This window comes from Tauraco erythrolophus, chromosome 19, assembly GCF_009769465.1.
Source record: "Tauraco erythrolophus isolate bTauEry1 chromosome 19, bTauEry1.pri, whole genome shotgun sequence".
NCBI lineage: Eukaryota > Metazoa > Chordata > Aves > Musophagiformes > Musophagidae > Tauraco > Tauraco erythrolophus.
In genome coordinates, this window is record NC_141483.1 from 104481 (window position 1) to 234681 (window position 130201).

General features: G+C 56.6%; 4 protein-coding genes across 4 annotated transcripts; 2 read left to right on the forward strand and 2 right to left on the reverse strand.

Moving 5' to 3' along the window:
• The first annotated feature begins 71607 nt into the window (after window positions 1-71607).
• Window positions 71608-74088, forward strand: PLA2G3 (phospholipase A2 group III). The gene is made up of 7 exons (XM_086623701.1): window positions 71608-72043; window positions 72122-72254; window positions 72324-72458; window positions 72633-73144; window positions 73252-73381; window positions 73525-73659; window positions 73887-74088. Exons 1-7 carry the CDS (start codon window positions 71608-71610, stop codon window positions 74086-74088), a joined length of 1683 nt encoding a protein of 560 aa, XP_086479827.1.
• Window positions 74089-75137: 1049 nt separating this feature from the next.
• Window positions 75138-83640, reverse strand: INPP5J (inositol polyphosphate-5-phosphatase J). The gene is made up of 12 exons (XM_086623768.1): window positions 82841-83640; window positions 81809-81919; window positions 80235-80343; window positions 79530-79646; window positions 79284-79459; window positions 78571-78682; window positions 77680-77789; window positions 77137-77326; window positions 76745-76882; window positions 76236-76328; window positions 75883-75987; window positions 75138-75758 (listed from the first exon to the last, which is right to left on the reverse strand). The coding sequence occupies exons 1-12, from the start codon at window positions 83638-83640 to the stop codon at window positions 75138-75140; spliced, it is 2682 nt and encodes an 893-aa protein (XP_086479894.1).
• Window positions 83641-90985: 7345 nt separating this feature from the next.
• SELENOM (selenoprotein M) lies at window positions 90986-92698 on the forward strand. Its single transcript, XM_086623769.1, has 5 exons — window positions 90986-91105; window positions 91176-91211; window positions 91308-91342; window positions 92315-92393; window positions 92486-92698. Exons 1-5 carry the CDS (start codon window positions 90986-90988, stop codon window positions 92696-92698), a joined length of 483 nt encoding a protein of 160 aa, XP_086479895.1.
• Window positions 92699-94593: 1895 nt separating this feature from the next.
• On the reverse strand, window positions 94594-117450 carry SMTN (smoothelin). The gene is made up of 20 exons (XM_086623767.1): window positions 117400-117450; window positions 111884-112044; window positions 111555-111648; window positions 111401-111479; window positions 110981-111318; window positions 108899-109001; window positions 108410-108672; window positions 108198-108261; window positions 106768-106860; window positions 105860-106189; window positions 104620-104714; window positions 101096-101254; window positions 100929-101004; window positions 100502-100666; window positions 99852-99914; window positions 99637-99700; window positions 99132-99302; window positions 98935-99058; window positions 98711-98862; window positions 94594-94764 (listed from the first exon to the last, which is right to left on the reverse strand). Exons 1-20 carry the CDS (start codon window positions 117448-117450, stop codon window positions 94614-94616), a joined length of 2796 nt encoding a protein of 931 aa, XP_086479893.1. The 3' UTR covers window positions 94594-94613.
• Window positions 117451-130201: the final 12751 nt, after the last annotated feature.

A 130201-nucleotide genomic window follows, 5' to 3' on the forward strand; every position in this document is an offset into this window, starting at 1 on the left:
ATCTGTGTTCCACTTACTCCGATCACAGCTGCCAGGGCTTGGTATCAGAGGCCGAGAGGGTGGCCAGTCAGGATTTTTCACTATAGATACATCAGCCCCTGTGTCAACTAGGCCAGAAAAGCCTTCCCATTAATGATTACTGTTAAAGGAGGCTGTGCAGCTGTGACTGTCTGTGTCCAAAATTCTTTTGTGATAGCAGAGTGACCTTTATTGTTGTTATACACGCAGCTTTTATAGATTATTACTCAGGCCACGATGTGTCCATGCGGCTCTCACCCAACTGTGATTGATTACAAACAATAGTGCACGCACCTATTTTAATTTTACTATTGGCTATGCCTAAAAAGGAGCTATTTTTTACTTGCTAAACTAAACATCATTTTCTCACACACTCTATATCAACTTCCCAAACTCCTCATGTCAACTTCTCACACTCCCTGCACCAGCTGTTCACACTCCCTTTTCTTCTCATCCTCTTTATCGGTGTTTCCCAACTTCAGAAAAGAGCACAGGCTTAAATCATCAAGGTCAAACCTCAACTGTAGCTGTGTGTATGATGCCACAACAACTCCCCCCTTTTTTGTTTTTCTGTGATCATTACTTGATTAACCGTACTCTGTACCGTCTGCTGGGAGCGTGACAATAGGCAGGGGTGATTATTACTATGCATAAAAGAACTACTAGCAATATAATGTTTGCTTTACTAAAGATTTTAACCATCCTGTCAATTAAGAGCATTGATAAAGCAGAAGCTGTAGCATTAGTTTGTTTTGCAAGCCAACAACCCAACTTATTCAGTGTAGTTAACACCTGTGCCACTCCAACTCCTGGTGCAAATATTGAAGCTGCAATGATTTTAGCTGGTTCCCAAAATTTGCTTTATAGTGTTCCGAGCCTACATTGTGACACGCCTTTACTAAATCTGCAATCGTTTTTGCCCGATTTCTGATAAGATCAAGAGCTTGTTGACAGTCTGTGTTAGCATTTTGAATGGCTAACTGGAATACCAACACATCTGCAGTAGCCGGATTTTCTGTTATCTCTGAACTGCCATTTGTAGCTGATCAAAGAAATGCTCATAAGGTTCCTGTGCTCCCTGCCGAATGGAAGCAGAGGAAGCCTCCCCTGTCCCCAAAATCAGGGACACGTCTTAATGCTCTCTTAGCCAATTCAGTCAGTTGTTGGAAAGCCACTTGCTGTAACCCTGCCTGTGCCTAATTTTGACATGAGTGACATTTTATTCATCCCAAAATGTTTAGCTCTCGATTTAAGAGATTTAACACCTATAACACTTTAGCTATTGTTTCATTGGGAGATTTCCCCATCATTCCCCTTTCTTGTTTCAAAAGCATATTCTCCAAAGTACCATGTGCGTGTTCTATGATCGGTTGCCCAGTAGGATTGTAAGAAATACCAGCAACATGCTCAATACTTTATGATGACAAAAATACATATGTCTGATAAGAAGTGTATGCCAAAGTTCCTGCGAGCGTAAACCACGAGGATTAACACCATTCACTGGTGGCATGATCATATTTTAACAGCTAGTACACAATTGTACGATTGAGCGGGCTTGTTGTTGTGTTAAACCAAATTGTCACTTAATAGCGTCAGTATCCTGATGGTAGAAGTCCTGCAAGATTTTGCCTGTATTAACGAGTTTGGTACCAGAGCTGCACTCGTGAGGGGCTCAGCTCGCCTGTTCCCTTCTGCTATAGGCCCTGGAAGCGTGGTGTGCGCTCGCAGATGTACAATGGAATGTGCATGTTTACGGTTTTGCAACACTGATATTAACTGTTGAAATTGCTGGAACAAAAGAGGATTAGTTATTTCCCGCAATGCCTATCGAGACGATCCAAGTTACGATGTGCTGTCTCTCGGTACAACCTGGGCCACGGGCCTCAGCCGGGCGGGGGGGCGGGGCCAAGCGGCCGCTCGCCAGGCGCGGCCGGCAGGTGGGGGGGCAGCAGCGACGGGGGGGGGGGGGGGGTGTCAGCCCTCCCTCGCCTCAGCCGGGCGGGGGGGCGGGGTGGCGATGACGACCCAGCAGCCCTGTGCCGCCCCCCCCTTGTTGTTGTTGCTCTTGTTGTTGTTGCCGCAGCTCCGGCCGCTCGCGCTCCGTAACCGCCGCCGCCCCCTCCCGCCGAGGGACCATCAGTCGCGAACGAAACCGGCGCAGCGGGGCCCGCAGCGCGTCTCCGTCCTTTCCAGCTGCGGTTCGTTCCTGCACACGAGCGGCAGCGCCGAGGCAAACGCCGCCCGCGGCCCCGGCCGGCAGCAGCAGCGGTGTTCCCGGGGCGCCGCCGGGCGCGGTGGGCGGCGCGGCGGGGGGGTGCCGGTGTACCGACTTCGTTGGAAGAGGGGGAATGAAATAAGTCTGTCTTTCGTTCGGGGTCCTGGATCAAAGCATTCGATGATGACTTTTCCAGGCCAGCAGCATCCCCACAGGTGGCTGCACGCCAAAGTTTAACGTCTATAGTGTCCCAAGTCCTTGTCAGGTATATATTTGAAGAGCCTGCCTCCGGTACGTGGGCCGATACTCAAACCAAGAGCACCGGGAGTCCCATCAAGTCAGAACTGTTAGTAGTGCCGGTCTCTCTAGCACTTTGTCCCAGTCGCTTACCTCCTCCTGTTGAGGCAGTTGTTGCTTTTTTGTGTTTTTTTTGTTTTTTTTTTTTTTTTTGGTTTTTTTTTTTTGTTTGTTTGTTTTGTTTTGTTTTTGTTTTTCAGTCGCTTACTTCTTTTGCATACCCCCCTGCAATCAGGGGCCAATATCTTTTTCCAAGTTTTAGTCCACGCTCCTCTAAGAAGCTTTTCAACAACGACAATGCAACGTCCCGTTCCATCATCTCATTCCCAGGCTGTCATTGAAGCATTCCCCATCCCGAACCAGACCTCGGTCTGCCTGACTCACCGGTCAGTCCGTAGCGCTACGATTCCGCCTCTCTCGGGTCGTCCGCCTCTCGGGCTATTCCGCCTCTCTCGGGCTATCCGCCTCTCTCGGGCTATCCGCCTCTCTCGGGCGCCGGGATGGCCGTCCTCTCTCTCGTCCGCGTTGTGGTCGTTGAAAACCCTCTTGATCACGTCGGGGTCACCAGATGTTGCGGCCGAAGACGGGGAAGCAAGACGCATCAATATGATGAGTAAAAAGGCTTCAGCTTTATTCCGTGATACTGCTCTTTTTATAGCATAGCTCGGTTCTGTGCACGCTTTCATGCGCTGTACTTAGCAAGCTAATTGGTCTAGCACTACTGTTCACGCGACAAGCACGAGTATGATACACACTGTGATTGGATACAGATTTCTATATTTGTTACAATATTTTAATATTTTTTGCAGTTAGTATGTTTTGCTCAGAATCTTGTTTTTCATAGTTTCATCCTTCTTGTTTTTCCCAGGGACAGTGTGTTTTTCATAGTTTCAACCTACCTTCTTATCTCAAGGACAGTGCTCTTTTTATATTCGCTGATACACATTCCTTACTGTTAACACTTGGGCTGCAACAGGTCTGGTTGAAGCGCTGAAGGTCGAGGATAGCCTTGGTTGTAGTGACCATGAAATGGTGGAGTTCAGGATCTCACGTGGCAGGAAGAGAATACCTAGCAGAACTAGATCCCTGGACTTCAGTAGGGCCAACTTTGATCTTTTCAAACAATTGCTAGGAGAAATCCCATGGGACAGAGTACTAGAAGGTAAAGGGGCCCAAGATAGTTTGTTAGCCTTCAAGGACCTCTTCTTCCAAGCTCAAGACCAGTGCACCCCAACAGGTAGGAAGTTAAGAAAGGGTACCAAGAGACTTGCATGGTTAAATGGGGAACTGTTGGGCAAACTCAAGTGGAAAAAGAGAGTGTACAGATCATGGAAGGAGGGGCAGGCCACTTGGGAGGAATATAGGTCTGCTGTCAGAGGATGTAGGGAGGCAACTAGGAAAGCTAAGACCTCCTTGGAATTAAACCTTGCAAGAAAGGTCAAGGACAACAGAAAGGGCTTCTTCAAATACATTGCAGATCAAACTAACACTAGAGGCAATGCAGGCCCACTGGTGAATGAGGAGAGTGCCCTGGTGACAGAGGATAAGAAGAAGGCAGAGTTACTGAATGCCTTCTTTGCCTCAGTCTATACTGCTGGAGGCTATCCTGATGAGCCCCAGAACCCTGAGGCTCCTGAGGAAGTCAGGATAGAGGAGGAGTCTACACTGCTCGTTGAGGACTTGGTTAGGGACCAGTTAAGCAACCTGGCCATCCATAAATCCATGGGTCCTGATGGGATGCACCCGCGGGTGCTGAGGGGAGCTGGCAGATGTCATTGCCAGGCCACTCGCCATCATCTGTGCTAAATCGTGGGGAACGGTGAGAGGTGCCTGAGGACTGGAGGAAAGCAAATGTCACTTCGGTCTTCAAAAAGGGCAAGAAGGAAGACCCAGGTAACTATAGACCGGTCAGCCTCACCTCCATCCCTGGAAAGATAATGGAACAACTTAACCTTGGTGCTGTCTCTAGGCATATCAAGGATAAGAGGGTCATTAGGGGCAGTCAACATGGCTTCACTAAGGGGAAGTCGTGCTTGACAAACCTGATAGCCTTTGATGAGGACATCACCCAGTGGGTGGATGATGGTAGAGCAGTGGATGTGGTCTACCTTGACTTCAGTAAAGCATTTGACACAGTCTCCCACGGCATCCTCACAGCTAAACTGAGGAGGTGTGGTCTGGATGATCAGATAGTGAGGTGGATTGTGAACTGGCTGAAGGATAGAAGCCAGAGAGCAGTGGTCAATGGGACAGAGTCCAGTTGGAGGCCTGTATCCAGTGGAGTCCCTCAAGGGTCGGTACTGGGACGAGTATCGTTGAACTTATTCATCAATGACTTGGATGAGGGAATAGAGTGCATGGTCAGCAAGTTTGCTGACGACACTAAACTGGGAGGAGTGGCTGACACACCAGAAGGCTGTGCTGCCATTCAGAGAGACCTGCGCAGGCTGGAGAGTTGGGCGGGGAGAAATTTAATGAAATACAACAAGGGCAAGTGTAGAGTCTTGCATCTGGGTAAGAACAACCCCAGGTACCAGTACAAGTTGGGGACTGAACTGTTGGGGAGCAGCACAGGGGAAAGGGACCTGGGGGTCCTGGTGCACAGCAGGATGACCATGAGCCAGCAATGTGCCCTTGTAGCCAAGAAGGCCAATGGCATCCTGGGGTGTATTAGAAGGGGTGTGGTTAGTAGGTCGAGAGAGGTTCTCCTCCCCCTCTACTCTGCCCTGGTGAGGCCGCATCTGGAATATTGTGTCCTGTTCTGGGCCCCTCAGTTCAAGAAGGACAAGGAACTGCTGGAGAGAGTCCAGCGCAGGGCCACAAAGATGATGAAGGAAGTGGAGCATCTCCCTTATGAGGAAAGGCTGAGGGAGCTGGGTTTCTGTAGCTTGGAGAAGAGGAGACTGAGGGGGGACCTCATTAATGTTTATAAATATGGAAAGGGTGACTGCCATGAGGATGGAGCCAGGCTCTTCTCACTGGCATCCAATGATGGGACAAGGGGAAATGGATATAAGCTGGAACATAGGAGGTTCCGCTTAAACATGAGGAAGAACTTCTTCCCAGTAAGGATAACAGAACACTGGAACAGGCTGCCCAGAGAGGTTGTGGAGTCTCCTTCTGTGGAGATGTTCCAAACCCGCCTGGACGCGTTCTTGTGTGATCTGATCTAGGTGGTCCTGCTCCGGCAGGGGGATGGGACTAGATGATCCTTTGCGGTCCCTTCCAATCCCTGACATTCTGTGATTCCGTGATTCTGATTCTGTGAATCCCTGATGTTCCCTCCCTCAGCTGGGAAGAGACACTTACTTCCAGCAGCATCATTTCCCTTACCAGAGACAGAGTTAGGTCCAAGAATCACCTTTTCTCAACCCATCCTTAGGCAGGACATCCAGACAGTGACAGGAAGGTATCTCCTCTATGCCTGCTGAGGGAAGGCATTCATGCACAATTCTGGGTTTTTAGTCCTGGGCCTAGAAGGGGACTCAGCTCCCTCCCGTGCCTGCAACAAACCCACAGGATGTGGGATTCCTCTTGCCACAGTTCAGCTGTGCAGAAAATTGGCACCCGCATGTGACCTCCTTGTCTCAGCTTCCACGTAATTAATGGTGATGGCGGCCGGGACTGACACGTTCACATGCAAAGATCTGGTAACATTTGAAGTGCCAGAGGTGGTCCAAGACATGTGCAGGTAACTGCAAGGTCTAATGAAGCAATACTGAGAGAGAGAACTGCACCTGGGGACATCACCTTGAACACTGGTGGCCAACCCATGCCCTTGAGAAGTGGAAGCGTTTGTGACACCCATGGAAGTGCAGGGAGAGACCGGTGAGTGCACAGCAGTCAGTGTGTTAACAGAAGGAACAAGACCTGAAATAACAGGGGGAGGAAGGGTTCTGCTGAAGTGAAATAGATTGGGTTTTATTTTGAGACAGAAGAAGGAGGATTTGCATTTCGGCGCTGTGATACAGAGAGATGTAGAGGATTCAGCAAGTCTGGCCTGTAACATCTTGAGTGCTGGAGGAGCATTAGAACGGTGTTGGAAGGAGCCAGACAGGTTGTAGGGAACTCACAGGTGTTGGCAAATGTACAGAAAATCAAAGCTCTGTGTTTGAAGCAACAACAAGTGAAGACAGAGAGACATCAGTGCAGCTCAGGAGATCTCAGGGTCAGAGTGAGGTGGGGAAGCAGGAGAGTGGCTAAAATCCACAGGGGAAAAGGCACAGGCATAGGACAGGTGTGGTGGTTTTAACCCAGCAGGCAACCAGACACCACGCGGCCGCTCGCTCGCCTTCCCCCGCCCCCCGTGTACGATGGAAGAGAAGGTTGCAGGAGGTAAAGCCGCGTGGAATCCCTGCGCTCCCCGAGGCAGGCACTGCAGGGCCACGCACCACTGAGCTCTGCCCACATTCCCTGACGGAGACCGCAGCTTCACAGCTTCCTTTTCCTATCCAGAGGCATGTCCACATGAACGTGTCAACACACCCCCGGGCTGGCATGGTGCAAACCAGCTCTGCTTTGGGAGCCATTGACCCGTGCCCGCCAAGGCATGCTGGCACGGTTCAATGGAGCAGAGGAGCCTCCCGAGAGGGGCTGCTGCTGCTCAGCCTCTCCAACACCAGCGCTGCCAGGCACTCGCTCCCCGGGGGTGTGGAGAGGGAGGACGAGCCTTCTCGTTGCCTCTGAGGCCACGTGCTGGGCCCTGGAACTCCTGTTCCCTTGCGGTACAGGAACCACGAGTCGTGGGAGCTGTCAAGTCCGGATTCTTACCCCTTTCTGTGTAAAGGACAGACTTTTGGTGCCCAGTGAGTAACTCCGAGGTGATTCTGTGGTTAGACCAACCGTACCTTTCCTATCAATTTCCGTAAGCTTTAAAAGGGTAATGCTGTTGCCTTTGCTTGACAGAAGCACTAACTGAAGCTTCTTTCTTCTGCTATGCTGCTCCCTCTGCACTCCCAACTTGTGAGAAATTTCTTATCTCCAGGACCGGTACTGCAGCATTGTGTGCGTTGTCCTCAGACAGACACGGGTACGGGTGGTGGGAGGCAGACTTCTGTCTCTCTGTCTTTTCCTTGGGTATGGTTCTGGGTGTGCTGCGGACGTGACAGTGGGACAAAGGAGAGATTCCTCTGAAGTCCCTAGAGCATCCCTGACGGTTGCCCCTCATGTCCATACCTGTCCCAAGTTGGGGTTCTGCTGCAGCACGTTTCTCTCCTTTGTCCTTTGTGTTGTGATTTGGTGTCTGCCCGCCCTTTGCACTGAGAGGAGGATTCTTCCCTTCCTCCAGCAGGACCTGCTCTTCCCAGTACGCCCGCTCTCCCTCGCTGTCTGGTGTGGGCACGAAGCCCCCGGGAGAGCAGGCTGGTGAAGCCGTTGTGCTCTTGTCTTCCAGCTTGACGACAGAGTGCCACTGGCGCTCTTCTCTGAGATACGACCAGTCACCATCCTCTTCGTCCGAGTGCAGCCTGCTGCAGATACGAGTGCAGTGTGTCTCTGCCTGGTCCTCCAGAATGGCAGCCAGATCATTCAAGAAATCACCTGTCCTCACAAGGGCGAATTGAACAAAGTGAGTGTGAGGGAGGAACCGCCTCCCCCCACGCCGAGAGGTTGGGCAGTGAGCAAGAGGGAGAGCCTCCCTCTTAGGCATCATAGCAGGATGTGCTGCATCTGTCCTTGGCAGGGCTGCACGTTCCTCTGTGTGTTCGGACTCGCTGGAGAAAAGCTGCCCTACGAGAGCCTCAACACCTCGCAGAGTGCTGTTCAGATCTTCAACTCGTTCTCCAAGATGCTCAGGAGAAAAGAGTGAGTGTGTGGTGGGGTTGGGGGTGGTTCACGCTGCCTGGGACAACGCAAGGGGACTTGGCAGAAAGAGATGTGCCCTCTAGCTTGCCTTGCCTTGTCCCTGGCAGGAAGGAAGCAGTGCCCTGGGAGGTGGCAGGCAACCCCTGGGCTTGGCCCCCTTTAGCCAGAAGGAGTTCCTCCAAGCACACCCTGCTAGCCACCACGCTGGAACAAGCCCTGGCAAGGGAGAGAGAGTCCTTGGTGCCAGCGGCAGGCCCTCTGTGCGAGTGGCCCGAACTGTGATGGGTCCCAGCCCCCTAAGCTCCAGTGGCTGTCATTGCAGGTGGTGACATCCTGGGCACCTTCCCTCCCTCTTTGCTCATGGGAAAGCTGTGGCGTTCTGCAGGTGGCAGCTCAGGGAATGTGGCCTCAGGGGAAGCGTCCAGAACCTCCTGTGCGCGCTCTGTCTACCCCTGTCCCTTGTCACTTGCGGGCCGGTTGTGTTGCGCCCCTGAGCTCTCCACGTCCCCACGACCCGCACTGGCAGGGCAGGACGGCGGGTGGCCCAGGCTGGCGCTGAGGGGAGGTGCAGGAGGGGATTGTAGCGGAGGGCAGGACTTGGCAGGGACACTGCTGAAGCCGCACTCGTCCTCTGTGTTCCAGGGCAGTGTCTGTTGCAGTTCCCAGCGGGACGGTGTTCTGCGGAGTCGTTGGCCACCCTGTGAGGCACGAATCCACAGGGACGAGGCACGTGTCGGAGGCGCGGGGTGCTGGCGTGGGCTGCTTAAGTGGAGCAGTCTGGAAGTGGAAGGTGGGCTGAGAGAGGGCTTGCCCAGCAGCTGGTCAGGAACGGCCCAGGCAGGACCAGTCCTGGCCAAGGGGTGGGAGAATGGGCTCCGGGGCCAGTTGTTGCCCTGGGTTCTGCTGACCCCGCTGTGGGGTTGGCGTGTCCTGGAGGTGAGTCAGGCATTGGTCTGGCAGGGTGCCACGGGCCGGCATCACAGGGGCATCAATGCACGCGCACTCGCTCTCTCCAGCAGTCATTGGCGAGAAGGTGAATTGGCCGCCCAGATGACGGTGAACTACCCTGGTCTGGTGCTCTGTGATGCAGTGACCTGCGCTGCCTCTGGGCTACCCCCTGGCTACTTCGAGGAGCTGCAGGGGAGAGGGATGAAAGGCTTTAGCCATCCTGGCACTGTCTGCCAATATATGGGCATCACCAAGGAGAGGTGAGCATCCTCTGAGAGGGCTGGATGAGGGGACGGTAGCACCAAGGGTGCAGGCTTGGCCAGCAAACCTCTCTCTGGTTCTGCAGAGAGAGGCCAAGCTGGTCTCCCTTCCCTGTGGCTGAGTTGGTTGGAAGGCCTGGCATGGGAGACTTTTTGCCTCTCTCCCCTGCTGTCTCCTGCTGCTGCAAGAGCGGGATTGAAACCACAGGGATGGGGAATGTTTGTCTGTCTTGGTAGACAACCTGGCCTTGCAGACTCTGTCCAAATGGCTTTTGGCTGTGCTTTCTGTGCTGTGCTTGCTCCACCACGTGCCCTGGTCAGTCTGACCCAAGGAGATTTTTGTCCCAGCTGCTTCTGAGCAAGAAGATTTGGGCCAATGCAGTTCCCATGGGGAAACGTGGACCATCAGGACACTCTTCCTCATGTCTTCGTGCTGAAATCTCAGCTCTTCCTCTGGGCCAGGATTTGACCTTCTCTTTAGCTGACAGTTTGAATGTTAACATTGCCATCTCTTTGAAACTACAGGAAGACATGAACCAAAGGTGCCAGGTGCTTGGCATCCCAACCCATTCAGTGGCACAAGTCCTCCTTTCCTACACACTTGTTTTTCTTGGCCAACGTGTTCAAGCTGTCTGCTAGCCAACAGCACACCCTGGCTTCTTTAACGTCTCTGATTTCTCTGGGTGTGGCTTCTGATGACAGACTCTTGATACACTTCCCTGTTCCACCGTGGCCATTGGGCTCCTTCATGCTTGAAACTGTCCTAGCTGTCAGCTTGAACTTTGGCTGGGGGAGTGTGCAGGAGATAACCTACTGCTCAAAAGTAAAGCAAGTACCCTAGGAGCACATCCTAGGCTGCTTCACTATATCCACTGGCTTCTCACCACCTCATTGACTTGTGTTGTCTTTGGCATATTTGGCGTGGGTCTTACCAAGGAGAGGTCACAGTCCACACTCTTGCCAGGTAGGTAGAGAACGTCTTGCTCTTCTGAACCCTGGTTTCTTCCCTTTGGTAACTTTTAGTGCCACACAGGGAAGGGAGAAGCTTTTTGCCACCAGAAGACTGGTGGGCAGAGATACGGACAGCTTATTGGGTAAAGCAAAAGCTGAGCAAGCATGCAAGGCAAAATCAGGCATTCGTTCCCATCGGCCCATCTGACGTTGCCCACACAGTGTATCCTGGAGAGGGTATAACATCTTTGCAATCTTTGCACGACCCAATAGTTATGGTACGATTTGAAAAGGCTGTTTGACTTTTAGTCAGGAGATTGTTGCACTTCCAATTAGCGTTAATATAGTTAAGTACAGAGCTAGTTCCCCAGGTTACACACCAGCTTAAGTTTCCCATATATTTCCAGGACCCTTCTAAGGACCTAGTCCATGCTTTAGGTTTCTTTCTCAATGTTGCACATTCTGAGGTCGTGGATATACCTTTAGTATGATTCTGAGTGACACAAAATTCCAACAGCCCCTCTGCCTGTCCTTCTGAAGCTGTTAGGGCAAATTTTAGAAAGTCCTGATCTAAAGGTTTAGATCCTTCTGGGCATTGATCACATGCCCCTTTCCCAAACACAGTTCCATTATCACCTGGCCTCCAGGGCACGGGTCCCATACCTCCCCCAGCACCCAAAGGACCCTCCTGTACCAGCCCAAGCACCCCTGGGACCCTCCCCCCAGCACCCATGGGACTCCCCATACCTCGCCTCAGCCCCCATAGGACCCCCCTGTACACCTCCCAGCACTCACGGCCCCCCACCCCCTAGGACTCCCATGCTCCCCCCCAACCCCCATAAGATCCCCCCAATACCCATGGGACCCTCCTGCACCTCCCCAAGCACCCCTGGGACCCCCCCCGAGCACCCATGGGACCCCCACCATCCCCCTGCCCTCCAGGTCTCTGGCATCCCCGTCTAAGTGCCCCTAGGTGGGGTGAGGGGTACTCGGACCCCTGAGTGTCCCGTCCCCCCAAAACCCCCCAAGGGGACCCCAAAAAACACACACTCCCCTAGCCACCACCCAGGCATCCGGGCACCCAAAGGAGACCGCCCCCACCCATGACCTCCCAGGGTAGAGGTCCTGCGGCCCCGCCCTGGGGGGGGCACCCAGGGGTTGGGGGGGGACACACGACCCCCATGCGTTTAGGGGGGACCCAGGAGTTTGGGGGGACCCGCTGCGTGCAGAGGCCGGGGCGGGTCCGGGGCAGCAGAGTGGGGTGGGGGGAGGCCCGGGGCCCCTGTGGGACCCCCAGCCCCAATTAGCACCTTATTAGTGGCCCTCATTAACCCCTAACTAGCCTTTAATTAGCCTTTAATTAAACTTTAATTAACACTTAACCGCAGCAGTCGCCGGGCTTGAATCTGAACTTGGCTGAGACCAAGTGGTCACTGTTAATTACTGTTAATTAGCTCCTTAATTAGAGTTAATAGTTGGCTGGAGATACTGGACACTGTGATCCAGGAGAGGTGTCCCAGCTGGGGGGAGATGCCGCTCACTGTGATCCAGGAGAGCTCAAAGAATCTCGCTTGGAATCGCTACTTATAGGGTCCAGTTCTCTCTCGCTTTACATGGAAATTCCTCCGCATGCTCAGTTCCCTCCTCCGCCCCTTTCTTTTGGGTCTGGGGTACGTTCAGGGCAGGTGGTCCGTGAGTTGGTGGTCACGATCTCCCCCTGCTGGAATTCCTTTTTCCCCACGTCACTGCTGCACATGTTCACAGCTCAGAGAAACATGAGAACAGAGTTGATCCGTTCTCTGGGATGTTCCCTCCAAGGGCAGACAGTTCTGGATAGAATCTCCCTTCTCATCGCTCCCGGCAGCTTCAGGGATGCTCATCTTCTTCTGTTCCTTAGGTGTGTGCAAACCGCTACTAAACCCTTCATGAAATTCTTACAAAAGTTATAACCCCTTCATTGTTGGGTAATGCCTAGAGCCCACAGATGCATCCTGGATAACCCCAGATCCCCCCAGACTCATTCTAACCCCACGAAGGCCTATCCTAGACACCCCAGACCCCTCCTAGAGACCCCCAGATGCTCCCAGACCTTTTCTATACCCCCCCCCCAGGCCTATCATAGAGCTCCAGACCCTTCTTAGAGCCCCCACACCCATCCTGGAGACCTCCAGATCTCCCAGACCCATTCTACACCACTACATACCTATCCTAGAGCCTCCAGACCCCTCCTACAGCCCCCAGACACATCCTAGAGACCGCCAGATCCCCCAAACTCATTCTATGCCCCACAGGCCTCTCCTTGAGTCCGCAGACCCCTCCTACAGCCCACAGACCCATCCTAGAGACCCTCAGATGGCCCCAAACCCTTTCTATACCCACCCAGATCTCTCCTAGTGCCCCCAGACCCCTCCTGCTGCCCCCAGACCAATCCTAGAGACCCCAGATGCCCCCAAACCCATTCTACATCCCTCCAGGTGTATCCTAGAGACCCCAGACCTCTCCCAGCACCCACAGGACCCCCAGTGACCCCCCAGCCCCCCCAGAACCCACAGGACCCTCAGTCCCCTCCATGACTCCCCTGGCTCCCCAGCACCCATGGGGCCCCTCCCAGTACACATGGGACCCTCGCGTGTAGCCTTCACGCCACAGCATGGGTATGCCAGTGCCTGCCTGGACACAGCCAGCCTGGGTGGCGGGTGACAGTGGGACCCTTTGTGACCTCATCCATGACGCTCCCGGTGGTGGGGTGGTGCCTAGTGCCACTGTGGCCCCAGCCCTTCGGTGTCCAGGAGGACAGCAGTGGGATAGGGCAGGAGCACAGGGCTGGTGAAGAGCCCTGAGCCATGTCACGCCTTTCCCCACCACCCCGGCATCCTCGCGGGACCCAGGCAATCCCCCGAGGCCACCTGGTCCCCAGCATGGGTAAGAGCCAGGGGCTGGGCGGGTGCCCTGGGGGGAAACATGGGAATGTGAAAGCCCTTTGCGATTTCTCCAGTGTGAGCCTCTGCCCAGCCCGCTGTGGGGTTCTGAGTGCCTAGGGGCTGCGCACAAACCTCCATCCCCAGGGGATTTGCTGCACCTTGGATGGCCTGTCCCACGTCTCCCTGCTCCTGCACAGCCCTGATGGCCTCACAGCCTTTCCCCGCAGGCAGCGCAGAGCTGGGGCCAGGCAGCGTGGCCTGCCCCTGTGCCCACCCACCGTGGCCTCTCTTCTTTCCCCAGGATTGAGCAGAGACCCCCCAACCAGCCCCAGCTGGCCTGGGACGGAGAGGAAGATGGAGAGGGCCCTGCACCGGCCCCTGACGAGGAGTGCATGCTGCAGCCATGGCAGGCTGGTGAGTGAGGGGCGTTTTGTGCTGCCCTGCTGTGCCCCTGCATGGCAGTGTTACCAAAAATCCGGAATAAAAAACTTACCAACACCAATGGGATGTAGATAAGCAGACACTTCTTTATTGCGGCGCCGGGTGCACGGGGGATATCTCCTCCTAGCGTGCGCACCTGGCACCAAAATTAAACTTCTTATATAGAGCTTACATATGCAAATCCATTAGGTAATCATACATAAACATTTTATTTCCTGAAAATCATTAGCATATTCTCCTCCTATTTCCAATTCTGCGCAATAAAGTTAGAATCATCGAGAAATGAGTCTGGGGTGTAATATGAGTAGGTGGTCTGTGAGTCGGTGGTCGCGATCTCCCCCTGCCAGAATTACCTTTTGCTTAAGTTCACGATTTCTGGCAGGTACCCATAGACCATTACGAAACCATTACGGTTGGCTTTCTTCATCTTCATTAATCTAGACCTTGATAGCTACATGCATTCTTCTAGTTCTATGTAGGTATCATAAATCTGTTTACAAATCAACTTGTGCTTTGTACTGCATGTTCTTACTGATTCTGACCGATCCCTTTGGTCCTGGTACAGGGCTATACAGGGAGTTTCACAGCAGCATGTGATTACTGTACGAGCTTACTTTTCATTCAAATATTTCTTATAATTCTATATTATTGAAATCAACTACAAACCATATTAATTACAAACTATTGGTTAAATTTTAATTACCAAAATTCTAAGTATCAGTAACATTTCCCCCCTTTGAAAGTGTTGAAAGCTATTTCAATACTTTCACCACTTTCGCTTTTATTGTTTGATACTTATTTATCACCATGTTCAAAGCTAAGATTCGTTTCGGCATACCTTGGTGATAAACCGTGGTCTGGTGGAATAGTAGGTAACTCTCTCATGATTCTGCGACTGATTGCAATTCTGTTAGCAAACTGTTTCTTTAAGCAATTGTATATTAGCATGATCATCAGGAAGACAATTAGCAACAGAAACAGAGTTTTAATCAAAGATTGGATCCAAGAGCTTAGATTCCAGCCTAGTCCTTTGAAAATTTTTCCTATCCATTCTTCTGACATGTCTTCTTGGATTGATTCTGTTTCCTTCTCAACTTTTTCTAGCAAATCCAAATCATGCTCCACATCCTGTGTAACGTTTGGGATGTGTATACAGCAGTGGTCTAATTTATCTTTGAGATATCCACATACCCCATGTTCTTTGAGTAGAAGTGTGTCTAAAGCCATTCTATTTTGAAGTGCCATTCTAGATGTTGCCTGCAATTGAATGTTCAATTCTTTGAACCCTTTCTTTGTAACATTTGCTAACTGTTCTACTTGACTTGTTAAATGATACGGCCATTCTCTGTTTCTATATGAGGCTATAGGATTTAAAAGGGACTCAAGAGCGCAGCTGATTTTCAGTCCTGTTGATGGTTCGTTCCAAATATCATCTGTCTCGGACCTCTTAGTTCATTTTAGATTTAGATTTTCTAAGGGTCCTTTAAATGGTGATTTTTTCCAAATTGGACACAATGTTGGCATGCCTAAGGTAATTGTTTAACTTTACCATCTAATGGTAAGTGAGTTGTCCAGGTTCCATCATTTAATGCCCAAACCAAGTGTTCAGGACTCTGGATTGTACTTTTCTTACAACTTAAGAATGTTCCTTTTTTAATTTGATAATCTGCAGTCAATTGAAGATCATTTTTGAGTCCTTGACAGAAACACCCATATCTCACTGCAGCTGCTAAAGGGGGAATTTCTTGTACTATTTTACTTACTGTACTACAGTTGTAAATTTTTTCACATTTCCACCAGGATACTGAACTTTCCTTTTCTAGTGACATAGTTCCTCTATCTGTCACTGTTGGCCAAACTCCATAAACTGACCCTACCCACGTAAAACACCAAGGGGTTTTGCCATGTACTGAAATTGGGAGAATATAGCCACGGACCAAATTGATTTCTAAGTTGTTCCTTTTGTGAAGTTTGAACACTTTGCATTTCCATTCCATTACCATACGGCTTGCATTTTTCTTTATTGGTTCCTCATAAGAACACCATCCATAACCATATCCTGAATCTAGTCCTGTCCAACTTCCACTGATATCTACAAAGATTGAATTCAGTAATTTTGTACATAGAATCATAGAATCATAGAATGGTTAGGGCTGGAAGGGACCTTCAAAGGTCATCTAGTCCAACCCCCCTGCAAGGAACAGGGATATCTCCAACTAGATCAGGTTGCTCAGGGCCTCATCCAACCTGGCCTTGAACGTCTCCAGGGATGGAGCATCCACCACCTCTCTGGGCAACCTGTTCCAGTGTTCTACAACTCTCATGGTAAAAAATTTTTTCCTAATATCCAACCTGAATCTACCTCCCTCTATTTTAAAACCGTTACCCCTCGTCCTATCACAACTGGCCCTCCTGAACAGCCTCTCCCCATCTTTCCTGTAGGCCCCCCTGAGGTACTGGAAGACCGCTATAAGGTCACCCCGGAGCCTCCTCTTCTCCAGGCTGAACAGCCCCAACTCTTTCAGCCTGTCCTCATAGGAAAGGTCACTAGGGAGTGGAAGCTTTAGTAACTTCTTTACAGAAACAGGTAGTATCAGTTAAAATGCTAGGATTAGCTAAAATGGTAACTGCAAAGTGTGAAACATGTTTAAAAAATAATCCAGTAATCAAGAAAAGAGTTCAAATGGGTAAGTTATAATCTGGTACAGAACCTGGAGATTATTGGCAAGTAGATTTCTCAGAATTACCTAGACAGAATGGGTACCGGTACATCCTGGTGGGGGTGGATACCTTTACAGGATGGCCTGAAGCCCTTCCCTTTCGCACCACACAAGCAAAGGAAGTAGTAAAGTGGTTACTACAAGAAATAATTCCAAGATTTGGAGTTCCAATTGGGATTTCTTCTGACAGAGGTCCACACTTTGTTGCTGAAGTAGTCCAAAGCGTTAGCAAAGTATTGGGCATTGCCTGGGACTTACATGCATCCTGGAGGCCACAATCCAGTGGAAAAGTAGAAAGAATGAATCAGACTCTAAAGAGACAAATAAGTAAAATTTGTCAAGAAACAAATATAAAATGGCCTCAAGCATTACCTTTGGCATTACTCCGAGTCAGAGTACAGCCAAAGAGTGGAACCTCTATCAGTCCTTATGAATTGTTGTACGGAAAACCTTATGAGTCCCCGGAACCAAATCCAGAAATGCATGTAAAAGGAAAACAAGATGTATATAACTATTTGCTTTCTCTACGGGAAACCTTGGCTGCAATTCGGAGTGCTGTGATTTGGAATCGACCTTTATCTTTAGACACTCCAGTGCATGATTTCCAACCAGGAGATTATGTCTACGTAAAGGCGTGGACTTCTGAACCTCTGCAAGAGCGCTGGAAAGGAACTTTCCAAATATTGTTGACAACCTTCACAGCAGTCAAGATTGCAGAATCTACAGCCTGGATACATTACAAGTGAAGAAAGCACCAGCACCCTGGAAAACTGTGAATCGTGATCCAGAGACTTTGAAACTGACTCTGAAACATGTCTAATTTCTCATATCTGCTTTTAATTATTCTTTGGATCTTATGCTGGAAAGTAGTACTGGTGAAACCGTGGGCTGAATGGGTGAGTAGAAACAAAAGACAATTAGAAACAGAACAAGTGATTGAAATTCCCAAACAAACACCTGAGGAAAATTTGATATTAGGATTAATTAAAAAGATTTGCCAATTTACAGAATGTTACACAAATTACTGCTTGTTTACCAATACCAAGGGCAGCAGGTGAATCCATTCCATGGGGAATCTTAACTATGAATGTGACTCATCAGGAACATAAAAATGAGACCACTCGCTGTGAACAACAGCCAGTGACTCAATGGTATGAACAAGTGAGATATATTAGAAAACAATGGAAGTCCCCAGGAAGTAGGGCTGAATGTGGAGACCGGTCACGAGTGGCGTCCCTCAGGGGTCCGTGTTGGGCCCGGCCCTCTTCAACATCTTTGTCGGTGACGTGGACAGTGGCATGGAGTGCACCCTCAGCAAGTTCGCCGATGACACCAAGCTGTGTGGTGCTGTCGACACGCTGGAAGGGAGGGATGACATCCAGAGGGACCTCGACAGGCTGGAGAGGTGGGCCCGTACCAACCTCATGAAGTTCAACCAGGCCAAATGCAAGGTCCTACATCTGGGTCGTGGCAATGCCAGGCACAAATACAGACTGGGCGGAGAATGGATCGAGAGCAGCCCTGAGGAGAAGGACTTGGGAGTACTGGTGGACGAGAAGCTCAATATGAGCCGGCAATATGCTCTTGCGGCCCAGAAGGCCAACCGCGTCCTGGGCTGCATCAAGAGGAGCGTGGCCAGCAGGTTGAGGGAGGTGATTCTCCCCCTCTACTCTGCCCTCGTGAGACCTCACTTGGAGTACTGCGTCCAGTTCTGGAGCCCCCAACATAAGAAGGACATGGACCAGTTGGAGAGGGTCCAGAGGAGGGCCACGAAGATGATAAGAGGGCTGGAGCACCTTTCCTATGAGGACAGGCTGAAAGAGTTAGGGCTGTTCAGCCTGGAGAAGAGGAGGCTCCGGGGTGACCTTATAGCGGTCTTCCAGTACCTCAAGGGGGCCTACAGGAAAGATGGGGAGAGGCTGTTCAGGAGGGCCAGTTGTGATAGGACAAGGGGTAATGGTTTTAAAATAGAGGGAGGTAGATTCAGATTGGATATTAGGAAAAAATTTTTTACCATGAGAGTTGTAGAACACTGGAACAGGTTGCCCAGAGAGGTGGTGGATGCTCCATCCCTGGAGACGTTCAAGGCCAGGTTGGATGAGGCCCTGAGCAACCTGATCTAGTTGGAGATATCCCTGTTCCTTGCAGGGGGGTTGGACTAGATGACCTTTGAAGGTCCCTTCCAGCCCTAACCATTCTATGATTCTATGATTCTATGATTCCTGATGCTTCGTTTGAATTATTTCTCTCATCAAAAAAGGTGGAATCACTACTTGTCCACTAGGGGTTACCCACCATCCAGCTAAGTTTTTCTTAGCATTTAATAACTGGCCTAACTTATCATCTTCCTTTGAATATTTTGGCTTTTCCCTAGGAAGGGCTACTGTTTTGGAGGGAATTAATGCCATTTGGAATGCTTGTTTTTTTGCTACTTTCTTTGCTGTTCTATCAGCTAAATTATTTCCAACAATTTCTTTTGTGTTTCCAATTTGGTGTGCTTTACAGTGCATGATTGCTACTGTTCTGGTTTCTGAACTGCATGCAGCAATTCTAAAATTTCATTTTGATGCTTAATGTTTGATCCTTGAGAGGACAATAATCCTCTTTCTTTCCACAGAACCCCATGGACATGCACTACTCCAAAGGCATACTTGGAGTCAGTCCAAACGTTCACTTTCTTCTTTTCACTTAATTCTAGGGCTCGAATCAAAGCAATAAGTTCTTCTTTTTGGGCGGATGTGGTGCTTGTCAATGCTCTGGCTTCTATAACTGTGGTGTCTGTCGTTACCGCATATCCAGCGTATCGGACCCCTTGCTCCATAAAGCTGCTGCCATCTGTATACAATTCCCAGTCTGGTCGCTCCGGCGGTACATCCTTCAAATCTTCACGACTGGAATAAACATACTCGATAGTAGCCAAACGATCATGTTCCAGCTGTCCTTCTTCCTGTGTGGAGCTTAAAAACACTGCAGGATTTACCAGGTCAGTTGTTTTTAGAATCACATCATCCTGTTCGGTTAGTACCACTTGGTATTTTATCATCCGGCTTGGGGATAACCAATGACCCCCCTTTTGTTCTAGAACAGTTATCACCATGTGTGGGACATAGACCGTTATTGTCCTTCCCAAAGTCAATTTGCGAGCTTCCTGTATCAGCAGCACTGTTGCTGCCACCGCTCGCAGGCAACGTGGCCATCCTTTACTCACTGTGTCCAGTTGTTTGGAGAAGTATCCAACAGGTCGCTTCCAGCTGCCCATCTTCTGGGTCAACACTCCCAATGCAAGGCGTTGCCTCTCATGGACAAACAACTGAAAGTCCTTCGTTAAGTCTGGAAGTCCTAAAGCAGGTGCTGACATCAAAGCACGTTTTAATTCGATATAAGCTTTTTGTTGATCTGGTCCCCACACAAAAGGAGAAATCTTCTGGGCTTCATACAAAAGTTTAGCAATTAGCCCGTAATTCATAATCCAAAGGCGACACCACCCGGCCATTCCCAAAAATGCTCTGAGTTCATGAATATTTTCTGGTTCAGGTATATTGCAAATAGCTTCTTTTCGACTTTTTCCCAACTGTCGCTGCCCTTTAGAAATTTCAAAGCCCAGATATATCACAGTCTGGCAAGCTATTTGGGCCTTTTTCTTAGATACCCTGTGTTGCAGTGCCCTACTGTGGACGGCCCAGAGTCATGAACATACACCAATATGGTTAAAAGATCATGCTCCGTTTATTACAAACAACACACAGGTTATATATCGGAATGTGGCGTGACACGACTACATACTACAATTGGCTTGCTTAGCATAAACACACTCTCGTGGGCTATAGTGATAGGGCAGCGCTAGCAGAACACAGGTAATAAGCTCATCCCTTCAGTCTCCTCATTGCGGTCATCGGAGAGGCATCCAGGAGGCGTGCATCTTGGCAGGCTATCAGTCTACATTTCCTTTTAAGGCCATTGAGATAACTTGAAGGACAAAAGTAATCTAGTTGGTAACCTTGTGCTCTGGGGCCCAAACAGGGATTGTCCATACCCGAGAGAATATTATGGCCAGTCTCAGAAAGGAATTCCTCCACACTTCCCCCTTTCTGTTTTTGGACAATCCATAGTCCTGGCATTGCTTTAAGGAGGACCCGAGAGGCGCACTTCAGGACACACCCTGCTAAGAGAATCATAAACAGCAATGCAACTAATATCGTTATGCCTTGTATGATTAATCCTTTTATCCAACCTGGTATGTTCCAACTACCAAACCAGTTTGAGAACCGGTCATCTCGTGTCGTGATATGATGCATGTTACTTTGAAGGTTTGCAAGTTGCTTATGAATGCTTTGAGAGTGGTCAGGTAGGTCCATACAGCACATGCCTTCAAAGTCAGTACAACCATGGCCTTGAGCTAACAATAAAAAATCAATAGCAGTGCAATTTTGCAATACAGCATGCTGGATATCATCTACATCAAGCAATAGAGAGGTGAGAATATCAGAGGTAAGATTAAATTGTTTCAATGCCCAACAAGCAAGCTTAGCCAACTGACTATTAGCATTGCCGTCAGAGGCTCCTAGAAGGAAGACAGATAGTGCTGCTATTTCAGCTGGATTCAGCAGCTGCACGTTGTCATTACAAGTGCCGTCAAATTCTTTTAGGCTCCTCTTACCCCGACTTGTTCGGGTTGTTCGTTCAGCTTGAAAATCATGAATGCTAAGGGCAAAGAGAGTTAGACAACCCAAATAGCCAGGACCACTGATAGGTCCTTGTGGAATTCCGGGCCAGGCACGATCTTCACAGATCAGAAAAATTCCGGGGGGCAGGAGCGTATCATGTGTAAATACTTTCCCAATGAGCGCTCCAGTTTTTACATTTCCCCACATTGATGTGCCGGACACATTGAAACGCGGTTTATCTTGGAAGAAGAAACTGCGTCCTAATTTAGTCTAATAGGCTTGCTTCAGCGTTTGGAACCAAACCACTCCAGAGCCAGTTACAAGTTGCATGGGAGGGCGAATGATTTTACATATGGCGTCATGACTCATTAACTGGTTCCATAAACCAGAAACATTTTTCCATGTCCCTGGTAACAAGCTACCTAAAAGATCAAGTTCTTGCAGTCCTGCGGGGATGGTCACATTGAGTGATCTAATCAAGGCGGCTTGGACTTCCGATCCCACATCGAAAGGCCAATCCCACCCACTGCAGATCTGTCTCATGCCACTGGGTTGTTGGTATGAGAGGGCAGAGGCATTGACGAATCTTTGAAACTCTGTAATGTTAGTGCTATTATTTGGCCAAAAGTATTGGCACACCAATAAGGCACGTGCGAAATGGGTCAGAGGCACTTTGCATAGATAAACAGAATTGCGAGACGTTGGTTTTGTTAGCCCAAGTGACCCAACTTATTCAGTGTAGTTAATGTCTGTGCCACTTCAACTCCTGGTGCAAATATTGAAGCTGCAATGATTTTAGCTGGTTTCCCAAATTCTGCTCTGGAATTGCACTAGCTATCATAAGCGTGCGTGCTTTGCCTATTCCAGGTGTGTCTATGACTTAGGATCATGGTGGTGTTAGGTAAATACATTCCTAAGGTCTCTATAGTACATAGATCTCCCCTTATATGCGAAGGAATACCCTAAGCTCTACTATAGCCCTACAGAAGCAGTTACTAGCGTTTTGTTTCGGTACAGCCTTGCAGAAGCAGTTACTAGCATATTGTTTCCCTTTCTGGGAGTCTTACCATCTCGACTATGCCCAAGATTCCGCTGAGCAGGAGGGTGTTAGTCAACAGGGTCATCATGGAGAAGGGAGGCAGGCACGGCACCTTCAGGGCGTCCCCTGTTTATCCACACAGTGTGCTCTGCAGCCTCCCTCAGCTCCGCTCTGAGCCATCTCTTTTCACCCTCAACAGAGTCTATGACAAAGGTACTGACACGGCGTTGCCGCACGCGTGGCCAGTGCGTGCAACAAGGCTGCCCAGTATGTGCTCTGCCGGCTAACAGCGGTTTTTGCGAATCGCAACATGTTGTTCAATAACAATCCTCCTAGCTTCTCTTTTCAAAGTTACGTGCTCACAATTAGGTCCAGTCAGTAATTCTTTGTCATTAATTTGGTACCAGTTAATTCTTTTCCTTCCAGTAGCTACGGGTGGAATCCATACACTTTCCGATCGGAGAAAAGACACAAAGCATATATACAAGCAACTTCCACACACATACTATACCTAACAATGAGAAACATAAGAACAGTTGATATATTAACATGAAATCTTCTATTACGAGTCTGTCCATTTGAACCATTCTCCTCATTCGGTGTTTCTGTGATCTCTGCTTGCTCTGCTAATTCTTGGATCTTCCTTTCTCTATTTGTAGTTTCAAAAGTCCTGGCTGGCTTTACATTTCTTGCTGGTAACCAGTACAGACCTGTGGGAAGAACACAAACATATCCTCTTCCCCAAGTAAGCAGAGGCGCAGGGCCATCCCATGAGTTGAGTCCAGCTTCTTATAACATGCTGTTGATTTTTCTGCAAAAATGGCACTGGGTTTAAAATTGTGATCCACAGCCGTAGTATGTTGCCTAGAAGCAGACAAATTAAGAAAATTTAAAACATATGTGGCTTTGTCCAAGGATTCTTGCTGGGAAATATACGGAAGACTGCCCCCTTTTTTTTTTTTATCAAGCATTTGTTTTAACGTTAAATGAGTTTGTTCAATAACAGCTTGTCCCATAGGTGAATGAGGGATACCGGTAGTGTGAGTCACTCCCCAATCCTGTAAAAAGGCACCATACTGGATCACTGTCTATCCCAATTTTCTTTGGTACTCCCATGGTTTTCTCCAGTGTGAGCAGTAGCAACAACAAAGGCAGAAAATATATCAACAGGTATATGTACATATTTAGATCGAAGAAACGATTGAATATAAGTAATATCAGTTTGCCATAATTCATTGACACATAAACCTGTTGGATTTACTCCTGCTGGATTATTTGAAGGCACAATACGCTGACGGTCAGGGCAGGCGTGTACAATCTGCTGAGCTTGATCTACTGTCTGACCTGATGGGAAGTATCATCAACCAGCAATTGACAAACTGTAGGACTAATCATCATTCCTTGAGGCTGTACAGTCCAATGATATTGTTGCGTGGGTTGTTCATCGTTAAGTACTGGAACTGAAAAGGCAAATCTAGGACAATCGTTAGGGTGTAAATAAATAAAAGAGTAAAAAGGTAGAAAAACACAGTCTTTTAAATCAATCACCATCAAATGCTAACATTCTGGAATCATAGTAGGATTTGATACACCCGGTTGTAATGCACCCATTGGTGAAATGATTGCATTAATAACTCTTAAAACTTTTAACGTAAATTTCCATTTTCCTGATTTCTTTGGGTTAGCAAATATTGGAGTAATCCATAGGGTAGTGGAGGGAATTATATGTCCTAATTTGAGCTGTTCATCGCCTAATTTTTGAGCCCACATTCTGACACCCTTTATTAAATCTGCAATTGTTTTTGCCCGATTTCTGATAGGATCAAGAGCTCGCCTGTGCAAAAAGTATTCATTTGATTCATGTCAATATGGGACAATGGATGTGCAAATAGATTGCGAGGAGTAGGGTGTGCCTATTCAAGATAAGTGATTGTCTTAGTTTAAGATCTCTGTGAAATGCAAAAACGTAAACCTTCGAAATACCTCATGATGCTGCGAACCACCAGTGATACACAGAATGCTCTGTCACTACAGAGCAGAGAACTCTGGTGACAGTTCATCATGATGCAAAACGAAATAAAACGAAATTGTAAAAAGGTAGAAAAGGATGGAGAGCATAGATGCTGGAAAGCACTCTTTAGATGGTCACCTTCCGCTTCAGGATTTTTCAGCCATTTAAAACATCCTGTTATAACACTGCCAATAGCTACAGCTGCCCCAATATTGTCACCAACACTGCTGTATACATGGGCTTGGCACGTGCTTAAGAGGATATCTTCAATTACTAACTGGAATAGCAAGACATCTGCAGCAGCTGGATTTTCTGTTTGTCTCTGAACTGCTGCTTGCAGCCGATCAAGGAAATGTTCATAAGGTTCCTGTGCTCCCTGCCGAATGGAAGCAAAGGAAGCCTCCCCCGTCCCAAAAAATCAGGGACACGTCTTAATGCTCTCATAGCCAATTCAGTCAGTTGTTGGAAAGCCACTTGCTGTAACCCTGCCTGTGCCTGATTTTGACATGTGTGACATTTTATTCATCCCAAAATGTTTAGCTCTCGATTTAAGAAATTTAACACCTATAACACTTTAGCTATTGTTTCATTGGGAGATTTCCCTGTCATTCCCCCTTTTTGTTTTAAAGGCATATTCTCCAAAGTACCATGTGCGTGTTCTATGATCGGTTGCTCAGTAGGATTGTACGGAATACCAGTAACATGCTCAATACCTCATGATGACAAAAATACATACATCTGATAAGAAGTGTATGCCAAAGTTTCTGCAAGCGTAAACCACGAGGATTAACACCATTCATTGGTGGCATGATCATATTTTAACAGCTAGTACACAATTGTACGATTGAGCGGGCTTGTTGTCGTGTTAAACCAAATTGTCACCTAATAGCATTAGCATTCTGATGGTAGCAGTCATGCAAGATTTTGCCTGCATTAACGAGTTTGGTACCAGAGCTGCACTCGTGAGAGGCTCAGCTCGCCTGTTCCCTTCTGCTATAGGCCTTGGAAGCGTGGTGTGCGCTCGCAGATGTACCATGGAATGTGCATGTTTACGGTTTTGCAACACTGATATTAACTGTTGGAATTGCTGGAACAAAGGAGGATTAGTTATTTCCCGTGATATCGATCGAGACGATCTAAGTTAAGATGTGCTGTCTCGTGGTAAAACTCGGGCCACGGGCAGTGGCGAGGCGGCCGCTCTCCAGGCTCGGCCTGCGGCGGGGGGGGGGGGGGGGGAGGGGGGGAAGCGGCGGCGGCGGGGGCCAGCCCTGCCTCGCCTCAGCCCGGCGGGGGAGCGGGGGAGCGGGGTGGGGACGACGACCCAGCCGCCCTGTGCCGGCCGCCCCGCTTGTTGTAGCTGTTGCTGTCGTTGTTGTCGTTGTCGCGGCTCCGGCCGCTTGCGCTCCGTAACTGCTGCCGACCCCTCCCGCCGAGGACCATCAGCTGCAAAAGAACTGGCACGCCAGAGGAGGGCAAAGCAGGGTTAAGTTTTGGGTGGCAGGACGCTCTTCCTTGGCCCGACGACAGCGATGACAAAGCCGTACAGTCACCACCCCCCGAGTTCCCTTGGGCTGGCACTTCCGCTTTGTGCCCAGTTGGCGCTGGAGGGGCGGCGGGCACTTCCTCTGCTGTCCCTGAGCAGGCTGGGGGCCCCTTAGGCTCTTTAGACTCAGTTTTTTGTTCTGACACAGTTTCTCCCAGCCCCTCGGCTTGTTTCCACACCTCAGTGATAGTAGAACAGGTGGGAGCTCGCATGCCTTTTGTTGGGTGTAAATGTCCGACCCCAAAGAACTGCGCAATACAGGAGGGTGGCGGCGGCGGCTCGTGCAGCTCGCCAGAGGTGTTATCCGGCTGCAGGGCTTCTATGGCCGCAGCAGCAACTTCTCGCTCATCTTTGATCTCCCGTAAGGTGTTAATTACGACACGCCACGTCTGTCCCACTTCTTTTGCTGTTTTTTCCTCTTTTCCTCCCGCTAAGGTGGTCTCCCAGAGATGTTCCCCCACTTCACGCCATTCGTCAACATTAAAGAGTAGCGGACAGGTTTTACAATGTCCATTTGCTTTCGCCCACTTAATGAGGCTTTCTATTTCCTTAGGGTTAACCGTTTCTCCTCTCTTAGAGAGTATACTGGTTAACAGCTTGATTGCCGCCTCCGTTTCCATCGCGGTCTTACCTTGCAGGGGTTCGCTCGGCCGCTGCGAAACTTTCCAGGCTCCGGCGATTCTCTTCGTCCCGTGCCCTTCCCTGCTGCACGTCCACAGGCTCCCAATACCGTATTCACGAAGCTATGGAGACTTCCGCATTTAAGCGAGTTTATCCGCATTTAAGCAATTTTTCCGCATTTAAGCGACTTTTTCCGCATTTAAGCGAGTTCAGGGTCCCTGCTCATGCGCCACTTGTTGCAGTGCCCTACTGTGGACGGCCCAGAGTCATGAACATACACCAATATGGTTAAAAGATCATGCTCCGTTTATTACAAACAACACACAGGTTATATATCGGAATGTGGCGTGACACGACTACATACTACAATTGGCTTGCTCAGCGTAAACACACTCTCGTGGGCTATAGTGATAGGGCAGCGCTAGCAGAACACAGGTAATAAGCTCATCCCTTCAGTCTCCTCATTGCGGTCATCGGAGAGGCATCCAGGAGGCGTGCATCTTGGCAGGCTATCAGTCTACATTTCCTTTTAAGGCCATTGAGATAACTTGAAGGACAAAAGTAATCTAGTTGGTAACCTTGTGCTCTGGGGCCCAAACAGGGATTGTCCATACCCGAGAGAATATTATGGCCAGTCTCAGAAAGGAATTCCTCCACAACCCTGCACTCATTTAGTCCCAGAAAGTTCAAAAGATCTATTGTTACCTGGATACAAGTTGACTTCTCTTCTGTAGCAACCAGTATATCATCCACATATTGTAGCAGTAGATGTCCAGGTCTTGGTTTCTCTTGTTTCCGTATCTCGAGTTCTCTCGCCAACTGATTCCCGAAGATCGTTGGACTGTTTTTAAATCCTTGGGGTAGCCTTGTCCATGTTAACTGCATCTTTCGTCCAGTCTGTGGATTCTCCCACTCAAAAGCAAACAGTTTTCTACTTTCCTTTTCCAAGGGTATACAAAAGAAAGCATCTTTTAGATCAAGCACTGTAAACCACTGATAGGGCTCTTTTAACGAGGTCAGTAGTGCATACGGGTTTGCTACTACTGGGTAAATATCTTTGACTATTTGATTCACTGCTCTTAAATCCTGTACCAGCCGGTATTCTCCGGATGGTTTTCTGGCTGGCAAGATAGGAGTATTGTATTCAGATTCACATTCCTCTAAAATCTTGTACTTCAAGAACTTGTCAATTAGTTTCTTCAATTCCTGTCTGATTTCTGGTTTAATTGGATATTGTTTTAATTTAACTGTTTTTGCCCCTTCCTTTAATTCTCCTTTAACAGGCTCTGCCAGTTTTCATTTGCCAGGGATATCCGTTTCCCATACTGTGGGAATCACAGCCAAATCTACATCCGAAGGAATTTCTTGTCCCTTGGTTGTTTCTTGGATCATCAGAATTTCACCTTTCTCTGGCATTTTTGATTCCAGTATTTTTAAGAGAATCTCTCCTTTTTCAAAACTGATCTGAGCATTTAATTTAGACAATAAATCTCTTCCCAATAAGGGTACCGGACATTCAGGTACATACAAAAATTCATGAGTAATTACCTTTTTCCCAAATTTTAAGTCCAGGGGTTTTAGGAATGGTCTGCTTTCCTCTTTCCTGGTGGCCCCTATAATATTTGCCATTTTTGTTCCAATTTTTCCTTTACAGGTGTTTAATGCCGAAAATGTTGCTCCAGTGTCCACTAAAAATTTAACTTCTTTTTCTCCCAGCTTAATTACAACCAGAGGCTCAGCTGGGTTCCCCTCCGGTCCCCTTCAATCATCTAGCATCATGATTTTAGCCATTTCTTGCTGAACATTTCCCTTTCTGGGGCAGTCTCTTTTCCAATATCCTTCTTCCTTACACAGAGCACACTGATTTATTCCTAAGGGAGTGTTAAAATTCCTTCCACCACCGTTCACAAATCCTCCCCTTCCACCAAATCCTGAACTTCTTCCTCTGCCTCGTCCTCTACTCACTGTTCCTGTCATGACTGCTAGCAGCCTGTTTTCCCAAGATTTTCTTTCCTCCTGTTCTCTATTATTATACACTTTCCAGGCTACTTCCATCATTTTATTTAAACTCTTAGAGTCTTCTTCCTCTAATTTCCGAAGTTTCTTTCTTATGTCTGGTGCTGATTGTCCCATAAAAATCAAAGCCAATTGTATTTGTGCTGCCTCAGTTTCTACTTTTAAATCCGTATATTTCCTGGCAGCTTCCTTCAGTCTCTCCAGAAACGCTGAGGGAGATTCATTTTTGTCCTGCCTTACTTCATATAATTTAGACCAATTCAAAGATTTAGGCATGGCATGTTTAATTCCATATAAAATTCATTTTCGATACCGCCTCAATCTCTGTCTGTGCTCCACATTATTTGGATCCCACTGCGGATCCCCAGATGGAAAATTCTGTTCCAAAGTTCCAGCCATATTTTCATTCAGAACTGCCGCTTCAGCCTGTGCTCTACCTGCTTTCAACACCATTTGCTTTTCTGTATCATCCAATAAATTATCTAAAACCACCTGCAAATCACTCCAGTCTGGGTCCTGCGTTCTAATTATAGTATCCACCACTCTTTCTATTTTTTCAGGGTCTTCTCTATAAAGTCTGGCTGCCTGTTTCCAAGCCATCAAATTGGTAACTGAAAAAGGCACCTTTACATACACCGGCCATCGTTGCCAGCTCCCTGCTGCAGGGGAGCTATTGTGTGCGTCTGCTGTCGAGTTCTCCTAGAAATAGGGGTATGAATCACAACCTCAGAGGGACCCTCCTCGGCATCCTCAATACCACTGCTTTCTGCTTCTTGCAACAGCCAATATCAGACTATTTCCATCAATCAGTCTACACTCCTTCTGCCAATCTTTTTTTTGCCTCAGCTAGAAAAACAAATCTACATAAGGTATTTCATCCCATTTTTCTTCCCTTCTACAAAACAGCATTAACTGAAAAATAGTGTTATGATTCAAAGTACCATTCACAGGCCATACTTCTTGATCTTCTAACGTGTACAACGGCCACCAATGATTACAATATTCAATCATTTTGTTCTTTCGCAAATCATCTCCTGTATCTCCCCAATGTGCTAACAAACATCCTAATGGAGAAGTTTTCAGGATTTTTTCATTTGCAGCCAAATTACTCATACTTTTACTTTTAAACAAATGAGTTAACTTAGATCCCATGATATAACTGTTGACAATATACAATCACTCAAATCTGTCGCTTTGTTTTTCTCCGACTGCACCCCTTACAGGATAACAGACCCACGGATCCGAACCCCGCACTCGCTTCAGAACTACGTCCTGTCTCAGTCACCCACTCACAAGTCCTATAAGAATCACTTCGGTCCTCCACCGGCCAAATCCCTTGCAGGAGATTGGAACCGTGGTATATAAAAAAAATCTCCGCACTTGCTTCGTGCTTAACTGCACGTCTCTCTCTCACGGTCACACTCGCACAGTTCTGTAATTTATTACCTTGAGCACAAGTATGTAACACAATAAACACAAACTCGGCACCTTAGTACTCGGTCAAGATAAACGATTCCACAATATAGCACACAAGAAAACTTCTAACTTACGTTAGAGGCACGACTTACAGAACACTATAGCTGGCATATAGGTTCCAAGTCTCCACTATGTCCAACCCTGCAGTAGCTTTCGCTTATGGCTCACGGGCAGACACCCAGCCTTCCGCTCCACGAGGATCCTCTGCCCAACCCTGCGCAGCTTTCACCGCGACTGACAGGCAGGCTACAGCGAGGGGACTTGTTGGGACGGTCACCAGTGGGGTTCCCCAGGGCTCAGTGCTGGGTCCGGTTCTGTTTAACATCTTTATCAATGACCTGGATGAGGGGATTGAATGTACCCTCAGTAAATTTGCGGACGACACCAAGCTGGGAGGCTGTGTCGATCTGCTCGAGGGTAGGGAGGCCCTTCAGAGGGATTTGAACAGACTGGATCGTTGGGCTGAGGCCAATGGCATGAGCTTTAATAAGGCCAAGTGCAGAGTCCTTCACTTGGGGTATAAAAACCTGTTGCAGCCCAAGTGTTAACAGTAAGGAATGTGTATCAGCGAATATAAAAAGAACACTGTCCTTGAGATAAGAAGGTAGGTTGAAGCTGTGAAAAACACACTGTCCCTGGGAAAAAAACAAGAAGGATGAAACTATGAAAAACAAGATTCTGAGCAAAACATACTAACTGCAAAAATATTAAAATATTGTAACAAATATAGAAATCTGTATCCAATCACAGTGTGTATCATACTCGTGCTTGTCGCGTGAACAGTAGTGCTAGACCAATTAACTTGCTAAGTACAGCGCATGAAAGCGTGCACAGAACCGAGCTATGCTATAAAAAGAGCAGTATCACAGAATAAAGCTGAAGCCTTTTTACTCATCATATTGATGCGTCTTGCTTCCCCGTCCTCGGCCGCAACATCTGGTGACCCCGACGTGATCAAGAGGGTTTTCAACGACCACAACGCGGACGAGAGAGAGGACGGCCATCCCGGCGCCCGAGAGAGGCGGATAGCCCGAGAGAGGCGGATAGCCCGAGAGAGGCGGAATAGCCCGAGAGGCGGATCGTCCGAGAGAGGCGGAATCGTAGCGCTACGGACTGACCGGTGAGTCAGGCAGACCGAGGTCTGGTTCGGGATGGGAATGCTGCAATGACAGCCTGGGAACGAGATGATGGAACGGGACGTTGCATTGTCGTTGTTGAAAAGCTTCTTAGAGGAGCGTGGACTAAAACTTGGAAAAAGATATTGGCCCCTGATTGCAGGGGGGTATGCAAAAGAAGTAAGCGACTGAAAAAAAAAAAAAAAAAAAAAAAAAAAAAAAAAAAAACCAAAAAAAAAAAAAACAAAAAAAACACAAAAAAGCAACAACTGCCTCAACAGGAGGAGGTAAGCGACTGGGACAAAGTGCTAGAGAAACCAGCACTACTAACAGTTCTAACTTGATAAAACTCCCGGTACTCCTGGTTTGGGTATCAGCCCATGTACCGGAGGCAAGCTCTTCAAATATATACCTGACAAGGACTTGGGACACTATAGACGTCAAACTTTGGCGTGCAGCCACCTGTGGGGATGCTGCTGGCCTGGAAAAGTCATCATCGAATCTTTTGATCCAGGGCCCCGAACGAAAGACAGACTTATTTCTTTCCCCCTCCTCCAACGCAGTCGGTACACCGGCACCCCCGCGCCGCGCCGCCCACCGCGCCCGGCGGCGCCCCGGGAACGCCGCTGCTGCTGCCGGCCGGGGCCGCGGGCGGCGTTGGCCCCGGCGCTGCCGCTCGTGTGCGGGAACGAACCGCGGCTGGAAAGGACGGAGACGCGCGGCGGGCCCCGCTGCGCCGGTTCGTTCGCGGCTGATGGTCCCTCGGCGGGAGGGGGCGGCGGCGCTTACGGAGCGCGAGCGGCCGGAGCTGCGGCAACAACAACAAGAGCAACAACAACAAGGGGGGGGGCGGCACAGGGCTGCTGGGTCGTCATCGCCACCCCGCCCGGCTGAGGCGAGGGAGGGCTGCCCCCCCCCCCCCCCCCCCCGCCGCTGCTGAACCCCCCGAGAGAGAGCAGAGAGCACATCGTAACTTGGATCGTCTCGATCGGCATCGCGGGAAATAACTAATCCTCTTTTGTTCCAGCAATTTCAACAGTTAGTATCAGTGTCGCAAAACCGTAAACATGCACATTCCATTGTACATCTGCGAGCGCACACCACGCTTCCAGGGCCTATAGCAGAAGGGAACAGGCGAGCTGAGCCCCTCACGAGTGCAGCTCTGGTACCAAACTCGCTCGTGCAGGGAAACATCTTGCATGACTTCTACCATCAGGATACTGACGCTATTAAGTGACAATTTGGTTTAACACGACAATAAGCCCGCTCAATCGTACAATTGTGTACTAGCTGTTAAAATATGATCATGCCACCAGTGAATGGTGTTAATCCTCGTGGTTTACGCTCTCAGGAACTTTGGCATACACTTCTTATCAGCCATATGTATTTTTGTCATCATAAAGTATTGAGCATGTTGCTGGTATTTCTTACAATCCTACTGGGCAACCAATCATAGAACACGCACATGGTACTTTGGAGAATATGCTTTTAAAACAAGAATGATGGGGAAATCTCCCAATGAAACAATAGCTAAAGTGTTATAGGTGTTAAATCTCTTAAATCGAGAGCTAAACATTTTGGGATGAATAAAATGTCACTCATGTCAAAATTAGGCACAGGCAGGGTTACAGCAAGTGGCTTTCCAACAGCTGACTGAATTGGCTACAAGAGCATTAAGACGTGTCCCTGATTTTTGGGACAGGGGAGGCTTCCTTTGCTTCCATTCGGCAGGGAGCACAGGAACCTTATGAGCATTTCTTTGATCAGCTACAAATGGCAGTTCAGAGATAAACAGAAAATCCGGCTACTGCAGATGTGTTGGTATTCCAGTTAGCCATTCAAAATGCTAACACAGACTGCCAACAAGCTCTTGATCTTATCAGAAATTGGGCAAAAACGATTGCAGATTTAGTAAAGGCGTGTCACAATGTGGGCTCGAAACACTATAAAGCAAAATTTTGGGAACCAGCTAAAATTATTGCAGCTTCAATATTTGCACCAGGAGTTGGAGTGGCACAGGTGTTAACTACACTGAATAAGTTGGGTTGTTGGCTTGCAAAACAAACTAATGCTACAGCTTCTGCTTTATCAATGCTCTTAATTGACAGGATGGTTAAAATCTTTAATAAAGCAGACATTATATTGCTAGTAGTTCTTTTATGCATAGTAATAATCACCCCCTGCCTATTGTCACGATCCCAGCAGATGGTACAGAGTACGGTTCATCAAGTAATGGTCACAGAAAAACAAAAAAGGGGGGAGTTGTTGTGGCATCATACACACAGCTACAGTTGAGGTTTGACCTTGATGATTTAAGCCTGTGCTCTTTTCTGAAGTTGGGAAACACCGATAAAGAGGATGAGAAAGAAAAGGGAGTGTGAACAGCTGGTGCAGGGAGTGTGAGAAGTTGACATGAGGAGTTTGGGAAGTTGATATAGAGTGTGTGAGAAAATGATGTTTAGTTTAGCAAGTAAAAAATAGCTCCTTTTTAGGCATAGCCAATAATAAAATTAAAATAGGTGCGTGCACTATTGTTTGTAATCAATCACAGTTGGGTGAGAGCCGCATGGACACATCGTGGCCAGAGTAATAATCTATAAAAGCTGCGTGTATAACAACAATAAAGGTCACTCTGCTATCACAAAAGAATTTTGGACACAGACAATCACAGCTGCACAGCCTCCTTTAACAGTAATCATTAATGGGAAGGCTTTTCTGGCCTAGTTTACACAGGGGCTGATGTATCTATAGTGAAAAATCCTGACTGGCCGCCCTCTCGGCCTCTGATACAAGCCCTGGCAGCTGTGATCAGAGTAGGTGGAACACAGATCCCACAGCAGAGTGCACAGACCTTGTTAGCAGTAGGCCCAGGTAACAAACAAGCTATTTTGAAACCATATGTTTTTGATGTCCCATATACATTATGAGGTCGGGCTTTGTTGAATCACTGGAATGTGAGGCTAACCTCAAATTTTTAGCACGTCACTGATGTCCAGCCCTGACTCAAGCTGGCAAGCCGGTCTGGGTCGATCAGTGGCCACTAAAAGGTGAGCGACTGGACTGAACTCAAAAATTAGTCAATGAACAGCTCAAATTAGGACATATAATTCCCTCCAATATTTGTTATCCCAAAGAAATCAGGAAAATGGAGATTTATGTTAAAAGATTTAAGAGTTGTTAATACAATCATTTCACCAATGGGTGCATTACAACCGGGTGTACCAAATCCTACTATGATTCCAGAATGTCAGCATTTGATGGCGATTGATTTAAAAGATTGGGTTATTTCACCTTTTTACCTTTTTATTTATTTACACCCTAACGATTGTCCTAGATTTGCCTTTTCAGTTCCAGTGCTTAACAATGAACGACCCACGCAACAATATCATTGGATTGTACTGCTTCAAGGAATGATGAATAGGCCTACAGTTTGTCAATTGGTAGTAGATGATGCTCTCTGTCAGGTCAGACAGCAGATCAAGCTTAGCAAATTGTACGTGCCTACCCTGACCGTCAATGTATTGTGCCTTCAAATACTCCAGCAGGAGTAAATCCAACAGGTTTATGTGCCAATGAATTATGGCAAACTGATATTACTTATATTCAATTGTCTAATCGATCTAAATATGTGCATGTAACTGTTGATATGTTTTCTGCCCTTGTTGTTGCTACTGCTCACACTGAAGAAAACCATGGGAGTACCAAAGAAAATTGGGACAGACAGTGATCCAGTATGGTGCCTTTTTACAGGATTGGAGAGTGACTCACACTACCAGTATCCCTCATTCACCTATGGGACAAGCTGTTATTGAACAAACTCATTTACCGTTAAAACAAATGTTTGATAAACAAAAAGGGGCAGTCTTCCGTATATTTCCCCGCAAGAATCCTTGGACAAAGCCACATATGTTTTAAATTTTCTTAATTTGTCTGCTTCTAGGCAACATACTATGGCTGTGGATCACAATTTTAAACCCAGTGCCATTTTTGCAGAAAAATCAACAGCATGTTATAAGAAGCTGGACTCAACTCATGGGATGGCCCTGCGCCTCTGCTTACATGGGGAAGAGGGTATGTTTGTGTTCTTCCCACAGGTCCGTACTGGTTACCAGCAAGAAACGTAAAGCCAACCAGGACTTTTGAAACTACAAATAGAGAAGGGTAGATCCAAGAATTAGCAGAGCAAGCAGAGATTACAGAAACACCGAATGAAGAGAATGGTTCAAATGGACAGACTTGTAATAGAAGATTTCATGTTAATATATCAACTGTTCTTATGTTTCTCATTGTTAGGTATATTATGTGTGTGAAAGTTGCTTGTATATATGCTTTGTGTCTTTTCTCCGATCGGAAAGTGTATGGATTCCACCCGTAGCTACTGGAAGGAAAAGAATTAACTGGTACCAAATTAATGACAAAGAATTACAAACTGGACTTAGTTGTAAGCACGTAACTTTGAAAAGAGAAGCTAGGAGGATTGTTATTGAACAACATGTTGCGATTCGCAAAAACCGCTGTTAGCCGGCAGAGCACATACTGGGCAGCCTTGTTGCGCGCAATGGCCACGCGTGCGGCAACGCCGTGTCAGTACCTTTGTCGTAGACTCTGCTAAGGGTGAAAAGGGATGGCTCGGAGCGGAGCTGAGGGAGGCTGCAGAGCACACTGTGTGGATAAACAGGGGACGCCCTGAAGGTGCCGTGCCTGCCTCCCTTCTCCACAACGACCCTGCCGATTGACACCCTCCTGCTCAGCGAAATCTTGGGTATAGTGGAAATAGTAAGGCCCTCGGAAAGGGAAGTAGTATACTAGAAACTGCTTTTGCAAGGCTGTACCAAAACAATATGCTAGTAACTGAAATTGCCAGTCTCCTACACAGAGTTTTATTCGTGCAAGAAAAGAAAAAGGGGCAACGCTGTCACTGATCGATCACACAAATTTTTTCACCAATCTGCTCGACCTCTTCAGAAAGAGTTTGCACTGTCGCGAGCACAAGCCCGTGCCATCGTCGCTGCAAGGCACCAACCCTCGAGGATTGCAACCAAGAGGAGTGTGGCAAACTGATGTAACTGAGTTTCCCACCTTTGGTCCACTGCGCCATATCCACGTCACCGTGGACACTTGCAGCAGAGCTGTATGGGCGACACCAGCGCCTTCTACCGCCTTCCGATGTGTGAAACAACATTGGCTTTCAGCATTTGCTGCCCTTGGCTTACCACAAGTCATCAAAACAGACAATGCTCCTGCATACACAGGAACAACATGTGCTGCATTTTTAGCGGATTGGGGAATTGAACATAGAAAAGGTGTTCCGTACAACAGCACGGGTCAGGCTATTATTGAACGGTGCCATCAAGATGTAAAGCGACTCGCTGCCATTTTGAAAAAAGAGGGGGAGATGTCCCCCAACGCGCGAACTGAAAGGCGAAGGCGGAGGCAATCCAGGAGTTCCCAAAGACTCGGACCTTTCTGCAGAAGAATAGAAGAAGTGCTAAATCTTCCAAAGAACATATTAGACGACTCTGATCCAGACGAGATAGATTTTGCTTTTATCCGTAGTTTGATACGCACGCGCAAAGCTGCAAAATTATACCCGCTAACACACTGTAGGTGTAGATGTAGAAATTTACAGGCTATAACTATAGAGTGTGGAGGTTGTAGTCGCATATGTCATGAATCGCAACGTGATGCAGTGCAAGGCTGTGCAGATTGTAGACGCGCTTTAGATATTAACCCGTACCAGGCGCTCGCTGCTTGGCTTAAAATAGAGAACACTTCACGACAAAGGTTAACTGCGTTGTTTGAAAGTGCAGAAGAAGCTATATTAGCATACGCAGCCTTTAGGTTACAAAAACTACTGACTGTTGTAGAAGTAGCACAAAAGACACAAGTGATGGGTACCAGATATCAGAAGCAGTGTAGACATCATGATAAGAATGGAGGAGTTTATTGGTAAGACAATATTCATAGTAACAGGAATCTTAGTTTGGTGCCAAATGACCTATGGAATCAACTCCATCAGCCCGAGAGACAACATTTGGGTAACCATTGCTAACAAAACAAACCAGTCATCAATTTGCCTAGCCCTGGGTGGTATTGGAAACCCATTCCGTACCTGTCTCGTAGGAGTACCAACATGGAAAGTGGCAGCCTTTAGAGGGCTAGTAAACACCACTAACCTAACATATAGCAACTTCAATACCACAACGATCTATAGAGCGACCCCTCAACAGTATGACGGAGCAGTACAATGCCGGCTTATTCATGCACTTAATGCTTCCCTCCAGTCTGATCCAGAAGAATTAGACCTGCTTGGTAGTATGCATGCAAACACTAACGCTGGGAAAATAGGAGGATGGTTTTCATTTTTGCCGTTAGACCCAAACAGCTCAAATAAAAACAGGAAACTATGGGCAACCTTAGATTCTAATCTTGACAGCGCATCGGTAATTCGCTTTCTATACTCGAGCTGCAATGGCAGCAACATTACTGAACCTCGAAGGTTGCCCGAAGGAATTTTCTTAATTTGTGGAGACAGGGCATGGAATGGCATTCCAAAACAACCAGAAGGAGGTCCTTGTTATTTAGGCCAACTAGCCTTATTCCATCCCAATATATCCCTATTAAGAAAATGGAGTGAAAATCACACCAGGAGAAAAAGAAGCCTACATGATCTAGACTGTAGCAGTGTAGGCAATCCCACATTTTGGAGTGAATTTGGACGAGTAGCTGCCTCCACGCTTTTCCCAGGGTTAGCAGCAGCAAAAGCGCTCACCTTAGCAAAACAACTAGGTTGCTGGGCTCGTGACGAGATAAACTTAACATCCAGCATTCTAGATGAATTAACGAAAGATGTAGAAAGTGTCAATCATGCAGTATTGCAAAACAGAGCAGCGATTGACTATTTGCTTTTAGCCCATGGGCATGGTTATGAAGAGATCGAAGGAATGTGTTGTATGAATTTAACAGGTCCAGGAGAGTCAGTGCATAGAAAACTTAAACAACTAAAGGACAAACTACATGCCTTCAAAGAGGTAGATGGCATCGATGGATGGTTGACTTCCTGGGGGATAGATGGTTGGGTGAGAGATCTCATCAAAACGTGCTTGGGGCCTCTTTTGTTGTTAGGCTTTCTCTTGCTTTTTGGACCATGCTTAATGCAATGTATGACCCAACGCTTGTCAGCTATAGCGCACGCCGTTTTTGAAAAAAGAGGGGGAGATGTTGCAGCCCAAGTGTTAACAGTAAGGAATGTGTATCAGCGAATATAAAAAGAACACTGTCCTTGAGATAAGAAGGTAGGTTGAAGCTGTGAAAAACACACTGTCCCTGGGAAAAAAACAAGAAGGATGAAACTATGAAAAACAAGATTCTGAGCAAAACATACTAACTGCAAAAATATTAAAATATTGTAACAAATATAGAAATCTGTATCCAATCACAGTGTGTATCATACTCGTGCTTGTCGCGTGAACAGTAGTGCTAGACCAATTAGCTTGCTAAGTACAGCGCATGAAAGCGTGCACAGAACCGAGCTATGCTATAAAAAGAGCAGTGTCACAGAATAAAGCTGAAGCCTTTTTACTCATCATATTGATGCGTCTTGCTTCCCCGTCCTCGGCCGCAACAAAAACCCCAAGCATCGCTATAGGCTCGGGGAAGAGTGGCTGGAGAGCTGCCTGGCGGAGAAGGACCTGGGGGTGTTGGTTGACTACCGGCTTGATATGAGCCAGCAGTGTGCCCAGGTGGCCAAAAAGGCCAATGGGATACTGGCGTGTATCAAGAACAGTGTGACCAGCAGGAGCAGGGAAGTGATCCTGCCCCTGTACTCGGCACTGGTGAGGCCGCACCTGGAATATTGTGTCCAGTTTTGGGCCCCTCGCTTTAAGAGAGATATTGAGCTCCTGGAGCGAGTCCAAAGAAGGGCGACTAAACTGGTCAAGGGGCTGGAAAATAAAACTTATGAGGAGCGGCTGAGGGAGTTGGGGCTGTTTAGCCTGGAGAAGAGGAGGCTGAGGGGAGACCTGATTACAGCCTACAAATACTTGAGAAAAGATGGTGGGGAGGTGGGGGAGGGGCTCTTTACATTAGTGTTGGGTGATAGAACAAGAGGAAATGGGTATAAGCTTAGTCAGGGGAGATTCAGGTTGGATGTTGGGAAGTATTTCTTCTCTGAAAGGGTTGTCAGCCACTGGAATAGGCTGCCCAGGGAGGTGGCTGAGTCCCCATCCCTGGATGTGTTTAAGAATAGGGTGGATGATCTACTTGAGGATATGGTTTAATGGGGATTAGTGACGGTTGGACTCGATGATCTCTAAGGTCTTTTCCAACCTAGAAATCTATGAATCTATGAATCTATGGCTCGAACCCACTCGCAGTGGGACTCGAACCCACTTTCCAGAGGCAGGACTCGAACCCCCTCTATGTGGTGGGACTCGAACCCATTCACAACGGTGGGACTCGAACCCACTCATTTCAAACAAAAGAAGTGTCTTACCCAAAATCCAGGGGACGTTGCGAAGAACCTTATGGATCGGGGATCGATGGGTGTCCCCGAGAAATCCTCGGTGCCGGCTGGAACTGATCAGGTCCCCGACTCCTCCGGTCTCCTTCAGCGAGGTCCCATCTGGGTCGCCAAAACTGTTACCGAAAATCCGGAATAGAAACTTACCAACCCCAATGGGATGTAGATAAGCAGACACTTCTTTATTGCGGCGCCGGGTGCACGGGGGATATCTCCTCCTAGCGTGCGCACCTGGCACCGAAATTAAACTTCTTATATAGAGCTTACATATGCAAATCCATTAGGTAATCATACATAAACATTTTATTTCCTGAAAATCATTAGCATATTCTTCTCCCATTTCCGATTCTGCGCAATAAAAGTTAGAATCATCTAGAAATGAGTCTGGGGTGTAATATGGGTAGGTGGTCTGTGAGTCGGTGGTCGCGATCTCCCCCTGCCGGAATTACCTTTTGCTTAAGTTCACGATTTCTGGCAGGTACCCATAGACCATTACGAAACCGTTACGGTTGGCTTTCTTCATCTTCATTAATCTAGACCTTGATAGCTGCATGCATTCTTCTAGTTCTATGTAGGTATCATAAATCTGTTTACAAATCAACTTGTGCTTTGTACTACATGTTCTTACTAACTGATTCTGACCGATCCCTTTGGTCCTGGTACAGGGCTATACAGGGAGTTTCACAGCAGCATGTGGTTACTGTACGAGCTTACTTTTCATTCAAATATTTCTTATAATTCTATATTATTAAAATCAACTACAAACCATATTAATTACAAACTATTGGTTAAATTTTAATTACCAAAATTCTAAGTATCAGTAACAGCAGCAGCTGCTGGGTACATCCTGGGCTTGACTGGCATGGAGGAAACACGATGTCAATCCCCTGTTTCAGTCCAGCAGCCCAGGGCTTGCTTTGTCCTCAGGAGCTTGCATGGCTGGATGTAGCGGGGCGCTGCTTGACCTCTCCTGCTGGCATCTTCACCTCGCCCTCCCTCTTTGTCTTATCAGATCCTGAGTCTGATTCCTGCAGCCACCTGGATCTGCCACCAAGGGAGGAGAAGGACGTCCAGGAGAACGCTGAGGACTCTCTCAAAGACTCAGGACGGGTACCTACAGAGACTGCTGTCTGTCTTGTGCCTGCATCTCTCTCCAGCTCCTCCTGTGCCCAAAGATCCCATCCTGGAGGGCTGCCGTGTGTGCAAAACTGGGGGGAGGAGGGAGGTGGTGAAAAAGAGAAAAGGCACCAGTGTCCTGTGGGTAGGAGGGATCCATAAAGGAGCTCTACAACCTCTTTTCCTTGCAGGAGCTGAGAGCCCTGGAAAAACGGCTGGTGATTTCGCTGTCGGAGCCTTCATCCTTTTGCAAGCAGCAGGATATCTTGGAGGTCTGGCATTTCCAGAGCAGATCACAGCTTCCCCAGTGCAAACCCCCAGGGAGGTTTCTGCCCCAAAGTCCTCTGCACCTTGAGGGGTACAGAAGGCCACTTGTGGAGAACAGCACAGAGAGGAGCAGAGGCTGCAGTAGGAATGGGCTCTGGCTGCCTCCCTAGACATGGCAGATCGGTGGGGGGCTCTTCCCTGAGGCTGGGAGGGACTCTGGGGACATGAAACCAGTGCCAGGCTTTGCCGCTCTTCCCAGGAAGCCTCGGCAAGAGATCTGACCCCTGCCAGGCACTTAGCAGAGCTGCCACTCCTGGAACAGCTGCCAGAGCCCAGGGCAGAGCATCAGCTTTTTTTCTCGCAGGTCCTGCTGCCCTTCACAGAGTCCCAGAGACCAGCCGAATGTGAGAAGGCTGTGAACATGGTTGCCTACCTGATCGCATCTCTCGTCAGCTCTTGCTCTGTGGTGGTAAGGAGCCTCAGGTCCAGACAAACTCTGGTCACCCCATCACCCCTTCCCAGTGTCCCAGGATGCTCTGTGGTTCAGGGCTGCCTTGGAGGAAAGCCTGGACATGAGCTAGGAGACTCGGCAAGGCACTGTCTTGAGCAGGACGTCTTTTCCCCTGATTCCATAGGCCAGTCTGGCCTCTCTTGTCTCGGGCAGGAGCCAGCTTTGCAGCCCAGGCTGCCCACGGCAGAGCTGTCTTGGAGCGCGATGCGAGCCCTGGCCCAGCAGCCCTGGGCTGCTGCCCAGCAGCATTGGGGTTCAGGGCCTGCAGGGCTCCCGGGCATGTCCCTTTCCCTGCAGCCACCTGCCCACTTCCCACCACATGCCCAGGCTTCAGCTGCTGCCCTGCAGAAGGGCTGGGCAGGAGCAGCAGGCGGGTGGCTCGATGTGGCCGAGATGGGCAGTGGAGCTGCAGGAGGCAGGGGTGCTCCCTGGGCTGTGGGAGGGAGGAGCAGTGGTGGTGGTGGGAGGGCAGGACGGGGGGGACACCAGGTCCCTGTGCTCATGTCAGCACCTCCATCCCGTGGGCTGAAAGGGTCTGTGGTCAAAATCCTTCCGCTGCAGCCTAGGGCAGAGCGAGAAAGCAGTGCCGGGAGACAGCCAGGCAGAGCTGTGGGCTGCATCTGCGGGGCAGGAGCAGCAGAAGCTGCCAGGAGAGCCTGGGCCTGAGGCAGAGGAGCCCGGGCTGTGGGCTGGAGAGCAGGGAAAGGCAGCAGAGACAACGGGGCTGCAGGGGAGGCTGCTCCTGCGTGGGACAGCTGTCACCCATCCTGCTGCTGCTGTGTCGCGTTCCCTTCAGGTTCTGCTCTCACCGTGCCATGGCTGCCGCGCTGGGTCAGGGGCTGCGGAGAGGTGACCCTGCGCACGGCAGAAGAGCTGGCAGCGTGCAGGGGCTGGGGCACACACCTCCACAGCCCACTGAGCTCTCCCGGGTGCAGGGACAGGCAGATCCTGCAAGAGCTCTGCCTGTAGCAGCACCCAGCCCTGCACCAGCGGTTGGGTAAGGAGGTTGGCACCAGCTGCCACGCTTTAGCCCTGCTACCAGTGCTTCCTCCCTCCCTCAGGTCAATATATCTGACAACGCTCAACATCTCTGACAACGCTCAACCTTCAAAAAAGAAGTGTTTCCAGGATCTGGGTGAGCTGGTGGGACGTCTCATCCTGTGCTGTGCTCCCAACAACCAGACGATCCGCTTTATGGCAGCAAATGCTCTTCGAAACCTCTACAAGTTCGTGCTGCAGTGAGAAAGTAAGAGAAACGATGATGAGTTGGGTCCTTCTGGGCAGAGGCCAAAGCAAGGGCAAGCAAAGCGCCGCACTGCCTCACCCGTTCTCCTCAGCGTGAGGAAGGAACAAGAGACCCTTCCAATGCCAGAGTAGGGGAGCAGCTGTGCTGCATCCACTGTAGGGCCCACGCGACCCAGCATGCGTGCAGGGTGTGCAGAAACAAGAGGACATGGATAAGGTGACAGCCACGCACCTCTCCGGGGTCCCTTAGCTCTCGCCTCGTCAGAAAGAGCCAATGCTCGTGCTGTAGACACGTGTGCCGCTCGAAAAATGTGGGTACCTCCCAGACCTCAGCCAGGGCTGTCCCCTCCCTCGAAGCAGTGGTTCCACAGCTGCCCTAGTTACCAGCAGACTGAAAAACTTTCTGCTGCAAGGGTTGCCCAACCTCAGTTTGTCCTGCTTCAGACTAGAAAGTCCCGTTGAGCTCCACTTCTCTGCAACCTTAGAAGCAATTTCCCCTCCTCCAATGATAAAAAGTCATTTTACCACAGAAGGCAACCAGGTTGGCCAGGAAACATTTACCGTTGGTAAAGCCATGGTGACTGTTCCTCCTCACCTTTTCCTCCACACGTCCAGAAGTGTGTTTCAGGAGGACTTGTCCCATGATTTCCCGGGGACCGAAGTGCAGGACCAGCCTGCAGCTCCCTGCAGTAGTGTTCTTTTTGCCTTTCCTGAAGATGGACCAAAGTGAGGTTGACTGACCTGTAGTTTCTGGGTCGTGCTGCAGACATGTTTGAAGATGGGTGCAACAGTTGCCTTTCCCCGGCTTTTGGGACCTCATCTCCATGACCTTTTAGGATGAAAGTGCGCAGCCTTGCAAGGGCATCAGTCAGTTCCCTCAGCACCCTTGGGTGCAAGCGGACTAGTCTCAGGCACTCATCTGCAATGAGTTCTTCCATGGACTGGATTCTCTCAGTAATCCCTGATCCAGTTCTTCACCACTGCTGGCAGTTCTCTTCTTGGAACACTTCCACTTCCCACATACTGCCTTTTTGGGTTGGAACTCTGCCAGGAGTTGCCAGCTTAGCCAGTCAAGTCTCCTGACATGTCTGCTTGTTTGCCCAAGTGTTGGGGTGGACTGTCTTGGGCTTGGAGGTCATTGTGCTTTGATAGTCTACCAGCTTCCCTGACCTCCTTTGCCCTTCACAGCTGCTTCCCATAGGAGCCCAGCCGAAGAAGCCAAATGCTCACCTGAAGTCCAGGATCTGTTACACTCTGCTGCTCTCCTTTCTCCCTCCTCTTGTGATCGGAACGGCACTATTTCATGGTCCCTACTGCCACAGCTACCACTGATTACCATGTCCGAAAACACTTTTTCTTTATTAGTGAACAACAGATTCAGCTGTGCAACACGGTGGTTAGTCCCTCCAGTGCCTGTAGAAAGAAGGCCTCCCTGATGCCCTCCAGAAATCATCTGAAGTGCCCTGTGTCCTGCCATATCACAAGCAAATCCTCTGCTTCTGACCCACACGCTCTCTTCCAGACTTGATTGTCCCACATATCTGAGCTACTCCTTCACACAGGAGGCACTCCCCCCTCCTCATCTCTCCAGAAGAGCTTGTCTCCATCCACCGCAGCATTCCAGCCATCAGAGCCATCTCCCACATCTCGGTTATTCCAACCACGTTTCAGTTGTGGGACTGCATGCGGAGCTCTAGTTCCTTAGAGTTTCCCAGGCTGTGAGCATTTGTATACGTACACTTGAGGCAGGTGCCTCTAATCCTTCTCCATCATTCCTGAGGTCTCTCCTGTTCCCATCACCTGTCACCCTTTGCTTTACACCCCTACCCACCACTCCCTTCCCTTGACTATGCATTGTAATCTCCTTCCTCAGCCAGTCTTAGCTCAAAGCTCTTTCCACCATTTGGTAAGCTCGTTGGCAGAGACCCTCTGTCCTACCAACCGCTCCGTGTTTCCTTCCCCCATGTTTAGGCAGGACGCTATCAGAAGACCATCCAGTGCGTCAACAGCTCCAGAGGCAATAGGAAGCTGAGAGCACCTCCTGGCTTGCCTTGCACTGCGACCCCAGTGACATTGCTACGGTAATGAGCTCCTCCCTTGCTGGGACTCTTGTCCACGGCATCAGCGGGAGATTTGAGCGAGCAAAGGGATCCAGAATCAGCGGGACTGGCATGGCCTCACTCTCCCTGCTGAGAGAGGGCTCCTGCTGTCCCCGAGCAGGGACTATCCGAGGGCGGCACTCCAGCATCCCAGCAGCAGCTCCAGCACTCCTGGCCACCAGCGAGCCCTGATTCTCTGTAGGGCCAGCGTGCTGTGGCCATGACACCAACCCTCCTCCCTCACCCCACGGGCCCTCTGCTCTCATTCTCTACACTGCAGTCACAGCTTTCCTATGGGCAATGCTGCCAGCACTGCCGGGCATCTCTCGCCAGGGCTGCTCGCACGGCTCAGCTAAGCAGCACCATCAGGGCACTCAGTGTGACACGTCTTCCCGTACTTTCCTTCTGCCTGTAGGCGTTTGGAAAATACCTCGAGCCTTCCGAGAGGACAGACATGGTTGTCACAGCCATCAGAGCCATGAGCGACTCCAGCGTCTATGACAAGCCAGCGGGCTGCAGCGTGCTCTGCATGGCCATGAAAGACCCTGTCTCTTGGCTGATGGATGTAAGCAGCCTGTGGCTGGATTGCCCTGCCCATGAGAACTTTCATGCATTTTTCCTCCTTCCCTCCCTCCCAAACCCAGGTGTCTCTGGCACCTGAAGCTATTTCAAGCCAGCAGAGAGGGACGGGAAGGGTAGGAGTTTCAGTGGCAGCTGAGGAGATGGCTGCACTCCAGTAGCAGCGCCATCCTCACCTCTGTCCCTTCCAGGCACACCAAATCTTGTTGAACATCCACATAAACATGGAGTCCATCAGCTCAGTGACAGCCCAGTACAGCCTGCAATCACTACTTTGCCTGCTGGCCAAGAAGTGCCTTGAGAATATGGTCAGGAGCCTGTTGAAGATTGATCCCTCATGTGACAGGTACCAGCCCCAACAGCCCTGGGCCGTGCTCCACAGCCCGGGCATGGCGCGGTGGCTGCGGCAGCTCTGCTAACAGAGCGCTCTGGCTTGCAGCTCTGCCCTGGCCATGTGGGAGGTGATGGTCTCCCTGCACAGCACTTCGAAGATGATCTTCAAAGAGCTGCTCAGTGTGATCCAGGACAAGCCATGCGGCGCCTCCCCAAGGGACATGGACATCCTTCCTTTATCTGTAAGTGACCAGACCAGGTCCTGCTCACCTTCAGGGCTGTTCATGCCTTCCCGGGAAAAGAGACACAGCCTCTCCTGTCTGCCCCCAGACAGCCACCTCCTCCAGGACGCAGGGACACAGCGGGGACCTGCCCAGCCCCAGGCCCCCTGTGCCAGCCACGTGGGGCTGCCCCGTGCACAAACACAGTCTGCTCCCGCCCGGGCAGCACTCCGCTTCCCTGCTGCCCGCATCCCCCTGCCCGGCTCTGCAGACTGCAAACCTGGGGCAGGGGCACGAGTGAGGGCAGGGGCTGCTCCTGGGGAAGGGCAGGGCGCAGACGGGCAGGGGCAGGGGCAGAGAGAGGGGCTGGGGCCAGGGCTGGGGCAGAAGCCAGAGTGCGGGCAAGGGCTGGGACCGGGGCAGGGGTTTGGCTGTGGCAGAGTCTGCGCGGCCACGAGGCCTGAGACTGGAAACACACGAGGGTCTGCGGGGTGCAAAGGGCACACTGTGCTGGCCCGGGGCGGCTTGTGGTGCCTGGGTCAGAAGCAGGAGCTGAGCCCCCAGGGGGGCTGCAGTCTCCTTCGATGTCTGCGTGGCCCTGGGCGGCTCCTGAGCTGCACCCAGCACCCAAGCCCAGGGCTTTGGCTGGGCAGCAGCAGTGTCTTTGCAGCAAGAGCTGTTGCTGTGTGTGTTCCGCAGGCAACCACCGTCCTGTGCGAGCTCACCCAGAAGCCCGACTTCCCGCAGCGACTAGAAGCTGTCATACTGTTGAAAACACCTGAGCTGGTGAGCAAGGCATTGTCCAGTGCAGCCAGGGCAGTGGGTAACGCGGTGCCTTGGCCTTGGCAGAGAGTAAGGAGAGGGATGTCAGAAGAGGAGGTGCTGAGCAGGGGATGCAGAGCCTTTGCTGTCCTGCCCTCCCTTCCCCACCCCGCTCTCCCTCGTCCCATCGGCGCCCAAGCGGCCGCCGCCAGGCAGGAGGCTGCTGCAGCAATGCCTGCGCCACGGGCCGGGAAGCCAGGCGGGAGGCTGGTGCTCGGTGAACACCGTGTGTTTGCCACTGCATCACCACAAGAGAAATTCTGGTCCTCATACAGGCAAGAGAAATGCAGATCCTGGTGACTGACATCCTGAGAACCCTGACCGATGCTGACACAGACATCAAGCTGAAGGCCCTGCTTGTCTTGAGAAATATGAGTCACATGGAGAGGAAGGACGCCAGCTTCATTGCTGGGCAGCTGGTGGATCTGCTCCTGCCACTCTTTGATGACGTAAGGCTGCTGTGGGAGCCGGAGCCCCGCAGATGAGTCCTCGGCAAGGCTCTCCAGCCCAGCCCTGCCAGCAGCACTGGGGCAGGGCTGCTCCCCTTCTCGCATGCCCGGGCTCTCGTGGGATGAATTCTGGGCTCTGCAGCCCAGCACAGCTTCCCCTGGCAGGCTGGTGCCCCCAGGTGCCCCAAGCCCCCAGTGCTGGGGCCCAGCCTGGCCCCTGTGCAAAGCACCTGCAGCCCCAGAGCTGCTCTGGGAGCCCTGGGTGCTCCGCAGCTGCGCTGCCAGGCTGGACCAGAGATTGCCACTGCACCCGTGTGCAGAGCCCGAGCCCGGAGCATCTCCCCTCACATCTGCCATGCTCTCGCCCTGGGGCTGATGCTCACAGTGAGCGGGGAGTGGCTCTTGATCTCAAGTGCCCCTCTCCTTCCCCCTACCAGGACTTCAGCCAGGTGAGAGAGCTCTCCATCAGCATCTTCAGAGACATGGTGGAGACTGTGGTGAAGAATGACAAGAAGAGGATGAAGAAGGCAGTGCGAAGGGCCCTGCTCCCGCTCTTTTTTCACATGCACGACGAGACGGACAGCGTGGCTGAGGTAGAGATTTCAAAGCTGGCCGGTGACTCAAGGAAGGGCGTGCTGACCCCCTGGGCACCAGCGGCAAGAGCTGCTGGCAGTCGGGCTCTGGGAGTGTGCATCACCTCGGGTCTGGCTGCCCGAGTCACTGCAGACAGGGCAGAGTTCCTCTCCGACCCTGCACCGGTCCCACCACTGCCTTCCTCATCCCCCAGTGCCTCCTGCAGAGGTGGAAGGGGAGGTGGGGTCCCCTCCCAGCTACGCTCCCTCCACTCAGCCCTGCTCCAGCGCAGCCCTTGGGAAGGGTCCCTGCAGAGCCAGCGCAAGCAGGGGCAGAGGAGCTGGCACGGATATTTCCAACACCTGCCCCACCCGGTCCAGCAGGGCTCTGCAGCAGCCCGTGGCCCGCGATAGGAATGGGCACATCCCTGCAGGCTTCCCTGCTGTCCCTGCAGGTGTCGGAGGCTTTAAGCCTCAGTCCCTCACCCTCAGGGCTGTGCTCAAGAGACCTGTGGTGCCTGGACCAGGCCATGCCCCAGCTTCCTACAGGCAGGACCACCCCAGGAACAAAGCCAGGGGAGGGGGATGGCAGATCTCCTTCCCCAGGCCATGGTGCCATCTCCAGCTACTGCTCTTCTGCAGGCCGCCAAGGAAGCCCTCCTCGCTGCAGCAAAGTTCCTCAAGTGGAAGGAGCTCAAATGCCTGGTGCCAACCCAGCAGACCTGGAGGATTGGAGAGTGCTTGGTGAGGACAGCCCCCAAGCCCCAGGGCCCAGCTGGACAAGAGCTGACCCTGTGTCTGGGCTGTGGGCTCTGCAGCTGCACCTTCCCTGCTCCAGCCTGGAGCTCGGAGCCTGGAGCTGCATCCTTGTTCCCTGTCCAAAGAACAGAGCCCCAGGGGCTCTTCTCCACACCCCTCTCACTGGGTGCAGGGAGGGGTCTCAGCGACGAGGGGGGTGCTGGGAGGAGGGACTGCTCCGGCCAGCTGGGCAGGGACTATGGCATGCCCATACCCATGTGCTCTCTCCAGCTGGCGAAGGACAGAAGGGTCAAAGAGTACCTGGATCAGAGCCTGCAGTACCTGGACGATGCTCAGATCTCCTTGCGAGAGGCGGCCATTAAGTTCCTCGGTGAGCCACAGCCCCTGGGCTCCCTTTTGGCAGCCTGGCCCCATTCCCGCTGCTGCACCAGTGGCGAGAGCAGCCCGGTGGCTGTCCGAGCCCCGCTGCTCATGTGGGCCTTGGCCTCCCTCTCCCACCCCTGCCCGCACAGGTGGGCTCGGTGGCCACCTTGCCCAGTCCCACCGCCCTCGGCTACTGGTCTTGCCTGGGGTCAGCCCCGATGAGGGGGAGCAGGGCGTGCAGCCGAGCCGGCTGGGCTGGGGGCTGTGCTGCTGGGAGCGGGCTGGGGAGCGGGGGGTCTGACGGAGCTCTGTGCTTAGGGCTTGCCGCGCGGCCCCTGAGGCACCGTCACGAGGAGAAGGTGGCTGAGATCTGCAGGGGTGAGTAGGGAGCATGGTCTGGGGGGGATGCTGGGGGTCTCTGCAGACACAGCAGTTCACCTCAGCTCTGTTTCTTTCTGTCACAGCCCTTCAGAACTTACGGCAAGACAGCGAACCCTCCATCCGTTCCCTGGTAGCTCAGACCATCCACACCCTGAGCGCTCCAAGGGAGCAGCCAAGATCAAGACGCATCCTGAGAGCACTGTGCTGCTGGTGCTGCTAAGCCAGGCAGAGGTGCGACTTTCCACAGCTGAATGGCTGCATCTTCATAAAGCAGGACCAAGAAGCACAAACCCATGGTGTCCTTCAGACGTGCAGCGCCCTGAGCAGACAGCATCACTCCCGGCCTCTGCCGCTGCCTGCGGGACAGCCCCCCCCAGCACACCCTGCCCCCAGCTTGTTTTACAAGCTCACCCCTCCAGGAGGCTTTTCCCACAAGCAGCTGCCTTTGTTCACTGTTTTGCTGACTGGCTGGATACCAAGTGAAAACGGACTCAAAATTAAATGTAAAAGTAAACGTAGTTCATTAAATTACAATATAATAAAGGAGAATAACATGGAATATGATAAAAGGAAAAGGTACTAGTGCTCATGCAGAATATGAGAAGAAAGCAATATGAGCAATTCATCAAATCATTGCTGTGAAGCGTCACAGTGAGTAAGAAAAGGATACATCACCAATTACCACGTTAATGTCATCATGCAGGCCCACATTTTGGCTGGGGAGCTCCATTGCAGCCGGTGCCAGGAGTCTCTCAGGAAGTCTCAGGAAGAACTGGGAAGTTCCTACACGGTGCGTCCACCTGTAGGTGAGGCTTCTGGGCCAGCCCCGGAGCTTGCCGGGATTTATACTCCGCGAAAACAAAACCACTGTACATGACTTGTGTACGTAAGCTTTTAAATTTATGCCACGTGCAGGCGTTCAATGTTTCACCATCCATAAGGTCCACACGCGCCAGGGACGTTTGCCAGACGTCCGAGCGTGGTCGTTACTGTCACGACACAGCTGCACACAATGTCTGCTGTCTGGATGGTCCTGCTCCCGTCCTGCCTCTTCAGGGGCCCAGAACAAGCCCCATCTGTCGGATTCGTTGAATGCCATTTACCTTTCTCCTGGAGCTCTTGGGCTCACTGTTCAAGTAAACCAATTCCCAATTAAATACAGATCGAAGACTGTTTCCTAAGCAGAAATCAATCATTATTTAACAAACTTCCACCACTGCCCTGGGTTTGGCTGGGATAGAGTTAACCTTCCACAGGAAAAGTGGGAGGGGGCACAGCTTGGGCAACCGACTGAATTAGTCATTGGGCTATTCCATGCCCTGAGACTATGAACTGAGGGAGCCAGCCAAGGGAGGGGCTTTTTCCCATCGTTCTGACTCGGCTTCCGGGTTCCAAGATCGGCATGGTGAGCATTTGTACCACTCCTTTGGTACTGCTGTCTTTTATTAATATTATTATTGGGGTTTTTACTCTTTTATTGATTTCTTTTTTACACTATTGTTTTCGCAGTTTCTTTTTACATTGTTTTATTAAATCCTTGGGTTTACTCTTTTCTCGTTTTTTTCACACTGTTTTGTTAAACCGTTCTTATCCCAACCCACGTGTTTTACTTTCTTTCTTCCAATTTTCTTCTCCCATCCCACCGGGGGTGGGAAGCAGTGAGCGAGCAGCAGCGTGGCTGCTGAGCTGCCAGCTGGGCTAAGCCATGCCAGTCCTTCTTGGCACCCAACGTGGGGCACAAAGCGTTGGCGTAACGACAAAATTCGACTAGAGTGTGTTAAAAACCTGACTTGTTACACGTGTTTGTGGTGTTGGTTACACGGTGGCCGGTCACAACGTCGTTTCGGTTGTTGCTGTGGCTGTGCTATGGAAATGTTTACCTGCCCCACGTATTCACTGCGGGGCTGTCCATCCCCGCTGGGAGAGCGTCGGGCTCTCCTGGTGCTGTCCTGTCTCCTATCGGTTTATGACACCATCACAGCGCTGCCACACGGCAGGGCTGGTCCCTGTACGTGGCGTTGGCATCATGCCCATATCTCAGTGGCGTTGGCATCGTGCCCATATCTCAGTTGCCACCGCTCCTGTTTGCCAGTGACCATGCCCAGTCCCTGGGAAAGGCAGGGGAGGGTCCCTTCCCCCAGTTCCTCACCCCACCCTTCGCGTTCCGGCTAATTACTACGGTCTTTGCGGATTTTTAGTATTCTGGGAGTGTCCTAGCCAGCACGGTGTTAATGCTCTGCCTGCCGGAGGTGTTTCAGGTTTTGTCTGGGGCTAACCAACTATTTAACGTGTCACAGGGAGATGCTCTCTGAGGCCACACCGTCAGGAGTGGCAGGGTGTGGGGGAAAGCATGGGCAAACGCCTGAGGCAGTTGGTATCTCCAGTGTTTTGGAACTTCATCTCTGAACAAGTGCAAAATCCTGAAAAACCGATAGAATGTTTGGAAAAAGTGGGCTGTCACCCTGGGAGACCCAGATCAGTGCAATGTGCTGGGGCCTGGCCCACGTCTGCCGAGCTGCCTTGGCAGACACTGCTCGGCACCCTCGAGGGGAAGAGGAGGTCCCTGGATCTGTTAACGGAATGACGGACGCTGCAGCTGAACTGGAGAACCCACCTGTTGCCGTATCAGTCGCCCCTGTACAGAAGAAGTGCATAAAGAAATCGGCTCGCTTCTGAGGGATGGAGATGACCCAGGGTCATCACGAGAACAGGAGGAGGAAGAGGCAGAGCCCAAACATGAGACTGTGATCATCCGATCTCTATCCCAGGGGGAGCTGTGAGATATGCGAATGGATTTCAGCCGCCTTCCTGAGGGAGTTAGCCGTGCTGGAGGTGATTTACAACCACCTGAATAATGAGCAGTTATGGACGGATCCAGACGAAGTCCTGTGCAACCAGTCCATGTGGCAGAAATTTCTACAGAGTGCACCAGCATCGTATGCCACTGATTGGCAGTAATGTCATGGAGAGAAGGTGGGGAACGAACAGTGCCAGACTTGGCTGGTCAACTCCAGCAACACAAAGGAAGTATCTCTTCCTCCGTACAGGCCTGCATTGTGGCTGTGGAGAAACTGTCCCAGGAGTTCCAGCAATTCAAAGAGCACGTCCCACTCTCCAGCTGTGCAGACCTGTGTCTCAGCTGTTAGAAGTAAGAGTTTCCCTGATCAAGAGAGGCAACACAGAGTGCACACACCATGCGGTAACCTGTGTTTCTTCCTGCATGACCACAGAGAGGACATGAGCAAGTGGGATGGGAAACCTCCCTCGACCCTGAGGGCACGGGTACGGGAACTGAAAGGAAAAACAATCACAAAAGGGGATTCTTCTAGGAAAAATGTTGCTCTGGTTTCCAGCGGGCAGCGCCCCAGAGAGTATAGAAGGGCTGACCCCATCTCTGATCCTCTTGAGCGGCCTTCTAGTTCGTTTTTACAAAAGGTGAGCGATGAATACAATGACCAGGACTAGAGGGACCCTGCCTCCAGCCAGGGGGAGGAGAGGGATAAGAGGATTTGTTGGATTGTATGGGTTCGATGGCCTGGCACGTCAGACCCACAGGAATATAAGGATCCAGTGGACACCGGTGCACAATGCACCCTAATGCCTTCAAAACAAAAAGGGGCAGAACCCATCTGTTTCAGGAGTAACAGGGGGATCCCAACAGCCAACTCTTTTGGAAGCTGAAATGAGTCTAACCGGGAACGAGTGGCAAAAGCACCTCACTGTGACTGGCCCAGAGGCCCCGTGCACCCTGGGCATAGACTACCTCACAAGGGGGTATTTCAAGGACCCAAAAGGGTATCGGTGGGTTTTTTGTACAGCTGCTGTGGAGACAGAGGAAAATAAAGAATTGTCTACCTTGCCCGGTCTCCCAGAGGACCCTTCTGTTGTGGGATTGCTGAGGGTTGAAGAACAACAGGTGCCAATTGCTACCACGACGGTGCGCCGGCGGCAATACCGCACCAACCGAGACTCTCTGATCCCCATTCATGAGCTGATCCGCCAACTGGAGAGCCGAGGGGTGATCAGCAAAACTCATTCCCCCTTCAACAGTTCCATATGGCCAGTGCACAGTCTAATGGAATAGACTATCATGGCCTGAATGAAGGCACACCGCCGCTGAGTGCCGCCGTGCCAGATATGCTGGAACTCCAATATGAACTGGAGTCAAAGGCAGCGCAGTGGCACGACACAATTGATATCGCTAATGCGTTTTTCTCGATACCTTTGGCAGCAGAGGGGAGGCCACAGTTCGCTTTCACTCGGAGGGGTGTCCAGTACACGTGAAATCGACTGCCCCAGGGGTGGAAACACAGCCCCACCATTTGCCATGGACTGATCCAGACTACCCTGGAACAGGGCAAAGCTCCGAACATTTGCCGTACATCGACAACATCGTTATATAGGGCAGCACCGCAGAAGAAGTTTTTAAGAAAGGGAAAAAAATAGTTCAAATCCTTCTGGAGGTCAAGGGACTGCACAGGAGATCCAGTTCTTAGGAATAAAATGACAAGATGGACATCATCACATTCCAGTGGAAGTGATCAACAAAATAGCAGCTATGTCTCCACCAACTGCTAAAGAAATGCAAGCCTTCCTAGGCGTTGTGGGTTTTTGGAGGATGCACGTTCCAAGTTACAGCCTAGTTGTGAGCCCTCATTACCAGGTGACACGGAAGAAGAATGATTGTACATAGAATCATAGAATCATAGAATCATAGAATCATAGAATCATAGAATCATAGAATCATAGAATCATACAATCACAGAATGGTTAGGGCTGGAAGGGACCTTCAAAGGTCATCTAGTCCAACCCCCCTGCAAGGAACAGGGATATCTCCAACTAGATCAGGTTGCTCAGGGCCTCATCCAACCTGGCCTTGAACATCTCCAGGGATGGAGCATCCACCACCTCTCTGGGCAACCTGTTCCAGTGTTCTACAACTCTCATGGTAAAAAATTTTTTCCTAATATCCAACCTGAATCTACCTCCCTCTATTTTAAAACCATTACCCCTTGTCCTATCACAACAGGCCCTCCTGAACAGCCTCTCCCCATCTTTCCTGTAGGCCCCCTTGAGGTACTGGAAGACCGCTATAAGGTCACCCCGGAGCCTCCTCTTCTCCAGGCTGAACAGCCCCAACTCTTTCAGCCTGTCCTCATAGGAAAGGTGCTCCAGCCCTCTTATCATCTTCGTGGCCCTCCTCTGGACCCTCTCCAACTGGTCCATGTCCTTCTTATGTTGGGGGCTCCAGAACTGGACGCAGTACTCCAGGTGAGGTCTCACGAGGGCAGAGTAGAGGGGAAGAATCACCTCCCTCGACCTGCTGGCCACACTCCTCTTGATGCAGCCCAGGACGCGGTTGGCCTTCTGGGCCGCAAGAGCACATTGCCGGCTCATATTGAGCTTCTCGTCCACCAGTACTCCCAAGTCCTTCTCCTCAGGGCTGCTCTCGATCCATTCTCCGCCCAGTCTGTATTTGTGCCTGGGATTGCCACGACCCAGATGTAGGACCTTGCATTTGGCCTGGTTGAACTTCATGAGGTTGACACGGGCCCACCTCTCCAGCCTGTCGAGGTCCCTCTGGATGTCATCCCTCCCTTCCAGCGTGTCGACAGCACCACACAGCTTGGTGTCATCGGCGAACTTGCTGAGGGTGCACTCCATGCCACTGTCCACGTCACCGACAAAGATGTTGAAGAGGGCCGGGCCCAACACGGACCCCTGAGGGACGCCACTCGTGACCGGTCTCCACTTGGACATCGAGCCGTTGACCACTACTCTCTGAGTGCGGCCATTGAGCCAATTCCTTATCCACCGAGTGGTCCATCCATCAAACTCATGCCTCTCTAGTTTAGAGAGAAGAATGTCGTGCGGGACAGTGTCAAAAGCTTTGCACAAGTCCAGGTAGATGATATCCGTTGGTCGATCCTTGTCCACCGATGCTGTCACCCCATCATAAAAGGCCACCAAGTTGGTCAGGCACGATCTGCCTTTGGTGAAGCCATGTTGGCTGTCACCCACCACCTCCTTGCTCTCCATGTGCCTTAGCATGGTTCCCAGGAGAATCTGCTCCATGACCTTGCCAGGCACAGAGGTGAGGCTGACCGGCCTATAGTTGCCCGGGTCCTCCTTGTTCCCCTTTTTAAAAATGGGGGTTATGTTCCCTCTCTTCCAGTCATCGGGGACCTCGCCAGACCGCCACGACTTCTCAAATACAATGGCCAGTGGCTTGGCAACTTCATCCGCCAGTTCCTTCAGGACCCGCGGATGGATCTCATCAGGTCCCATGGACTTGTGCACCTTCAAGTTCCTCAGATGTTCCCGAACCTGCTCTTCAAGTACAGTGGGCAGTGGTTCATCCTCACAGTCCCTGCTAGTTCTTTCCACAGCTTGGGTGGTAAGACAAGAGGCTTTATCAGTGAAAACTGAGGCAAAAAATTCATTGCCTTCTCTATGTCCCGGGTAACCAGAGCACCAGTATCCTTCCGGAGGGGCCTACGTTCTCCTTGGACTTCCTTTTGTCCCCTACATACCTATAGAAGCTTAATGAGGCCCTGAGCAGCAGCAGGGGGCCTTGAACAAAATTAAACAGGAGATTGTCCATGCAGTAGCCCTTGGGCCAGTCTGGGAAGGACAAGATGTTTGTTAAAAACGTGCTCTACACCGCAGCCAGGGAGAACGGTCCTACCTGGAGCCTTTGGCAGAAAGCACCAGGGGAGACTGGAGGTCAACGCCTCAGGTTTTGGAGTCAGGGGTATGGAGGATCCAAAGCCCACTACACTCCAACTGAAAAGGAGATACTGGCAGCGTATGAAGGAGCCCGAGCTGCTTCAGAAGCGGTTGGTACTGAAGCGCAGCTCCTCCTGGCACCCCGACTGCCGGTGCTGAGCTGGATGTTCAAAGGAAGAGTCCCCTCCACACATCATGCAACTGATGCCACGTGGAGTAAATGGGTTGCACTGATCACACAAAGGGCTCAAATAGAAAACCCTAGTTTGTTGTTATTACTCTTTTCTCTTTTTTTTGCACTAGTCTATGAAATCGTCCCTGTCCCAACCCACGCGTTTTACTCTTTTTCTTCCAATTTTCTCCTCCTGTCCCACCAAGGGGGAGTGAGTGAGCGCGAGGGTGGTTGCTGAGCTACCAGCTGGGCTAAACCACGACAGTGTTGGATTAGTATTAGGGATATTATTTTGCTGATGAAGAGTATCGCTGTGTTGGGCTGTGTGTTGCTGATAAAATCACAGGTAGAGGGACCAATCCTGTACCTGTGCTCAGTGGTATGGAGCGGGTCGGGCTTGAGGCAGGTGTCTTTGCTTTAGGTGCCATCTGGCGGACTTTGTGACCAGTTACACTGGTTGCTTCCCTACTTGGAAGCACTGAATGATTCATGCTGTTACCAGTTGCCTCTATATGGCAGAGGAAATGGGCATGAAAGTCAGCACATTTACAAAGGGATGAAGAAGCTTCTCCTAAGAAAGAATAGGAAGAAGAAGCATACAGTGAGGAAGCAGGTTGCCCTAAAGCAGGGCCATCACAAGAACTGGAAGGAGAAGAACTCCACAATTCCCTCCAAGCAAGAACTTGGCATGGGGGCTTCTTGAAGGGAGAGGAAGATCTCATAAATGAGACAGTAACCACCTTATCTCTATCCCTGATTGAGCTGCAAGATATAGGAAAAGATTACAGCTGTCCTCAAGGTGAGCACATTGTCACCTGGCTGCTCAGGTGCTGGGGTAACAGAGCCAGTAGCATGGATTTGGAGGGTAAAAAAGCCAGGCAGCTAGGATCCCTTGCTAGGGAAGGGGGCACTGATAAAGTGATTGGAAAAAGTGCACAAGCCCACAGCCTCTGGAGGCAGTTCTTGCCAGGTGTGAGGGAAAGTTATCCCTTTAATAGATTGCGTGTAATCCAGGCAAGTGGGTCAACACAGAGAGAGGTATCCAGTACCTGTGGGAACTAACTGTGTGGGAGCCCATTTATTATGATCTGAAAAACGTGCGGCTACTCAAAGATCCAGATGAAGTCCAGTGCACACGACCCATGTGGTGGAAGGTTCTACAGAACACACCACCATCATATTCTAACTCACTGACAGTAATGGATTTCAGAGATGTGTCACCCATGGGTGATGTGTTTACCCGACTCTGGCAATATGAAGAGTACTTTCCTACAGGCCTGCATCTCAGCTGTGGAGAAACTATCTGAGAAACTGTCCAAGAACATTTCAGCTGTGGAGAAACAGTCTCAGGAGTTCTGGGGATTTAATGAAGATATATCCTACTCCCCACCTGCACCAGTATTTCAGCTATTAGGAGCAAGCAATCCCCTGCTCAAGAGAAATGGTATACACCACAGGGCAGGCCATGGTTTTACCTGCAGGATCATGAAGACATGAGAAGGTCGGAGGGAAATCCTGCCTTAGCTCTAGAGCCACAAGTATGCAAGTTGCAGAGAAAAACAATTACAAATAGGGACTTTTTCAAGTTCTTCCAGGAAAATTGTTGCTCCAGTCTCCAGTAAGCAGTTTCCCAGATCGAATAGGAGAGCTAATCTTATTCTTAATCCTTTCCTTGATCCTAATTCTTGTGATTTTCCTGCACAAGGAGTGAGTGATGGATATGACGACCAGTACTAGAGGGGCCCTGCCTCCAGCCAGGTGGAGGAAAGGGACAAACGAGTTTACTGGACTGTGTGGATTTGCTGGTGAAGCACATCAGAAGTATAAGGCTTTAGTGGACGCTGGTGCCCAATGCTCTCTGATGCCACTGAACTTTATAGGGGAAGAACACATTTATATTTCTGGAGTGACAGGGGTGTCTCGATAGCTGACTGGAGTCAGCCTAACTGTGAAGGAGTGGCAAAAGCATCCCATTGTGACTGGCCCAGAGGCTCTGCGCATCCTTGGCATCGACCATCTTAAGAGAGGGTATTTCAAGGACCCACAGAGGTATTGGTGGGCTTTTGGTATAGCTGCCTTGGAGACAGAGGAACAAACAGCTCTCTACTTTACTCGGTCTCTCAGAGGACCCTCTGTTGTGAGATTACTGAGGGTCAAAGGACAACAGGTGCTGATCACTACTAAAACAGCACCAACAGCAATATCGCACCAATCGAGACTCCATGATTCCTGTCCATAAGCTGATTCACTAACAGGAGAGCCAAGGAGTGATAAGCAAGACCAGCTCACCTTTTTACAGCCCCATATGGCCAGTGCAAATGTCTAAAGGAGAGTGGAGACTAACAGTAGACTATCGTGGCTGGAATGAAAAAAATTTCTCCCTTATATCTAATCTGAGTCTCCCCTCTTTCAGTTTAAAGTCATTCCCCCCTGTCTTATCACTACACACCCTTATAAAAAGCTCCTGCAGTGCTGCATTCAGCTCTGGGTCCCCCAACATCAGAAGGACACGTAGCTGTTGGAGCGGGGCCAGAGGAGGCCACGGAGATGATCCAAGGACTGGAGCACCTCTGCTCTGGAGACAGGCTGAGAGAGTTGGGGCTGTTCATCCTGGAGAAGAGAAGGCTCCGGGGTGATCTTATAGCAGCTTTCCAGTACCTAAAGGGGGCCTACAGGAAAGCTGGAGAAGGACTTTTTACAAGGGCATGTAGTGATAGGACAAGGAGCAATGGGTTTAAACTGAAAGAGGGCAGATTTCAATTAGATATAAGGAAGAAATTTTTTACACTGAGGGTGGTGAGGCACTGGACCAGGTTGCCCAGAGAAGTTGTGGCTGCCCCATCCCTGGCAGTGTTCAAGGCCAGGTTGGATGAGGCTTTGGGCAACCTGTTTTAGAGGAAGGTGTCCCTGCCCATGGCAGGGGGGTTGGAACTAGATGATTTTAAGGTTCCTTCCAACCCAAACCGTTCTATGATTCTACAATTCATGCCAACCTACAGGGAATGAGACGGTCTTAAGCTCCTGGAATAACAATCTGTATTTTATTATCCAAAAAATAATATCTCTGCCCCAATAGAGGGTAAGCAGAGTCTGGAGACAAACAAAGTTAATGTGGAGCCTCACAAAAACTGCACCGCCCTGGTGAGACTCCACCTGCAGTACTTTGTCCAGTTTGGGGCTAGCAGATAAATGCATAAAAAAAAGGTCACTGACACAGGGAAGCAAATCAAGTGGAGGCCTGCAAGATGAGCAGGGTCTGGGAGTACGGGATGCATGAGGAGAGGTGGGAGGAGCTCAAGTATTCAAACAGATGACAAACCTGTGTGGAAAGAAAAACAGTGTGTCCACCTTTCAGAGATTTTGGTGCATATTAGGGACAGATTTCCAAGACCCTCTGTGATTCCGACAATCTGTCAGGTAGGGTCAGTGTTTCCAAAGAGCATATTGTCCCGAAAAAGAGAATTAGATTGGAAGGGACCTCCGGACGTTGTCTGCTCCAACCCCCTTGTCCCAGAGCAGGGCCTTTTAGCTTCGATGTGAAACCCTGGGTGACTGTCATTCCCTTATGCACACAGAGTACATGACCATTTATTACAATTACACTGGCTCTGGGTCCCACACAGGGATCACACAAATGCAAACCCAAGGGGCAGTCCCTGTCACCAAGAGCTCACTCATCATGCAAGAACAGGTCCTCTCCACCTCCAGTTTACCTGGACACATGGCTCCTCCCCTCACTCAGCCCGGTATACAATATCAGGCAGAGCAGCAGCATAGCCTGCCAAGAGAAACAGCAACTGCAGATCCAGTGGGCATTATGCAAGAAAATCATGCCAACATAGTTGCCCAGAAACAGGAGTGAACACTCTCCCCAAGAGTAATGTCCCGACGGTGCTCCACAGCTATAGTCCCCTCGGAAGCTGGCAGGAGCAAGCTCGGAAGATCCCAATGCCAGAACCCACGAGCTCCTGCTTGCAGCTCTAGAACAGATTCCTGTTCCTCTGGCACAGCAAAGCCAGTGTTAACTTGGCCGAGCGGGAAGCAAAGCTCACCCAAAACATGCTTAAGGGCAACATGGAGTCAAAGCACGAATCTTGACAGAAACGGGGGGACAAGGGGGGAAGCCCGGCCCAGCCCCTTGGGAGCCCCGAGTGTCCCCAGGCGGCACAACGCCTGGCAGCTGCCCTTCCTCACCTCCTGGCCAGCCCCTTGTGCCAGCTCCTCCGCTCCTCCCTGCACGAGCAGGCACCGGCAGCCTCCCACATCCCGGCAGCCTCCCACATCCCGGCAGCCGGGCTGGGAAGATGCTGCCAGGGACAGCCCGGGGCGGTGCTGCCCAGAGCCCACCCAGCCCCGCTGCCCTCCCGCGGCACCCACCCTCACCCCAGCCCACCCCTTCTCCCCCGTGCCTTTGTCCCCGCCGCAGCTGCAGCGGCACCGCGCTGCTTCCCGTCCCCAGGGCCACCCAGCAATGAAGGGGTTACAATTGTTGGGTGAGAATTTCGTGAAGGGTTTAGTAGGCGGTTTGCACACCCCTAAGGAACACAACGAGATGAGCATCCTTGAAGCTGCCAGAAGTGATCAGAAGGGAGACTCTTTATCCAGAGCCGTCTGCCCTTGGAGGGAACATCCCAGAGAACGGATCAACTTCGTTCCCATGTTTTTCTGAGCTGTGAACATGTGCAGCAGCGACTTGGGAAAAGGTAATTCTGGCAAGGGGAGATCGGGACCACCGACTCACGGACCACCTGCCCTGAACATACCCCAGACCCAAAAGAAAGGGGCAGAGGAGAGAACTGAGCATGCGGAGGAATTTACATGTAAAGCGAGACAAAATTAAGAGAATAACAAGGAATATGTAAACACGTTATGAATATGCATGATCGCATGCCTGCTTTCTGCAGCTCCGAAACGAGTCTCGGGCAGTTCAATTGCACCGACTTTTCGGGTATCATCCGAGCCCGCGCGGCCCCGCCGGGGCGGAGCAGGACGCGGAGCGGCAGCGCCCGGTGCGCGGGGCCGAGGGGCCGGATCCCGCCCCCCGCCACCGGCGGCTGCAGGAGCCGCACGGCGCCCGCAGGCAGCGCTGCCCGCCCGTGCTGCTGCGGCCGAACCGGCTCGGCTCGGCTCGGCTCGTTTCCGCTCGGCTCGGCTCGGCTCGGCTCGGCTCGGCTCGTTTCCGCTCGGCTCGGCTGGGCTCGGCTCGTTTCCGCTCGGCTCGGCTCGGCTCGGCTCGGCTCGGCTCGTTTCCGCTCGGCTCGGCTCGGCTCGGCTCGGCTCGTTTCCGCTCGGCTCGGCTCGTTTCCGCTCGGCTTGGCTCGGCTCGGCTCGTTTCCGCTCGGCTCGGCTGGGCTCGGCTCGTTTCCGCTCGGCTCGGCTCGGCTCGGCTCGGCTCGGCTCGTTTCCGCTCGGCTCGGCTCGGCTCGGCTCGTTTCCGCTCGGCTCGGCTCGGCTCGGCTCGGCTCGGCTCGTTTCCGCTCGGCACGGCTCGGCTCGTTTCCGCTCGGCTCGGCTCGGCTCGGCTCGGCTCGTTTCCGCTCGGCTCGGCTCGGCTCGGCTCGGCTCGGCTCGTTTCCGCTCGGCTCGGCTCGGCTCGGCTCGGCTCGGCTCGGCTCGTTTCCGCTCGGCTCGGCTCGGCTCGTTTCCGCTCGGCTCGTTTCCGCTCGGCTCGTTTCCACTCGGCTCGGCTCGGCTCCGCTCGGCTCGGCTCGGCGCGGCTCGTTTTCGCTCGGCTCGGCTCGGCTCGGCTCGGCTCGGCTCGGCTCGGCTCGGCTCAGGAGCGTTCGGCTCGCTTGGAGTCGGATTTGCTCGGAACCTTTTGCTCCGAACCTCCGCTCGGCTCGGAAACTTTCGTCTCTGTTCGCCTCAGCTCGGAACGCTTCGGAACTGCTCGGCTCAGCTCGGAACCTTTCGGTCGTGTCGCGGAGCTCAGCACCGTTCGGCTCGGCTCTGCGCCGTTCGCCTGAGCTCGGATGAGCTCAGCTGACTTCGCTCTGCTCACCTCTCCTCCCTGGGCCAGCTTGGCAGGGGAACCTCAAGGACCTCCATGCATGAGGTCACCTGGGGCTCTTCTGCCCTGTGCAATACGTGGCCGGCTTGGAAAGGCTGCAGGCGTGATGCTCCGTCAGGAAGGAGCCGCCATTTGCCGCCCGGCCGCGCACCCAATAAAGGTGGAGCGTTGGACTCTACTGCCAGAGTTGCTGTTTCTGCTCTCAGTCACCACCCTCAGCTGAGGACCTGGCCTTTTACAAGTTGTGCATCGTCACTAGTTTGAGTGAAATAGAAGCTATGGCTTCTCACAACTTCTCCATCTTCGAGTATTCAGGGTGGTGTTTGTGCGATAGAAATTAGGAAGACCATGCCAGTACATAGCTCTGACAGGGCTGGATCCCTGCGCAGGATGGAGGTGTGCTGCAATGCTCATGGGGCTCCTTTTGGGTTTTTATTTGTGTTTTCCAAGAAAAATAGCCAGCTCCGCTTTGATCATGGTATGAATCCAAAAGAGACTGATGAAAATCAGACCTTGTCCTGGCCTGCCCAGAGAACCTCTGACACAGAGTGCAGAAGAGGTGACTGTTGGCCCCAGAGGGTGAGTGGTTACAGGGTGACTAAACACGTCATGTGGCCGCAGTGGTAAAGGCAGTCCCAAGGCTTGAGAGCTTGTGAAATTGCCCTGGCCCTCCAAGTTGACTGACGTGAACACCCGGAAGAATTAAAGCAATGCTCAAAGTACTGTGAGCATCCAAAAGGAAAACAAGCCACTTTCTGACCAGCACTTGCCCTTTCTTCAATAGCAGATTTCTGGAAGATAAGCTGGATTTGCCAATTAACTTGGTGGTTTTCTAGACCAGGTTCACTCACCATCAATGGGTTCTCTCTGCAACTCATGAAACTGTGGTGCTACTGCAGAGTCACCAACTCTGATGGTGGCACAGGACACCGTCTTTGGCCAGGGACAATGAAATGCCCAAGACTAGGTCCCTTTCACACAATCCCTTGTGCCAGCAATGTCGCCTTGTCATTGGGCGCCAGAGCTCGCTCCATGAATTGCTGCTCTGTGTTACTGCCCTGCTTTGTCACTACTGACACCCTTTAACACCCTTGGACACAGCTGACCTCATCCTGCTGCTGGTAAACATCTGCAGCTTCCTCTCTGGAGGCCCTGTGGCGTGGCTGTTCTTCAGGCTCGCCCTCTGTAGCAATTACTGAAGAAATTTTGTGCCTGTGTATCTGCGTGTATCGTCTGCCTTGTTTCTGGGCTGGAGCTGCAAACAGGAACCACAACAACCATTTCATTGAACTGAATCAGGAGAAGCCCAGGGTCTGATTGCACCAGACTCAGCTCTAGTGGGAAGGAGCCCTGGGGCCCAAGGCCAAACAAATTTGACTACTTCCTTTACCAGCACCGGGGAAACTGGCCTTACTGGGAGATGTGTGGGGTTAAAGGAGGAAACCTCAAGCTTTTAGGCTTGTCTGCACTTGCTATCCCTTTGCTGAGCCATATGATGATGCTAGTGTGACATGGATGGCTGTGGTCCAGGGCAGACAGTCTGCAGCCTTGCCAGCAGAAGGACCCCATGGGGCTGCTGTGTTCCAGGTGGAGCTGGCTGCTCAGCCAAGCCCAACTCTGCCCATGCTGGGAGTAGTACAGACGAACATGCTGTGACTTGTTAGCCTTATTCTGCGGGTTAATTATTCACCTAGCACAATACAACACAATTTGGGTGCCCGTTGTAGGCACCCAAACCTCCCCATCAATTGTAGAAGCTCACAATCAGATCCAACGTACACAATGTTAAGCAAACCTGGAGCATATGGGAATGGTTTCTCTTGTCAGTCTGCTTTCATCCCTTCATCTCATTTCCAAAGAGATGAAAATGCCTGCACACGGTTTACCTTGGACAGCAAAAGAAAGGAGACTGTGCTTTCCAGAAGTGCCTGAACTCTGTGACTTTTTCTGCCCCCCAGCTTGCCAGTCCACATGATTTCTGCCAAGCTTTGACACATGCTGACAAGTGGGTCTCTGCTTCTGAGCTGCTGCCCCTGGTCAACCCAGGGCCTTCTGGCTCACCACTTACCCAACCTTCACCTGTAAGTGAGTGATATGTATCAACCAGGTACCCGCTCCTGCTTGCGGAGCTGCTTCCTTCTATGTAGTTCCCATAATTTAAATGAAGGCGTTCACCAGGGCAGTAAAACCAAGTACACAATGGCACTGAGAATTGCCTAGGGGCTAAGGAAAAACAGAAAATGGTGGGAATTTCCTCCTAGCATCAGGATCTGACCTCTTACAAAGAACCTGGGTGTCTTGGGGAGGTTTTGGGGTAGTTTTCATCTTTGTTTTTCGTATGTCTTGGGGCTTTCTGTGTTTTCTTATAGACATGGATGTTTAATAGAGACCATGATTGGTTACTGCTGGAAGCTACTCCAGAAGCCCAGCACACTGCCTTGATGAGGGTGGAGATTGTCTAGTCTCTGTCTCAAGCAGGGTCACCTATACCAGGCTGCCCAGGAACTTCACAGTGTTCCATGACCCTTGGAAAAGGCCATGAGGAGGTTGTACTCCTGGTTAGTGATCCAGGGCAGGAGAGGACTTCTGTGAGCTACAGGACCCACAGATGACCATGGAGCATGATTTGACTCTCCATCATATCTGCAGCCAAAACTTGCACTGAAAATAGCTGATGGAGTCAGCTCAGCTTCTGCAGTGAGAAAGTGGCAATTGCAAGAGTGACGATTCCCTCTTTTTAATCCCTTCTTCTATAAACCTATATTAGAAAATATATTCTAGAGGAATGACCCTTTCCTTAAGGGGCTCCAGGTGCACCCCACTTCCCAACCTCAGCTCGACATCCCCAGGGCCTGGGGCTGAGTACATGGGCCTGGCTGTGCAGGCAGAGCATGCCCTGCCTGTCCTTCCCCAGGGTGGGCTGAGCACTTATGGACACCAGTGCAACCCCAGCCTGAATATCTCTGACCTGGATGAGAGGATCGAGTGCACCCTCAGTAAGTCTGCAGATGACACGAAGTTGGGCAGGAGTGCTGATCTGCTTGAGGTGCAGGAAGGCTCTACAGAGGGATCTGGACAGGCTGGAGCGATGGGCCGAGGCCAATTGCATGAGGTTCAACAAGGCTGAGTGCTGGATCCTGCACTTGGGTCACACCAACCCCACGCAACACTACAGGCTTGGGGAAGAACAGCTGAAAAGCTGTCCAGAGGAAAAGGGCCTGGGGGTGTTGGTTGACAGCTGGCTGAATATGAGCTAGCAGTGTGCCCAGGTGGCTAAGGCGGCCAATAGCATCCTGGCTTGTATCAGAAACAGTGTGGCCGGAACGACCAGGGAAATGATGGTCCTCCTGTATTTGGCACTGGTGAGGCTGCGCCTCTTAATACTGTGTTCGGTTTTGGGCACCTCACTACAAGAAAGACACTGAGGTGCTGGAGCGTGTCCAGAGAAGGGTCACGAAGCTGGTGAAGGGTCTGGAGCACAAGTCTTATGAGGAGCAGCTGGGGGAACTGGGGTTATTCAGCCTGGAGAGAAGGAGGCTAAGGGGAGACCTTCTCGTTCTCTACAACTACCTGCAAGGAGGTTGGAGCGAGGTGGGTGTCAATCACTTTTTCCAAGTAACAAGCAATAGGACAAGAGGAAATGGGCTCAAGTTGCACCAAGGGAGGTTTAGTTGGGATATTAGAAAAAATTTCTTCACTGAAAGGGTGGTCAGGAATTGGAACAGGCTGCCCGGGGAAGGGGTTGAATCACCATCCCTGGAGGTATTTAAAAGATGTATAGATGTGGTGCTCAGGGACATGGTTTAGTGGTGGACTTGGCAGTTCCAGGTGAATGGTTGGACTCGATGATCTTAAGGGTCTTTTCTAACCAAAATGATTCCATGATTTTATAAAACAGTGTTCTCCTTGAGAGCCAGGGCACAGGCAAGTCGAGCCTAGCACCCCGGCCTCTGGTCGCAGATGGCAGCCAGGGAGCAGACAGATGCCATGAAAGCACCAGAAGAGCCTGACTCTCACCACATCCCAGTGCCACTAGCTGATGGAAAGACTGAGCTCTGCTCCTGCCAGCCCAGCCACCCTGATCTAGCGGGCCAGGGCAGAGGCACTGGGGGCACTCGTGGCTGCTGTGTGCTGAGGGTGCCCGCAGAAGCTCGGCAGGGTGGCCATGGCATGGGGTCTTGGTGCCAAAGGAAGGGACGCAGTTGAGACAAAGATGTGACACGAAGCCACAGCTCAGTCCAGGCTCTCCTAGGCAGAGGCAGGTGATGGATGTGGTTGCACCCAGGCAGAGGCCATGTTGGCTGCTGGCCAGAGGGTGCCAGCCTACCATGTCTGTCTATGTTTAGCCCATATCCAAGGCTAAACAGTATCCAGCTACTCACACACAATGACCCCTCCCCACTCGAGACGGGGAATTGGGAAAAGGAAGAAACCCGTAGGTTGAGAGAAGAAGTGTTTAATAATTGAAATAAAAAAATAAAATAAAATTGATGATGATGATGATGATGATGATGATGATGATGATAATAATAATAATAATAATATATACAGATGAGTGATGTATGGTGCAGTTGCTCACCACCCGTTGACCAGTGTCCAGCCCATTCCCAGCTAGTGATCCTAGAGCAGGAAAAGCCTGAAACCCCAGTCCCGAGGGAGAGAGAGAGAGTAGGCCTTGGGGGCAGAATGGCAGGTAAGACCCTCGGGGGCAGCAACCATTGAGAGAGAGAGAGGCCGTCCCCAGCAAACTTCCTGATTCATAGTGAGCGTGACATTACATGGTACGGAATGCCCCTGTGCCAGTTTAGGTGTCAGTCGCCCTGGCCACGCTCCCCCCAGGTTCCTGGACATCCGGGTCGCTAGCAAAGGCAAGGTGAAAAGTCCTTGACCACTACGTAGCCAGCGAACCACGGCTGCCTACAAACTGAACCCCAGTGCCTTATCAGCTTTGTTCTGACCGAATTGGGGCTGCAGCCTTCTTAAAAACGCGGCTTGCTTTAGAAATGCAGCTTTTCTGAACAGAAAACTGATTCTATGATGCTATCCCAGCAAAACCAGGACAATGTCCCAACAGGGGATGGAGGGACTTGTGGGTGCATGGCAGAGTCCACACTAGCCCTCAAGAGTCTTTCCTAGTTCTGCAAGCTTTTTGAATTTATAACCTCAGCTCAGTTGTGAAATAACTGCATCTTCCATTTGCTCACTCCAACTCTTGCTTTGGCATCCAACCTTTGCAAGAAATTTGCTCATATAAGGTTTTTTCTCTGTCTTCTGTGTCTAGAGCTGTGGATGCCCTGGATGCCCTACAGGACGGACACGTGTCCATTCTTTCTTCTTTTTTTACCTCTACAAAGTTGGAAGTCCCAGCTTAGAGCAATGGAAAGCAGCAAGGCTCCTATCCAGTACTGCAGCAATTCCTTAAGCAATACCACTGGAGACGCCTTGCATGAAGGGCAGTGTCCCACGGCGGTCCTTGAGCCACTGGGTGTTTACATGCAGGACCTGACTGGGGTTGCCCGGGGCTCTGCAGAGCCATCTTGCCTCCATGCTTGCACTGTGAAAAGCTCAGGCTCCTCTGGCTCTGCCCTGGGCAGGGTAACAGCCCCTTTTCCAGAGAGGGGAAAGCTGTGCCCCCCATCCACTGGTCCCCCTCCTGTGGGGAAACAAATAGGACGCATGGTACACACGCTAGCATGCCTGCACACCCATGGCGTGGGGTGAAAGGCAAGGCTGGATGTGAGGACAGTCAGGGATGTGTCAGCTCTGTGACATGGACAAGGCCCCAGGTCCAGCAGTCACCTGCACAGTCCGGACATCCAGCCCCTGCCTGCAGGATGTCCCCATAGGAGGCATCACCCTGACGCCCGTGCTGGCCTGGGGTGCAGAGGGAGAAGGAACGAGCCCTGCTGTGACCTGGAGTTCAAGGCGGATGAGGTCCCACTTCTCCTCCTCTCCTCCAGTCCAAGGGAGCCCAGCTCCAGTCCTGATCAGCTGGGTAGCCTCCATCAGCCTCATTTAAGTACGGGATATCCTTCTTGTACTGGGGAGCCCCAAATGGGACATGGCATGCAGAGCACTGAGGGGAGAATCACTTCACCAACTGGTCACTGCACTCCTGCCAACCCAGCCCAGGACCTGCTGGCCACCCTCACTACACAGGACCGTGGCTGCTGGCATCTCTAGCAGAGCCCAGCACTCCCCCTCTGCAGGCTCCGTGGTGCCCTAACGCTGCAGCAGTGCAGGCAGCGCGGGCAGAGCAAGCCCTTGGCATCTGAACCCTGTGCTGGCCTTGCCTGCAGCCTTGAGCCACGTCAGCAGAGCCAGGTGCAGGGCTGCCCAGCATTGCCCACCAGGGCAGGCAGCCCAGGGCTCAGCCCTGCACCCTGGCCAGCACCCTGGGCCTTCAGCCATCACCCGGTTAGACAGCGGGGTGCTCTGCGGTGCGGGTCCAGCCACGTCCCTCCTGCCAGCTGCTTTTGGGGTGAAGGCTGGAGCACCAGGCATCCCTCCTTGTCCCCTGTTATCTGCCAGACAACCCAAACTGGGTCCTGAGTCCCTGACCGCTCACACATTTGGCAGCCAAGGCTGCACCGCACTGCCAGCATGAGGCTCTGTGGCCCCCACGGGGCTGCCAGCACAGCCCTGGCATGGAGCAGCCCCAAGTGCGCTGGGAGCGAGGGGACAGGAGCACAGGGCAGTGTGGCAGAGCCTGCAGCAGGAGGGCTCTGTGGTTCCCAGTAGGGTGGCTGAATGCTTCTTCCTCTGGGGCCAGGACATCCCTAGCAGAGCCCTTCCCCAGTGCCAGCACACCAGCCCCGATCCTGCTTGGTGAACACAACCTCCAGGTTGGAAATGCCAGGGTGGAAATGCCCTTCCACAGGACAGGGGCCATGCAAGCCTAGAGGTGGCCCCGCCGGGTGACACAGCAGTTGGGAGACCTTTGCAACACCTCAGGTGATGTCACTGGCGGTGCACAGCGGCCATATCACGGCTGCAGAGTGGACTCTGCACTGTCTGTGGCGTTGGCTTCTGTTCATGCTGCCAGGGAAATCCTGATAAGGTGAGACAAGGCTCTGCTGCCAAACCCTGTCTGCCAGCCCCGCGGCGGCCCTGCAGCACTTCCTGGTGCACAGGGCTCTGCAAACCGTGCCCCCTCCACCACCCAGCACGCAGAACCCCGGCAGGGCAGAGCGTCACCCCAGGCAAGTGAATAAACCCCAGCCTGGCTCTGGAAGCATGAGCTGCAGCGGAGGAATCGTGGTGGCTCTTTCTGCTTCCTTCTTTCCCTTTCCAGTCTCTTCCCGGCTCCCCTTTGGCAGAGAGAGATGGAGCTGGATCCCGGCGCAGGGCGAGCATCCCTCTGGGATGCAGCAGCGATGCAGCAGGATGCGAGTTCCCAGAACCACCAGCCACCCTGAGCAACATTGCCCCCTCTAATGTGAGGTGGGGGGTGAGCACTGCCCAGCCATGCTCCCAGGGTATTTCCAGGGAAAAGAGACCCCCATTCCCAGGTGGGAAGTGCACCAGCACAGGCTGAGTCACCAGCTGGAAAGCTGCTCTGTGTGGACAGACCTTGGGATCCCACTGGGCACTGGCTGAGCACGAGCCAGGGATGTGTCCTCATGGCAGAGGCCACCAGCGGCCCCAGCTGCACTGGGCGGAGTGCTGCGCACAGAGCACTGGGCAGGGGAGGAGCGGGGGACACGTCGCCGTGTCCTCTCCCGCCTGGGCTCACCCAGGCGAGGCATGGACTTGCTGGGGTGAGTCCAGCCAAGGGCCATGATGGTGGTGAAGGGACTGGAGCACCTGCTCTGTGAGGAGAGACTGCAAGAGCTGCACCTGCTCAGCCTGGAGCAGAAGAGGTTTAAAAAGATCCTATTAATGTAGCGAAATACCTGCAAGGGAGGGGGGGGCGAAGAGGACAGAGCTTGGGTCTGCCCAGTGGTGCCCAGTGACAAGGTACAATGGGCACAAACTGGAACACAATAGATTTTCTTCGAACATCAGGAAACAGCTTTGTACTGGTGCCCAGGGAGGCTGCAGAGACTTCATCCTTGGAGATACTCAACACCCGCCTCGACACGGTCCTTGGACCGTACGGCCGTTTCAGCAGGGGCTGGGCAGGATGGCAGCTCCGTGACCTGTGCTGCACACAGCATCCATGTGCACGCACATGCCCATGCCCCGCGCAGGCGTGTGCACATGGTTGGGCATGCACGGGACACAGGCACCCGCACGTGTGCGCGCACACGCAGAGGGGTACACACGTTCACGAAGCAGGTCTGCGGGCACCTGCACACATGCACGTACCCCTATGGCATCCCAGGGGTTCTGCACTGGCACGGAGCTGAGGCTGCCCCACAGAGTTCTACCTGACAGGGGGTGCCTGTCCCGGGGGTTCCAGGTGGAGGATGCCCAGGGAGGGAGCACATGGGCAGAGACTGCTTGCGATGAGGTGCCCGGAACAGCAGGTGAACGGGCAAGGGGTGCTCGGGATGGGGAGTGCCCAGGACGGTGGGTGCACGGGACTGGGGGTGCACAGCCAGGGGGCAGTCTGACACGGGGGTGCATGGCAGCGGAGGATGTCTGGGCAGGGCGTGACTGGCACGAAGGGGTCACGGATGGAGTTGCTGGGGCGAGGGGTGCCCGGGCAGCGGGCACAGGAAGGGGGTGCCCGGGCAGTGCGCACAGAGAGGGATGCCCAGTTAGGGTGCACAGGAAGGGGGTGCCCGGGCAGTGCGCACAGGGAGGGGGTGCCCAGGCAGTGGGCACAGGAAGGGGATGCCCGGGCAGTGTGCACAGGGAGGGGGTGCCGGGGCAGTGGGCACAGGAAGGGGATGCCCGGGCAGTGGGCACAGGAAAGGGATGCCCGGGCAGTGGGCACAGGGAGGGGGTGCCCAGGCAGTGGGCACAGGAAGGGGATGCCCAGGTAGGGTGCACAGGAAGGGGATGCCCGGGCAGTGGGCACAGGAAGGGGGTGCCCGGGCAGTGCGCGCAGGGAGGGGGTGCCCAGGCAGTGGGCACAGGAAGCGGGTCCCCGGGCAGTGGGCACAGGGAGGGGATGCCCAGGTAGGGTGCACAGGAAGGGGGTGCCCGGGCAGCGGGCACAGGGAGGGGGTGCCCAGGTAGGGTGCACAGGAAGGGGGTGCCCGGGCAGCGGGCACAGGGAGGGGGTGCCCAGGTAGGGTGCACAGGAAGGGGGTGCCCGGGCAGTGGGCACAGGAAGGGGATGCCCGGGCAGCGGGCACAGGAAGGGGGTGCCCGGGCTGCCCCCGCCGCTCCCGCTCGCCTTCCCGGGGGCGGGGCGGGGCCGGCGCGGCCCAATCAGCGCCGGCTCCGCCGCCGGGCGCGGGCTTAAAGCCGGGCGCGGGGGCCGCGGGCGCGCGCGTTGCGGCGCAGCATGTGGGCGCGCGCGGCGCTGGCCTGCGCGGCCGTGTGCGCGTGCGCGCGCGCCTGGCCCGGCGGCGCCGTGTGCGCGCGGCGCGCGGCGGGCGCGGGCGGCGCGGGCTACGTGGCGTTCCTGAGCGGCGGCGCCGGCCCCGGCCCCGGCCCGGCCGCGCTGGTGGAGAGCGCCTGGGCCGGGCGCGGCCGCCTCCGCGCCTGCTGGGCCCGCCGCGACCCGCGCCTGGCCCGCGCCTTCCGCGCCGCCTGCGCCCGCCGCCCGCCCGCCGCCCCCGGCGCCGCGCTGCGGCGGGACCTGGCCGCGCTCTGGCGGCGCCGCGCCGCCTGCACCGACCCCGCGCCGCCGGGAGCGCGCCGCCGCCGCCGGGGCTGGACGCTGCCGGGCACGCTGTGGTGCGGAGCCGGTGACTCGGCGGGGAACGCCAGTGAGCTGGGTACGGGGGCGGGCGGGGGCGGCGGGCGGGAGCGCCCCGTCCTCCCGGCGGGGGCGCGCTCAGTGTCGCTGCCCGCAGGTCTCTTCCGCGGCCCCGACCGGTGCTGCCGGGAGCACGACCAGTGCTCGGCGCAGATCACGGCGCTGCAGTTCAACTACGGCATCCGCAACTACCGCCTGCACACCGTCTCGCACTGCGACTGTGACGCCAGGTGGGCCGCGCCGGGTCGGGGCACACCGGGGGCCCGCCGGGCCGCTCACCGCCCCCGTCCGCCCCGCAGGTTCCGGCGATGCCTGCTGGCCCTCAACGACACCGTCTCCAACATCATCGGCGTCACCTTCTTCAACCTGCTGGAGGTGCCGTGCTTCGTGCTGGAGGAGAGCGAGGAGTGCGTCCAGTGGCACTGGTGGGGAGGGTGAGTGCCCCTGCGAGTGTCCCCTGCCCGAGCTCGTGGCAGCCTTTCAGCTGGGCGCATCTGCTGCAGTAGCCCCGAGCGTGCCTTGCCTGTCTGCCTCGCTGGCTGCAGGGATGCACAGCTTGGCTGCAGCAGGGCTGGTGTGCACGGCCTCATGGCAAGTGATGTTCCCAGATGTGAACGCTACAGTGTAGTACCCCTGGCCAGGATGATGCGGCAGAGTCAGTACCGCTACAGCCTGCCTGCGGAGGAGACGGGCGGCCCGGTTGCACAGCCCGCCGGCAAGGGAAGGAAGTCCTCCAGAGCAGGGCGCAAACGGCCCCGACAGGGACTGGGGCAAAACCCCGGGCTCCGCCAGGCCACAGCCCAGCAGCCACGGGCCCCAGATGCCGTGTCCCTGACAGTTGCCGTGTCCCTGACAGATGCAGAGGACAAGGCGGAGCCCACAACCAGGCACCCAGCAGCGCACCGGGGGCTGGAGCCCAGCTCCCCAGCAGCAATGACCGTGTTGGGAAAAGACCTCACTAGACGAAGGCAAGTGCTGGGAAGAGCACAGCAAGGGGCTGGGGGCTCAGCACACCCTGCCTCCACGGCCCGCCTTCGAGACAGCAGCGTCAGACCCAGTCCAGGCGCAGAGCGGGCCAGTGTCGTGGCCGTGCCTGCCATGGAGGGGCACAGGCAGCAGGGTGAGTGGTGCGGGGGGCAGAGCATGTGCTGCTGCTGGGGTGTCCTGAGGCCTCAGCCTGCTGGGCTTGTGTTCCCAGGGTGCCCCTCACCATGGTGCTGTTCTCAGGCCTAGGCAGGGTGTGCAGGTGCTACAGGCATCTGGATAAGTGCGAGCACCAGATTGCACCCCATGAGGTGAAGTATCAGCTGCACAACGTGTACACCCAGACGCTCTTCCACTGCAACTGCACTCGCAGGTGTGTGTCCAGGAGGAAAGGCAGGGCTTTTCCCACCATCACGGGGCACTGTGTGCAAATGGTTTGGGGTCAGATGAGGTGGGACTCAGCAGGATGTGCATGCTGGCCAGTGGCTGCTGACCGCTGCCCTCCTGTGCCCGCAGCCTGGCACGGTTCCTGCGTAGAGTGAGGTACCTCAGTGACGCGGAGGTGGCTGTCCTGGCTGACCGCATCGCCACACACTGCTTTGTTCTGGAGCCACCTGCTGACTGCAGCCAGGGCAAGGGGCAACAGCACAAGTAAGTGCAGAGGGGCAGGGAAATGTGGCCTGGATGGGGCTTCCTACCCTGCATAGGCAGGAGGGATACCCTGGCAGGCCAGGTGCTGTCCTGTGGGCTTGGCATGAAGCTGGCATTGCAAGCATTATCCCCTGCCCTGCTGTGCCATGAGCAGGGCTGGGGTGGAAGGCAATGGATGTCAGTGCTGCAGTGTTACACTAATGATCGCAGCTTTGCTTCTCTGGCAGCTGTATCACACCCACCCAGGCTGTGCTAGTACCTGCATGGCATCTCAAAAAGATGCTGAGGCGCTGGGGTCCCCTGCACGTCACCTCCAAGGCTGAGCGTCCAGACTGGAAGACACGGGACAGTAGTGGCACCCTCTACGAGCAATGCCTGCAGCTGGCCTTGGAGCAGAAGCTGGGTGCTCAGCGCCAGGCAGTGTCCTGACGATGTCTGAGCAGCACTGCCTCGTGTGGGCAGGAAGATGTGCTGTGCAGCAGCCACAGAGTGGAGCTGCTCGATTTCTGGTCCTTGAGACAAAGGATGGCACTTGAGCATGGCTGCTGGCATGACTGCATGGAGCTGAAGGGGCCACAGCTGGAGCAGACAGAGGCACTGACAAGCCTCTTAAGGAGCTGTGGGTGCCATCCATGAGCATAAGGGCAAGGAGAAAGGAATAGGAGGGCTTGGGAAAGGAGAAACTCGCCATCTTCCTTCCCTGTTGTGCCCTGGGCCAAGGGGGATGCTCTGGGCATTGGATGGCAGGGGCCCTAAGCACTGTGGTGTGATCCTGGCCCCCCTTCCCCAGCCAGGGTGGGAGGTGGGCAGGGTGCAAGGGAGGGTGGGGGTCTGTGCTGGTTCCCAGCTCTGGAGTAAGGTGGGGGCAGGCCCAGGGCTCTTCCCTGGGGAGGGGTCTGTCCCTGTGTGCAGCAGAAGATAAATAAAAGGTGGTGCCAGGGCTGAGCCTCCTGCCCCCTGTTCACACTGTGGCCCCCACCCTAGGGGGGCTGATCCTGCCTCCCTGCAGTAAGCACAGTGCAGCTCGGCAGAGCAGGATGGTTTATTTTGTCACTTGCACTATGTCCAAGGCTGAGGCACAGTGGTATCCGCAGGGAAGGAGCAAGCTTTGATCTCAGGGGAACTCTGGGGTGGTACTCGCTCTATGCCCATCGCCACCACTGCCAGCACCTTGCCCTGGCCTCCTGTCCCACCTCAGCACTCCTCCCATAAGACCAAAGGGTCTCTCACTTTGAATTTCATGAGGGGTACCCTGCCACCATGCAAGACCAGCCTTGCCCTCCTCTGTGCCACCACCCAGCCCTACTAGGGCTGCAGCTCAGGCTGTGGGGAGCAGGGGGAGGTCCCTACCTGCTAAGCACACAACAGGGGTGACAAGTTGCTGTAATAAATAAGGGAGAGGGGTGTCTCAGCAGGGAAGGGGCAGAAGAAAGCATAGGGCAAGGGCACTAGAGGGAGGAGGGACGGGGGCCACTGTGTCAGCGGCCCATGGCACAGCTACGGCTGTCCAGCTCCTGGAGGTTGCTCCCCTCCTTTGGGGAGGTGCTGCAGCCTGGGGGGCTGGTGGGGCTTATCCTTTGGCAGGGGTAGCCCTGGTCCACACTCTCCTGCCGCCAGCCCATGGCCTGGTTGATCATCTCCAGGCGGAGAGCGGGCAGCAAGCCCAGGTTCCTGGGGTCAGCCTTGGCCAGGGGGCTGCCAGCAGAGGCACGCCAGGGGCCACCCTGCTCCTGCACAGTCTGGGAGAAGGAGCGGCCCTCCTTGCTTTCAGCTGCCCGCCCTGGCTCCTTGGCTTTGGCTCCACAGTGCCCTGGTTCCTCCTGGGGCACATGGATGGTGGGGATGTCCCCCGGGAGGCCTTGGCGGCTCTGGGGTGAAGGGCTGCGGCTTGTGCCCCTGTCCCGGCTTGATGGCCGCAGAATGAGGCCCTGGAACTTGGCTAGGCTGGGGCTGCGGCTCCGGTGCCGTTTTGTCTTGCCTGGGCTGGGGCTACGGGATTTGGGTGCCAGCAGGACAAGCATGCTGTCATCCTCCTCTTCTGAGCTGCTGCCTGAGCTGTCCGTGGAGCTGCTGCCCTCCTCCGACCTGGGCAGGGAGATCTGCACCCCTGCATCAGCACTGCTGGCTGACCCTCATGGGGCACCACAGCAGCTGGCCTCCTGCAGCCAAGCACCCCACACACCCCCCTGCAGCCCCTCACCCTCGCCTCCTTGCCGTTCTGACCTGGAAGGGCTCAGTCATGCCAGCAATGCTGCTGGAGGTGTTGCTGTAGTATCCAAGGATGTACTCGCCCTTCCCCTTGGGCAGCGCCTCCTCTGAGAACATCACCTGCAGCCCAGAGACAGCTGATGGGCACCAGGGCTGGGCACAGGGGTGCCCCCTCCTACCTCCAGCCCCATAATGAGCTCCAGCCCGAGCGGAGAGCAGAAATCCCCGATGCCAGCACAGTGGCCCTGCCCAAGGCTCAGCACAAAGCAATAAGGTGTCCTCCTGCCCCATCAGGGGCACAAAGGGCCATTTTACCCCCACGATGGGGCACACACGCCCAGCAAGACAGCAGGGCTGCCCCAGCTCACCTGTGCACACAGTTGCTTCTCCAGGCAGCGCTCTCCATCATCACTCCTGGCCCAGACATAGGACACGTAATCTTTAGGATGCCGGAAGCCCACCTGTGCACAGGGACATGTGAGAACACAGGCAGTGGGGACAGGGGACACACCGTCCCTGCTCAGCACCATCACCCAGCCTCAGCTCTCCTCTCGCTCAGCCCCTCTCCTTGCACAAGGGCACTAAGAGCTGCCTTCCACCTGCCCAGCAGTGCCCTGGCTCCCAGCCCCCATGGCCATGCCAGGCTTTGGACCCTGTGGGGCCCGCAGCAGGAGGAAGAGGGAACTGCTGGATTTGAGCCTCCAGAAGCAGGGCCAAATCCTGCTGCTAACTGCCAGGGCCTCACAGACAGAGAGTGCAGAGCACAGGTCCGTGCCATGCGCCTGTGCCCAGTGGTAGGGGCTAACTCAGACGGGACCCTGCGGTGCTGTGCAGCGTTCCCCACTCCCTCCAGCCCCAGCAGCCCCCAAGCCCCTACCCGGTAGAGTCCTATCCAGTCCCAGGAGCTCCGGTGAAAGCCAGCAGCCATCTTGTACCTGACAACTGCTTGCTCAGGCCGGCTCCATTCATCAGCCACGTAAATCTCAACCAGAGGCTTGTCTGCCTTGGAAGCAAACTGCCAAGAGACATACACATGGTGAGCAAGGGCATGCCAAAGAGAGCTGCCCCTGCTGCCCAGGGCACCCATCCAGGGCTGGGCCCTTGCACATACACCAACAGCAGCCCCCAGGCACTGTGGCAGGACAGCTGAGCTTGCCAAACAAAAATAAAGCAAACTCCACACCCCCATCATACACTGCGCACACTTAGCTGAGCGTCTTGTCCCCGTAGCGCCGCCCGGTGTGCCCGGTGGCCCAGGACCGTGCTCACCTGCACCGCAAAGACGGCAGCCACTGGTTTGTGGTCGCTGACGGTGTACTCCATGTGGCTGCAGTAGCACAGCTGGCTCACTGACAGGACACCCCGGCTGGGCTGGCGCCCGCCCGCACCAAACCCAATACTGGGAGATTTGATCTTCCAGAGGATGCGGTCAGTCCAGGCAGGTTTTCGCTTCTTGGCACTGTGGGGCACAGAGGGGCATCTCTTGCCTGGCAGGGGGAGCAGGCTCCAGCCCAAACTGCCTCCCCTCGGTACTACAGCATGCGCAGGCAGGGGATGGGGCTCGTCTCAGCACACAGCTCAGTGTGGCTGCAGGGACAGACCTGCGCTGGCACCAGCACAACAGCTGTGTCCCAGCCTGCTGCCCCAAGTCCAGCCCACATCCCTCCCAGCATGGCTCCCCCGTCCACACGCACCCGCATCAGCCCCTTTCCTGCCAGCACCAGCCCTGGCTCCGAGCCCTGCCATTCCTGCATCCCTCAGCCATGCCACTCACTCCCAGGCCCAGCACAGACTTGAGCTCTGCTCTCCTACCTGCTGTCATACTTGTTGGTGCCCACGTCAAACTTGAAGGTAGGTGGGAAGTTCAAAGGTCCCTCCTGAAAGCCGCTGAGGACAGGCCAGGTGCTCTTGGCAATGTTCAGCTGTGGGAAAGAGAGCAGGTCAGGGAGCACACCAGCCGCCATGGCCAGATCCCTCTGCAAGCCCCCAAGACCTCTCCACCCCCAACACAGTCATCCCTGCCCCCTTGCTGCCAGCCCCACAGAGCTCTTGGGGTTTGTCCATGCCATGCAAGCAGCAAGTCCCTAGACCCAATAGCCCCAGCTCTTCCTAGCACACCGATAAAGGAAGCATGTGCCTAGCTCTCAGAGAGACCATCCTGGGACTGTACTGCCCCTTCCCCACAGAGCCAGGACAGCCAGGGCCCTTTCGTATTATCATGGAACGGTTTGAGTTGGAAGGGACCTTAGAGATCAGCTAGATCCAACCCCCCTGCCACGGGCAGGGACACCTTCCGCTAGATCAGGTTGCTCAAAGCCTCATCCAACCTGGCCTTGAACACTTCCAGGAATGGGGCAGCCACAGCTTCTCTGGGCAACCTGGTCCAGTGCCTCACCACCCTCTGAGTGAAATTTTTTTTTTCTTATATTCAATCGAAATCTCCCCTCTTTCAGTTTAAAGCCATTGCCCCGTGTCCCATCACTACACGCCCTTGTCCAAGCCCCTCTCCAGCTTTCTTGTAGCCCCTTTAGGTGCTGGAAGGCTGCTGGAATGTCTCCCCGGAGCTTTCTCTTCTCCAGGCTGAACAAGCCCACGGGCAGCAATGGGACATGCCCTGTCCCACAGCTGCACAGGCAGTTTCAGAAAGAACCAAATGCCACTTGGGGCCCAGCCAAGGCTCAGCAGCATGCCCATCCCTCTTACCTGGTCCTTCTCCCAGAGCTGGCTAAGGATGTTGCTGTCAATGGCGTACTTCACAAAGCGGATGTCAAGGCTCTCGATGCGGAAGTTGAGGTCCCCAAACCAGAACACAAGGCTGTGGGCAGGAGGGAGGGCGACAGGCTGGAAGGCTACTGGAGCTGGGCAGCACAGCAGGAGGAAAACATCCTCAGCCTGTGGGCGGCCTCAGCCTGCAGCACAGGTGCTCTCGGGAGCACCAGTGCAGGTCAACACTCAGCTGCCAGCTTGGCCAGCTGCCAGCCCTGCCAGGACTCCTCAGGTAAGACTAAGCACCAGTAACTAAATAGGCCCCTGACTTCCCTGGGCAGAAATTGAAGGTGAAAATTCCCACCGTGAGACACCTACCAGAGTCAGACTGCACAGCCAAAATACTGGGGCAGAGGCGGGCCCTGCACCTCACCAGTGCCAAACCCCAACAGTGCCAGTATGGCAGGAGCTGCACCAGGCCTGGATGTGCCCCAGGGGAGACTATGGACCCCTCTTAACACCTACACCCCACCATGCTGGGTCCCCACTGGGTCATGGGGCGATCTTGCAGCTCTGCAAGCAAAACCCCATGTCCAAGCTGTGCTGGGATTCAAGGGAGAGACCCCAGACCCTACCTGCAGGTCATCAAGGACAGCAGCTGGCACTATAGCCCTGGCCCAGATTGGGGAGCAAAGTGGTAGGGTACGCACTCATGGTCCAGGATGCCGCTGGCCGCATGCCCCTCGAACTGCTGCATGTGCAGTATGGTGGCAAAGTCCTCCTTGCGCTGCTCCGCCTTCTCCAGGTGCGCTGGCAGGTGGCAGTTCAGGAAGCAGACCATGTGGCCGAAGATGGAGAGACGAACACTCACCCCGCCCTTGTTGCCCTGAACCAAGAGGGTCCCATAACTCCTCAGCAAGCCAGCCCCTCACCACATCCCCCAGGGCCACACTCACCCAGTAGCCTCCCAGTCCCGTCCTCGTGCAGTCCGTCTGGATGTCCTGCAGGAAGGGGAGGTGGTAGTACTTGGCAAATACCAGTAGGATCACACCTTGCATCCGCACTGTGCTGACCTGGAATGGGAGCAGGAGCTGAAGCAGGATGGCAGCCACAGGAACACCCTTCCCCACCTCCAGGCCATAGGAGCAGCACCTCCACCCTTTGCAAGCCCCTCATCTTGCAAGCGACGGACAGCACATTTAGTTCAGAGATCCACGCACGTTCTCCTCAATACTGGCAGCTGAGATGAGCCTTAGCGTCGCTGGGCTTACGGACGCTCTGAGGCAAGCACCCTGGGACCCACGGGCTGCTGCCAGCAGCACAGGCTTGTTCCCACACCCACCTCCTCACCCTGATGCAACGCAGCAGGCAACAAGGAGTGTCCCCAAAGCACCCCAGGGGAAGCCCAAGATGCAGAAAAGGGAGCAGGGTGGCACCAGCTAGAGAACACGCTGGTGAGATGCACCACTAGCCCCCAAGTCAGCCCCCACACGCTGCTTGGGTGGCTGCGGGCCGTCCCTTCGGCAGCCTGCCCCTCCAGCCAGCTCTCCCACACCACCTCCTCCCTCCATCCCTGCAGTCCAACTCTCCCTCCCCATGGTTCACCTGCATGGCAGGCAGAGAGGGAACACAGCTGCCCAGGCCGTTTGGGACCTCCTTACCAGGACAAAGTGGAAGGGGCTCAGCACATCCATGAAGAGCTCACTCCACTGATCTGTGAAGAGGGCATCCTTCAGGCGCTTGTTTATCTTAGAGTTCACCTCTTGCAGCCTGGGAGGAAATGGACAGGCCCCTCAGCCACACCAGGAAGGTGTCCATGTCCCAGCTAGCAAGAGCTCCTTGGGAGAGGTGCCAAAGCACCGTGCTGGGGAGCAGGGCCAGGATGGGAAAGGCAGCTCAAGGGAGGACCTTGAGAGCACAAACCAGCCGTATCCTTGCTCCAGCAATGCTGGGCCACGTGCTAGCAGAAGGCACAAGTGGCCCTGAACCCATGAGGCCTTGGCCCTTTTTAAAGCAGGAGCAGCTCAGTCTAAAGCCTGTCTCTAGGTGCAAGAGGGGCTTACAGGACATTTCAGCTGCCTTGGTTGCTACAGAGAAGCCAAGCCTCACTGGTATTTCAGCACAGGGTGTCCAGATGCATCCCAGCCACCAAGCTCGGAGCAGCAGCAAAGAGAAGGTTAAAAGCTCTCCTCCCGGCTCAGCGTTAGTGAAGAGAGGGAAGGAGCTCATCCGCAGAGAATGGCAGGGTCAGGAAATGTCTTGCCCTAAAATATCAAGCGCTCAGGGCACGAAGACAGAGGAAGGACACAGCCAGAGATGCCCTGGAGGTGGGGGGCAGCTGGACACCCTGCCCTGGCCAGGACACAGTCCCAGCAACTCCACTGCTGTCAGCTACACCCCCTGCCCCATCCATCCGGGCTCAGGTCTGCCTGCACAGCCCCACACAGCCCACTCCGCTGGTCTGCAAGGCTCAGGGGACCAGGAGAGTGGCTCCAGCAGCCTCGGCCTTACACCGCTCTCTCCCTGGGGCAAGGAGCACTGGGGGAGTCTCTGGGAGCCTACTGGAGGCCAGCCCAGCTCCTCCACCCCACGCCCACAGGCAGAGGCTGCTTCTCACTCCCTGTGCAAAGGCAGCACGTCCCAGGTCTTAGCAGGAATCCACACACGCCACGGCAGCCCTCGAGGGACCAGTTTGCCCTTCGACTCTGGCAGAGCTTGTCTTGCCAGCCACACCAGTACAGCCTTACCGCACCAGCGTGGCGCTGCCTTGCCTTGCACAGACCAATCCAGCTGTGAGAACAGCAGATTTGTGCCCTTGAGGCCTGCATACCGTGGGCAAAAGCCAAGATGAGGAAAACGCTCCCAGAGGACTCCAGCAGGCGAGTTAAATGCATCTAGAGACCTAACCCCAGGGCTGCCAGGGCTCACAGCAAGAGCAGCACTTGCCACAGCCCAGCTCTGCACAGCACAGCCAGCTCCAGGCTCGTTCAGGGTTCAAGGCTACTCAGGATTCAAAGGTTTCAGTTCCTCGTAGCACTCTCATTTCACTAGAAGTTGATTCTCCATCAACTTTCCTGATATTTTCCTGCTTGTGATGCACACCCCTCCCTGCTCACCGTGCCCCAGCGAGGCTGGGGCTGCAGCTCTTCCATTCCCTGCCCCTCAGGGCTATAGAGACCCCAGGAAAAGGGACGTGGCGGGGCAGGGGAGGAGGCCCTGCACCTCACTCTCTTACCCAATGGCAATCACGTCTGCATCGTTTGTCTCGCCTGTGTTGAGGTGCAGCAGAGATGTCACATCGTTCGGGGGCATGGCTGTGCCCACATTCCAGGTGACCACTGTGATGCTTGGGAGGATAAAGGAAGAACAGCCTCAGAGGTGTCCCCTATCACCCCCGTTCAGCCCCCAGCTCCATCAGGGAAGCTTTCTGCCTGCAACAGAAGCGGCCGCAGCTGAAGCTTAGCCAGGGCACATACGCCAGGTCTTTAACTCCCATTTGAGGGAGATGGGTCCTTGCTAAACTCCTAAATTCCCCCAGGGCCTGCACCTCAGCACATAGCAAGCCTGCTGTAATCCAAGCCCTGGAGAAATTCTAGAAACCAGCACAAAGAGACCTCGTTTTCATCCCTGCCAGCTGATACAGGCAGGCTGGCACAGCAGGTAGCCTGCAAGACAGGGTGTCCCCAGAAAAATGCTTCCCCTCTCTGCCCCAGGAATCACACATCCCTCGGGCTCCTAGGGAAAAGGATCCAGGTCTCAGCCCCCAGAATCTGCTCTGGAGCACAGCCAGCCCCAAAGGCGGGCACGGCATGTGACAGCAGCACTGCACGCCCCGCAGCAGTGTCCTTCACCAGCGCCAAGCCACCAGCAGTCACAGCACATCAGAGCCGTCACGCAGCGTGCACCCGCGGGCTCTTCTGGCAGCGCCACGACAAGCCTAAGTCCCAGCAGGCCCGTTCCGACAGCAAGGAGAGGGTCACGCCACATCGCTTCCAGAGCTCAGGGACAGCAGGGGCAGATGGCACCCGCTCTGCCACACCACCCCGCACAGCGCCCACTGCCCCGAACGCTGCCTGTGCAGACGGGCACAGGGCACCCTTCACCCCCAGTGCACCCTGCTCACCCACAGCCCCTCACCCCACGTCTCCTCCAGCGGAGCACCATTCCCAGTAGGGTAAAAGGGGCAGCTCCAGCCCACAAGAGGCTCCGCACGCTGCTTCACAGCACCGCTCCCCCCTGCTCGCCCCCCCCAGCAACACCTGCTCACCGGAACGAGCTGTCCTGCGGGACCCTTCCCGAGCAGCCGAGGAGCACATCGCCGGAGTCGCCGGAGCTCGGCAGGCCGAGGGACCTCCCGAAGAGGGAGGGCTCATCCAGCTCCGGTTTGGGGAAAGCTGCGGGCCTGGCCAGGCCCACCCACCCGCCGGCGATGAACTCGCTGGAGACGGCTTTGGGCAGGCCAGTGGCCCGCGGCGACGAGCCCCCCCAGGCCGAGATGTGGTCGCTGGATTCCGCCTTGGGGAGCGTTTCCCTCCGCTCGGTTGGCAGCAGCTTCCCGGGGACGGCGTGCTCCAGCAGACCGAGCTCGGGGAAGGCGGGCCGGCCCGGCGGCGGGCCGGGCGCTGCCGGGGACGGCACAGAGGGGCGAGCCGGGGGGTTGCCCGGGCTAGGGGGCAGCAGGGCCTGCAGCGGGAAGGCGTGGGGCCCGCCGGCCCCCTCGGGCTGGGCCCGGCCGACCTCCAGCGGCAGGGGCTGCGCAGCCCGACCCGGGGCCCGCTCCTCGGGCCCGCCGCGCTGCGGCCCCCCGGGCCGGGGGCAGCCGTAAGGAAACGGGTCGCAGGCGACATCCGGCCGGGAGCTCCTGCGGGCGCCCGAGGCGCCGCCGCCGCCGAGGAAAGGCGCCGCGGCGGCCCCACCGTCGGGCGGGGGCCGGGACGGCCCCCCGGGGCCGAAGGGCAGCGGCCGCACGGGGGAAGCGGCGGACGCGGGGCCCCGCGGGGGGCCGGGCCGGGACCCCGAGGCGGCGGCCGAGCCCTGGTCCGCGCTGCCGCGCCGGGCCGGCTCCATCAGCGGGAGACCCGAGCGAGCGCCCCCGGCCCCGGCCCCGGCCCCGCTCACCGCCCGGCCCCGGCCGGTGGGCGCCGCGTCCCCGGTGCCGGCAGCGCCCCCGCCCCCCGCGCGGCGCCCGAACGGCGGAACCGCCGCCGCGCCGCCCCGCGCGCACCTGCCGCCGCCCCGCCCCGCGCGCGTGACGGCCCCTGCCCCGCCCCCGTCCGGGCCCGCCCCGCCTCCCGCCGCCGGGGCACCGGGCACCGGGCGGCTGCCGGGGGCAGCGCCGGGCGCCGTGCGCGGCCGTCTGTGCGCGCTCACAGCTGCCCTTGCACCGGCACACGCGCGCCGTCGTGCACGCACGGCTGCCCGTGCGCGTGCACGCGTGCGCTTTTTTGCCTGCGCGACCGCGTGCGCAGCGCCGTGACGGGGGTCGTTGTGCCCCGGTGTGTGCGTGGGTGCTGGTGTGCGTGTGCTTGTCGGTGCACACGCACGTTCGGGGCAGCTGCGTGAGGTGCCGCCTGTGCAGCTGGTTGTGGGGCTGCGTGTGCAGCTGTGCGTGTGCACCTGCGGCTGCGTGTGTGCACCTGCGGCTGCGTGTGTGCACCTGCGGCTGCGTGTGCACCTGCAGCTGTGTGTGTGCACCTGCGGCTGCGTGTGCACCTGCGGCTGCGTGTGCACCTGCGGCTGTGTGTGTGCACCTGCAGCTGTGCGTGTGCACCTGCAGCTGTGTGCGTGCACCTGCAGCTGTGTGTGCACCTGCAGCTGTGTGTGTGCACCTGCGGCTGCGTGTGCACCTGCGGCTGCGTGTGCACCTGCGGCTGTGTGTGTGCACCTGCGGCTGTGTGTGTGCACCTGCGGCTGCGTGTGTGCACCTGCAGCTGTGCGTGTGCACCTGCAGCTGTGTGCGTGCACCTGCGGCTGTGTGTGTGCACCTGCGGCTGCGTGTGCACCTGCGGCTGTGTGTGTGCACCTGCGGCTGTGTGTGTGCACCTGCGGCTGCGTGTGCACCTGCGGCTGTGTGTGTGCACCTGCGGCTGTGTGTGTGCACCTGCGGCTGCGTGTGCACCTGCGGCTGTGTGTGTGCACCTGCGGCTGCACATGTACCTGTGTGTAGTGCTGTGCCTGTGCACAGCAACGCTGGCGTGCTCGTGTGCAACTGTGCGTGTGCACCTGCAGCTGTGTGTGCACCTGCGGCTGTGTGTGTGCACCTGCGGCTGCACACGTACCTGTGCGCAGTGCTGTGCCTGCGCACAGCAGCGCTGGCGTGCTCGTGTGCAGCTGTTTACACAGGCAGGTGTGAAAGCACGCAGGGGTGCACTTCGGGTGCCTACACACTTGTGTGTGCCTGAAAGAGATGGGGAACCTGGTGACACAGGGCATGGAGAGGGCAGAGGTCCTGGACACCTCCTGCACCTGTCTGTACCAACAAGGCCGGCCTCCAGGAGCCCCAGGAGCTTGGGAAGGCCAGAACACAATGTGGAAGAGGATCTTGGTGGAAGAGGAGCAGGTCAGGAGCAGTCCCTAGACCCTGATGGGATGCACTCACACATGCCGAGGGAGCTGGCTCCTGTTACCATGAGGCCACTCTCAATAATCTGAGATTGATTGTGGCAACTGGGAGAGGACTGGAGAAGAGCAAATGTCACTCCCGTGTTTGGGAAGGATGCGAAGGTCATATAGAGGCCAGTCAGCCTCATCAGCATCCTTGGGAAGACGATGGAGCAGCTGGTCCTGGGAACCATTGCTGGGCACATGAACAACGAGAAAGTCATCGGAAGGAGTTAACACGGCTTCACCAACAGGAAGTTCTGCTTGGCCAACCCGACCACCTTCTGTGATGAAATGACTGGCCTGGCAGATGAGAGGAGAGCAGTGGATGTTGACTATCTGGACTTGTGGAAAAATAACAGAAATTGGGAAGGAATGGGAGAATATTGTCCCCAAAATTTCAGCTTACATCTTAACATAAGCTGTAATATTAGAGCAGCTTTGAGGTGAGACACAGTTGCTGCTCCCAGGAACACAATGCACTTGGAATGGACAAGGCCTGCATCTGGCCGAATGGAACGTGCAATATCCTTGAAGTGGGGAGTAGAGTGGTACGGAGGTACCGCGGCTCATCCGTGTTATCAGGGAGAAAGAATGTCCAGCAAAGATAACCGCACGGTTACCATAAAGGAAGACGGATCGCAGCTGCTGTCTCAGCAGTGATGGTGAAATCGCGTACAACACCAAAACACACCTCCATCCCAAAAGCTCCCGCCTCCGGGCTGCGACCACCCTTCCCTGAGCACGCGCTACCTTTAAATCAAAGCAAGGAAAATTTACACCAATCCTAACAAAGGTGTGTATGACTGGAGTCACTCAAGCTCCACCTGAAAGTAAAGAAATAGTATAAAATGGTGAAAGAGAAGGGGATGTCAGGGAGAAGACTTCCACCGGAACATCTGGGATCACTCGATGGGCTGAACCTCTCTTCTCGCCCCCCGCAGGGACGCCTGTTGGGTGAGAGCTCTGCGTTACGCGCTTAGTTACTAACACCTTGCAGCTAGTTAGTGTTATCACTGGCCAGTTCTGGTTTTACATTGTTCCAAACCTGTTTCCGCAGTCAGTCGCTACCACCGGCTGTCTTCGGATCCGCATCCTGTCACGAGCATCAGTAACAAAATCTGCTGTCTATAAACATAAGTTTCCAGAAATTTCAACAGTCAATACAGGGAATAGAAGGGATTTGGCCCGGTGCGCTGCCCGTGGGGTCCCTGGATAGGTCGGACAAACAGTCTCCGACTCAGCGGGCTATCCAGAGGGATTCGTCCCAGGGATGCTGTAGCGTGAGCCTGACGGACCGGTCACATTGTAAAGGGTTTGAGGTTGTCCCCCTTCCCCTTAACTGGGGTGTGGCAGGCAGGTACACAGGGCTCGTCTGTCTTGGGAAACTGGTAGACTGGTCAAATTGAGAAGGGCTCGAGGTAGACCCCCTCTCTGTCCTCCATTGACCTCATATCGGAACGTGACAGGACTGTAGGAAGGCCTTTGACACTGTCTGCCACCAGATCCTCCTGGAGAAGCTAGAGCAGATGTGGGTTGGGAACTGGCTGAACGGCTGGATCCAGAGGGTGATGGTCAGTGGCACAAGCTGTAGTTGGAGGCCAGTAACTAGCGGTGTGCCCCAGGGGTCAACACTGGCCCAAGTCCTGTTGAACATCTTCGTTACTGACCTAGATGATGGGACACAGTACACCCTCAGCAAGTTTGCAGATGACACCAGACTGGGAAGAGAAGCTGATAAAGCAGGGGGGTCATGCATCCAGACAGTTTGGAGAAATGGGCTGGCAGGAACCTTAGAAAGTCGAACCAAGGGAAGCTGTCGTGGTTTAGGCCACTCCGGCAACTTTTTACAAGGGTGTGTAGTGACAGGACAAGGGGCAATGGATTTAAACTGAAAGAGGGGAGATTTAGATTACAGATAAGGAAGAAATTTTTCACTCTGAGGGTGGTGAGGCACTGGCACAGGTTGCCCAGAGAAGTTGTGGCTGCCCCATCCCTGGCAGTGTTCAAGGCCAGGTTGGATGGGGCTTTGGGCAACCTGGTGTAGTGGAGGGTGTCCCTGCCCATGGCAGAGGGGTTGGAATGAGATGATCTTTGAGGTCCCTTCCAACCCAAACCATTCTGTGATTCTACGATCTATAACTAAACTCCACACAGCCGCTCTCTCACTCCTCCCCCCAGTGAAGTGCAGAGGAGAAAAAAAATCTAATAAAAGGACTGAGGGTCGAAACAAGAACAGAGGGAGCACCCACAGACCGTGGTCCTGCGCAAAACGGACTCGGTTTGGGAATAAAGCAAAACTATTTATTAACAGTTACTTGAAAGGATAAAAGAAACAAAACCAGTTACTTGAGAGGATAAAAAGAAACAAAGCCAGATCTTAAAACACCACCTCCTCACCCCACCCCTTTCCTTTTCTTCCCAGCTCTACTTCCTCCCCCAGTGGCGCAGGGGTATGGGGAATGGGGAGTGCAGGTCAGTTCATCCATGTTGTTCCTGCCACTCCTTTCTCAAAGGAGGAGGAGTCCTTACACCCTTTTCCCTTGCTTCGGTGGATCCCCTACTCACGAGGAAAAATCCACAGACTTCTCCAGCGTGAGTCCTACCTGCAGGATGCAATCCTTCCCCATCGCATCGCCCCAGTGTGGGCTTTACCACAGTCTCAGATTCTTAGGGAGTTGCCACTCGCTCCGGCGTGGATCGTCCCACGGACTCTAGATGCGTCTCTACCTTGTCGTACCCATGCTTCATGACTGTCCTCAGGCCCAGGCATCTCCTCTCCAACGTGAACTTTTCCACAGGCTGCGAGTCTCTGCCCCACTGAGTCCATCCTGGCTGCAGGGGGGCCGCCTGCCATCTTGCCACCGGTTGCAGGGGAAACTCAGCTCCAGCACCTCGTCCCGCTCCATCTTCACTGACCTGGTGTCGGTGTGGCCGTTTCTCTCAGATCTCAGTCCTCTCTGGGTGAACTCGGCCCAGCGGGCACCCCAGGAGCGGGCACTCCCCGAGTTCCCCAGACAGCTCCTCCACCGCTACCCTCAGCGGGTGGCGCCGGCCTGGCGTGGGCAGCCGCCGACTGGGAGCAGTGCCCTCCTCGCTTCTCGCTCCTGGGCAAAGCACCTTTTCCAGTTCCTTTGTCCCAACTGAAATAGGGCAATTCGCAGAGGTGCCGATTGGCTCAACCCCGAGGGGGATGGGAGTCTGATCTGGCGGCCAGAACCGGGTCTGACCCGGTTCCAAAACTAGGGAGGTCACAGGGAGCAAAGCCCCTGTCCAGGCACCAGAACCCCCCCCCCACAAACCCAGCACGGAAGCGCAAAGTCCTGCCCTTGGGGAGGAACAGCCCCAGGCACCAGGACATGCTGGGGATCACCTGGCTGGAAAGCAGCTCTGCAGAAAAGGCCCTGGTGGACACCACATTGACCATGCGTTCAGTGTGTCCTTGGGGTAAAGAAGATGAATGGTGCCCTGGGCTGCATCGGGAGTGTTGTCAGCAGGTCAAGGGAGGTTGAGGAGGCGCTGATGAGGCCACCTCTGGAGTGTTGTGTCTAGTGCTGGGCTCCCAAGAGCAAGTCCAATAGAAATAGACATACTGGAGGGAGTCCGATGAAGGGCCACAAAGATGATGGACTGGAGCATCTCTCCTATGAGGAGAGGCTGTGAGAGCTGGGACTGTCCCGCCCGGAGCGGAGGAAGCTCAGGAGGATCTCATGAATATACATAAGTACCTGCAGGGAGGACACAAGGAGGACAGAGCCAGGCTCTTCTCAGTGGTGCCCAGTGGCAGGATCAGAGGCTATGGGCACAAACTGGAACACAGGAGGTTCCCTCTGCATGTCAAGAAACACTTTTTCCCGGTGAGGGTGACCAAGTGCCAGCACAGGTTACCTGGGAAGGTTGTGGAGTCTTCATCCTTGAGATACTCAGCACCCGACTGGACATGATCCCGGGCAGCTGGCTCTGGGTGGACCAGATGGACCCCAGAGCTGCCTCCAGCTTCAACCAGTCTGAGATCTGGTGATTCTGTAACCACGGGGATATGCATGCGTCGCAGGTGTTTGTGTGCAGCTGCGTGTGTGGTTTGCGTGTGTGCATGCAAGGGTGCACGCCCCTCTGTGCACGTGTACCTGTGTACGCGTTCAGTTGCATGTGCGTGCAGCCAGGGTGTGCAGCGTGTGTGTGTGCATGCAGCCAGGCCTGCCTATAGAGCTTTTGCACGCGTGACTGCACGCGCCGGTGTTTGTGCGTTTCTGTGCACTGCCGTGTGTGCTGACGTATCTGGGCACAAGCACGCTGTGACCAGTCGGAGCGGGGAGCTCCGCGCAGCTCTGCTGCCTGCTTGCAGCTCTGTGTGTGTGTGTGCAGTTGCATCTGTGCACTGGTGCGCGCACGGCATGTAGCTGTGTGCAGGTCAAGCTCTGTGCGTGCAGCTGTGCATGCGTGCGTTCAGCTGTACGCATGGGAGGGTGCATGAGTGTGCACAGCTGTATACGCGTGCAGCTGTGTGCCACTGTGTGCATGCACAGCAGCCAGGCGTGCATGCACACACGCTGCCCTGCACGTCACTGTCTGTGTTGGCAGTGTCTGCGTGTGCCTATTCATGCTTGCAATGTGTGTGTGTGTGTGTGTGATGCATTTGCAGGGCAGAGCTGCAGTCTGGGTGTGCAATCACGGTTGGGGATGGGCGTGTGCTCGCAGCATGCAGTGTGCACGTGTGCGTGCCAGTGCGCGTTTGCAGCGTGCATATGCAGGTGTGAATGTGTGCGTGGTGCGGGTGCTCACGGCGTGTGTGCGGAGGGTGCGTGTACGTGCACGGGGTGGGTGCAAAGGGTGTGTGTGCAGTCCGGGTGTGTGTGGCATGGGCGTGTACGGGCTGCGGACGTTTGGGATGTGCGTGCGTGGCGGGCTGTGTGCGTGTGATGTTTGCAAAGTGTTCGTGGTGAGCTCACGGCCCGCGTGCGTGAGTGCACGGTGTGTGCAAACGGCGTGTGCAAACAGTGTGTGCGTGAGCGCATGGGGGGTGTGTGTGCAAACAGTGTGTGCATGAACGCACGGTGTGTGCGTGTGCAAATGGTGTGTGCGTGTGCAAACGGTGTGTGCGTGAGTGCATGGGGAGTGTGTGTGCAAACGGTGTGTGCATGAATGCACGGTGTGTGAGCGCACGGTGTGTGCGTGTGCAAACGGGGTGTGTGTGTACAAATGGTGCGTGTGTGAACGCATGGGGTGCATGCGTGAACGCACGGTGTGTTTGTGAGTGCATGGTGTGTGCGTGTGCAAACGGTGCATCCGTGAACGCATGGTGTGTTCGTGAATACACGGTGCGTGCGTGTGCAAACGGTGCATGCGTGAACGCACAGTGCGTGTGTGTGCAAACGGTGCGTATGTGTGCAAATGGTGCATGTGTGTGCAAACGGTGCGTGCGTGAACGCACAGGGTGTGTGCGTGAACGCACGGGGTGTGTGCATGAATGCATGGTGCATTCGTGAACGCAGAGTGCGTGCGTGTGCAAACGGTGCATGTGAGTGCAAACGGTGCGTGCGTGTGCGAACGGTGCATGTGTGTGCAAATGGTGTGTGCGTGTGCAAACGGTGCGTGCGTGTGCAAACGGTGCGTGCGTGTGCAAATGTTGACTGCGTGTGCAAACGGTGCCTGTGTGTGCAAACGGTGCGTGCGTGAGCGCCTGTGTGTGCCCGCGCCGCCCACGCGCGGTGTGTTTGCCGCGTGTGCGCGCAGTGCTCGTGCTCGTGGGCCGCTCGCCGTGTGCGTGCGCGTCCCCGCCCCGCCGGGGCGCGCGCCGTGACGTGGCGGCGCGATGCTGCGGGCGCCGCTGCTGCCGCTGCTGCTGGCGGCGGTGCTGGCGGCGGGCGGCGGCCCGGGGCCCCCCCGGCCCCGCGGGGCCGCGCTGCGGGACCTGGCCCGGGGCAAGGTGGAGGTGAGCGCGGGGGGCGGGGGGCGGGACAGCGGCGGCGCCGCCGGGGCTGACGGAGCGTCTCGTCCCGCAGACGTGCGGCGGGTGACGGCTGAACCGCCTGCGGGAGGTGAGTGCCGCCGGGCGGGCGGGGGCCGGGGCCGGGGCCGGGGCCGGGGCCGGGGCCGGGGCCGCCCCGCCGCTGAGCCGCCCGCTCCGCCCGCAGGTGAAGGCGTTCGTCACCCAGGACGTGCCCCTCTAGTACCCGCCGGCCGCGGGCCCGCTCGGCGGGCAGCGCTCGGGGCGGGCACGGCCCGGGGGGGCCCGCCGGGATGGGCGGTGGGAGAGGGAACGGGGAGGGGGGCGGGGCGGGAGGGGATGGGGGCGGGATGGGATGGATGGGGTGGGATGGGAGGGATGGGGGCGGGATGGGATGGATGGGGTGGGATGGGGGCGGGAGGGTACGAGATGGGATGGGAGTGGGGATGGGAGGGACGAGACGGGATGGGATGGGGGCGGGATGGGACGGATGGGGTGGGATGGGATGGGATGGATGGGGTGGGATGGGGGAGGGAGGGTATGAGTGGGATGGGAGTGGGGATGGGAGGGACGAGACGGGATGGGATGGGGGCGGGATGGGACGGATGGAGTGGGATGGGATGAGATGGGATGGGATGGGGGCGGGATGGGACGAGATGGGATGGGATAGGACGGGATGGGACAGATGGGGTGGAGGACAGGACCAGATGAGGATAGAGGACCAGATAGGATGGAAGACAGGACAGAATGCAGTGGAGGACAGGTTGAGACAGGATGAGGGATGGGATGGGATGGGATGGGATGGGATGGGATGGGATGGGGTGGGGGACGGGATGCGGTGGGGGACGGGATGCGGTGGGGGACGGGATATGGCGGGGGATGGGATACGGTGGGGGATGGGATACGGTGGGGGATGGGATACGGTGGGGGATGGGATGCGGTGGAGGACGGGATGCGATGGAGGGTGGGATGAGATGGAGGGTGGGATGAAATAGAGGGTGGGATTGAATGAGGTTTGGAGGACAGGATGGTTGGGGGACGGGATGGGACAGGGCAGGATGGGATGCGATGGAGGATGGGACGGGATGGGGGACAGAACGGAATAAGAAGGAATGGGATGTGATGGAGGACAGGATGGGATGAGGGGCTGCATGGGCCTGCCCAGTACTGCCTGCTCCTTAATGCACTGCCCAGCCATAACCTGGAGCTGAAGCATCTGCCTGGTGCTGACCCAGAGCTTGTGCTTCTCAGCCACCGATACAAGGAGCTGGAGGTGAGTGGGCAGCGCAGCACCCGCTGCTGCGGCAGGGTCTGGAGTGGTTGGTGCCCTGCAGGTGCCAGGCTGCAATCCCTGTCTGCGTGCAGAGAATCCCCCTGAGTGACATGACCCGGGAGGAGATCAACCAGCTGGTGCAGGAGCTGGGCTTCTACCGCAAGGAGAAACCTGATGCCCCTGTGCCTGAGGAGTTCCAGTTTGCCCCTGCCAGGCCTCTGCCCACCCTGCTGCCCCCCCAAGCTCCCACTGCTGACAGCAAGACCCCACCCAAACATGACGAGGGAAAACACCCAGACCTCTAGGGAGGGGTGCTGCACTCAAGAGAGGGTCTTGCAGCCAGTCCCTGGTGTGCGGGAACAAGGGCATTACTGCACCCAGGGACAGTGCTGCAGGGTGGCGAGGGTTCCCCTGGCTGTTGCTTGGCGCTGTGTAGCCTCTGCCCTGAGAATGCCCTGAGTGGCTCCAGCCTAGAGCAGGGGCTTCCTGGGCATTGCAGATATCCCGGGGGTTCCGTGTGCCTGTCCTTGCCGTCCCTCCCCTGCAGCCTGGCATCCCCAGCTGATCAGGAGGAGCATTCCTTGTGCTCCCTTGCTGACTCCCAGTGCTGGGCAGTGGTATCCTACCTGCGTGGGACAGGATGAAACCCTCAGCAGAAAGCCCCAGGTGCTGAGGGTAGATGTGCTGAGTCCTGGAGGTGGGAGACCTGCTCCCAGGGAGGGGCGGTATGGCTTTACACCTCAGCAGGGTTGTCTCGTATCGAGCCCCCAGTAAAGCCCTTGTGTACAATTGGCTGCACTGTGTGGTCTTTTCAGGGATGAGCGTCATCCTCTCTACTGGATGCTGGGAGGAGCCGGGTGCCCCAGAGCTGTTTGCGTAGGTGGAAGGGGACAGCATGGTCACCCTGGGCACAGGGCCACTGCTGGCAAGCCAACAAACTGTCCCATGGACCAGCCATGCTGTTCCTGTGCCAGCCCCGCCCTGGCTCGATGGATGGATGAGGCACCTTGGCTTGGGATGAGCTGCTCTCAGGGGCTGCAGGGGGACAAGTATGAACCCACAAGTGGGTCCTTGGCACTGAGCCAAAGCCTGATGGCTGTGCTGGCCCGGGGGGGAAACGTCTGGCCCTCGGCCAGGGAAGGGGAGCGGGCACAACTGCGCTGTCAGCGGCTCTGCACAACCTTGATGGCAGCATAGGGTATCCTCCCTGTGCCAGGCCTGGGGGTGGAAGAGGGCAGTGAACCAACAGCCCTTGGCCAGGGTGGGACACCGATGGTGCCCTTTGGCTCTGGGCATTGTCCTAGAGCAGGAGGAGCAGTATGTGCCCTGCCTTCCTCCCTCACCTTCCTCCCTCAGGCCAGGTGAGCAGTGGGCCTGCAGGCAGAGAAGCCCAGGAGCGGGCAGGGCTGCCAGCCCTCCCCTGGGTGCTGCGGCATGTGCTGCACTGGTGACACAAAGCAGCAGTGGGGCCAAGGAAAAGGACCTGAAGTGGAGGCATCACCCTAGAGAACAAACTTTTATTGTCTGGCTGGTGTTGGTACACGTGTCAACGTGAGTGTAGAGACAGTGACGGAGGGGCGAGCAGCGCTGAGCACGTGGTGCCCTGAGCTGGGGAGGAGAGCGGGGGCTGCCATCCCAGCTCACTCCTTGGGCCCCTCACTCCTCTGGGACCTCTCGCCTCCCACCCACTCCCCAGCACACGGGTGCTGCAGCCCCCCGGTGTGGAAGTGCCCCAGGGTGCACGTGTGCGGTGGGAAGCAGGGTGTCAGCATGGGGCCGTGAAGCCGTCCCTGCAGAGGTGGCACCAAGCAGGGCTGACGGCGGGCAGAGGGGCTTCCTTGCAGAGGGTCAAGGAGAACTTCGCGCGGGCTGCGCAGCCCTGCTTGGCTGCTGGCCCACCTATACCAGCCCCAGGGACGCGGGGGGTGCTGCCCACGGGACAAACAACTCCTGGAGAACAAATAACTTAACGCTCTGGAGCGTGGGAGGCAAGCCAAGCTGGGGAGCATCCCCAGCAGCACCTGCCTGGCACTGCCTTGCCCTGCCCATGAGGTCAGCCCGCAGCCAGCCAGGGTGGAGGGGACTCCAGCAAGGCAGAGGCCCCCATCCCCAGCGCCAGTCCCGTGGCCCCCCCGGACCCTCCTGGGGCAGGCAGCCCCCCTGTCCGCCAGCAGCTCTGAGGGAAGGGGGCAGCGGGTGGCAGGCAGGGCAGGGCAGGCTCTAGCACTCTTTCTGCCGCATACGCAACTCGTGGCGACGCAGGTGGTTGTAGAGGGACTGCACGTAGGTGAAGACGCACTTGGAGTCTGGCTTCTTCCCCATTATCATCATATCTTCCACCTCCACCAGGGGCACACAGTCCACCAGCGTCCTGCAGAGACACAGCTCTCAGCACAGCCCCAGGCAGGCTGCCCCACCGTGGGGACTGGGACATGGGATCCACACCACCCAGGGCCTGCTGGTGCTGGGCACTGCTGCCCTCAGCCCTGCCCACCTCTCGGTACCCACAGTCCTGCTGCTCCTGGCACTGGGAAGAGCACGCGCTGTCTGCACCAGGGCTGCTTGCCTGCCTGCACCCCTTGCCACCCTGGTGCTCCTCTGCCCTAGCTCTTGGTGCTGGCAGTCACCCCCTGCTCAGGCTATGCCCACCCTCCTCCTCCTCCAGCTGACGCTGGTAGATTGTAGGGAGAGAAGGAGAGACCTACATGCCTGCCCACTTGCATATGCCTGTGCTGTGCCCTTGCCCCAGACCCTCCCAGCTAGTCCATGGAAAGGCAGGGAGCCTTGGTCATGGAGCCCATCCCTCCTGCTGCAAGCCCTGGCCCTGCTCCCCTGCCTCCCATCAGCTCTGCCAGCCCAGTTCCCACCCTGGTCCTGGACCAGAGCCCAGGGCTGCCTGCCTCAGGCACGGCACAGCACCACTGGTGGGGTGGGCACCATCCAGCTTCAACCAGCCTAGCACTGGTCTGTGCCTACTACCTCCGAGCCTGGGCCCCAGTGCCATGCTAGGGTCTATGCAGGGCCCTGCTCCAGCAGCTGCCAATCCTGGGGGGCCCTGGCAGAGCAACCATGGCTGTCCCCCCTATACCTGGAGCCTCTGAACTCTGTCAGTGCCCCTTCTGTGGGGTGGAAACCCTGCCTTCACTCAGCCCACACCACCCATCCAGCTCCTGGGGCTGCAGGTGCCATCCCTCTCCCCAGGCTGGGGCTTCCTGGGCAGCTGGGGCGGTCCAGCCTGAGGGGGCTGTCAGCAGGGTCGGGGTAGTCACTGTGACAGTCGCGCAGGGCACGGAGGGGAACTGGCAAACTCCGTCCTCGCCTTTCTGCTGGGGAGGGTGGCGAGAAGGGGTGTGCAGCAGCAACCCTGCCACTGCTGCCACCCCCCTAGCCCTGCCCAGGTCCCTGCACTCCTGCTGAGCAGCGTCGCAGGTGCCAGTACCTGCCAGTGGACAGAAGCTGCCGGAGCACCCCAGGCTGCTGCCACCAATAATGGCCAACATGGCCATGAGCGCCCGAGGCGGGGGCTGCACCTGCACACAGGGGCTGCTTGGCGTGAACTGGCAGCCCCTGCTGATGCCATGGCCAGCTTGGCTGTTCTGGCCCCGGAGGCCACCCTCGGGCAGGGGGCTCTGTCCCAGTGACAGGATGCACTGGGCAGCTGGGAGCTACCACCCACCACCACAACACCCCACCAAGCCCTCTCCCATCTCCCCAGGCTGCAGTAACCCCACTGCACACCTCGGCCCCCCCAGCACAGCCCACCCCAGCCCCCTGGGCTGGCACTGGCACAGCTGAGGAGGGATCCCTAGCTGGTGCCAGGCCCCTGGGGAGCAGCAGGGTCACAGAGAACCACCCAGCCCAGGGCTCTGGTGGGACTCTGCTCCTGACCCCACCGCCCCAGCTCTCCCATGAGGCCTCTGCTGCACTGGAGTCAATGGGCTCTGAGCCCACAGCCCAGCCCCACCTTGGCATTCAGCTGCCCTGGGGGGGCAGCGGGGCCACGCTCAGGCCCTTGGGAAAGCCCCTGCCTGAGCTCCGGAGCCCCCCCAGCACCACCAGCCCCAGCTCGGGGGGCGATGGCAAACGGCCGGCAGCGCGCAGAGCGCAGCTCTGTCCTTATAAAGCCTTTGTTTGGGCCCCGGTGTGCTGGTGCCACGCGGAGCCCGGGGAGCCGTGGCTCCAGCGCCAGCTGGGATGGCCCTGAAGACACAAACACTGCGAGACGAGGCAGGTCCCAAGCCTTGACTCACAATTTCCAGGCTCCCTGCTCGTGCCCATATATGAGCAGGCAGCACCGCGCAGGCAGGGCACCATCGCCCACACCCGGCCCTGCAGCAGTGGCTGCGGCCCCCCCCCCCACTGGGGCCGGCAGCCCCCACGCACCCCAGGGCAGGGGAAGGAGGCAGCAAGTGCAAGCAGTGATGCAGGGGCATTCCGGGAGGGGCTCGCCCATACCCAGGGCGGCACCCCTCGGGCTCATCCTGCTGCAGAAACCCCAGAGCAGCGTCCCCAGCAGCTAATCTCCTAGGTCGGGGTCAGCCAGCAGGGAGGGAAGAGCCATCCCCACGGCTGGAAAGTCAATGGCCCCCCAGGGTGACACAGTCCTCCCGCTCCCAGATCCCCATAGGTACTGTTCTGGAAGGCCAGAGGCCAGCCAGCCACCTCCACCCCTCTCATGGCCACAGCTTGGCCTCACTGGCCACCACTGCCAGGACTCGCCCCTCGCCCACGGGCATCCCCCAGCCGCGACGGCCGCTCCCCGGCTCCTCAGCCAAGCAGTGGCAGTGGGGCGCGGGCATGTATTCGGAGGGGAAGGTTCTCACCATCGCTCCCAGGGGGGTGAAAATGGGCTACGACTTTTTGGTTTTTACCAGCCCCTTCTGGACCAGGCAGCGATAGAATTCCTGAATGTATGTGTACACACACTTCCAATCCGGCTCGCGCATCCGGACCATGTCCTCCACGTCCAGCAACTGCGGACAGTCCGCGTGCTTCCTGGGGGCAGGGAGAGAGAGGGGCAAGCCAGTGACCGCAGCCCAGTCGGGGAGGGGAGAAAGAGAGAAAACAAGAGACACGGATCAATGCAGTTCCCGTCCCCCACCCCGGGCAGATGCTGCTCTGCTCCCGCATGCTCCGGGGGTGCGCGATGCAGGGGCAGGAGGGCTCCGGGCACCGCTGCGCCAAGGCCATTCAGTGAGATCTGGGGGGGGGCACAAGCAAGGGAGGGGGAGGGCGGGTGAGCGGCGTGGAGAGGCGTGAGGTCCAGAGGGAAGGACAGATGGAGGCAGAGGAGGAGTGAGGTGTTCTGGCACGCCGGGTGCTTGAGGAGTGGGTTCCAGAGTGGAGCGGCGCTCTATATAACCCCGATATAGAAGCGCCGGGAGGATGGGGGGGGCAAGCCCAGCCCTCCTGCCCAGCTCCGCTTGGAACCACGCGGCACAGCCCTGGTGCAGGAAGCTGGGGAGAAGAGGCTCACAAGAGCTGGAGGAGGAGGAGGAAGGACGAGAGGCCACCTGGCTTCCAGGCTGGAGAGATCGATGGCTCTCTCAAGTCCACGCACCGGTTCCCCAATTAAGGCAAAAAGTCAATTACCAGGAGCACCAAGAGCCAGGCACGTGGCCCCCTTCTCGCTCCACTGAACAGCACCGCGGCGCCCAGGGAGCTCGCGGGAGCTCCCAGCTCACGCCACCACTCTGTGCACTGGCCAGGATGGGACCCCCACGCGCCTGCCCTGCCCCTGGGCAGGGTGCTGGAGGGTAGGAGGAGTGGGTGGGAGAGACAGAAGGAAGGAGAGAGGGGCTGGCTGCCAGCCCTCCAGCTGGACGCGCTCCCGTCTCTCAGCACCCAGGAAAACCAGAAGCAAAAGGGGAAGGGAAGAGACTGGAGAAGCTGCGATGGTGTTTGAGCCCCTATGACTGTGAAAGGAGGCGCCTGGCACGGACGAGCCCTGCTCCCCAGGGGCTGTGGTCCCACACCCGGCACCCTGGCATGGGTTGTACTGCCTGCGGCTAGGTGTGCTTGGGTAGCTGCTGCCCTGCCTTTGGGTGCTCTGCCCCACACCCAGGAAGCCCAGCACCCCCATGCCCACCCTCGCCATGCCAGACTGGGCTGCACTGGCCTCTCATGGCTCTATCCACGCAGCCACTGCTTTCCCCACAGCGTCCCAATCTTGCTGCATGACATGGGGGGAGTGATCCTGATGAGTGCCGACCTCCAGCACCAATGCCCCTGCCCACATCCCCTCTTGCCCTGGGCACTGAGCAGGAGCGCCGCCCCGAGCCATCCCAAGCCCACGTGATGGCACGACAGCTACATACTCTGCAGAGGAGAAGGCCACCTCGAAGTTGTGGCGGCGGTTCTGGGGTGTCAGCTGGCTGTAGTCAAACGCCTCAGGGAAGAAGTTGTGCACCAAGGCACAAAAGGCCATGCCATCGCTCCAGCTGGATGAGAAGTTCTGGATGTCCACGTGCTGCGAGAGCAGGAGAGTTACCGAGGGACAGAGCGACCAGCCCTAGGGATGGGGAGAGGAGGCGGCACTCACCTCGTAGCCCCTGGTCTTGGCTCTGCACCAGTCCAGCAACATCTGCTTGATGCTGTTGGCGTTGGTCACGCCAAAGCTGGAGGAGCGCTGCACGGCCGTGCGTGCTGCCACGGGGTTCGGCGAGCTGCGACGGAAGATACGGGGTTATCCGCGCAGCACTCGCTGCCCCAGCCAGCCCACCCTGAGCCCAGCCTCACCTCCCGCCCTCCTTCTGCAGCTTCTCCATCATGGCCTTGCGAGCCTGTGAGGCCGATGTCTTCGGCAGGCTCTGAGCTTTCATCAGCTCCTTCTTCTTCTCAGCCTGGCGCCGCTCCAGCGCAGCCAGGCTGCTCTGCCGGGAGGCACTCTCGTCTTCGCGGTCAAAGATGCTGGGAGAGAGACAGATGAAGCTGAGGGGGGTGCGGGCAGCCTGGGGAAGGGACTGTGGCAGCTTCAGCCCGCTGCCAGCCCTGCTTCTTTGGAGACCTCCACGTCTCTGGAATCAGAAGATTGGCTTAAGGTGCTCGGGTGGCAGACATGGCTCCACACCCATGGAGGGACCCATGGGAACTGCTGGAGACAGCGAGTATGCCCCAAGGCCCAGGAACCTCTGGGGAGATCCCTGCGCTAGGGGCACCGCAAGCTGGGCAGGGGAGGGTTTGTGTGAGCAGATGGCTGCCGGGGAGCACTCGGAGCTGGCCCCGGGGAGGCACTGCCGCTCACCTGCCCGTCTTCTTGGAAGAGGAGCTGTAGGATGATTTGGTCTGAACAAACGTGCTGTTGCCATCTGAAGAGAGGGAAAGAGAGAGACCTTGGGCAGGAGCTGAGGGAAGTGGTGCCAGGCAGGCGGGGGGCTCTGCAGGTGCCTCAGGTGACAGCAGTGCCCCTGGGGTTATGCCTAGAGGACACTGTGGGGAAAGGGCAGCAGAAACTCTTACTGTCTGATCTCTTCACGTAACTCGACTCCATCGTTGTGGTACGGGAGGTCTTGGTGCCATCACCTGCAGGGAGCAAGGCAGCAGGGGCTCAGCTGAGGCTGGGGCAGCAGCACCCACAGACACCCACTGCTGTTGAGCACCCTCAGAGCCATGTAGTGCAACAGGGAGAAGTGCCAGGTGGCAGAGCCATGGCCAGGGCAGGCAGAGGGGGACAGATGACATGCGCCACCCCAGCAGAGCAAAGAGGCCAGTGCAAAGGAGCAGGGAGCTGGAGCATCTCTCAGCCTCCTGCAGCGACTCTCAGCTTGAGCCACCCAGGGACCAGGAGAGCAGAGGTGCAGGGGACAGGAGACAGGCTCGAGGTGCAGACAAGGCTCCTGCCACCTCAGAGTGGCAGAGGATCGGGTGAGAAGTTGCCAGAGCAGATCCCTTAAAGATCCCCAGGAGGCTCTGGGTGAGCCAGAGATGCAGCAAAACTCAGCCCTGAACCACGGTCCGGCTCCCAGCGCAGTCAAGCCAGACCCACGACAAGCAGCGAGAGCGGCAGAGAGAAGCTGTGATGGCAAAGCGCCGGGAAAGGCTCTGCACGGCCTCCTGGAGGCCTGGCCACACCGGGTGGGCAAGCCCTGCGCCCCCAGCCCAGCCCGTACTAGACTGAAGGAGATGCTCAGTCTTGGTGACGGTGCTGCGTGCCGAGCCGTCGGCCGACTGGGTGCTCTGTGTGGTGGTGGTCTCTGTGGCATGGCCAGCCCTCCCTGCCATAGCCTGGCTCCTCGTCTCCTGCAGCCGCTGGTCCCGCTCCTTCTCCCGCTGGTCTGCAAACACAGGTGGGAGACAGCATCAGCAGCGAGGCAGGGGTGGCAGGCACAGTCCGCGCCACACCAGCGGTCCTGCCAGCTGCTGCTAGTCCAGAACCGGCTCACAGGAAGGACAATGTCCTCGGCCTGGCACAGCCAAGGGTGCAGCAGAAGACCCTATGTGCCCTCCTGCTTCACCACAGCTAGATCGCCCCACTCCAGCACCTGCCATGCCACTGCCAGAACCTGGACCCCTGTGGAGGTCACTGCCCCCAAGCACCTCGCTTGCGCTGGCGCAGCTCCCGCATGGCGTTTCGGATCAGTCGCCTCTCCTCAAAGTCTGTTGTCCGATCCAGCTGCAAGAGGAGGTGGAGGTCAGCATCACCCCTCTGCCACCAGCTCAGGGTCCTCTCGCCTTCCCCAGGAGCCTGGCAGCAGAGAAGGTACCATCTTATCCAGAACATCCTCATCCTCGATCCTGTTCAGGTCCTCGACGTTGAGCTTGCTCCTTCTCTCCACCTCCCTCACTTGAACCTTCCCCGTGCCGTTGGGCAGCTCTGGCTCCCGCCTCGGTGCCTGGGGCTGCTCCACCACCTCTGGCTCCATCTACAAGACAGCACCGTGCGACTGAGCCCCCGCCAGCTGAGCCGCAACACCCCCCCACCTATGCTGCTGAGCCTAAGCCCCTCTCCTCGCCCCGACACCCGTCCAGTGCCATGGGCAGTGGGAACCCAGGAGAAGATGTGCCACGTGCAGCGTAAGGGCTCACAGCTGGTGGGAGGCCACGGGCACCCACAGCAATCCCAGCAGGCAGGAGAGCGTGAAACCTTCCCCTGCAGCAACCCCTGCCCCCGGAGGGACTGGCAGTCTCTGGCACACTCTCAGTCTGGCTTCCAAAATGTCCCCAAACATTCCCATCGCCACAGGCTGCCAGGGCGCTCCGGCAGGCAGGGGCTGCCTGGGTGCTCCAGGCTGGGCAGTGCCCGGTGCCCAGCAGCGGGCAAGGTACTGGCAAGCCAGTGCGCACCATTAGCAGTACAAGGGATTTCCAGGGAATTAAGGGACTTAGCAGAGAGAAGAGCTTGTGCAGGAGCTCAAGAGCCACCCCCCACCGCCCCCCCCACATCCCTGCTCAGGATCTGGGCCAGCTCGGCCCCCGCCGGAGCAAAGCCGGGACGCCAAGTCCCTTCAGCATGACCCCCCAGCAATGTGAAGCGGGCAGCGGGCCAGGCCTGGAACAAGGCAGGGAGGCAGCCGGCGGGATGTAATGGCGCCGGGCCGGAGCAGCCCCGCCACGCACCTGGCCCCATCCTGTGTCCCGCTGCCTTGGCCCGCGGCAAAGCCGCCGGCGGGAGGTGACGCCAGCCACGTGCGCCCGTGCCACTGCCCACGCCTGGCCACTGCTGTGCGCGGGCGGGGGCCGGACAGCTGCCCGCGCAGCGGTTGGTATGCCGGCAACGCGGAGCGGGCAGCCGCCGGCCCCGGCAGCAGCGAGCCCAAACGGCAGCAGATCCTGGTGACTGTGTCGCCTGTGCACCGCAGCCACGGTCCCCGCATGGTGCCGGGGGCTTCACCTCGGCTCCTGCCACCTCCGGGGCTGCCGGGAGCCCCCCAGGCCAGCGCCACCCCCCCGCTCCCCTCACGGGCGCTGCCGGGAGGCAGGGCTGCCCGCACTCACGCCACTGCTGCTCCGGGAGAGGCGCGGGGCCGACTGTTGCCGCGTGCTGGAGAAGGCAGGAGGATGGGCCACAGCGCCACTGGGCTCCTCGGTGCCCTCAAAGTGGGCGCAAGGGTCCTGTGCTTCCAGAAAGAGGGTGCTGAGGTCATCACCGAGGGGCTCCCGCGGCGCCGGCGGCAGCGCCAGCAGGTCGAGGCGGCGGCTCAGGCGCACCAGCTCTGCCCGCAGCTCCAGGTGTTCCTCCTCCAGTGCCCGCAGCGCCTGTGCCAGGGGCTGCACCTGCCGCAGCGCCTGCTCCAGCTGCTCCTCCACCGCCCCCCGGAAAGCCCCCAGCTCCCGCCGCAGCTCTGCCAACTCGGCCGCCCCGGTCTGCACCAGCATCTCCAGGCTGCCCCCCGGCATGGCGGCAGCGCTGCAGTCAGCCCCACGCAGCCGCCCTTTATGGGGGCACCACCCCCAGCCGGAGGCTGGCCGGCACCACTCCACGCCTGCTGCGCTATTCCTGTCGCCGCGGCCGGGGGTCCCGCGCAGGGGGGCCGAGGCAGGTGCTGACACTTGGCAGCATTTCCAGCCCCGGGAGCAGGCGGCTCAGCAAGGGGGTGCCCTGCCGTGTGGCCCCTTCCCCGCCCCAGGCGGCCGCCCATGGCCAAGAATCCCTCCTGGACTGGGATTGTGTGGGGCTGCCCTCGCACGCTCCCCTCCCCCAGGGGGTGCTCTGGGGCACAGCAGGTGGGGTAGAGCCTGTCCTGAGGGATCAGCCCCTGAACATGGCAGTGCTGGGTGTGCTCCAGGGCTCGGGACCACCCACACACCCCCTCGCCCGAGTGCCCTCCCGCTCCCTGCTGGCGTCACTCACAGCACACTGACGCCTCCGGCCCCAGGCTGGCACTGGCATGAGGGTCTCAGCCACCAGCCACAAATTTTGGGGCCCCCAACCCACCACGCTCCCTGACAAACACCGCAGGGGCAGCAGGTCCCTGCGCAACGGGCACAGGCAGCGCCCTGCCAGTGAGAGCACACGCTGCGGTGGCCAGTGTCCCCAGATCCCCATATCCCGCTGGTCCCTCCAGCTGAGCCCTACCTGGCAGGGCTGCCAGCACCGCTGCCTCCTCCTTCTCCCTGCCCGCTGGGAGCCCGCTTGGAGCCTGCGTCTCCTGCCGGGCAGCCAATGGGTCCCGAGCCCCCCAGCCCAGCAGGCAGCACTGCTAATACCTTAATGAGAGCTGACGGGCTGCTTGGGCCAAACCTGCCCAAGCGCATTAGCGCAAGGAAGTCACCCCTCTGCAGGCAGCGAGCTGCTCAGGAGCAGCAGGACCCACCGGCTAGCACGGGCAGCACTTGAGGGCAACCCTGCCAGCCTGCGGGCACTGCCTGCTTCATGCTGGTAAGGGCTGAGCCAAGGATGGCGCGAGCCAGCGGTGCCACAGCCACCAGTGGTGCCATAGCCACCGGTGGGGCCACGCTCGCAGAGGCAACCGGGTAAGCCAGGCGTGCGCAGGGCCACAGGCAGGGCAGCACCGCGCTCGCTATCCTGGCTGCTGCCAAGGCCACGTGCGTGAGCGCCTGGCATTACCCTAGATGGCCAGGAGCAGATAAAAGCACTTGAAGGGCTGCACACGCAGGGCTGCCCCTGCGTGCACCCGGCCCCGCTGCGTGCAGCGCCCGGTGGGGCTGGGTCCTGCTCTCCTCCCAAAACGGAGCAGAGGCAAAAAAATCCCTCCTAGGCCAGGCGGGCTGGGGCTGTCAGTCCGCTGTTGGCTCGGGATTGCAAAGCGAGAGGAGGTACAACCCCAGCCCACAGCTCCGGGGGGGTCAGAGCCCTCAGGGAGCCTCCCCAGGTAGGGTGTCCCCCCCCACGGCCAAGGTTTATTCCCAAGAGGGAAAACAGAGGGGTGGGTGGTAAAGCATTTTTCCCTGAGCTGCTGCCACCCTAAAAGCTGTTTAAGACAGAGAGACACCTACAAAAAGCTCCCAGCCCACCTGCCCCCAACCCCCCGAGTGTCTGCATACATGGTGGCACGGTCCAGGATGCATGGGGCTCATGTGGCTGGGGCTGTGCATCCACACATAGACTCCAGGGTGTCTTCATAAAAATAAAAAAAAAATCCAAAACAAAACAAACAACAACAACAACAAAACAACCATCCCCTAAAAAACAGCCAGGCCCTCCGGACCATCCTGCAAGCACCAACCCACCTGCCTTGGTCACTGGTCCTCGACCCTCAACCTAAGCCCAGCTGCCATATCAGAGTGGGGCACGGCCCCATGGCACCCAGCCCTTCTGGGCACTCACCTTGGTGACATTGCTGCTGACACTGCTGATGCTGCTGACGTTGCTTGGGACAGTGGTGATGCGGATGGGGGTGCTCCGCAGCCCCAGGGTCACCTCTGCAAAGGGAGCAAGAGGCACGCGGGGTTTGCCCCAGTCCCGGCCCGGCAGGCTCAGCCCTACGCCTGCGGAGCGGCTCTTGCTGGGCTGCCTGGCTGGGGCATGCATCCTGCCTCAGCAGTGGGCACAGAGCTCTGGCACAGGAGAAGGGCTTTGAGGGACAGGGAAGCTAGGCCCCCCCTTGCCACCCTGGCTCATCCTTCTCCCCAAGAAAGGGCACTTTCCACAGCACTTACAGCTGGAGCCAAGATGCCCCGGATGGCCCCAGGAGCATCCCGAGCCAGCAGGCGGGGCTGGATCAAGGGCAGGACTGGATCGGACACTGCGCAGCAGCGCGGATGGGACAGAGCAGGACAGCACGGACTCCCCTGGACCAGCAGGTCAGTGGGGACAGAGCACGACCGTGCAGCAGAGGGTGGGGTAGGGAGCTGGGGAAAGATCGGGGGCACGAATGTGGCAGGACAGTGGGGATGGGGACAGGCTGCTTCAGATGGCCTTCCAGTACTGAAGCTCCCTGAGCAGGCTGAACGTCCCTGCCAAAGGGGGAGGACTGCCAGGCACGCTCCTGCCTGTGGCCTTTGCTTTTCTGGCAGTGCCCACGCTCAGCCTCTGGGGCCACCAGTGCCTAAATGCCACTGCTGCTGCTGCTGTGTCCCATCAGCGCCTGCCTGGCCTATCAATACCCACCTGCCCACTGCTGCCCACCTGCCTGCTGGTTTCCACCTGCTTACTGGTGCCCACCACCCTGTCAGTGCCCAACTGCCCCCTGGCACCCATTTGCTCCACTGTCCAACTGCACACATCCTCCAGTCGGGAGCACTGTCCTACAGTGCTTACAGCCCTGCCAGTGCCCATCTGCCTGCTGGTGCCTATCGCCCCGACAGCATCCACCTCCCCAACAGGTGCCCACCTTTCCCAGTCCTACCTCCCTGAGCGATGCCCACTCGTGCCCATCATCCCTACAGCATCCAGCTGCCTGCGCTGCCCGCCTTCTCCATCCCATCTTCACAACAGGTGCCCACCGCCCATCTTCCCCACCCAGCCTCCCGACGGATGCCACCTGCCTGCACGACCCATCTTCCTCATCCCATACCCCGATGGATGCCCCTGCCCGCGCTGCCCGTCTTCCCTGCCTGGTGCCCACCTGCCCGCTGGCTGCCGGGGGCGGCCACGATGCGGGGCGCGAGGGGCTGCACGCGCCCATCCTTGATCTCGATGGTGAAGTAGGTCTTCATGCCGTCGGGGCCGGAGCCGGGGCCGGCGGGGAGCGGGGCCGGGCGCTGCTCTGCGCCGCCGCCGCCCCGCGCGTTTTGAGCGGGCCCCGGCGGGGCCGTGCGGGGCCCCCGCTGCCACTGGGCGGGCCCGGCCCGCCCCCCCGCGCCGCCCGCCCCCGCCGCGCCGGGGGCCGGGGTGAAGCGCTGGGCGCGCTCCCGCACCGAGGCGGCCCGCGGCAGCGGCCCGGCGGGGCTGGGCTCTGCGGGGACAGGCGCGGCGGCATCACCGGGGCTGCAGCCGGTGCCCCCGCCACACGCTGCGCCCACCCTCCCCGGCCCCACGCGATGCACGCGGTCCCCCGGGGTGCCCTCTGCGATGCATGTTGTCCCCCCCACCCCGGGGTGCCCCCCCGTGCATGCTGTCCCCCAGGGTGCCCACATGATGCCACCCCCCAACCCCCCCACCACGCATGCAGCACCCCATGGTGCCCGCACGGTGTCTGCTGCCCCTCAGAGACCCCACCACACACACAACCCCTCCAGATGCCCCCCCGACGTGTGCTGCCCCCCCAGCGCGCCCGCAGCCCTTCAAAGCTTCCGCCCCCCCCCGCTTCTGCCAGGGTCTGGCTGCTGGCGCACATAGGTGGGGAGGGATGGGTGCTGGGTGGGAGGCAGGCAAGCAGATGCCCAGCCAGCCCTGCTCTGCCAGCGGCATTCCACCACCACAGAGCTCTGCGCCTGCCCAGGCTCCGCCAGAGACCTCCTGCCACTGGGACCTCTCTGGGAAGCAGAGTGTGGAGGCGGCCACCACTGGGACTGGCCACCACTGGGACCTTACCTACGCAGCCGGCCGGGCGCGGGGACGAGGGCGCTTGCTCCCATCGGTGAGTGTTCAGGCGAGCCGGGGTCTGTGCTACGTCCTGGGTGGCCACTGCCACGTGGGAAGGGACAGGCCAGATATGCAAGGAACAGGACAACGGGAGCAGAGGGTGAGCACAGCACAGGGTGCTGTTGCCGTCCCTGCCCCCCCCCCCCCCAAGCACAGCACCCTGGGGTTCCCTTCCCTATCACCCCACACTCCCCAGAGCGTAGTGCCAAAATCCGCCGGCACTCACAGGCTGCCCCGTGCCTCAGGCAGCTGGCTCTGCCCTGCAGTGCCAAACCGTGCCGCAGAGGAGGGCAGGACAGAGATTGGGGTACCCGCACCCCGGCGGGACAGGGAGTGGTGACCAGGGTCTGCACTGAAAGATCAGGATCACCCCTGCACCAGCCAGGAACTGGCATAGAAGGGCCAGCCCAGGACCACCTCTGGAGAGCGGGCAAGAGGGAGCGGCGGGCAGCCAGGGCACAGACAGGCACTGATCGGGCAGCGCCCTGGCCTGGGGCCGGAGTCGCTGATGCTGAAGCGGGAGGGCTCAGCCTTTCCCCAGCACCCAGGTTTGAGCCCCTAGGTGAGGCAGGGGGAGTCAGGTCCTGTATGCTTCCCGCTGTCCCAGGGCTGTGCGATGCTGCAGCCCACCACCCTCCAGCATCTCCCCAGGGTTTCTGCCTTCCCAGGAGCCAGCAGTGCCCCAGGGCTTCTTGGAGGAAGGTGACCTCCCCCTACAAGGGTGGCTCTGAGCAGGAACCCTGACCCTGGGGGCAGAGAGCTGCTTTCTGGTCCGTGTTAGTCCGTCCCCCCCTTCCCCATTTCCTCCCGGCACAGCTGCAGGGATGGTTTTCCCAGCAGTAGGAAGAGGGCAGCTGCTGGCTACCTCGATCACTCAAGGCTGCAGGGAGGACCTGGAGGGTGCTGGGCCCTGGCCGGGCCAGTGAGCGTGGCCCCGGTGGGGGGGGTCAGAGCCAGCCGGCGCACGGCTCTCGGCCTTATTGGGACAAAGAATGCAAAAGGCTGGGGTTTGCTGCCGGCACCGATTCCCTTTCATGGCCCTGCTGCTGCCCAGCCTGGAGCTGGGGGATCGCTAAATAGCCCGCCTGGCGCCCCGCACCCCTGGCACCAGCTGGGGCGGGCATCGCCACCGCACGGCCGGGCAGCAAACAGCCACCAGCTGGGGACAGCCCTTGGCCTGGCCACGTCCTGCTCTCGCATTCCTGCCCCAGCCCACGTGGGCTTAAGCCACGTCCCCAGGACTGATTCCCTTTCCCATGCCACCAGGATACATGTGCCGCAGGGCACGGGTGGCAGTGGGGGCCCCCTGGGGCAGAACTGCCTGGCTTGAAGGGGTCCCCTGTGGCCCCAGTGCTCCCTCTCCATGGCTCTGCACTTACCCACTGGTGGCTCCCTGTACGTCCTGGCTGGCCCTGGCACCTGGCTGCGCACCCGACCACCAAGCTGCATGGACGGAAAGGGACAAAGCAGTCAGCTGGGGGGGCACATGCACCCCACTCCCCCCTCCCAGCAAGCTGCTTTCACCCACAGGACCAGCAGCCCCTGGCGAAGAGGGCAGTGGCAGCCCCAGCCTGTGCTGCCAGTTTTGTACCTTGCTGTCCCAGCTGTCGGCACCGGGCTGGACCAGGCGAGGCTGCTCCACACGGAAGCTTTGCCCTCCACTGGGCTCCTGGGCGGTGGCAGGGCTGCCTGGGTGCCCTTCCTTCCAGGCTGCCTGCTGCTGCCCCTCGGGCTGGGCAGCACCCGGGGAGCATGGCTGGCCCTGCTCCAGCTCCTTGCCACCATCTTCGGGCTCTAGACCAGGCTCCAGGGCCGGCTGCAGCTCCAAGAGCACAAGAGTCCCCGAGACCATGGCTACAGGAGAGAGAAGAGGCTCCACATGGGGGAAGCCTGCAGCTGCCTGCAGAGCATCCCTGCTCCCACAGCCCCCCCAGGCGCCCAGCTCCCCACCCGCAGCTTTGGGAGATGCCGTGCTGCCCTCTCCATCCTCCCATCCCTGCCCACAGCTGGCCCTGGCGCTGCTCTAGGCCCAGGCGCGCACCCAGACAAGGCTTTGCCACTGGAATTCACAGGGACTCACCTCGGGTGCTGGGTTTCTGGGGGTCTCCTGCCTGCTGGCTGTGTAGCTCCTGCATCCCAGCCAGGACGTGCTCCTGCTCCACCGTGTCGTCTCGCTCATGGGCCTGGGGAGAGCAGGCTGTGAGAGCAGAGCCAGCCCCGCTCCTCTTTCTGATTGAGTCACCCTGTCCCATCCCTGCAACCCGGCCAGGAACACACCACAGACTGTGGCCTGTTCCTGTGCCACTTGGGTACCTGCCTGCACGCTGCCAGGGACGGACAAGCCACCCCCTGCACAGAGGTCACTGCAGGAGGACAAGTATCTCCATATCCTGCTGTCTCCGCCAGGCAGAGAAAGGGATGCTGTGTCTACTGAAGGTGGGGCCCAAATCCCGTGTACCCCTCAGGGACCTGGGGCTCTGCATGGGGCTGACAAGCACCAGGGCATGGAGAAAGGAGCTGGCTCTTGGTCCCTCTGTGGCCTCTGCCATGAGTACACCAGCCTTGTCCAGCATGGACACCAGGAGGCGGAAGGAGAGGACAGCCCCTGCCCAGTGCCTCATCCTCTCTTGTTCCCTAGCCCAGGGACTCTTGTTCCCACCTCAGGGCTCTGCGAGGCAGGGAGCACCCAGTTTTGCATCACCCTGTCCCTGCCCACAGCACTTGCAGCTCTGATCAGCAAACGATGTGATGCTCTGGGCATAGGACAACGCGCTTGCACCGGAGTGGCAAGGACACACAAGTGCCAGGGGCATCCCTGACACACACCCAAGTAGGGCCAGGGTGTCCTGGTGTCATCAGCCAGGGTACACCGTGCCAGTCCTGGCTGTGCCAATGCCTCTAGGAGCACTGTGGACTCCAGGTGCTGATGTCACTCAAGGGCGGGCGGAGACAGAGAGGGGCCTGTACCCGGAGGGGGCACAGGGGAACCAGGACCCAAACCCAGGCACCACTGCCATTTAAGGGAAAGCCGGGGTTTGTGCGCCAGACAGACTGGCACAGGAACCCAAGGGAAGGGTTTGTGCCCCACACAGGATGGCCTCGGATTTGGAGTAATCAGCAGGATGGAGCGGGACAGCCTCGCCAGTTGTTCAGGAGATGTCCCAGCATGGCCAGGACTCAGGGCAGCATGCCAGTGCATCCGATGGGGAAAGCAGACAGTGCTGAAAGGTGGCACAGGGCCACGTCCCCCCCGCAGCCTCTTGCCAAGCCCTGGGGGCAGGCAGAAGGGGAAGCTGGGCTGAACGGAGGTGGATGTGGGGATCCAAGCTTTCCCGCTCAGCTGTGGTTTTAACCACCGCTTCTCCCTTCCCCACCCTCTCCCTCAAAGGGCAACCCTGTGCGGTGTCTCTGCAGGGACCTCCTACTGCCACGGAGCCATCGTCCCCTGCGGGGTCACCACCACTGCACGGGAAACCCAGGCTTCTCCCTGTTCCTCCCAGCCCTGCCCACCAGCTCATCCTTCCCCCAGCCAGGGCCCCACTATGGCTGGTGGGCACCAGCCTCTCTCCAGAGTGAGCCCCGGCCCCTCGAGGGCCAGCAGGAACAACTGGCATGGGGAGGGAGATGGAGGGGCGAAGGTTTCTACCTGTGCAAGGGGACTGAAGCAGGCAGCTGGTGCAGGCAGGACGAGCAGCTGTCGCCTCCAAAGAGCACCATCCCTACGGAGCTGCAGTGGGAAGGGGTGCGCCAGGCGCACCGAGTGGCCTTGCAGACACCTTGGCCACAGCACTGGTGCCCAGGCTGCATCCCAGGCCTGAGCCCCGAGTCCCAGCTCATCACTGCTGGGGCCATGCTGGCAAATCCCAGCATCCCACACGTCCCCAGAGACCCCAGCTCCACCTGCCCCAGTCCCCTCGAGTGGGCAAGCCCAGCATGCCCGGGGGTTTGTGCCCCAGGCAGCCTGGCACAAGAACCCAAGGGAAGGGTTTGTGCCCTAGGCAGGCTGGCACAAGAACCCAAGGGAAGGGTTTGTGCCCTAGGCAGGCTGGCACAGGAACCCAAGGGAAGGGTTTGTGCCCTAGGCAGGCTGACACAGGAACCCAAGGGAAGGGTGAGGAGGTCTTCAGCAGTCCTATTCCCCAGCGGCACCCCGTGCACTCACCGCCGAGCCTTTGGGCTCCTGGGCAGGAGGCAGCTCCGCAGTGCCCCCACAGCCGCTCTCCTCCGGCCCAGCCAGCGCCGGCTGCTCTGCATCATCGTCCTGGCTGCTCTCCCCACTCTTGCCGGCAGCCAGGGGCTCAGTGCTGCCCTCACCATGGCTCTCCCCACTCCTGGCCAGGGCTGGCAGCTCAGTATCGCCCCTCTGGCTGCTCTTCCCACTCCCAGCCAGGGCTGGCGTTTCAGCATCATCCCTCCGGCTGCTTTTCGCATCCCCGGGCACAGCGGGAGGCTCGCTGCTGTCCCTCCGGCTGCTCTGTGCCTTCCCAGCCAGGGCTGCAGCTGGATGGGAGCAAAAGTGATGTTTAGGAAGGAGCTGCCCGTGTCCTGGGTGCTCCAGGGCGACACAGGGACAGTGCCTCACCTTCGATCTCCTCGGCCCGCAGCTTGCGGATGGCAGCTCGAATCAGCTTGCGCTCCTCGTACTCACCCGCTGCCCGCAGCTGCAAGAGGGAAAGACCCGGGAGAGAAGCGGGGTCACCTCGGCACACCAGCAGCCCCAGGACACGGTCACTCACCAGTTTCGTCAGCTCCTCCACATCCGTGATGGCCTCAAGCTGCTGAGACAAGGCGGCCAGGGTCACCTGCTGCTCCTCCTCCAGGCGCCGGGACCTGCGCGGGGGTGGCCAGGAGCTGCTGTGGGTGCTCAGGAGCAAAGTCCCCTCGTGGCAACCGGCAAATTCAGGCCTTGGGCCCCTCCACGTGCCAAGCTGCTCACCACCAGGCTGCTCCCACCTTCGCACCCACCCAAATCTGTCCAAGCCACGGTGGGGCTGGGCATCAAAGCCACCACCCCCTGGGAGAGAAGCAGGGGGTGAGCGGGACCCCAGCCCTACGCTAGACTCACCGTGGCCAGTTCTCTTTGTCGTCCTGCCGGTGGCTGCCGCGCTCCGGGCGGAAGCGCTTGGATGCCAGCGCCTCCTCGTCCCGCTCCAGCTCCTGCCGCTGCAGCTCCCGGATGGCCGAGCGTATGCGGCGCCGCTCGGCCAGGTCCAGCGTTGCCTCCAGCTGGGTGCGACAGGGCAGGGCTCAGCACCGGCTCCGGCCGCGGTGGCACTCCGGCTCGGCCTCGGTGTCGCCCTCCACCAGGCTGCCCACGCCCCGCACAATGGGCTGTCTGTCTGGCAGGGCCCACGCGCATGGCGCGTGCTGCCCAGCAGTGCCTGGCCCCGTGGAGAGCGGGCACAGCCCCCCCCAGGGGCAGGATGCTGGGACCAGCCCTGGGGAGGAAGGGCTGTCACGCTGGCACTGAGACCTCCAGGCATGTGAGGGGCAAGAAGACAGGGGCGAGTGGCACAAATGCCCATCAGTGCTCCACGCAGCCACTAAGGGTGGGTTCCCTGCAGCGCTGCCCCACCGTGGCACCAAGCACAGGGACGAGCCCTCCCGACCACGCCAGCCCCTGCAGTAGCTGGCAGGGGGGGACAGCAGAGGATCCAGCTCCCCTCACAGCCCCCAGGAGGTGCTGTTGGAAGGGTGTCAGCACCTGCCCAAGGAGGGGTCCCCCCTGCAGCCCTCCCCACATTCACCCAGCACTGCAGGATGGCAGGCAGCTCTCAGAGAGGCATCCACCCTAAACCAAAGTCCTACCCTCTGTATGTGGGAAGCACGGCTACGATCTCTCCACAATCCCACCACGAACATCTCATGGGTGCTCCTCAGCCCACCCAAGGCCACTCACCAGAACCCGGTATAGGCACCCAGAGCTGCTCCCCCTCTTCCAGATCAGGTCCACAGCCCCAGCCCTGCCACTAGCCCAAGTGCTTCGAGGGAGCCGTGCACAGGCACCTCCATGCTGAAGAGGGGCAGAAGGCAGCCAGATCCACAGGGAAAGGCCAGCCGGGGCAGGCACAGCCCCGCTGTCCTGCTGTGGGACATCAGGACCGACCCAGCACTGGTGGTGATTTCCCATGGAGCTTGTTAAAAACAAACCCCATGACCCGCAGCAGCTGCTGTCAGCATCAAGTTGGGAGCAGTCACGGCTGCGCCATGGGACAAGAGCCTCAGTCCCCTCCCTTCCAGTCCCAAGGGCCAGCGCCAGGCCACCCATCCGGGCTCTTCAGGTTCTGCTGCAGTGGGAATCCGGGGTTGGTGCCTCGGACAGACCAGGGCTGAGCAGCACCAAGGGCCCCAAACCACCACCCACACGCAGAAACCTCCCTGTACAGATCCCTCCGCAAAGTCACCACCCTTGGTCCTCCCTGCTCAGGGTTTGGGGACCAGGGGAAGGATATTTCCATCCCAGTGAAGCCAACAGGCACAGAGCTGTCATGTACCACCTCACAGTGGCAGCCTAAATTGTGGTACTCCAGCTCCTGCCAGTCTCAAGGCCCAGACAGAAGCATCACATCATCCTTCCCCCGCTGAGAAGACCCCAGCAGGATGCTCAGCAGCTGGTACCACTGACCCCAGGGCAGCTGCTCCCAGCCAGCTCAGTGCTGAAAACACACGCAACCTCCGGGGCAGCCGCTTGAAGCCCGAGTACTCCCTCCCACCCTGACAGCCCCCACCATGCTAGCTGGCAGCATCACCCCTCCCAGCACGCTGCAAACGCTTATCGCATCCCGCAGCGGCACAAGCATCTGCCTCCTGGCCAGAGCTGGGGCCAGCAGCCCCCTGGGCTCTCATCCGGAGCTGGTATCTCCACTGGCACAAGGGCAGGGAAGCAGCTTGGAAGAGCAGGAGCTGCTGTGCCAAGGCAGGGGGACATCAGAGAGGAAACCCTCTGTTCACAGAAGCCCCCCCACTTCCCGTCTGCACTGGGCCTGCCTGCCCACACCCTGGTGATGCTGCCGCAGGCGGGGACGCTGCCCGGACAAAGGCACTGAGACAGGGCTGTCCGCTGCTGCTCCAGCAGGGACCGCAGCCGCCCTGGCTGGCCGGGAAGCCGGTTACGCTGTGCGTGGGGCGGCAGCGACGGAGCGATGGAGCCTGCTCCAGCCCAAAAGGAGAGGCTGGAGGCGGAGGTCTCACGGCAAGCACGGTTCTGCCCACAGCCGTGCGAAGGCCTTAAGGGCAGAAAAGCACTCCTCTGCCGCATGCTGGGAAGCTGAGGCCCCAGCCCTTCCCTAAATAAGCTGCTGGCAGTACATGGCTCAGCCCCGGCAGCTGGGTCAGGGTGATGGGGGGCAGCAGCTGCAGGAGCCAGGAGTGCCCAGCATGTGGGGGACGTGATGGGACACCAGCCCCACACACCCTGGAGCAGGAGACACCCTGACACGTGTGTTGCATGACACCCACCCACCAGCTCCAGGGTCTGCCTTGCCCATGAGGCTCCAGCTGGGACCTGACCTGCACCCAGGTCCTGGAAGGCTTCTCCCCCCGGGAGAAACAGCAGCAAGGATGGAGAAAGAGTCTCGTCCCAAGCCCACGTCAGCAGGGAGCCAGGATGAGGCAAATAAGCAGCTTTGGGCACTCTGTGGTCAGCGGCAGGAGGGAGCGTGCCGGAAACCACAGCTGGAGCCAGGGGGTGGAAAGGGGCCGAGGGGCCCAACCCTGCCGGCACGGGCAGGCACAGGGATCAGCACATGCCAGGGCCCCACTGGCCCTGCCCAGTCAGGAGTAAATGAATGGTTACACGCAAACGCCTGCCTCGGCACACACACAAAGTGGCTCTGTGAAAAGGGTGCTGGCAAGGCACCCGTGAGCTTCTTTCCCAATGATGCCCCAGCACAGCTGGCAGCTCCTCCAGCAGGGCTGTAATTAGCCCGGCATCCATCCGGCTCCCGGGAGAGGCTGAGCACAGAGCACTTGGGAGGCTGGAGCCCAGGCATGGGGAAACTGCTCCGGGGATAGGAGCCAGGCACATCGAGCACCTCCTGCAGATCCAAGCCTTGCTGTCAGAGCGAAGGAAAGCAGGAAGGACAGCTGGGTGACGGGGACATGGCAGGGATACAATGCTCCTCAGGGCCATTGAAGCCTTTCCCAAAGGCCACTGGGTGTAAGAAGGTGGCTGTGAGTTTACTAGCTCTAGCCTGCCCTGCCTCTGCCTGCAAGGGGATTTGCATCCTGCCTGCCTAATTAACCAGGCCGAGATCTGGAGGGGCTGGGAGAGGGCAGCATTCCCCAGCCCAGGGCCAGTAGGTCACTGCCTGGAGCTCAGCACGAGCTGAGCGCTCAAATAACCCTCTGCTTCCAGACACCCAGCTAAGGGCCACCCTGCAGCAGCACCTACCCTGTTCCCCACAGCTGCTTCTCTGGGCTTCCCCAAGCCCTTGGTCACCATCGTGCTGCACCACAGATTCATCTCATCTGGCATCCCCGGGACTGGGGTATCAACAGGCAGCTGGGGAGGGAACCGCTGGATGCCTACGGGGAGAGATGGGAGGCAGAGCCTCCCTGGCAGCTCCCAGCCCAGCCAGCACGGCAACAGTCTTGACATGGGTGCTGCAGGGACCTGCTCGCACCCTCCAGCCTCCTTCTTCCAGGACCCCCAGGGACATCACACACTGCTGCCGAGGTCTCACTTGCTGGGAGAAAGGAGGAGAAGAAGCAGCCTAGAGTAGAGGGCTGGGCAGAGCAGAGGAGCAGGGAGGAAGCAAAGGGAGAGGCAGTTTTGCCTTATATGGGCTAATCCTCTTCCAGCTGAGTGGAGCCAAAACCTAACCAGAAAGAAAAATAATTCCTTCCCTGCATCACGTCAGCTCGGAGCAGGCTTTCCCCAGCCCGTGCGTGCAAGCACAGGGAGACCTGAGCCACGAGCAGGGTGCTCTGGGGATGCAAAGCCCCGGTGGGTCAAAGATGAAGCCCCAGGGAGAAGCGGCGTTTGCTGCGTGGGTAAGATCCACCTCCCCAGCCTGGCTGGGGACCCAGCTGCACCACAGACCTGACACCCACTTGGTCACCGCTCCTGGGGCTCTGTCTCAGCCCAGACGCCTCAGCCAGGACGTGGCAGAGCCAGAGCACTGGCAGGACAGGGAGAAAGCCATACCACCCATCCCCACACCTCCAGGACTCCCCGTTGGCCCTGACGTCACCCCACAAAGAGCAGTGGGGTCCTCAACCCACAAACAAGGGGCAAGTCTGCGTGTTGTTACGCAGAGTGCGCCGAGGATGGCATGTCAGGGAGCTCTGGCAGGGCAGTGCAGCCCTCGTACTGTCCCCCCATGGCACAGCACAGCTCCTGCTTCCCACCAGTGCCACAGCACCCCGACTCTTTCCTGTTTCCACAGACGTGCCTTCCCAGCTGACTCAGCTTCCTGCCGCAACCATTCCCGAGCGCTGGCCCGGGCCATCCCACACTCAGCCTCTGGGTACCCAGCAAACCCCCAGCCCCAAGCCTGCGGTGTCCTGGGGCTGGAGGGGAGGTGGCAGGGCAGCCCAAAGCTGAGCAGCACTTTGCAGGGCTTCCTGACACAACAGCCCTGGCTGAGCAGGTCAGAGCCCAGCACTCAGAGTCCCACCTTTGGGACACACAAGCACTCATCCTCCATGAGCCCACCTGCCCCGGCAGCCGTGAGGCCAGGGCCCAGCTCCATCTCTTTCTCCCGGGGAAACAAACGGAACAGGGAAGTTACTCGGACATCGCTCCACCAGCAGCTCCTGGAGGGGATACCCAGCCCCGCAGGCACGGAGCCTGGGGAGCAGCTCCTGGAGGGGACACCTGGTCCCACAGGCACAGAGCCTGGGGAGCAGCTCCTGGAGGGGATACCCGGTCCCACAGGCACGGAGCCTGGGGAGCAGCTCCTGGACGGGATACCCGGTCCCGCGGGCACGGAGCCGGGAGCAGCTCCTGGACGGGATACCCAGTCCCGCAGGCACGGAGCCTGGGGAGCAGCTCCTGGCACCAGGCAGCGCAGGAGCAGAGACCCAAGCCAAGCGGCACCAGCAAAGCAGCGAGCAGGTAACCGAATCAGCAGCAGGAAACGTCTCGGGCAGGAGCCACCGGCCAAGGGGATGGAGCCACCAGACAGACGTTAGAGCCCGAGCACGGGCGTGAGCAAAGGGCCAAGCGCGGCCAAAGCCGCAGGGCCAGAGCCTCTGGCGTCGCTGGGGCAGGACAGGGGCTTGTGCCAGAGTTCAGCGGTGCCCAGAGCTCCGACCCAGGCCAGCTCGGGCCCCTCCAGGTGCTGCTGCAGCCCGGGACCCCCCCCGGACACTGCAGCAGCTCCTCACCCGCGGGCTCGCTCTCCCCCCAGGCTGGGAGGCAGCGGCAGCTCCGCCACCCGCGGAGGTGCCGCCAGCGCCGCGGCTCAGCCCCTGCCGCCAGCGCGGCTGCCCGCGCCTCGGACGGCCGCCGCCCCCGCTCCGCCAGCGGGCACAGGGCGCCGGGGCCCGCCGGGCACACACCGGCCCGGCTCCCCGCGAGCCGCCACAAGCGGCCAGAGACTGCGGGCAGCGCCCGACCCGCCCGCGGGGGCTCACCAGCTTCCGCAGCGCTCCCTCGTCCATGCCGAGGAGGTTCTCCTGGGACATCCCGCCCGCCTGCCCCGCCGCGGCTGCGGCCCGGGGGCTCGGTGGCTGCCGCGACAACAAAGGGCGGCCGGACCAGCTCAGCCCCGCGCTCGGCCCGGCCCGGCCCCGCTCCGCTCCGCTCCGGCCCGCCCGCGCCCGCGCTCCCGCCGCACGGCGCCGCGCCGCCCACCCGCGAGCCCGCCGCCGCATTGGCTCCCGGCGCCGGGCGGGGCGGCCCGGCCCGGCCCCGCCTGGGGGGCGGCCCGGCCCCGGAGGGCTGGGGGCTTCCGGTGCCTGGCCCGGCCCCGGCCCCGTGGAGCCGAGCCGAGCCGAGCCGGTCTGAGCCGTCGCGCCGTGCTCCGAGGGTCCGGGCTCCGTCCCGCCGCGGGTGTCCCGGTGCCGTGCGGCGGAGCTCGGGCCTGGCCCGGCGGGGGTCGGGCTCCCCGAGCGGTCGCGGGGCTCCCGGCGCACCCTTTCGTGACCGCTGCCGCAGAGCGCCCGCGCCCCCGGCCCTTCCCTCGGGGCAGAGGGGTGGGAGCGGCGACCCCCCGCTCGGGCAGCCCCGCGGAGCCCGCAGCGCAGGGGGGCTCCGTGCAGGGCCCCCAGCCGGGCGCTGCTCGTGCCCGCAGGAGAAGCTGCTGCACCCGGAGTGGTGCCCGGGGGAGGAGAGTTGCCCGGCGCCTCCGTTACGGGCCCCTCTCCCCGCTGCGCCTGGGGGGAGATCGCACCCTGGGGGCACCCCCACCCACTCTGCGGGGCTGTTTCGTCCTTTTCTGACACCTCTGCGAGATTAATTCCCAGGGCGCTGCCTGAGCCCACCCCCCCCACCCTGCAAGGGATCCCCGGGGACACGGGTGTTGCTCCACATGGTCCCCGTGCTCGCTCACACTCAGGAGCTGCTCATGGTGTCCTCAGCCCTTCCTGGCCCTACACTGTCTCACAGCACACTGGTTTGGCCCATGCTTCCCTCAATCTGACCTCTGCTGCCCCAGTATAAATACTCCTGTGCCACTCGCAGTCGGGACCCTCACCCAGCCAGGGGTGGGAGCGATGGCGGATGTAGGGGTTTAGGAAGATATATATTCCTCCAGGCTTCCGCCCTGTCCCAGATGGCAGCGCCAGAAGGATGGCCAAGCCCAGGCATTAGGGTGGAGGGAGGATCCTGTGGACACCCTGAGCTCCTCGCTGTGAGGCTGCAGCCCCACTCAGCAGATGACAGACTTGGTGGGGCTCCATTTTGTTTCTGGGGAAAGGCCAGAAGCACCCCCTGGAGAGGCCCAAGCATGGCCCACTCCTCTGAGTGCCCAGAGGTGCTGTGGACTCTGCAGAACAGGCAGCTGCCACCTGCTTCCAGCTCCTGGGAGACAGGAAGAGGTGCTGGCCCCCTGCCCTGTCTGGCATTCCAGGGACCAAAGGGCTTCCCCAGAGCAGGTCACTGAGATCCAGTTCACTGCTCCTCTTGGAGTTTCCAGCTCTGTGGGGAGGTGTGTGAGATGGAGCAGGACCACAGTCTCCTCTGCCGCAGGGGAAGACCCACGACTACAGGCCAGAAATACGGGGTGTGGTGCAGGTGCCTAGAGGATCCAGTGGTTTCCATGCCAGGAGCGTTGTTGGTTCAGACATCCCACTCCAGACCTGTTCAACAGTGTGGGTCTCCAGCCAGGGTGGCATCCCCGAGCCCTCTGCTCCCTGTTTTCCTTGGCTCCCTGGCAGCTCCCTGCTCTACAGCCCTGGGCAGCATCAGGTTCTGCTGGAGCACGATGGCCCCTTCCCAAGCAACTGTGCTAAAGCCAACCCCTCTAAGAACTGTGCCACCCAACAGGTCTTTCCTATCCCTCTGCCAGCCTCAGAAGGGACACGATCTTCAGGTCCTGGATGAGTCCTGTGCTGCTGGGCTGCCATGCGTGCCACACAGGGGTCTCCACCAACTGCAGCTCTGCTGAGGTTGTGCCTGGGGAGCAGGCATCGGGTGCACACCCATCTGCGAGCTGCCAGCCAGCACAGCTGGCAGCAGGTCTGCTGCCTTTGGAGTGTGTGCAGGACGCTGCTGGCAACCTTGAGCTGGTGGGGGTGCAACTGATTTGCTCCCCAGCCCCTTTGCCAGCAGCAGCACTGGATACTGGTGCACGGCTGGCAGCATTGATGCTGGGCTTCCTGCACAGAGCACTCAGCTGCAGAAGCACGCTGAGCTACGCTGATAAAGCAGCCTTGGATGCAGAGCTCTCAGCACGCACAGCAGAGTTTATTCTGCCTCTGCTCCTGCAGGTCCGCACCTCTCCTGGTTTCATTCACTCCAGGTAAGGACCCGGCCACAGCCTCACAGACCCACTGCAAAGCACGGAGCCCACAGCCATGCTCCAGACAGCATCCCCCTGGGGCTCGCCAGGGCCTTGAGGTGTGTGTGCCTCCAGCCGAGCGCAGCCTCGGAGGAGCAGACCTCCTTATTCCCATGCAAGTGGAGCGAGAAGAGATTTACAAACCCCTCGGGGAGCACAGAGGCTTCAGCTCCAGGCCTGGCTCTGGGGAGAGCAGGGAGGGACGCAGGCTGCTGCCCAGCATGTCGGCACTGGGCAGGTAAGGGTGTGATTTCACCGGCTTGCAGAAATCACAGGGCGGCTGGCATGTGCTGGCACGGGCAGGCAGATTGCCCAGCAGATGGGATGAACCTGTGCCAGGGAGCAGCGGCTTGGGTAGGTGCAGGGGGCTGGCCCTTAAGGGCTCCCCCAGCCAGGGGACAAGCACAGCAAAGGGAGGAGGGTCAGGAGTCCTTTGGGTTCCTTTTGTAAATGCTAAATGTAACGTTAAATACCAGTGATAGGACGTTATTGTGCCAGCATGTGTCTGGGACTGGTCTGGCCCAGCAGCTCAGGACACTTGCCTGACTCAAGGGTGGGATGATGCAGCCCAGGGTAGGGACTTGGCTGCAGCACCAGGCAAGGAGAATTTGTTCTCTTTCGAGCCCATGGCCTTTCCCCTAGGCAGAGGAGCACAGTGGCAGGCATTACCTGCTGTCCTGACAGTGCCACCCTGGCAGCACAGACCTGTAGGCAGCACAGGGTTGCACAGGCTGCTGGAGCCCTGGCAGTGGGGAGAAGAGGGTCCTGCGACTCCTCCCTCCTTCCACCTGCTTCAGCAGCATGTGGGAGCTTTCCTGGCCTCATCCCTCCTCGCCTGGGAACACCTGGGTTGCTTCTGCTCTCTCCACACCCAACACTTTGTGACCACTCCCAAGGGCACAAATCGGCTGGACCTGGCTGGCCTCATCTCCCAAAGGAAGCCAAGGAGGGCGGACCTGCCACCCCAGGGGGATGCTTGGGCCAGGCACCACCCCTGGCTGACAAAAGCAGCTGGACGTGCTCAGGGAGGAGGAGGAGGAGGAGGGTAGCTTTTGGTTTTGCTGCACCACGCTGTTTGCCCATGGCAAGCGCACGTGTAGCTTGAAGCTGCCACTCCTCTGCAGTTCCCGCGGAGCACCGTGCTATTATAAACAGTGACATCATGCTGGTTGAGTTTCAGGGTTCTCAGGCCCGCTTCGCAGTCACCATGGCAGAGCACCCCCGTGGTGACCAGCTCCTGGGCAGGGGAGAAGCTCCTCCAACTGCCTGGGGCTGCAGGAGCAGCAGGGTTCTCTGTGCATCCTCCTGCTCCTCTCCCTCATGGGGATCGTACCCCTGGGTGCAAGGATGTGCCAAGATCTTCCTGCACAGCAGGTCCCTGGGCATCACGTAGCTGGGTTAGTGCTGAGACTGGCATGAAGACAGGCCAGAGCAGCAGGACTTGAGGTGGGTGCACCCCACAGAGGCATGGCAGGACAAGGGATGGGTGAAGGGCCGCCCCCCAGGTCTCCTCCTGGGGTGTGGATGGAGGCTGGGCAGGGCAGGGGAGGTAGTTGGAGGACACATAGGAGGATGTCCGTGAAGCCATGGGACAAGCAGTGCAGCTGGAGGTGGGAGAGGGCAGCAGCACGGCAGCTCTGCTGTGGCCAGACCAGCCATAGGGACCATCCATCCACCTGCACAGAACTGATGAACTGGTGCCATTTGCTCAGGACAGGGCACTCGTGCCCGAGCACATGTCCCCATTTCTCAGGCATGACTCACGTCCTGCTGGGAGCCAGGGCAGGATCAGGTGTGACAGATTCCTCACATCCTGCTGCTGGCATGGGGACTGGGCAGCCTGCTGCCTGCCCTGGAGATGTTGCATCACCCAGGATGGGAAGGAGCCATGTGACAAGGAACTTCTCACTTCTAGGGTGCCACACTGCCCAAGGAGGAGCAATGCTGTCGTGGACACTGAGGACTCTTAGAAGAGAAGGCTCTGGGGTGATCTTATCACAGCCTTCCAGTACCTAAAGGGGTTACAGGAAAGCTGGAGAGGGACTTTTTACAAGGGCGTGTAGTGACAGGACATGGGGCAATGGCTTTAAACTGAAAGAGGGGAGATTTAGATTACAGATAAGGAAGAAATTTTTCACTCTGAGGGTGGTGAGGCACTGGCACAGGTTGCCCAGAGAAGCTGTGGCTGCCCCATCCCTGGAAGTGTTCAAGGCCAGGTTGGATGAGGCTTTGGGCAACCTGGTGTAGTGGAGGGTGTCCCTGCCCATGGCAGGGGTTTGGAACTAGATGATCTTTGAGGTTCCTTCCAACTCAAACCATTCCATGATTCTACGATTCTACAACTCCAGTTGTCATGCCTGGCTGGCACATACGGGAGCCAGCATGCAGAGAGCACACACTGCTTCTCTCTGAATTAGAAGGAATTTGCCTCAAGTGTGGATTTCCAGGGCTGGATCTCTGTTGTGTCTCTCTACCTTTACACAAGGAAGGGAATGGACGGGTTTGTCTGCCTGTCTCCACGTGCTGGTCTGTCTGCTCATGCTGCCCACCGAGACGTGGGTGCCCTGGCCTCAGGGCAGGCGTGCATTGCGGGCAGTGGCAATGTGCTGCAGAGCGAGGGCACGCTGAGCATCGGTGCACGTCGCATGCATTGCTGTGCCAAGGGTGTGACAGCGTGGGTGCCGCGCTGCAAACAGGAGCCATTGCTGGCGAGTGCCCGGAGGCTCAGCCTGCACGGGGCATGCACCCACACTCCTTGGTGGGAGCCTCCTGCAGAGGGAGGATCCTGCACCACGCGTGCACGCACCGGGTCAGCCAGCACACCCTCTCTGCCTGCACTGTGTCCACTCTGGTCCAGCTCATGCCCTGCTGTGGGGGCTGCAGCACTGGGCCACTGAGCTCCTGCCCTGCCACAGCCTTGGCTAGCAGGAGTTAAACCCTAGATGAGTGAATCCATTGCCTGGATTTTTCCCTCTGCTCACCTTTGGCCCTTGTCCTTTGCAGAGTCCCCTGGGGATCCTGTGAACCAAGCACAGCCTGTCCCGCTCCCTGCCCTGCCAAAGGAGCCAGTGAAGGGCCCAGCAAGATCGTGCAAGATCCATCTGCCAGGGTCTGCCCTGCAGCAGCGCATCCACCATGGGAGCCTGGACCTGCTCCTGCTGCAGTGCCTCTCACACTGCCTGCTCCTCCCTGAGGACCTCTTGGTCATGAATCCACCTTGCCTATGCTTCCAGAAAGGTGAGGAAACATCGCCAGTCCCCAGTGCTGCAGGAGCCCAGCAGCCCAAGGACAGACCATGGCGCTGCACAACACCCTGCAGCTCCGGATGCAGCTGCAGGCAGGACACTGCGTCTGCTGGGAGCAGAGGGAGCTTGGAGGCAGAGGCTGGAGTTGAGCTGGCATCTGCTCAGGACATGGCCCCCGAGGACGCAGCCTACTCCCTGGCAGTGGGCCCACAGGACTGGAGTGCTTGAGAACGGTCAGGGCTTTGGTGTCAGCATCTCCAGAGCCGACGGGGCTGCCAGCCTGCGAGGAAGAGCAGGCACCTCCTTTCTCTGCAGTGTGTTGGCATTTCCAGATGGATCTGCCCGTGGCAATGTGTGTGCCCAAGCTGAGTGCACGGTCCGTGTCCTGGCTGCACCGCTGCTGCTGCCAGGTGCCCACGAGGCACTCTGTAGCCTCGGTCCCTGCAGTGCTGGCATCTGTTTGCCACGGAGCTGCGACCCTGCACAGCCAGTGCTGCTGGACTGCAGAGCTTCCCCCTTCAGCCTGCCCAGACCCCCAGATGTCACTTGTCTGCCTTTCCTCCTTCCTCCGAGGGGCTGTAACCCTCCCAGAGCACAGGGGCACTGACCCACAAGGTCTCACCCTGCTGTGCTTTGCACCTGCAGCGGCTGTGGGAACCAGGGCCCAGGGCGACCATGGCTCCTGGCCATCTCAAAAGCCCCACTGGAGCTGGAGGGAAAGACCTCGGTGCTTTCAGAACAGAGGGAGGCTCCGGCTCAGCCTCAGCTCTGGGAGCTTGCACGAGGCCCTGGCTGTGTGACCGGGAGGGAGGCTGCTCCAGTAGCTCCACAGGCAGGACATTCCTAAGAGGTGACCCGTCCCTCCCCAGCACCCATCCGCCTCCCTGCCTTTCCAATTTCTTTGTCACACTGAGTGAACACAGCTATTTTCTCCCTTTTTGGGACACCTCTAGAGCCTATAAATCACAATGCTGAGATCCGTTGTGGCCGAGAAAGGAAGGGTTTGGAAAAAGGATGGGGGTTCAGGAAAGATACCACTCCTGGTAACTTCACCCTACAGCTGAGGCTCCAGACACATGCCAGCCCTTCCAGGGGCTTCCCAGAAGACCTCACAGCAGCCACCTGCATGCCTGAGGACCTTGCCTGCCAGTTAGGGTTTCTGGCCATCAGGATGCTATAGGGCAGCCATGAATCAGTTTTTCAGACTGCCCTAAAAACTGGCTTTATCCACAAGCTGCGTGTTGAGAACAGGACAACCTTCCTTGCACGGACAGGTTTGGGGCAGGTCCTCAGGGTCACTGGGACTAGAGGAGAGACACAAAAGTGGCACCGCTGCACCACAAGCACGGCCCAAGTCCTGGGCAGTGGTAGCCAAATCCCCTGGGGTTCCCCAAGTCCTCTCTGCAGCCAAAGCAAACAGACCACTTGCCCCAGGGCAGCATAACCACCTGTGCGTGGGAAGACACAGCACCAAGCCCAGGGCTACCTCGGGGCTCCTGCACAAGCCACTCTCATGGGCAGACTGCAGGCTGCTCCAACGAGAGGCACAGCTTCTCCTCCAGGGCTGGAGAGCTGGGGACAGACCTGCTCATGCGACAGCCCCGGAGGGGCTGCGGGCAGGTGCGAAGCCTGGGCAGGGCCACCCGTGCCTCGTCGCTCAGCGCCTGCTCTCTCGTGGCCCCTGGCAGCGTAGAAACTGCATCACAGGCACCAGTGCCACATTGCTCCAAGGAACCGGGAAGCTCGTTTTCATTATGGAAAACGGTAAGAGACCAGTCCTGGCATTTGCTAACAAGCCAGATTACGTGCTTGCAAAGGGCTGTCTGGTGTGTCGTACCCGCGGGTCATGTCCTGCCACTCGGGGCAAGGCTTGGCTGTGTGTCACATCTCTGGGCTGCCCTCAGCCTGCCCGTCAGTGACGGCTCACCCACACGCCAGGACCATCGTGTCCTCACTGACCAGGAGGACCAGCCTTGCTCTGCTGCTCTCTGCTGACAGCTCCGCTTGCGTCAGCACCCGTCCCAGCCACAGGCCCTTCTGTCTCATTCGCCATGTGACCTATTTCAAGATCAGGCTCTTTTCTGATCACATTTTCTCCTCGTATTCACTTGATTGTCCACTGGAACAGTCATAAGGAATTAAGAAAATTTGGCGAAGTATTTCTGAGTGTGTGCACGCTCTTCGGGGCCGCCCCTCCCCAGGACCACCGTTCCCCTCTCCTGCAGCTCCATGCTGTGTCCTCTTGCACTACCCGAGTCTCACGGGCTCACTGTGAGGAGACATTTCCTGGCAACGCTGTATCTTCTGCGTGTGAAACCTCGAATGTTTTCCTAGTTGTAATAAATCTCACTAGTTACTATTCTTTTCCATTATTTTTATAGCTGCTCACAGACTTTTCTCTGATGCATAGCTGGCTTGACTACTAACATCCTTCTTCTGTTCCTCTCCTTGCTTTGCACAAGCTCAAATATGCAAGCTGTAGATTGGAGACCATCTGTGCAGGGAGCAATAGTCTTATGCCAGGGTTGGCTTCGTTTCTTCTCGTCTGGTCTAGACAACTTATGTAAGAAAGAACCAAACAGCTGCCTGGTCAGGAATCTTCCCTGCCCAGCTGTGACTCTGCCAAGTCTTGCACTGGACTCTCAATCCTTGTCGGTATGTCTAGTCTGCTGCAGGCAGGCTGAGCTATGTTGTATTAAAATGCCCTGTCCACACACAAAAAAATTGCTAGCACACTATTTGGCATTTCATATGTGGTCTCAAATTCACTTTGGAGATGAAAGAGTAATTCAAGCCATGCAAAGCCGGTACAAACAGGTCCTTACCTCACAGCAAATGCTCCCACCAGCACCCCATGTTACTCTGCTGGCTTCCTGGCTCCCTGTGATGTGCTTTCCTACCCTTTCCCTTTCTGGAGGTCATTCTAAGCCCCTATTTCAGTCACTAAATTGGGGTCAGCTGCAGCACGTGTGGAGGTCACGAACCAGCGCCGTGCTCCTTGTGACTCAGTACAGCTGACTGTTGCACCCCAGTCCCACAGGAGATTCTGCGCTGCCGTGATTGCCCAACTCCTGCTCCAGTTATCCAGGCTGCAGACAACTCAGATGCAGACAAGCACTTGAGTTCTTCACTGCCGCGATGCCGAGCTCAGCTGCACCCAGCTGCCAGTGCCCCACGGCACCGCAGCCAGCCGCGTGCCCTCTGGCTGAGCCACTGGCATGGATGTTGGCTGCAGAGGGCATCCAACAGCCCTGAGGCTGGCCGTGCTGTGGGGGCTTGGACTCCATCCTGGTCGGACTCCCTGGCCTTCCTGGTCTTGAGCTAGTATTTTCTGTGTCTCAGGGACTCTTCACTCTCCTTCAGAATAAAGGCTCTGCCCAGAAGGGTACTGGTTCTCTGTCCTTTTTCACTATGCCACGGGGACAGAAAAGCAGCTGCCTCCTGTTTGTGGAGCTCACAGTCTCTCTGGCTTTCTGCCTCTGCCACCATCACCTTCCCAAAATCCAGTATGGAGAGCCTTAGTGACAGGAGAGACTTACATGCAACAAAGACTACAACAGACCTCCTTTAAAGAAGTTATTGCAGGTGACTTTGAAGTCATTTTAAAATTTATCTTCCATCCAAAGCAAGAGTGAGAAGGGTTTCTCCAGCACTGGGCAGCGGAGCGACGAATCTCACTGCAGGAACACCAGCCTTCCCAGCACCAGATGCCTCACAGCACCATCCAAGGCCGACGGACTTTTCCCAGGCATATTTCCAGTTTGTTGCAGTCTAGCCCAGGCAGCAACCAAATGCCACGCAGCTGCTCGCTCACTCTCCCCCACCCCTGGGGAATGGGGAAGAGAATTAAAGGGGAAAAGAGAAGGAGACTCGTGCGTTGAGATAAGAACAATTTAATAATAACATTAAAAGTAACAACGATAATAATAGATTAATATATGTATAATGACAATAACATATACCAACAAGTGCAGCACAGCGTAATTGCTCACCCCTCCGTGACCAACGCCCGTCCCGTCCCAGCAAACGATCCCAAAACAGGTAACTCCTGACACCGCGATCCCAGAGGAGTGAAAGGCCCGAAAAGAGAATGAGAGAGAGAGAACTCTAAGACACCGAGAGAGCCCTCAGAAGAGAATTCCTGGAAGAGTAAGAGCCCTTCTTTCCAGTCAGCCCTCATCTATAGGCTGGGCATGATGCTGCATGATGTGCAACACTCCATTGGCCAATTTGGCCCTCGATGATCCTGAGTCTCATTTCTAACCATAAGGGGAGTCGTGGACCCTCTGTCCCGGCCATACTCCCCCCCGGCCTGTTGTGCTCCTGCACACGGGCAAGAACACGGCAGCTGAAAGGTCCTTGATGTCTCAGTGCCAACTATAAACATCAGTGCACCATCAACATTCTTCTCATAGCAATCCCAGACTAAATCCACAACACAGCGCTCTTCTAGCTGCCAGAAAGAAAAACTAACTCTGTCCCAGTCAAAAACCAGGACACAGTTCTACTTGTAAAAGCCACTGGGGATTTTACGTTCATAGTTTTGAACGCTGCAGTTTGCTCTCTCTTGAGGAGTTGTGCTACCTTGGCTTCCCTACAGACACCACCTGGCCACCACGTTTCACAGTAACTGTATAACTCCGCTAGAAATATCTGACCGACAGCTATCGCCTCCCACTACACAATTTCTTCTCCCTGCTCATTGGTATGATGGCACGTGCAAAAATCTTACAATAACCTTTCACAAAATCTCTGACATTTCTCACAAGTTGCGCCCGCATTTGGAGGCCCCTTGAGCTGTCTGGTCCCTTGAGGAAGCTGTTCTGCCAGCCTCTCAAAACGTGCCCCATTCCTGTCCCCCCTCCAGCAGCTGTGATGCAGGACACAAAAACTACCTGCCACAAAGGGGAGCTTCTCCTGATCCACTCGCAGTGTTTACTGTTCATTCCTCCACACGTGCATGCCTTTGCCACCCTTCAAATCAGCAGGTTGCTGCTACGAGCTCCTTTCTCTTCTCCCAGTACCTGTTAAGCTATTTCCTGGCCCCAGGTACACAGGGCAAGGTGAACCTGGCAGAATGATGAAGGATATCAGCAACATTCACTGAGACCATACAATGGATCAAAGTCTCCAGCTAATGTTACAAAAAACCCCTCACAATTCTGAAGATGCTCATGCTATGGACTTTCCTACCCACTCCAGGTAAATACAGTGTGTACTTCCAGACTGCTCACGTAGGAGGCATCACAGAACAAACAATGCCCTGGACTTCGGGTCCTGCTGGAAGCAGGAAATGCAGGCAGCTAGTCCCACCAACTACCACATGTGATTAAGGACACCGTCACTCCCGGCCCCCTTAACACCCACACATCATCCCTAGCCTGGTGGCCCTGTGAAGAACATGACCTCACAGTGGCAGAGTGCTTCTCCATGCTGGGCAGAGGCTGCATCAACACACTGCTCACTGTTGCTCCCAGCTCTGTATGGTCTGCCCTCCAGTTCCTGCATCTTTCTCCTTGTTTCAGGGAAGCACTTGCTCAAGACATCCAGCTCCTACCAGTTATCAGCACTCCTAAAAGCAAGCTGTCCTTCACTTGTCTGCACACCTGGGAGCCAGCTTGTTCCAACAGCCACAGCCCAGCAGCCTGACCTCAGTTCTCCATGGGCTCAGGGGAGGGGAGAGCAGGGCCAGCCCCTTGCGTGCTCCGACGGGAGTCCTGCAACAGCGGGGCCCTCAGCACAGGCTTGCACCCCTCTCTGCCTGGTGGATCTCTGCACCATGAAACCAGCACACAGCAGAGCGCTGGCTGTAGGGTAGGACGTTTCTCCGCAGCAGGAACCATCCAGTGTGCCCGAGATCCTTCCAGCACTGTAACCCCTCCGCAGGCTGTTCAGCTTCGGAGAGCCTCAAGGAGGAGCTTGCAGGGACAAGCCCCAGGTGTGGCGCAGAGTCCACACTGCCCGCTCCCCGCCGCTCCACGGGCTTCTCGTGTTGCAGGAGCTCTGAGATCGCGTGGCCTCTCCTGCAAGTTCCTGGCCAGGGCCCCTTGCCTGCTCCGCCAGCGCAGGCGGGCAGGGAGGCTCGGCTTTTGCCGCGCAATTGTCCCATCCTCTTCCTATGTGCACTTTTTCCATTTCCCTCGTTCTCAGTGGAAAAGTCTGCCAGATGAAAAGCTATTTTTCAGGATTAACCAAGGATAAATAGTCTTTTCTCCTCCTTGTTATGACAGCGGTTGGATTAAGATCTCAGTCACACGTAAACAGACCCAGAGCGGGGGGAAGCTCTCATCATGCCCAGAGCTTGGACCGCGTAATCAGCAAAGGATCAAATCTCTGCGAGTGGGGGAAGGAAGCACTGTCTTAGAACAAAATATTTAGATTCTGTGGAATATTGGCCGATTACAACATTTTCTTCAAATAAAACATTTATAAGAACACTGAAATAAATATTCGAGAATGCAATATACCAAAGGCCTGAGTCACTCGTGATGCGAAAGCTTCCCTGCCTTTTTCAGGCAGCCTCCCCATGTAGGGCTGGGAGTCAGGGTGGCTTCTGGTGGCACTGAGGTGCACCAACAGGTCCAGTGGCACGCATCCCTGATCCCTGGAAATGGCGGAGCTCCTCCTGCCAAGGGTCACCTCCCGGCTTGAGCCAAACGCCTGGGTGTGCTGTGGAGCCCGTGGTGGGGTCTGTGAGACGTACTGAATTCAACTGCCAACAGCAGCTTGGGGAAGGGCCTGCAGGCAGCTCTCCCCGGGAGGTGGAAGGGGCACTTTGTGACGTTCCTCCTTGTCCAGTCCTTTTGTATGGAGGGCTCTGCAGATGGGTGTGGACACAAAGCAGACTCCTTAGAAGGTCTTCTGAGATTCAGGTGAACTGAGATGCTAGTTTGGGCTGCAATTACTTCGTATGTTGTCAGGGGACTTGTTCAGTGGCACTGGGGGCCGCAGCCCATCCCCCTGGCTGCAGAAGAGAGGGCCACAGCAGATTCACTGTCCTGCTCCTGACTGCATCTGATCTGATGCCCACCCCGGCCCCCAGCAGCCCCAACCACGTGCTTTGCTTTGCCCTCTATTTGGCCCCTATTTCCCCCTGCCAGATGGACAATGCACCCCAGTTCTTTCCCCCTCTCACCTGCTCCTCCCTCGTAGGCTGGAGTTTTGCTCATTCTCCACCCTTGTTCAGTAATT

Excerpts from the sequence above, each read along its gene's own strand:
- PLA2G3 (XM_086623701.1), top strand. The coding sequence starts at position 71,608 with ATGTGGGCGCGCGCGGCGCTGGCCTGCGCGGCCGTGTGCGCGTGCGCG. Across the intron at positions 73,382-73,524 it reads CACTGCAACTGCACTCGCAG|CCTGGCACGGTTCCTGCGTA; the intron begins GTGTGTGTCCAG and ends CTGTGCCCGCAG. Across the intron at positions 73,660-73,886 it reads GGCAAGGGGCAACAGCACAA|CTGTATCACACCCACCCAGG; the intron begins GTAAGTGCAGAG and ends CTTCTCTGGCAG.
- INPP5J (XM_086623768.1), bottom strand. The coding sequence starts at position 83,640 with ATGGAGCCGGCCCGGCGCGGCAGCGCGGACCAGGGCTCGGCCGCCGCC. Across the intron at positions 81,920-82,840 it reads CCGCAGGACAGCTCGTTCCG|CATCACAGTGGTCACCTGGA; the intron begins GTGAGCAGGTGT and ends TATCCTCCCAAG. Across the intron at positions 77,327-77,679 it reads ACCAACAAGTATGACAGCAG|TGCCAAGAAGCGAAAACCTG; the intron begins GTAGGAGAGCAG and ends TGTGCCCCACAG.
- SMTN (XM_086623767.1), bottom strand. The coding sequence starts at position 117,450 with ATGTCCCAGGAGAACCTCCTCGGCATGGACGAGGGAGCGCTGCGGAAG. Across the intron at positions 108,262-108,409 it reads CCGACAGCTGGGACAGCAAG|CTTGGTGGTCGGGTGCGCAG; the intron begins GTACAAAACTGG and ends CCGTCCATGCAG. Across the intron at positions 106,861-108,197 it reads GTACAGGGAGCCACCAGTGG|TGGCCACCCAGGACGTAGCA; the intron begins GTAAGTGCAGAG and ends CCCACGTGGCAG.